General features: G+C 40.9%; 1 protein-coding gene across 6 annotated transcripts; it reads right to left on the reverse strand.

Moving 5' to 3' along the window:
• Nucleotides 1-60068: 60068 nt before the first annotated feature.
• KCNK17 (potassium two pore domain channel subfamily K member 17) lies at nucleotides 60069-108883 on the reverse strand. 6 transcript variants are annotated; one of them, XM_086869841.1, is made up of 7 exons: nucleotides 108532-108846; nucleotides 96999-97113; nucleotides 96066-96119; nucleotides 87535-87701; nucleotides 86224-86392; nucleotides 80178-80267; nucleotides 60069-60234 (listed from the first exon to the last, which is right to left on the reverse strand). In XM_086869841.1, the coding sequence occupies exons 1-6, from the start codon at nucleotides 108736-108738 to the stop codon at nucleotides 80188-80190; spliced, it is 792 nt and encodes a 263-aa protein (XP_086725967.1). In that variant the 5' UTR covers nucleotides 108739-108846; the 3' UTR covers nucleotides 60069-60234; nucleotides 80178-80187. The 6 variants fall into 6 exon arrangements, with proteins under 6 accessions (XP_086725967.1, XP_086725962.1, XP_086725973.1 ...); XM_086869836.1 differs by lacking the exon at nucleotides 60069-60234 and adding an exon at nucleotides 71721-71774 and having other exon boundaries at nucleotides 108532-108753; XM_086869847.1 differs by lacking the exon at nucleotides 60069-60234 and adding an exon at nucleotides 74585-74812 and having other exon boundaries at nucleotides 108532-108753.
• Nucleotides 108884-110588: the final 1705 nt, after the last annotated feature.

Genomic DNA, 110588 nt, shown 5'->3' on the forward strand with positions numbered 1-110588 from the left:
CACATTAAATTATAAATCTATATGTTGCGATGTATCTATATATAAAGATGCACAGAACATATCTGCCTGTGTTCACTTCTGGAGCTGCAACAGTACTTTGGCCAATTGAGAAGGTGATGGTACAGCTCCATACAAGGCCATCTTTGCTCATCACATTTTGGGAAAGTGAGCAGGAAAACAAGACTGGTAATTTTTTTCAAAATGTCGTGGCCTCTGAGAATAGCTGATTTCATGTGCTCTGGGTGTTTGGATTTCAGTTTGTAGATTAATTTCAACTCTTGCATTTTTGGAATGCAAATCTTCAGGTTATTCAATGTACTATTCACATTCTTTATTGCCAGCACTCAGAAAGGAAGTGTGTCACTGGTCCCACTGGCTACTTACTGGCACCATGTTGTTAACAAAGTGTTGTGTGAGTGTTCAGTTTCTGGCACTGATTTTATTTTAATATTTCTTTTTTTTTCTAGAGAACAGACAAACACAGTTCTCACCTACACAAATGAATGTAGAAAAATAAGCTGGCTTAAGGTTTAAGGCTGCCAGCTCTGTCAGTATTGTCAGTTTCTGCAGTATAATACAAATTTAAAGTATTTTTGTATGATCAGTCCAGGGAAGAGTTGAATGGTTAAAATGATCAATACTCCACGTAACCTTAGGGAATTCAATTTTCATCAGAAAACAGATGATGAAATGAAATCAGAAACATCTTCCAGATTTTAATATGTTAAAATTACAATATCTCTCACTCACGTGTTTACAAAACTATTTCCCAATAAAAGTTTTAGTTTTTAAATGGGTGAGAATTCCAAGAAATGTCATTTTAAGAGCTATCCTACACTTTGTGTATAGAGATCAGATAAAAGTTTGGGTAATGGTAATGGCACATTTAGACTTTTCAAACTCCTCATAGGAACCACAGAGCTACTACTAAGAGCCATGAATGTGACTTTGCCTATATGCCTGTAGGCATAGATTTATGTTGTAGTATATAGGTTTATATATTTGAATATTCCCTATCATATAAAAGAACATTAATCAGTGTAAGATGTTAGGAATTGATAAATCTCTTGACTGATCCTCTGGGGACAACTCCTCATACTAATCTGCTTTTTGATTAAATGAAATGTTTACCTTAAATTCTGTTCCATAACACCTTTAAAGTCTTAATCTCAAAGATTCCCAGGAAATTTTGGGAAACCAAGAAAAAAAAAAAAAAGCAAACAAACAAATCAAGATCTGCAATACTCTTCTTAAGTCATAACACAAAAAATATTTCAGCACTTCTTCCTTCTGGAAAAAATAGAGTAAAAGGATAACTCTGAATACCTGGTTTCTCTGCCTTGTTGGTTCCTTTTTTAGGAATAAAATACTAATAGAAATTTAAGAATGATAAAAAATTTATAAGTATCATACCAGTAAGCAGGCACTGGTGTAGGATGTTAACAAATTAGAAAAATTAAGCTGATCATCTGAAGTGATGAGGACTCTTCTTCCTACTTAAAACTCAGTTTCTACTATGCAAATTTACAATTCTAACGTCCCATAAAGACTTACTAGGTGAAAAATGTCTTTGCTAAAGACTTTGTGTTTCCTTCTTTCCTATGGTCTCATATTATTTAATCAGCCACTGATGACAGTAATTCAAATAGAAATAAAAAAATTACAATAAAACATCCAGAGAGTCCTTTAGGTAAACTGGTGTTAAAAAAATAGCACTGAGAATTCCTCTCAGTTCCAGAGCCTCATGAGAATTAGAAAAACTATTGTTTTCTCTTTGTAAATCACTTTAACATCAGGATATGCTACTTGAAAATTTCAACCCTTAAAAAGAAATTTTCAACAATAATATTAATCCTGTCCACTAATTTTTGCAGCAGTCATGCTGTTACAGTTATTCTCCGTGCTTTGCTGGTATTTAGCTGCTGCCCTTGTTTTTACCTGTTGCTGGAAGATAGCTTTATTGTATGAGGCTGCTGTGTTACAGTGCTGCTTCCAACCAGTGTATTCCTGTCTCATTTCTTTAATTACTGTCTACTATTCGTGCCATTTGCAATATGTGAATGAAAACAAAAACCAAGGCATGAAAGAAATTAACAATATAGATTAAGTCATAAATCTGTAGCTTCTTTTAGTGTCTTACTTCAGACTTTACTATCCTTATATGTATTTCGTCTTGTTACAGTTTTGTGCTGGATTTGTCTTTACCCCCTAAAAAGCCTAACCAATTGTGAACCCTTTGGTTAACTGAGTAGTAGGATCACTTTTTCAGGCACAGCAAGTATTTTTTCACCCAGCTCTATCTTCACAAACTCAAGATGTCTTTGACAAGGTTATTAATTCCTTTGTCACTTCCAGCATGGACTGTTTAGCATTTTGGTCTGAGATATGACTTTTGTCAGCATAACTATATAGCTAAAACCTGTAGGAAAAATGGAGCTGAAAAGAGCAGAGGCAGTGTTCTGCTTCTCATAAGGTAGTGAACTGCTCTCCTATAAACACTTCACTGTCAATATATCTTCATCCTCAATTTAGTACGTAGTTGGAATAGTACAATTTCTGTATGGAAACATAGCCCAAAAGACTTTTATGGTTCTTAAACCCGGTTGTCTGTCCTGATTAATATGGAGTTATAATTCAGTTTGATAATGGATACATTTAGTTTTAAGTGTTTTCTTGAAAAAAAACCCTGTATTTAAAACATGAAGTTAATCTAAGATTAAATGCTTTGCTGCACAGGAATTTAGGTAAGTGCTTAGGAGTTCTGATGAATCAGAGCCCAGTGAGTAAATGAATAGCTACATGGTTTTTAGAAGTTCTCCATTTATATTACACATTCTCAAGCTCAAGAACTCCTGATATTTCAGCACAAAGATTATTATGCTATATTTTTTTTTTACTAGAAAATAAATTAAATATTACCACACAAATATAAAATAGAAACTGTTTAAAAATGTTTATTATATTGATACTCTATTATGGTATTATTACTGTATCTCCCCCAATATGCTAGATGAATAGAATTCATAAAAAAAGAATATGCTTGTTCTGGAAAAGCAATTGTCTAAAGACAGAAAGAAAACAAGAAATACAAGGAGAGAAATTGTATATTCTAATCATAAAATCACTGTGAGGTGATGTGATGCTGTAGCAGTGTCATTAACATATGTAATTTTATCTACTGAGGCCTCTAAAGAAGAATATTTGTGAAGGTTACTTCTAATTTTTTCTTGTCATTATTCATTGCAAATGAATTTTTAGACAGTCTCCAAACACTGTCAGAATCAAATTAGTCAAATATATTGGGACAAACTGTGTAAATATGACAGAAGGTGGTTGTGAAAATTTAACAGTTGAGAGTAGTGAGAAACTTGCAATGTATAAGGGTTTTATTAAAAAATATATACTCATAAACCCCAAAATATTCCACCAGAATATTTTCAGTGCACTTCTGATAAAATGCTGGCTGGACCACTGGGGATGTGCAGCTTGTTCTGATTGTTCTGAGTTCAGCCATTAGAACATCCCCAAAAGCTTGAGCTTCCAAGTCCATAGGTCTGTGTCAGGGCCACACTGCTGACTAGTTGTCTCACATTTATCCTTGAAGGCACCCAGATCCTCTGCTATCTGCCCTGCCTTCCTTGAAGGCACCCAGATCCTCTGCTATCTGCCCTGCCTTGCCATATGGGTTGTTTCAAAATCAGTGGTCCAAATGTTTCCTTGCTTCCTGTCTCTGAGTGCCATTGCTGGGAACATGGGAGTCTGCATAAAATGAGGTCTCTCTGTGAGTAACAACTTCAGGATACCCAGAAGTGATGGGTGATTATCTTGTACCACATCAGTATTTCCACCTAAATGCATGACACCAAATCATTATTTAATTTAGGGTGCAGTATGGCATTATAGCAATGGTATTACTGAAAGACACATTCATGCTTCTCAGAGCAGTTCCTTGTGCAAAGTTGCAGTCACACAACTTCAAAGGTATTAGGTAAGTAAGTCTTATATTTGGATAGATACTGATGTTAACCTGATATAATCTGAGTGGACATAGTATTCTCTATGTTGATTTAGCTTTAGTTAATTACCTACTGACTTAAGATAAATCCTTAAATCCACTCATAACTTCCTATATATGAGGGTGTAGTCTGTCTAATCATTATAGTTTTGTTTTCTGTAAAGTGACTTTTAAGTTCAAGAGTCTTTTTAGAAATTCTTTGCATGTTCAGTTACCCCAGACTTTTGTAATACACTAAAACTTAAGCTTATCTTGAAAATTGTATCAGTGGTCTTAAAATGGCAAGAGTCTCCACCTGCATCGTACAGCATAAAGCCCTAGATTAGAAAACAAGTCCAAAGTAAATATTTAATTGGGGATAAACAATTAATGGATATTAACAATTAATAACAATTAACAGATCAAAGAGACAACTCACACTTCTGACCAGGACTGTTTAAACTTGACCAGCTGCAGGTTAGGAACAGTGATCACTTTGAGATCACCTTCACACTCAGAAATGACAGGAACTTCAACATTTAAGTCATCTCAGATCTCCAGGCATAAATTCTCTGGAAAACCCTGAACTCTAAGCTAGCTACACTTTTTCCATGCCTGAGGATTTCACACATCTCATTTAGTAATGATCTCAAATCATGAAAGCCAGTAGTGATCACAAGCTCTTAAACTGTCAATTATCTGGTAATTGTATCTCTTACTAAGGGGAAAGAAGAGGGCCTGGAAGGTAGAAAAATGACATACAAGTCAGAGAGAGAGCTGCAAACATGCAGGTTGAAAAACCTATCTCTTAACCAATCCTATAAATATCGTACTATATTTAGGTGTGAGGATGTAGCTTCTGGCAGTGTCAATACACTGAGTAAGCAAAAAGTTAGCATGGCTTAAGACAGCTTCATGATCTTAATTTTCCTTCCCTGCCTCTTTCATCAATCTGATAATTTAATATAACTGAGGTGATTGAGTACTTTAATCTTCTACCTCCATTGGACATGGTGGCATTGTTTCCAAATCTGAGACATGAAGGTGTATCATCATCATCATATATTCTTGGCTAAAGTTGAAGACCTCTCCTTGTAATGTAAGTAACAGTATTAGCATTAATCCTAGCTTTTAAGAGGCAAGTATTTTCCATGAGGAGGGAAGATGATTTGAACAGAGAAACATCTAAATATCTACATAAGAAACTCATAGAATAGCCTCTTTCTTGCTGGGGGAATGTAGCCGAATCTTTCAGGGCTTGCAGATGGACCTAGTGACCTGACCACACCAGCCCTTTATATTTGCCTGTGAAGTTTTGGGATTCTTTTCCAGGCTCTAGAACTGGCTGGTCAATGCTTCTCTAGTCTCTGCTATCCCTGCTCCAATGCTCCAGATATTTTCAATATCTTGAAAATATTAACAAGAACAATCTACTTCCCTGTCAATAAAAAAGTGCTGGCATGCAATAAAATGACCAAGATCATCAGGTAAAGAAGGACCTTAATGTAGCTGAAAACAAAGACTAACCTGTGTGTTTGTGAAACAGTGTGTAAAGTAGAGAACTGAATTTTTAATAGATCAAAATGAAAGAGTTTGGCCTCCAAACTCCTGATTTAAAACAATAAAAAATATTTGTTTTTCTTGTGCACATTGCACAGTCTTATCCTCAAAGTCACTTGCCCAGCAGGTGAGCCAGCAGGAATGAGATGATAGTGTAGACAGCTCCCAGGTGTACCTAAGATTGTGAAGTCCTACTGTACTTAGGTTCTAACCCACAGCCAGCATCTCTCTCCTGTCCCACTGCAACTGTTCTTGTGGCTGCAGATATTCTTTACCTTTCCTTTTATCTTCAGAAAATTGATGTCCATCAGCTACCCCTAGGTTAAAAAAAAATATCAAAAACAGAGTTCAGCACTGAAGACAAGCCCTAAGGAGATACTGATAAGAAGTCTGTCTTGAGGGGGTAATTTTCAGATGGATCTGGTGTAGAAAACACATTCCTGAAACTAATACATGAAAGCATGGCAGCTGATACAGCTTAAATTTGTGACTCAAGCAAATCTGTGCTTACCCAGATAGGATTAATGCTGATACCAGCCAGAACTGCAGTCCGTTAGTGCTAGCAGTAAGGGTTTGGGGATTGTCCATCTACAATAACTACTTGCTTTACTGACTGCCAGGAGTACACCATTGATTTCTTCATATATTTGAAAAATGGCAAAACAAACATTTCCAGTACAATCTGAGCTTTCATTTGCGAGATGGCTGAGCTGGTTCAGGCAGGTCATAGTAATTTGTCTGTTGACACTCTGATAGACAAAATGCCTATTATAAATAGGTTCATTGATTCTCCTGCTCTGCTGGCCTCTCACCAAAAGTATGGACAGATCCTTGCTATAAGAGTTGGCTCTGCAGATACAGTTCTCCCATATGCAGTGCAGCTCCAAAGACTAAGAAAAAAATAATTAGATATACTGCTAAGGGAATTTTAGAAGGTTACATCTTCCCACAGCTGAGTGGAAGAGATGAGAGGAACGTGTCTGTCTGCGGCTGGTGAATTCAAAGCCTATGAAGCTTTTTTACATTCCATTTGTCATGGGGAAAGGGTATAAATGCTCCACAGTCTTGCAAGTGTCCTTGGCAATTTAAAAAAAAAAAACAAACAACTTCAAAAAGTCATCCTCTGTAAACCAAATCATCTTGAAGGGAGCATATAAGACAGATGGGAACAAATGTTCTACCAGGGTTTGTCATAATAGGAAAAGGGTCCTGGTTTTAAACTGAAGGAGGGTCAGTTTAGACTAGATATGTGGAAAAAGTTACTTATAATGATGGTGGTGAAACATTGGAACAGGTTGCCTGGAAATGTGGTAGGTGCCCCATTCCTGGAAACATTCAAGATCTGGTGTTCTTAGCAATCTGAACTCACTGAAGATGTCCCTGCCCATTGCAGGGGGTGTGGACTAGATGCCCTTTAAACATCCCTGCCCACCACAAACATTCTGTGGTCTCACAGATCATACTGCAGACATATAAATATTAGGTTTAGCACAAGGAAGAAGGAAGGAATATGAGGCTGGGAAGGAGAAAAAGGAGAAGTTAAGATTAAGACTGCCCAAATTTAAATCAGCTCAAGGTGCCTGGAACCCTACCTAGAATTTCAGCATATGCTTTTCAAGACATGTATTTGCTTTGAGACCAATGCAAAATGAACTGAAATTGTACATACTTGTTGAGCTAATTTATTTGCAATTCTTGTAACTGTATCAGTCAAACCTCATTCATTTCCCTGGGTCCCAGGGAAATGCATATTTTACTGAAATTAGTGATCCATCACTAATGTGCACATTACTCAAAAACTCATTACATATTTAACTACAAATGGTTCTTGGGTTCAAAGCTTGCAGCAACAAGATGACACATGGTGACAAAAAGGGGCTGAGAAATTCCATGTCTCTTACGGACCCCTCTGCTTACCAGTGGGAATCAAAAATGGAGATTTCCATTTTTGATGGACAGATAGATTTCCATCTGTCTGGCCACGGTCTCAGGTGCTCTTGGACTAGCTGGATGTTCAGACTGATTTCTCATTGGAAATTCGTGTATTCCTCTAAATGGACAAGGTTCAAGTCTGATTGCTGTGGTGCTATTTAAACACAGGTTTAAATGCTTTGCTAAATCAGAGTTTATGTTGGTACCTTTTTTGGGAGTTGCACCAGTCAGGGAACCAACTTCTCTGATCACTTTGAATGCAGACACATGACTGTTAGCTCTGCTGGGGTGATAAGCACGTTAACCACTTGGGTGGATGTTTACTTAAAACCATCTGCTGAGCTAATCTGTGTAACTATCTGAAACTTCCTGAGGTCAGTCTTTTAAACAAGGAGATTGGACAGGTGGTCAGCTTTACAATGTGGGTGGAGCACCATAGGTTTGAGGAAGCAGATGTCATTCCAATAGAAGCTTGAATTACCCACTTTCCTTGCAGTTGTTGGATTGATAAAGCTGTTGCATCAGTTCCCAGTCAGTGCTCCTGGCGACTATATTAATTCCTGCTGCTAGTACAGTATAGAATCAGAGACTCAACATCAGGTTACATGCATTTGTACAATAGTTTCACTGCTTAGCTTCCAACTACCAGCCCACAAACAGCAGCTGCTGCCCATTCAGCTGAATAAGTACAATTATTTTAGTGTGGACAGCTTTAGATGCCTTCTAGACAACATCTAGACTTTTCTCCTTAGTTTGCAGTGCTGTGACCATGACTATGATAAGTTACTGTACCTTATCTGCTACCTCCTTTAATTCATTAAAGAGAACCTCTGACCTGAAACCCTTCTGGATGCTTTGCCTGGGTAAAGTCAAGCCAACAATCTACCTACCTGTGTCTCATTTTCTGTAATTACAACAGAAAGGGATGGCACATATCTTGCTCCTCAGTGGTGTGTGCAACACAATGAGAAAATACATACATGTTTAGAAGACATTCATAAAAACATGGATTGTTCTCCTCACAGGTCCTTGGAGGGTACCAGATATTGAGCGTGGAAATCCTCACAGAAAAGAACAGGCTGTGTTTGGATGTTTTGGTTGCCTTTGAAAACCTTACAGAAATGGGGGAGCCAAATGGAAGGTAGTTAAAATATTTGCTTAGCAATGAGGTTATCATAAACACAGAAAATTATGTTTACATAAACACAGAAAATTTCCAGTAAAATTTGTTCTGAGCAATTTCATCAGACAGATCTACCAGGTGGCTGTCAAATAATTGATTTTTTACATTGGAAGACAAATAAAATGTGGAAATTCAGTATTTGAATCTTTTTGACAAACAAATTATTAGAAATTTATTTAATTTGACATGCCATGTTCTGGCTAATACAAAATATTTAATTTCAAGAACTTTTGCAGAACGTAAATATAAACATGTAGAGCAGCAGTAGTTCTCAGGACTGCTCTGAGGGAGACAGTTGCCCCTTTATTCAGTACATCAAGAGCTTTGGTCCTTGCAAAGGACATGAACTATCCAGATGCAACTCTATTCTCTGTCTCCATTGCTCACCTTTGAGAAAATTGACATAATCAGCACATATGGTCAAAGAGCCACTCTCCAGTTATCTGCTGATGCACTTTCACTTTGGACAAACATTTGTAGCCCCAGCTTCCAAGGGAGTTTTGCACAAAACAGGTGGAAGCTCATTCTTGGACACTTTCCTGGGGTCTTTCTTTTGTTAATACTGTAATGTGTAGTTGTAGTGCTAACCCAGGTTTTCTCACAGCCCAAGAAAGCACCTGACTCCCAGCCTGTCACATAAATCCAATGTCTGTCACATCCTCCTTTGTCTTTGTGGTAAAAGAAGAGAAAGACCAGGATCTAAACAAAGGTATCTATTGAATTCAAACTGGATTTATAAATAACATTGTGACTAATAATCCAAATATACCTTGCTCAAAATTTGTCTTGCTCCAATAATTTCCTTGCAAACTCTTTAGAAAAGAGTGCCCTTTTTATATACTTTATAGGACATGGGAAAACTTAGAGGATCAAAGAAGATGGATTGTGGTCCAAAGGTTTAGTTGTACTTGCACTGACTGTGTGCAGTATGCAAGAGTCTGCATAAATATATGAGAGTTATATTAATGAGATGTAAAAGACATTCCTGGGCTAGCTGGAAAAGACAAATTGAATGTAAAATGTGTATTAAACTGACTGCCATTAAACATTTTTACACTTTAGATATACAAATTTATACCTCCTGAAAAAAAATATTCATACAAATTTATTTGAAACATAATGATCGTAGCTAGTCTCTAAAAACATGACATCTGTATTCTTTGTCAATTTTGTTGTCCGTTAGCTAGATTCAAATTCAAAAAAATGCGTAGAGAAGACAAATAAGGAAAGCTTTTAAGAGATCCCTTGAAAAAGATGTAAGAAGGCATGCTGTCGTATGTTGATGCTGATGCACATAATGACTGCCTGGAAAAAGCCAAGAGAGTGACAAGAATGTTGGCATAATTAGATGGATGACCAGTGCCTTTGGGGCACTGATGTTTCATTACATAAACAAAAATAGAGTAGACCATCACATGCACTCATATGTTGCAGGAAAGAGGAAAAAATTCTAATACTTTTTTAATGTCAAGGATCTAAGCCATGAGACCTTTTGAAATATCTTTACAGATCACAAGATAGTAGATAAAAGGAAAACAGACAGCATCTTTTATCTTCTTTTCTACTCTTGGAAAAAATGAATCAACTAATGAAAACATATTTTAGAAAGCCATATTTTAGAGCACACCAGAAATCACTGCTGCCTTCTGCCACCAATGTTAGGCAGGGGTTGAAACACAAACATGGATCAAGTGGTATCAAGACCTTTCTACTTGGATGCAATAGCTTATAAAAGAGCATCACTTCATGCTGTATATTCCCCACTGTTGACTAGTGGTGGCAGGAAGGAAAAACCCAACCACACCAGCTTCTGCTTTGTGTAGAACTCCAGGTTGCTAACATTGTGCTTCAAAATGCCAGCAGTCAAATTTCCAGTAAATGGGAACAACTCAGTCCACTGCCCAGCCTGCTCATCTATAAGTGGGGAAGCCAAGGGATTTGTGTTGCAGTTAGGGCCTGGCGCTGCGGAAGAACTCAGAATGTAACGGAAAGTTAGCAAAAACCCCTCTCTGCTAAGATAGTAAGTTCTCTTGCAATTAGCCAATAGTATCTAAGTGTGACGTATGTAGATGGGAGTAACACAGTGACCCTAGGCTATAAAATGTTAAGTTTCCCTGTAATAAATTGCCATTTCGCCATCCATCACATTGATGCAGTGGGACGTGGACCGCGCGGTTGGGATAGCCACTCGTGCTGGAGCCGATCGGGGTGCTTATCTTGCTTTAAACCCAGCAGACTTGCCTAATTCCACAAGAAGCTCAGTCAGATTCTGAGTCCATCAGGCAGTCACATTTTGCCAGGCAGCCAACTTGACTTCTGCCAACAGCTTTCGAAGTACCAGTGTGTTTCCAGAGGGGAAAGTAATAATAATTAAAAAAATAATTACAGAGTACACAGTGAAAAACTGTTATTTTCTAGAAAATGTGTTTTGGTGGAAAAAGTTGTAACCAAGTTAAGAAGCAATTCTGTTTGTGGTACTTAAATAGTCTCCATTGCCTGAGGTCTGGAATCATTCCAAATATTGCTGATGCCAAAAGGGAGGTACACACAGTGTGTGATGATGAAGGACTGAGTGGTGAGGTAGACAGCAGAGGGCCTCAAAAGGCTGGCCAATACCATGCTCAGAATCCTTACCCTGCCCCTGCTAACAGCACTCCACTGAATAAGGAAGTACTGTTCTTCATATTCTCATTACTAGTTATTTCACCCATGAGGCCAGACCATTTGAGAAAATTTGCCTCTAAATTTGCATTCTTGCAGTTAAGAACAGCACTTGCTAATATTTACAAATCCATACAGGGTATGCTTAGTAAGTTAGTTTAGTACACCAAGAATCACGTATGTATAGCTGACTCCAGCCACTGTCCAGAAGCTGGATGTTCTATTTCTGTAAAACAGTCCCTTTATTATTACTTGCATTTGGCTTGTGCACTTGTGTATCCTACATTGACCCTCATATGAGGTGAATTTTGAATAGAAATTTTCTCTTCTAGCTTCACTCAGTCTTTTCCTAAATGTCCCGTTTATATTGCTTTCATAACATGTCATAAAGACTTAATGGCTGTCACTAGAACCTTATGGAACCTGATAGTAAGAAATAAAAGTGGCCATGAACTGTGATGGACCACTTACAGGTCCTTGAGTACCTGGATGTACCCTCGGCTGACAGAAGCTAGCAGGAATACAGAGCAGATATGAAGCATATTCTTTGCAACATAAATCACACAACCATGACAAGCTGGACAGTAAAGTGCTCTGTGTTACCAAGAAATAGCAACTTTACCTTTAAAGAAAATCTTCGCCGGTGCTAAATACTATTCCTGCCCTCATCAGAATTCACATATCCTGTCACATATCCACAGACCAGATAGTTTCCTCTCAAAGGGGCTGCAGCTGGTATTGGAATCTTTGATTTAGCCAAGATAAATCTTGACAGCATCCCCATTTTAATATTTTTATTATAGACATACTTTGCATTCCTCTAGCACCTTTTATCAGAGGATTGATCTCCTTTACAGACAGCAATAAATTAATGCCTGCAATACAAGCAATGCCAGTGTAAATTGGGATTTGTTTTCCTTCTTCTGTAAATAAGAAAGAATGAAGCTCAAAAATGATGCAACTTATTTAAATAAGGCTTGGCAGAGCCAGGCACATAATCCAGATATCCTGATACCTGAGGCAGTGCCTTCACCTCACTATCACTGTCCTTTCACCTGCTCACTGTACAACAGACATTCAAACTGGACACTAATGCGAAGGAAAGCTTCAACTGCTTTTTAAAATGAATGCCTAAACTCATGGGCTCACAGCTAGACTCCAAGTGTGATAAATGTCCAGGATATCTTCAGGCATGAGATTTCACTAGTTTCAGAAATTTAGTAACTAAATAAGGATTAAGAGCCCTAGTTGTATCCATGCATAAATAAATAAATAGACAAATAGAAAATCCCTTTTCTTAATAGGCTCTTCTAAGTGGTTGAGTGTGAAAGTATCACAGAAAAGAAAAAGATATTGTGAAAAGAAACTGCTTTGGCCTCACTGGTATCAATATGTTTATTTGACGTATCACTGTAAAGAAGACTGGTTTTATTACTAAATATTTGTCAAAGTTTCCAGAAAATATATCCATGGATTAGACCTGACATTGTGTGGGTTTGAGCATAGTAGCCCAGCATCAAGAGATATCAACAGAATATCAACAGAGCATCTTGTAGCACTCACCTTTTTCACCGTGTCCAATTATACTATCTCATTTCCAATTTACACCACCAAATACTCACATATAACGTCTATGCCAGCCACAGCAATCACTTCTGTTTGAAAAGAGGTAGGAACATAACCGATCTTGTGAGACACTCAGATTCTACATGCACCAACAACTTTGCTTGTTACAGTGATCTTGATATATTCCTTCATGCAAGGTACACATGCAAACCAGTATTTCAGTGGAGATAAACAAAAGTGGGTATAACCTCAAGCATATCTCCCTACCTGCCCCTTCAGTAATTCTGTGGTTCTGAGCACTGTCTTTCAGAATACGTTTGAGAGTGTTGATGTTGGAGTCTGCCTCCTTGTCTTGCTTCTCCTTGCACACAGAGAGACATTACCTACATGAATCTACTGACTTGAATATAATTTTAGATCCAGCCCACAATGTGAAGCTCCTTTGGGCAGAACACTGCTGCTTTCCAGATTAAAATCACACTTAAAGAAGAGTTCTCGATACTCCTACTGGCTTTCTCTAGAGCCACAACTGTGTCTGGTTAAAAGCATATTGTGATAAGAACCATCTCACAACACATAGAGCATCCTTTTGCTCTTGTAGACATCAATGCAGAGCTTGTCATGGGAAAACCCATGACAATACTAGCAAAACTGTCTGATTATCATTATTTAGCTGCTTGGCTTTTTGTTTGTGTTTTTTTTAATTAACTGTTTTTATTTCCTGTTTGCCATTGCCAATGATCTGTTCTGCCATAACTTCAAATCATGTGGACACCACCTACAGAATGAATCCACCCTTGTCAGCTGTAGCTCTTTACTGAGATCTGATGGAGAGAAAAAGCTCTGCTAGTATTATAATACAGTATGAAGGCAATTCACTCATGCCTGGAGGTCTTATTCTATAGAATCTACTTTTTGATATTAACAGTTTCTTTACTTCCCTATCTGAATGGGGGGGTTGACATTAATATTACACTGCATTTCTTGTAAAAATCCGTCTATTTTTCTGATGTTTTCCCTGATGGAAAAATTGTCAATAGATACCCCAACTGATTACCATTCTTAACATAACTGTTGTGAGATTCAAGTGTTGGGGCTGGTGGGTGCACTGCTGTGTCATACATGTGTACCTACACACAAAGTCCAGCCTGAGAGCTGTTCAGGCAACCCAGCCAAATTCACTAATTCAAAGCTTCTAGGACAAAGAAAGCAAGTTGTCTGCAGTTAGGTGTTTGACTTCCATCCACAAATACTTGATCTGTATCTGTACTACTATTTATTAGTTTCATTGGATAAGAATAAAATTTTATATGGCCACTGATTCCTTGTCCTTTCGCTTTTTGGAAATCACTCATGTCGCTCTGAAAACTCAGCTTCTGAGCTTGCTAACATAGTTTTCTAAGGACTTTCCCAAGACAGTAACTGTAAACATAGATATGTGTACAGTATTTCTGTTACACGTCTTGTGATGGGCATCTCTCATGGCCAGTGCAATGAGAAAGTGTTATCCTGACCATCCAATCCTGGGCCGTGGTCAGAAGCCTATAAATCCTGAGAAGAAAAATAAACTCTCTTCTTCCTTTCACCACACCTCGACCTGTGTCCGTGTGATCTATTCATCTTCAGCAGCAACACTCTTATCCTAACATTTTCTCTGATCATGTCTCTTCCTGCCTTGTTCTTCATGTTTTCATTAATAAGAACAGCATTGCACCATATGTTTTTACAGAAAGTGACCACCACCACCACTCTGTTATTTAGTCTGTTTCCAAGTAAGATTTCTGCATTAGCCCACCCTGGACCACTCAGTTTATTCTGCAGATTTTCAAATTATAACCATTGCTCTGGCCACAGACATTCTCCATTGCTTTCAGTTTTGACCTTGGTTCTTTTCCACAGCTATTGGACACCTGTTTCCCCATTCCTCTCCTCTATAGCTCATAAAAGCTATTATTTAACCTTTGTCACAACCACCCCCAAACCACCCCCAAGGACAAGGCAGGAGGAAGGCCTCCCAGTGCAGCTCTCCCAACGAAGGCAAAAACTGGCAGTCTGATACAGTTTTTCCACGGAGCCAGACTCAGGCTGACTGCCTCATTACACTGTGTGAAGAATTTCTAACTGGGATTTAGATTATGGGCCTCAAAGCCTGTCTTTCAGTCTTTTAATTTCCTAATCTTCCACTGATCCCTGTTTTCTTCCTATTTATACTGTCACAAGCTCTCAAGCAAATCTAAAGAGAGACAAAACCTGGAGTCAAAGCAAGTCCAGTGTCTCTAGTTTACTCAAAGCCAAGGATGCTTCAATTACCCTTTGCCAGGTGGAGCTTTCTGAAAGCAAATTCCCTCAGCAATGTCTCTCAACAGACAGCACCTATGTATGTAGACCTCAGGCAGCTAAAATCTTGGAACAGTGAGGTCAGGAAGGCAGGTCAGCATCACCTTGTTTAACAGGCACAGAGCCATCTCTTTTTGCCTTGCAGAGCACCACACACACTAATGACACAGTTCTTGGACAGAGGAAAGCAACATGGAAAAATAAGAACATATTTTTCTTCTGATGCTTCACTTTATGGAGTACCTTATGATTTTACACCTTTCCTTATCTCTGTTCTTTCCTTCAGGTATCAATGTTTAAACATCTTTGACGAAAATGTTCCTTAAATAGTCACTATCTGGCTCATTCTTATGAATGAATACTATCAGGTGCTTTTAAATGGTGAAATATCTCCCCTAAAAGTATGTTTGAAGTTCATAGTTGTAACATGGAAATACTTCCAGGGACTGACAAAGACAATATATATGGCTGATTTTAACCCTGTTACAAGTGCGGCTGTAGTCCTTCTGTGCTATCACTCTGAAATGAGCTTAAAAGCCCAGAAGTGTTTTGGAAGATAAACTCCAAGATGGGATACTCAGTGCGGCTGGGCAATGATAGTATGTAATTAATAAATGCTACTGCAGCTTCACCATTCTTAATGTCTAACCAGCTAGTTAACTGTGTTAGTTAATAATGGTCCTGGCTTATGCATATGGCAAAGATATCTTGTTACATCACAGAGAGGGCTTGAGGCTTGATGTTTGAGTCCTTTTTGTGGAAGGCCATTGAAGCACTAATTTATGTGAAGCAAATGAAGTGTTGGCTGAAGGTCGCTAACTGAGCAGTGGGTGGTGGGGACAAGATAATATTGTTTCTATCTTGCCAGGCAACGTTGCAGGGCTTTTCCTGGACACAAGCAGTATAGATAGGACTGGTCAGGACCCTGCCATTTCTAACACAGAATCAGAAGCTAAAAGTGTAAACAATCTTTACACAAATCTGTAACCATGCAGAATACTTCCAGATTTTCTAGTCCCTATTTTTTTACTTCTCGATGCTTTGCACTTCATAAAGACTGGATTTCTTTTAGCTGAAGTATACAGTAAAACTGAGCAAAGACATTCTCAGATATCTATAAATGTTTGTCTCCTCAGAATGACTATGTTTGGGCTTTTAGTTTGCAACAAGTTTTAACTTCACTTATCTGTTGCAGTGATGTGTCGGAGACAGGACAGCGACAAACACACACGAAGTTCGTGCACAACAACCCGCTTTATTAAGACCTTTTTTATTAAGATCCTTACATAGATCTGAAAGCATGTGCAGTTAATCCTCATTGGTTAAGCCAGTTGCCACCTGGCCAGCAGGCCAATAGCAGCCTGAATCACCAATGGCCTGGGCCTGTTCTCCTACAGGCATCACTGGTTGAGTTACATAAGCAAGGTAATTATGTAATCAACTACATTTCAGTTATAAAGTTGGGATTATTTATAACTGTAAGGCTTCCAGGTCAGCTGTAGGCAACCACAATTCCCCCTTTTTTGTTTTTAAATACACAAGAAGTGTCTGGAATCTTCTTCAGGGCCCTTGCAGACAAGAGGACAGGCACGGCATTGTGTAAAAACTTCGATCTAGGCCTTGAAAAGCTTGAAAGGAGGCCTTCAACTCAATTTGACAGACCCAGCCCCTTTTCAGCTGGTGATGCATACCATATACTTCTGAAGCTGCAACAATCACTCTCAGGAGCTGTCAGGCAGAACTGCGAACAATAGAAGTCATCAAATTGGCATGCCACAGGCTTATAGCTTAAAGATTAAAAATTTACAACTTTAAAAAAAGAAACATTTCAACCCCCAGAAGTGTAGGAAAAACAAGGACAACAATCTGTCTCAAAATCTTCAAGTCAAGTCCTCACATTTAAATATGTATAAAACCTTCATGTCCATAAATAGATAAAATCCTTAAATAGATATGTCATTTTAAGAAATTCCAGTTCTCTGTGTGGCAGGCGTGCAAGTTATTTAAGTCACTGCTCCTCGACATCTGTTGCAGGATCAACATGAAGATATTATCTCTGGTTCTGAGCACGATGTAGGACAGGACAGACACACCTGGCAGGTATCCACTGTGATCCGGTGTCTATGAAAATGCACGTATACCCACATCCCCATGTAAGGAGGTCTCACAGACTTTCCCACTTATTAAAAATAATGTTTTTACCATTACTTTAGACCTAGGTGATTGAGCATCACCAGAAGACTGCAAGGACAGAAAATTATTCAGAATCATTGGGACTTCTCTGGGACGGTTAGGTGGTTCAAGGTGTAGACAGCTTTGGCTACTCTGGAGCCACAAACTCCAGTTTGTGGAGTCTTGCCACACATTCCTTTTTTTCTGTTTTTCTAAAATATGTTTTAGAGTGCTATGGGCAATGGCTTCAACAATGGCTTGCCCTGGTGCCAAACAGGGGATACCTGTGTGGTGTTTTATGCCTCATAGTTGAAGGAGTTTTCTACTGTTGTGTATGGTGTTAGCAGGGCCATTATCTGTTTTTATGGTGTGTGAGATACCCAAAGCAGCAAAGGCAGATTGCCAATGCACAGTGCAATGCCAACTCCTTTCTCCAGTATGTATGGTAGTCCATATAGTTGAAGAAAATGTGTCAATTGACACAAGCACATATTTTAGTTTTCCGAATTCTGGAACATGAGTCATGTCTGTTTGCCAAATCTGTACAGCTCATAGGCCATGGGGATTAACTCCCAGCTGTGGTGGTGCTGTGTGATCTTGGCAAACAGAAAAGGAGTTGACTATGTTGTAAGCCTCCAAGTTTGATAACATGAATTGTCTCTGCAGGGCTCTCACACCTTGATGGAAAAAAGCATGCAAAGCCTTTGCTTGTCCACACGTGTCCGGTTGTGGTACTGTCCAAGCATGGCTTGCTTGACAATCTGCTTGGGCATTGCAGAGGGCAATGCAGAGGGCAATATTTAGAGGAGTGTTTGGAAAATGCTGAAAAGCCATAGCTACTGCACATAGCTCATAGCACAACCTGAGGTGACTCATTTTCAAAACCTTCCAGTTTCTCCCATTCATTTTCTTCTTTCCATATCACAATGGCTTTTCTCATTTTCCAGACCCGTCAGTAAATATAGTGATCCCCTTTAGGGGTGTATGACTATTCAATGGTTTTAAGGGTATTTCAGTACCCCACCTAATAACTGAATAATTTGTGACTTGGTAGGTGGTAGCTAATCTGTCCTGAGAAATTTTGTGAAGCACTTTGTAAAGATGTGCTGTTGGTATAACACAATTCAAATTGTTCCCAAGTCACAGGTAAATAATTTTGGAAGGATCTTTTGCAGCCAATTGTAAACATCTTCAGTGGCATTTAATGATTCATTGAGCGATCAACTCAAAGATGGTAGGTGCAGTCTTTTTAGGCTGATGGGGTAGTGTCATGAGGTGACTTTACCTTTAAGGTGGTTGTGAGAGCTAAGGAAGTTGAAGTTGCTGGGAACTGAACGGAGTCCCTTCTCCTGACCAACTATTGGTCATTACTGGGAATTGACAGCAATTTTAACCATTGAAAAGGGAGATCAACTTGTGAACCCTACCTTAAGATGTAAAGTCAGGGCACTTGGGTTCTCTTTGTTTCCTGGCTGTGAAGGGTGACGGAGCTCCAGGCCTCCCGTTCCCTGCCCAGGCCATGCGGCCGGGTGGGGGCTGGGCTGGGCCCAGCGGCTCCTGGCTGGGAGATGGGGGGCCTGCGGAAGGTTTTCCCCGGGCTCTGGCCGGGCCGGGCCGAGCCGATCTCTGGCTCAGCTGCAGGTTTTGCTGTAACTAAATTCACTAGAGACTGCCGAGTGAAGAAGGAGAGAGGCTCTGGACCTTCAGCGGGCTGGGGCGGCAACTACACTTTCCAGAACAGCCATGAAGAATTTTCTATCGCAGACGGCTCCAGCTCCTGCACCGGCAGAGGTCACAGAGCCATCTACAAAGATTTTAAACTGGGCAAGATTTTAAACTTTTCATTTCCCAGATGAGACTTGCAAATTAATCTTTTTTATCCAAAAAAGGAAAAAGAGAGTGATCAACATGAAAAGAGACTTTATAAACTACCAGTGACAAGAAAGAAAAGAAGCTTCAGGAAAGGTAGAGAATTAAGAAGATGCTTTAATTAAGATGAAATATTTTTCTGTTAAAGCTATGGAGATGGACAATAAAATCCTGAAAAAACTCCTTTAATTCATGACCGTATATAGGGAAGAATAGAGTGTTCAAAGTGAAAATTTCAAGTAAAAAGTAGAGTGATTGTAATACAGTAAAGTGCTGGAAACAGTGAAGCAAAAATTTGATGCCTTGGGGGGCAATGAGAAAAACTGTTTTCTGGTGAAGCTCACAGAAACAGATGAAGAAGACTTTTGCTTTTGAATAACTCATCCTTAAAATGCCATCCCTAGACTCATGGCCCATACACACCTCAGAGTGATGTGAAATGGGAGGAGTGAGCTCTGATAACAGCAGTTCTGGGCAGCTAATATCAGGGCAATGGAAAACTATAACAAAAATAGTTTTCTTGTGAGGAACTCCATAAATTAACAGGAAGAAACTTCTGTTTCTCTACAAAGACAGGTGAAAAGACTGTAGCAGGAATTGGGACTGTTTTAACCACCAAAGTTCCAAAGTTTTTGTCTCTGTTGTCATGTGAACAAGTGGGTAGATAGGGGATGAAAAGGTTTTTCTGGAAGTTTATTCTGGTGTTCTTATTATTGTAGTTTGTCAATAAACTTTCTTTATTCCTTTTAAGTTTTATGCCTGTTTTGCTCTTATTCTAATCCATATCTCACAGCAAGAAATAAGTAATTTTTTGTTAGTTACTGGTTTAAAACCACGACAGGTAGAAATACCCACTCTAAGACATGCAAAAGGTCAGATCACTGTGTATCCCATTGACCTATGATAGCTGTAAGATGGAAATGAACAATGAAAATAAACACAGTAATACATATTTTGGGGTATATCCAGTGAACTTGTCTTTTTGGGACTGCCTACTCAACTATTTCAAGAGCATCTTTTGCTTCTGGTATTAAATTTCTGGGGGAATTCAGACCAGGATCACCTTTTAGAATGTTAAATAAGGGTGCCAATTGTGGTGTAGTCAATTCTATATATGGGCTGATCCAATTTATGGTAAAAAGTTTTTGTGCATCATTTAGAGTTTGAATTTCTGTTGAGAGTCGAATTGTTTGTGGCTGTATGGTCCAATCTATGGTTTTGAGTCCAAGACATTTCCAGGGTGGTTGTTGCATTTTTTCTGGTGCCACTTGCAGCCCATATGTTTTTAATGCTTGCATCAGGCTTGGTTGGATTAATGAAAGATCTTTTTTGATTGGGGTTGCTATTAAAATATCATCCATATGATGGTAGCTGTGCACCCCTGGAAATTGTTCTCTGATTGATGATAATGCCTGAGCCACGTACCACTGACAAATCATGGGGCTGTTTTTCATTCCTTGTGGCAGAACTTTCCATTGATAACACTCCACTGGTGCAGAGCTATTAATGGATGGCACTGTAAAAGCAAACTTTGGGGTATCAGTTGGATGGAGAAGAATAAATAACAACAAAGAAACAATCCTTTAGATCCACAGTCAGGATGTCCCAATTGATAGGAATCATTGTAGAGGATGGCATGCCTGGTTGTAGGCCTCCCATGCTTTTCCATGACCGCATTGATTTTTCTTAGGTCACTGGATTTCTTTTTGATGACAAATACTGGGGTGTTCCAAGGGCTTGTAGATGGTTTTATATGCCCTTGAACCAGTTGCTCTTGCAGTAAAGTTTTGAGGGTATGTAGTTTCTCCTTTTCTATGGATCACTGTTGTACCCACACAAGCTGAGTGGTGAGCCATTTTAGGGCTTGTGTGGGATTATTTCACGCTCTTTAAAACAGTGGCCCCTGTTAAAAATCCGTTCTTACCTGGACTCCCCGTGCAGAAAGAACATCCCTCCCTCACAGGTTGAGTGGTGCTGCAGTAATGTATGGTCGGATGGTAGCTGTTTGACCTTCGGGATTCTTGACCAACAAAGATTTGCTGCTCCAGCAGCTCTGTGTGGTCCCCCCAAGGCCAGCAACAGCATCTCCTACAGCTATGGTGGGCCATGATAATGGCCAGGTGTGGGCAGAGATGATGGTAACAACTGCCCCTGTGTCAACCATCCTGCTGACCTTTATTTGCGAGGGCCCCACCTGAGGCATCGTAACAGTGAAGACCATATTAGGGCTTTGATCATTTACAATCTGAGTCCAGCACACCTGGGGTTCTCCGGTGGATCCGAAGCCTGGGTCTTCTCACTCTATAGGTTCTGGTTTTGGGGCAAGAGATTTAAAAGGGATGAATTTTATGATTTGTGTTTTTGTGGGGATTGCCACGAGTGGAGTAGGCATTGCAACCAAAGTATGTACTGCCCCATGAAATCTGCATTAATAATGCCAGGGTGCACAAAAATACCTTGTAGAGTAGCACTGGATCTTCTGATCAACGGTGCACTTAGTCCTCTCCCTTGAGAGGGACCTTGTGTACCTTTAAAGTGCTTATGGTTGTTAAGATGGATGTGGAAACATCCATTCCAGCTCCTCCTCTGGTCCTTCCTGTGAGGTGGCTGCATAGGTTCTAACAGGAAGGTGGGAAGAATCATTGTGCATCTCCCCTTCATGCTGGGTCTTCCATTTCCCTGGTCCTTAAAGGAAGATCTATCAGAATGAATTCTGGATCTGCATTGTCTGGTCACTGGATTGTTTTTCCCACACTGGCTACAAGTTGTATTCCTTTGTCCATTAATTGTCCCTGGTAGTGTAGACTTATGAGGACAACTGACTTTTAGGTGGCCTGGTTGTCCACATCTGTAGCACAGGGGTGTCACTTCCACAGCTGCCGCTATGGAGTCCGCTAACAAGGACATGTTTTGGGCATTGGAACCAGCCTTGGTGCAAGCATTTATTATCTCATCCAAGGATGGGTTCTCATTTGGCAACAGTTCTAAGACCCTTCCACAGTCCACATTACCATTGTCCTTGGCCAATTGCAAAATAAGTTGGTCAGGGTTTCTGACCCTGATTTTTATAATTTGTTTCTCCATTGCATCTTGTACTCTTTCTATGAATTGTAGATATGGCTCATTAATTCTCTGTCTGATCTTTGAGTAGGTCTGAATTGGATTTGCCATGTTTGTTACCTTAAACAGTGCTTGTATCCCTAAATCCTTTACTTGTGACAGCACTAGAAGACCTAGCCTGGCTTGTGGCCAAGGGCAAGCTAATGGTGGTAGTCCTAAAAGCTGAGACACCCCTACTTCATAACATGGATTTTCTTGGAGGACCTTTAGCTTTCTTTGTTCCTGTTTTTCTGCACCACTTTGCCATGCTGACTCAAAGACCATACATTGGACTGTTACAAACATTATTTGGCAGGATGTTTAATATCAAAGGGAGTAACCTCCTCTGTTGTTAAAAACCACAGGATATTGGTGACAGCAGGTGAGCCTAAGCCGTACTTGGCTACAAGGTAATGCGGTTCTGAAAGAACTGGCCACTGAAAGGGTCTGTAATTATCCCATGTTTTTCCACTACCCCATATTACTGGGTATGCTTCAATTGTGCCATACTCGGGTTCCCAACTAATAATAGCACATACATTTCTTCTGCAGCTTCATAATTGCCACTTGTTATCCCTGCTAGCTTTACCTGGTACCAAACACTGACTGGATTAGGCATGGATGTCGGTATTGTACCAATGATGGCTTTGTCTCAGGGGCCTGCAGAAGACTGGTGGCTCTGGCTTTTGATGCACCTAACCAGTAGATATTCCATGGGTGACTCCAGCTCTGGTGGCGGCAACTTTCGGACCCGGCAGTCCGCCGCTGCTTCTGGATATAATGTTCACTGGGTATCCAAGTACCTGTGGTGACCTATTTCTGGGACCAGCCTACAATTGGCTCTAGCACTAGACATGGCTCTTCCACAGTCAGGTTCCACTCTGGAGCAGCTGGGCTCAGCTGGGGTGCCCCACTTGAGACATTCTGGCACAGGGTGACAAGGCAGTCTCTAATGGGTGTAGGGCACTCCCATGGGTGAGGCATCCCAGCATGATGTGTCAGCTTGGTCCTTCGCAGCTGTTTTGCTCCCCCATGTGCCTGGAGTGGTGGCCACGCCTCCTACCAGCTCTCACAATGCCCGGTTCTCCTTACCCATCTTGGAAGGTGTCCACGGTCCCCCCTCCACTGCCCTAGCGTTCTGCTCTTTCTGTACATCCTGAAGGGTAGACTCCTCTGGTGTAGAGTCCCATGCTTCCATTCCAGAGGCTTCTTCTTAAATAATCAAAGAAGGAGGGGGTCTGGACCCAGACACAGCTCTCCATGCCATCTTCTGCAGCTCTACATGCCACTGGTAGCAGCTCTGCACGCTGCAGGCAGCTGTTCCCACTCCTTCCTGCCTCCGCTTTACACATGGCAGCTTGTTGAAATCACTTCAGGGGTCACCTGAGATCACAGTGATGTGTCAGAGACAGGACAGCAAGATACACACATGAAGGTCATGCACAACAGCCCACTTTATTGAGACCTCTTCGCCTTATATAGATTGGAAGGCACGTGCAGTTAATCCTCATTGGTCGAGCCAGTTGCCACCTGGCCAACCAGCCAATAGCAGCCAACGGGCCTCATTGTTCAAGTTACATTATCAAGGTAATTATGTAATCAACCACATCTCAGCGGGTTGTTGGGATAATTTATAACTGTGAGGCCTCCAGGCCAGCTGTAGGCCACCACATTGATCCTGGGGCATGTGTACAGTAACTAATGGAGCAGTACAGAGATTCCTCATTTAGCATTTCCAGATGACTCTGTGTGAAAAATAAATGTTCAAGATGCTGACATCCACAAGCAATATAAGTGAATAACATACAGACAGGTAAGCCCTGCCACTCCACAAGTCTAATCACAACCATTTGGAATTTTGATCTCCAGGTCTAGAGTGCATCCGAGATTCCTTGTGAAAAATTACGTTTGTAAACAACACCCTGGGGTCTGGACCCTGACCTGGATGAAGCACGATGCCACAAATCAGCTAAGCATCAAAATGCTAAACACTGTGCATAGTGAGACAGCATCCCTCTACTGCACTTCCATGCTGAAGATACAGGAGCAAGGCAGGATAGAGACGGGCTGGCAGGCCCAGGGGTCTGGTTTGGGAGATGTAGGTGGGAATGTGAAGGAGATGGAGTCTGACTGTAGAAGTGGAGAAACCATGGGCATATCAGAGATGTGTGGTGACAGGGTAGAAGTGGTTGCTGGAGGCTCAGACTCAGTTCTGACGAAAACACAGTCTAAGCAAGAATAATTCTCTCTGTGTGTGTCCATATGTTCAGTAGCAGCAGGTGCACCAGCCCAGGGTAACAGCACTAAAAATAGTGGTCCTAAATGCAGACACCTGAGAAAAAGTAATCCCTTCTGTTCAATTCCCAGCACATGTTTTTAATTTGTCTGCAGCCCTTCTGCACTCAGATGGGTATGTCCTGGGTACACACTGTTGCTGTTTACCTACAAGAAATCTGAAGCATTTAGCAACATGCCAGCATTAGGGCAGTTATTGCCATGCTGGAGCTCTGATGTGATATCCTGTCTCAACACCTGCCAGTACTCTGGTCTTCCAATCTTCTTGAGCCATCTGAATTTGCAGTATTCATCTGAGGGTGAGCTGTGGCCACATCAGTTTGTGCCAGCTTGCAAAGACCTGGGTGAATCATATGCACTATGAGATTCCTAGTTTCATCCACTAAATAGTAATGGGTTTTATGTGACAGCATAATTATGGCCTGAAAAACTCATTTTAATTTAACTTGAGAAGTGAATTTATGTCAGTATGATTCAACTGATGTGGATACTGCCATTACATCTTTGATAGATGAGCACCAGCAAAAATCACTGCTGTAGTTCAAGACTACAGCTCCAATTATTCCCTTTGCTCTCGATTGACTTGTCCAATAAGAGGAAAACTGTGATGGGGTTTACTTAATGCTCCTCTTTCTCCATGTGAAGAGGAACATAATCACCATTCAGACACTTCATGTATAATTTTTTTCTCCAGTTAACTTTGTGTTTCTTGAATAATTCATCACTGCAAACTGAAGAGACACTTTTTTACTATAAAAAAAGTTGCATGGGGAGTATATATTCTAGTTTTCTAGTTTAGTGAGGGCTCTCTTTCTTCTTTGTGTAAGTTCCCTAACAGAAGTATATTTGCCATGAAGTGCAGTAACATCCAATACAGTGAGGCTCACAGGACAAATTGTACAAACTCTGTAACTTTGATCTGCACAAATCTGCTGGAAGTTTCTTTGGGCTTTCTTGTCATACAGTCCAGGCAGGGCTGTATTACTGTAGTAACTGGGCTACTGGGCACCTGGACAGGATCTCTGAGCAGAAAGAGAAGACACATCTGGAACAACATGGAAGTGCAGAGCTCCTAAAATGTGGGTATTGGAGTTAGGTGTATACACTGTGTTAGGAAGTCTCCAGAGAATAACTGAGTGTGCCAATCTCATAATTGCCAACCTCTGTATTCCCTCTGGATGCCTACATGAGGAAATGTAGCTAATTTTCATTAGCTAATTACATTATGATAATGAGAAAAATACATACCATATAGACAAACACTTAGGCAAATCTTTATCTACACTTAAATTAGCCACCAATATTCTGAAATAGGAGTATCTATGTAACTTCTTATATTGTTTAAAATCTCTTCAAGTTACATAGAGTAGCATTCTCTTGCAGAGAAACCATGAGTTCCATGTTGCAGTGTAAATGACTTGCTTTGCACAGTCTTTTATTGTCACTGGTTTGATATTTTTCCTTTTTCCAGAGCCTGAAAATGGCTCTTTCCCCCCTATTTAGATTTTAATCTCTTTGGGGCAGAAATCATGTTTGTGTGTATTTGTACCGCAGGCTTGGGTCTTGATGACTGTGATTTGTAAACATTACCACAGTATAAATAACACATTAATCATTAATTATCATTAATCATTAATTATCATTAATCATTAATTATAGTTGATACATTACTATATCTTAAGTGGTGTCACTGTCTATCACTCTGTCTCATCCCAGAGATGAGATCAAGACATTTCCATAATCAAAACATTTGTTTGAAGTAATGGTTGCCCCAGATCCTCCTGGAACAGATTCAGAAACAGAGTTTGACATAGTATTGTAAGCTTCTTGCCTAAGGTAGCATCCATACCAAAGATGGACATATTTTGTGAAACTTCAGAAGATCAAAAATTATTAACTTAGGTAAATACACCAAGTATATGCATCTATACACAGTTTGAGGCACATGAGAGTCTGTAAGAGACGGTCCGAAGATTCTCTCATCTGTCTCAAAACCATCTGAAGAACAGAGACTGAGACCCTGAATATCTCAAGGGCCTTGGTTTAAGGGTTCGGGCCTAGTTGAGGTGGATGTTTGCGAAGTGATTTTTTGCAGATGGTTGCACGGTACACTGCCCTCATTCCTGCTGGTGAGCAAAGACTTGCAAGACGTGGTTTGCTCTGTACCCTACACCTGCCCCCTGCGCAATGGAATTCATCACAATGATCATCAATCTCCTCTGGTTTTGGCCCTATGCCCCTCACTTTGTAAAAAAACTATAAAATCATACCCCAGATTTACCTTCCTTTGAGATCTCCCCAACGGACAGAAGCCTCTGGGTCGTTGGACGGCTGAGTGGACTTCAACGTTGGTAGCTATAATCCTCTTACTCTCTTTTCCTTATGCTTTGCTTTCTCCTCTTTGCTCTCTATCGCATGTTAGTGCTGATGAGCACTCAATAAAGTGTGTTTTGCTGTTTAAGTCCTTGGTTTGCTGATAATCTTTTGTACTCTAAGATTGAATTAAAGAACCACATCACAAATTCCACCTTGCGGATCGTGACAGAGTCTCAGACCACTTTGCAAACATTATTTCACTACCTGTAATGTACAAAAATATTGTCATCTCAATTTAACTCCAGGATAAACTAACCTGCTCAGTCAGCACATTCACAAAATACAAGAAAATAAGTAAACTTGTGTGAATGATATAAGAAATGAATAAAGGCTGGACTCCACCAACTAGGTGCAGATACATTCCAATTTCTTGTATTAGCCAATGCCTTGAACACTGAATTCACTGTTACTTGACCTGAATTGATTTGATTGCCAAGGTCATGCTGGAAATCTTTGACAAAACAAAAAATAGAAACCGAATCTTCTAACTCTCACTAAGATAGTTTCTTAATTACAACAACTGACAGCATGATCCAAAACAGCATTTAACCACATGAAGAGCACTTTAAGACAATTTCCCATCTACTTGACACAAATAATTCAAATCTCATCTAAACTGCCTAGGGACACATAGCTTGGACTGAGAAGCTGAGTTTCACTCTTGTATCCATAGAATAGATCAGCAACACAAAGTATCTACCCAATTGTGGCATAGAAGATGCAAGTCCTGCTGTCCTTCCTGAGTTCCAGACACTGTGGTGACATGTTGCTCTATTGGGAACGGCAAGAAGAACGACACAGACTCTTGGGAGTCGAACAGGAGAATTTCTCTCCAGTTTATTACCTCAGATCTTTTTTATAGACCTATACGTGAAAGTACAGAAAAGTAAAACTCTTATTGGTTAGTAAACTAACACATCACCATCATTGGTCAGTGGGGTACACCACCCCTCGACCTTCTCTTGCAAGAAAACAAGGAACAGACAAACAGCACCTGCAAGGCAGTTTTCTATCTCTGAGGATTGTTTTAATTCTGCCTTCTGATTTCCCAGGCCACTTTCTCAGGCAAGACTGAGAAAGTTATGCAGCCTGCTATTCCACAGGCACCGTGCTCCCTGCTTCATAGTTAGCATCCATAGTGACATTGTGTGTCTCTCTTGTCCTGTTGATCTTTGTCATGTGAGTTGTGTAGTCCTGACCCCTTATCCTTCAAAGAACAGTAGGAGGTGTTCACCAGGAATGGCCAATATCTGGCTCCTGGCTGTGCTTGCAGAGAGGGACCCCTGGATTTAATGATCCTGGGGCTGAGGATGACCACTGGAATGGGCTGTTCTTCCACCTCTTTTGCCTCTGTTCAACTGCATGACTGAGATGTCAATGCTCATGAGGTGGTTTTGGTTTCTGCCTCACCAAAGCACCTAACACTGTTTCTGAGTTAAACTACTATATGGAGGCTAGAGGGAGAACTTCAGACACAAACCTTTCTTCATGTCCTGTTGCCTGGCTCTGTGCCTTGAATATTGAGATGCCTGTTGTCAACATCAGCTTTAAATATCTGTCCCTGCTTGCTTGTTGTGTAGGGCACTCTGCTTAGCACTAGGGACCTCTCTGGAGGTGGGCACACATAATTTAGAAGCTGAATATCACAGTTCTCTGAACCTTTTTAGGGAGGGTTTTCTGAAACAGTTCAGAAACCAGATACTGTATTTCAGATGCCCCCAGTCCTGCTTTGATATATGCCATCTAGGAAGGACTTTAAAACTCAGGGAAGATACAAAACTTAACCAACAGGGGAAGAAGAAGGCACTGTGAAAGAAACAGCTGGACTAACAATCATGGATTTGGAAAACCCTAATTCATCTTATTATTATTTACACATTAGAGCTGTCTGCAGATGATGTCTCAATGCCTTATTTTCTCCTCTGCAAAAGGGAGAAGAGTGTTGCTGTCCTACAGGAGTACTGTGAGCTTGAATTGAAGTGTGGAGATAGGATAGGAACAAAGGTCTAATACAGACATGACAGTCAAGTTACAAGTTGTTAAGTCAAGTTACAAGAACTGTGAACAACCTCTACCTTGGGTGAGGCTTTTTCAGTTGTCCAGGCATTGTCATGTAGCAGCTGTTTACCTGCTTCTGGGAACACACTTAGAAAATCAGTTGTAAATTTTTAAGCTTTCCTGGAATAAGAATCCTCACTCGTGAGTTGTTCCTGCCTGTGCTTTTCCTTTCTGACCATCATCATTAAACACCAGTATTTGAGTCTCAGTCTTACATGTCTTCATATGTAAACTACAGTTCTGACCCATAACACCCTCAGGTTGCCTCCACATCTGGTGTCTGTAGAGTGGAAAGGTAGAGGCTTTGCCAGGCACAGCCGCTTCACAGGTGACTGACAAAAGTTCAGCAGAACATTAGGATCTGTATGAGAGCTTGTTTTCTTTTGCACCCTTATCAGGTGAAGTTTTCAAGTCTCTTGAAACAAGGCATAAGAGAAATGCCAATGTTTGTTCAATTTTATAAATGGCACCCATCATTCAATAGATGTGTTTATGTCCTCATGTTATAAAATTGTATTGTGATATTGGCTTTCGCAGATGAATATTATATGTTAAATACTTTTTAGCTATGTATGTACTTTTTTCTTGCTAACAAGTTTTAAGTTTAAAAGAATTTCCTAGGTACAGGGCAAGGAAACCCCAGAGGGCAAGGAGAGTGGGGCCCAAGCTGTTATCAGGAGAACAATAGAACCCAAACTGTTATCAGCGGAAGATACGAAGCCCAGCTGCCCTCAAAAGGAAGGATGAGAGGCCCAGATGGTTATCTACACTGACCATTTGCAAAAGAAAGGAAACCAAACTCCAAAATAATGCTCATCAGCAAAAATAATGATGACCAGCAAAATAGTGCTGACCAGCAGAAAATAAAAACTGTGCAAAAGCATGTTTTAAGAAGGTGGAACCATGTTGGGAAGGTAGAATTAGAAAGAAATTATAAATATGACTTTGTAGCCAGAAAGGCTAAGGAAGAAATACAAATGATAGCACGGTTTGAATAATTCAAAGAAACCAACCGGGCTGGTATGCCAGAACACATTCTTTCCTGCAATAAAACCAAGCTGAGACCCCTCATCCCAGCCTTATAAGGAAAGGTCTGAAGGACCCTGAGATAACTAAAAACATGCAAAAATAGCGATTTCTATAGGTTGTACACAAATGTTACTCTATTAGTATACTTAGAAAGATTGGTTAGTTAAGGAATAGAATATTCAAAGGTATAGGTTATATAAGTAGTGGTATAGAAGAGCTCGGTCTCTTGCTTGCTCTCTTTTTTCCGTCTCTCTTGCTTGCTCTTTTTTCCGTCTCTCTTGCCCTCTCTCTTGCCCTCTCTTGCTCTCTCTCTCTACCTCTCTACCCCACGCCCTGAAATAAACTTCTAACACTTAACTCGATTATAGAGGTCTTTGCCGTGTCTCTGACTGTCCCCAGAAAGCGTCTCCTACAGAACCAGGGAGGGGGCATGCTTTGAATATGCATTAAACTGTCACAGCAGGGGGGGATAAAAAGAGTGTTCCCAAGATACCAGGTGTGTTCCTGGCAAGGCGCCAGGGCACCTGGCCGTTTTAACCCTTTGCTTTATTTCTTTTGTCTCCTAATTGTCTTTTTGTTTATATTAAATTCTTTTTATAATTTATTAAGTGAATTTCGTTTTTAAGACTCAGAATAGATTAGGTGCAGCTATGTGTCTGCAAGGGCTATAACTAAAACCTTAGATGTCAGACAAGTGATGAAAGAGCCAAAGTAAATGCAGGGAGGGGAAGAGTAGAACAACAGTGACACTTTTCAGCTGGACAGTTAAGAGAAAGAGAATATCCAAGTACTTTTCTACCACTCTACAATCTTGTATTTGGTAGCTTATGTTATAGAAACAAGCTTCTGGGAGAAGTGTGGTAGGAGACACCATTATTATAAACAGAGAGAAGGGGAGGTGTTTCATGATGGAAAAGAAGACAGAAAGGTGAGAGAGACTTCATTCATGACAGAGAGGCCATTGGCTTGCCCTTACAGTTCATTTGGAGGAAGTCACTGAACTTTTCTTTAGTAGCAGTCATCTATTTTATAGGGTATGTTAAATTTACATGCTTATCATATTCTACAAATGTACTAGAAGATAATTAAATAATTCTAATAAATTTATGCATATGCAAATAATCTTTTTCAAAATCCACATGGGTAAAGGTCACCATTTCTGAAAAAGTAGCTGTTTGATCTAATAATGCACTGCATCACCCCTCATTCTGAAGCTGAACTTAAGTGACCCTCAGATATTATTTATCATTTATATAAAATCATTTTATCCATTGTTTCTAGTACCCTTCTTCAATTAAGCTCTTTTGTAGCATCATTTTCTAGTACTCACTTCATTCTTCTCTATAAATCTTAAAAATATTCTCTCTTTCTGTCACCATAAAATTGGAACATTTAGCATTTAAAATTCTGGAAAAATAAGGTGATCATTCTGGTTAGTATTGGAAATCACAGTGACATTACAGTAGTAATAGAGCAGCAGTAGCGTGCTGGTGCCCAAAAGCCTTCCTGCTGGGAAGGCTGGAATAAACTAAAAATCATTGTGCTATACTGTGCAATCTTATTTCACATGGTCTTATTCACCAGCCACTGCAGGAAGATTATATCAAATGGGAAAAATACATGATTTTATGGCTGTAAGGAAAGAGAGGATTTAAGCATAGCTGGAATAAAGGGAATGAAGCATATGATTAAGGACATAAATGGGAAGAAATTGGAAGACCAGGATAGCACAGGCAGAAAAGAAGTGTCTAGAGAGAGAGAGAGAAGACTAGATTTAGGTGTATAGGAATAACATTCTAAAGCTGTTCACACTTATGTTCTTCATCTGAACTACTGGTGGACAGTACAGACCTCTGATACATACCTGGATGGAAATCCTAATTAGTTCTGCCTGTCCTTGGCAGGAGCTCTGAAACATAAAGAGAAGATCTGGAGGAACCAAAATCTTGTTTGAACTAGGGATGTACTAGCACAGGCTGCAGCTCCAAGTTTTCAAGTCATACAATAGTTATCCCATCCAGTGCATGTTACTGTTTCTTTAACAGAATCCATATCAGCAACCCCAAAAATTTCAGCTCCCACTTCTATAAATAAAAGAAGAATCACTTAGAGATCATATAGCCTCCTTTATATTTAACTAGTTGCCATAGCATCTCTCCTGCAAAACTGTGATAGCTGTAGCTTCCTAAATGATTTTTAACCCTTGTCAACCATGTTTCTTCCCTTAGAGAAAAAAAGTAAGGATAGAAAATTAAGCTTCAAATAATTTCCTTGAAGCATAGCTAAGATTATCTGATAAAGTCACATCTTTTTAGAAAGAAGCAAGTCAGAAAAATACAAATTTCTGAGCACTAGAAAAGAAGACTTAAAGCACATGTTCAGGCAACCTTTACCCTGCCTGGCTTGTGCACCCTGGCTCTGGTAATAGCTCCCATACCGAAGGGTGGCTACACCTGCCCTGCAGCCAAATTCCTGACACGCCTCACCCCCAGAACACCAGATCACTCACATTTAATAAGCCCTTTGCTCCTCTTTAGTAGTTTCTCTGCCTTTATGTGTTTGTCACATCCAACCCTACACTCACCTGCCATTAAGCCAATGCACAGAGAGCTGTTGGCATCCTTGCTTATGGGACCGATTCAATGCAGTGCTTAAATGAGGTGTGTGAAGCTCTTGAAGCTACAGGAAGCCCTCCTTTGTTCAAATGAAAGACCTGGCAAGGAATTTTTTCCTCCATTCACAGGTGGGAATGGTCCACCCATATCAGCTTTTAATATGAATTACAGCTTTGCTGAACTGCTGTGACTAATCCTTCTGGTTAATCATGCTTTGCACAGGCAAGGTAGTTGGATGATCTGCATTTCATTCCAGTGCTATTGACAGGAAAGCGTGAGTGTCAAGGTTTCAGAGATATGTCCTTTAAGCCATTATTTCCCATATTTTCAGATGTAAGTCCTAGACCTTAAGCTGATGTGAAGGGCATAAAATACCAGGGACATTTTTAACTCTGCATGAATGATGCTTTTTCTCAGTGACTATAAGATCTGTCAATGAATTCAGGAACACCCCCAATGTGGGAGCCTTCTCCCACTCTAGAAATACTAAAAAGAGGCAGAAAGCTGAGATGGGACATGTTAAATTATCAAAGGTTCATCCTTGTGATTGCAAGGATTAAAAGGAGGAACTCAGAACACCCTTTGAACTAGATGTACACAGGAATTTGAATTAACAAGGTTTGAGCCAAAGGATATTATTTTTCTGCTATTATCTTTTTAATAAAAATACCCAATCCCCAATACATGGCAAACCATTTCTCAGCACTATTGCCTGGAAAAGAGTGTTCAATCATTTGTCTCATGAAAGTATGCATCAGTTTTATATAAATGTTTTTTAATGTATTTCATGATTCAAAATGTTATAAATGCAACGGCAAAATATGATTAATATAGACAGCGATTTATTATAAAACAATTTTAATCACAAACGGGAGAAAAAAAACACAATAAAATAGATCAGCGCAGCGCTGGGTGGACAGGGGTCTATACCCAGAGGTACAGATTTACCCAAATCCACACGGAGGGTAGAATGTCCAGGGTTTTTATAGGGGTTTTGTGCCCTGAGGCCAAAACAGTGACTCCGAGCAGTCACTGTTTAACAAAGCGTCTTGATAGTCAGTTGAATGGATTTCCTGGAACCGGCGAACTGAATCAATAGACAGTGGGGCAGTCTCCTCATATGTAAAAAAGTCTTGGGTATTCCTTAATTTCATCCTGGTTTGGGCCATCAGGACGGAGTGGTTGGCTCCGGTGTTGGAGCCGAAGAATATCTCGGCTGGGCTTTTCTCTTTGTCCAGCCTGATGGCCCGTGTCCTGCTTATTCTTTTAGGTTGATGGGGGCCGGCTAGGATCGTTATCCCGGTGCTAGAATTGTTATCTCTAAAATGGATGTTTGTGGCTGGACCTAGGGAGGAATCTTTGGCTACACTATATTTTATATTCTCTCATGTTATTATAACTACAAATATATTTATTTAGGTCTTTACGAATTTTTATTCATAACTGTATTTATTACAAAAAGATGATGAAAAACAAAAGAGGATTAAATGTACCTCATTTATGTCAGCCTACTATTTAAAGTTCACCCTGCTTTAGAAGAAATTGCTTTTAAGTCATGGAACAGTTGTTGCTACTGGAGATGAATAAACCACATGGACACAGCTCGAGGTGTGGCGAAAGGAAGAGCGAGTTTATTTCTTCTCCCAGGATTTATAGGTTTCTGACCATGGCCAGGGATTGGATGGTCAGGATAACACTTTCCCAACCACACTGGCCGTGAGAGATGTCCATCACAAGACGTGTAACAGAAAGAATGTACACATATCTATGTTTACAGTTACTGTCCTGGGAAAGTCTTTAGAAAACTATGTCAGCAAGCTCAGAAGCTGAGTTTTCAGGGCAACAAATGGTAGTTTTAGTTTCCTCTGTATTATGTCAGTAAGCACTTTGGAAGTTCTGAGAGCTACAGAAGTAAGTTAACTGCTCAGAAAAATAAAAATAGCCTCATGTTCTGCTGTGTATCCATCACCTGGCTGCTTGTTGTGGGACCCTTTCTTATGAGTCACTGCAAGCAGAACAGTTTGCTCAGCTGAATGATCCACCAGAGCTGAGGCTGTTGTTGAGCCTGTGTGTTATAGGCAATGTGATGCAACCAGATTTTTGCATATTACTGGGGTATAAATGTGCTCTACAAATACATAAAAGCAAACAGACATGGTGTTTTCCCTGTGGACACATTGGTTATTTACAATAGCAGATGTCAGCCTCTTGAACAACTAAGATACCAAGTAAATTTAGAAATGGCTTGTATTTATTTTTTTTTATGTCTGTCAGGGATGCAGGTAGTATTGAGAAGTGGTAGTATTGAGAAGAATGGTACCTACCATTAATGGGCACTAATCAGCATTGCCATTTCCAAGCAAAGTCTGCTATATGACAGTAATACCCCTCCTGAACTGTGCTCCTGGCATTTCAGATTTTCATTAACACTTAAGAGAACATTTGAGTCCGCATTTGTCTTCTAGCTTTTGTGGGCATCTAACAAACAGGGGAAGAAAAATCTAAGATTATCATGTGGAAATTGCTAAGGAAGTAATAGAAATATGTTCTCAGTAAATATATGTTTGACATTAGAGCAAAGGACCAGGAGCTAGGTGTCCAGGGTTTTATTCTCTGATCTGTTATTAATACCGAGCATCCTTGAATGAACCCCCTGCCAAGCTCCTTGGATGAGCCCCTGAAAACACTGCCTTACATTTACATTTTCCTCTCTTCCTCCACTGAGGGTGCATCTAAGTCTAATACATGGAATGGATTATTCCTGGTATGGTTCTATGAGATCCATTGAGGAAAAGGACTAAACCAATTATGCACATGGATAGAAAAGAAATACATGCATGTCCACACAACTTTGCTTCTTTGCCCACCCCTTGTCCAATACAATAAAGAAGCAACACTCACAACAGACTCCTACAGGGGGTTGCTTTTGAATTTTTATTCAAAAAATTGAATTTTTATTAAAAAAAAATGAGGTTTTTTTGAATAAAACCATTCAAAGCAACTCTGAACATACTACAGGGTTATCAAAACTCACAATTTCTTTCCTGTTTATTATGTTACAAAGGAAAATTACATTTTAAAGCACTGCAGAGAGTTGTTCAGCAACTGAAGTACTTCAAAAGATTAAATTCTAATATATCTTAAAATCATAAAATATATACTTCATGACTTCAGGGTCATGAAGTAAAATGAACTATGGACTTCATTTTAAGGACTCCCCTGTTAGTATCAAAACAGAAAGTACAGCTGTTTTCCCAACTTTCTCCTTGGTAAGTGGAGGACAATAAGAGCCTGCTTGACTGCTATAAACTTTCCATCTGAGATTCTGGGGTGTATCTGGATGCCAGACAATGCAAAACTTTTTTCAGAGCTGGATTGGTCCAGATTTTGTTCAGTCAAACCGGGGGGAAAAAAGAAAAAAAAGAAAAAAAAAAAGAAAAAAAAGGTGAAAAAAATTGTCTGTTTGGCTGTGTTGAATTACACTACCTGTCTACCTGTCTTCATCTTTGCTCCCCAGCTAAGGAAATATTGACCTGCAGAAATAATTCCCTACCAGATTGGATCTACACAGGGAAAAATTTAAATTTCTCTTTTCTGAATGCATTTTTATAATGTATCATTACATTATAGAAAGAGTTCCATAGGTTTAAGTAGGAGATAAATTGATTGCACTAAGATGAAATTTTTCAGCTGGATTTTATGGAAGTTGAACAAGGGAATTGTTACAATCCCTTCTGTGATAAATTCATAATCATGAATTTATCAAAACTTTTTATCTAACACTTTCCAGCACCAAACATTTAAATCCAAAGAAAGATCAAATTTTTTTTGTGGATGAAGTGGACAAAGAGAGCTTCAAGCATCAAAGGGTCCACAGTAACAACTTTCCAACCTATTAGCACAAAGTCTTTATGAAAGAGTCAAAAGGGAATAAATGTGGCTTCCTAACATTTCATGGTGACATCTCTTCACACACTGTGGCTGACATCTATCCCTCTTCCTCCAGGTTTGCTCCTGTGCTATTTTGTTAGACCATGCACTGGTTTCCAAGTTATGATCTTCCTCTCATGGCACTGTTGTATCTATTTTATGTGAGTAGGCACACCTAAACCAAGAAAGACCTTCAGTGAACTTTCTGCTAATAGTGCATTTGATCACAGATCACAAAGCCTACATGACAGCGTGAGTTTGGACTTGATTCATTCCCAGTGAGCTGAAGTTGAAAGCAGTCCACTGAAAGCAATAAAATTTGGAGGCTTGCTTTGGGTTCTGTAGTCAGTGGCTTCATCTCTGTGGTTTTATTTGCAACCAAATTTTAATTTATCTCACAAAGCACAGTGGTTTCCCAACTGTAGTGTAAATTTCATGTAGCAGTCTTAGAAAGCTTTACAGAGTAGCTTCCACTTTTATATCTCTCTCAGATCCTTCTTCACTCCCAAAACAGAGAAAAGAGGTTGTTATAAATGCAAAGGCAATTTCGGGTTATATAAAAGAGAAAATTTATTATCAAACAATAATAAATTCGAACAAAGAGAAAATACCACAATAAAATAAGCAGCGCAGCGCTGGGTGGACAGGGTCTATACGCAAGGTATAGGTGCTCCCAAATCCACGCCTGAGAGTCCTTTGGCCTGGGTTTTTATAGGAAGTTTGTGTCCCGAGGCCAAATTCCAAGCAGGCACCCTTTGCTAAGAGGTTCTTGATTGTTCGAAGAATAGATTTCCTGGCACTGGAGAATAGGGTCAATAGACGTTGGGCAGAGGCTCCTCATATGTAAAGAGGTCCAGGATGTCTTTTTGATATCATTTTGGTCCGGGCCATTAGGGTGGAGTGGTGGCACCCATCCTGGAGCCAATGGCTATCTCAGCTGTCTCCTCTTCCTTTGTCTAGTTTCTCCATTTCTCCAGCACAGGTGGTCAGGGCGGAGATGCTCCGGCTCGGCGATATCTCCTCCGGGCCCGTTCCTTTGTTTGTTCGATGGCCCGTGTCCTGCCCATTCTTTCGGGGCTGATGTGCCTGCTTGCGATTGTTATCTGGGTGCTTGGCTGCAATCTGTTGCTTTGGAAGAGAAATCCTGCCTCGACCTGGAGGAGGATTTCTCATTCCATATTTTCATCATTTACAATTACATATACTTTATTTAAACCTTTTCTTTCGAATTTTTATTCATCCAATTCTTTATTACAAGGTCAATTACCTTCTTTTACTAGAAGCAAGACAGAGTCTGTGATTATACTAGGCATGCTGTGGTAGATGGTAAGAGCTAAAGCAGGTCTTCATTTCCTACTACAGCTAACTTGATTACTGAAGTGATGGTGGTGTGTGGGGAAGGGGACTCCACAGTGCCAGTGGCAATGTTAAGAATTCAGGAATCTGGGAACACAGGAGAAACTTTGGATTTTTTATTACAAATGTGCAGTTTCCAGATGTTCCACTTATCCATATCTTAATAAGTTATATATTGCCTGCATTTCTGTTTCAAAGTATTTAAAAAGGTTTTTTTCCTTTTCTTTCAAAATGCCTACAAACCCTCCTTCTTCCCCTCTATGTCTATGCTGGGCTGGGTAAATATGCTCCTGTCCCCACAGCTCTGGGCTGTGGCAGTGACTGACATAGAGTTGGAACTGCCAGATCTTTTTCAGAGCTCCAGGACTGAGAGCCAGCAGAGAAGTGTCTGGCAGTGACAGCACAGCATTCAGCTGTGCAACACTCCTACCCTCCTAATGTATTTCACACTCAGCAGATTGAATTGCTTTGGTCTTCTCATTTCTTGTTCTTTCAGCAAAGAAAATTTCTTTCCCCCATTTCCTTGACAAAAACTCTTGCCATATGCTCCAAACTAATTGCAACCTTTATGATGCCTTGTTACTGCCCACATCTTGGGCTGCATTAAAAAAAAAAAAGGTAGCTCAAGTGTTTCTGTTTCTGTTCCAGCCAAACTAAAATTGAAACATTCTATTCATTAATTCAAGGGTTAACCTGTCTTATGTATCACTTCTTTCTTACTCTGAATTAACTAGAACTGAACCATTTCTTTGCTGTAACTGACATACCTGTCTGACACATTTTTATCTTTCTGCATGGTTAGTTGTCATGAATAGAAAAGAATTTGCTCATATTCATTCACAGATCAAATTATTTGTTGACTTAAGTTTTACTTCCCCAATTACCTTAATTTGATTTAACAATGCACTTCATGCAGTTCTGTCCCTTCCTTTCCTATGTGCTGCCACTACACACTATGTGGCTGTGCCACACAGACAGCCAGGCCAGTCAGCTGAAGAAGAAACAAAAGCTTTTTATTGATAAAATTTATTTTAAACTAATTTTTGAGCAGGAACACTTCTCATATGAGCATCCCCTCATGATCATCACTGTGGCCCATAGAACGGGCAGAGGTGGGGCTGCCCTCTGCTTTCAGCAGCAGTAGGATCTGGATCAGTTTCAGCTTCTGCCTGAATCTGGCAGACAGCTTTCAGACTACATTATTGCAGCCGTGTTACTTACGGCTTAAGGCATCCATATCCCATACTAACGCCTAGTGAAGACATATTTACAGTAGCAGAACAGTCATACATTCACGTATTATGAACCACCCATTAACTGCACTGACAAAGGCACTTTGGGAAATAATTGAGTCACCCTCCTGGATATGTGCTGGCGCAGCACATACTGGTGAGGGACCATGCTCCTTTCCTTTCCACGGATGATAAAAGTAAACCCATATACATCTGCAAGGTACTTCAGATGTGGTTTACTTAGAGAAATAGGAATAAGAAGGCAAATATTCAGAGCATGAAAATGTCATTGTTTGGGTTTGACCCAAGTTTGTTATTACCCCACTTTGTTCCCTCCTGCTCTTCCTCCAAGGAGACAGGCCACTGGGAAGGTCACTCTGTACCAGGGAGTGGGAAGAAGCAATGTCAATGCAGTCCCTCATACTCTGTCCAGCCCTGGTATACACCATGACTACTGCTTTGTATTCCCCAGCCAAAATGTGTTATACAGGTAACTGGCTGCTACTTTTGAGACAGGCTTCACTGAAACCTTCCAGTTACTTGATCTGTGTGGGTTTTTTCAGTCCCTTTGTTTCAGTGCAGTTGTTCTGGGAATGGTGAATTGAATTTTCAAGATCTATATTGATTTTTTTATCTGCTATTTGCTACAAATTTACTTTGTTTCCATTAAACTACTTGAATCTGCTAGTCAGAATTTTCATGGGAAGCAAAAGGGAAGGTATACAAGCTCAGAAGAAAGACTGAAAGATGAAATCACGCCTTTGCTCATACAGATGCCATTAAAACAGAATTAGAAAAACCAGGTGAAGAACTTTAAAAAAAAAAAAAAAAAGGCAAATTAATCCTTTGGGTCTTCGAGTTTATTAAATTCAGCTAATTAGTTTATATGCATTAGGTACAACTCCATTAGGGAGATGGTCAGTATAACTATCTGGTATAATTATACTAATGGATTAAATTAATTTAAATGTTAAAATGAAAGGCTAAAGCATATTTTTCCTCTACTACTCCAAGTATACTTTTACACTGTAAGAGCATATGCAGCCAAAATAATCTTTGTTCAATTTACATCATGTGATAGAAAACTGTCATTGTCACCTTTTAAATCATAGTAGTTTATTTAATAGCCTTAGTACTTGCCTTAGGTAAAACAGATTAAATACTTTCTTTATGTTAGTCCTTGAAGACAGCATAGGAATATTATATGATTTCAAGCAGAAGAAAACAGCTCCTCTGAGAGGAATGAAAATGTGAGCCTGGAAATTTTCACTGGAAAATTTGAGGACAAATGAGTATGGCAGACAAAATTTAGGAGGAGATGGGTATTTTCTCCTCCTCGTCTTTGACTCAACATCCATCTTAACCCTGTAGTTCCCATGGAACTAAAGCCTACAAAACAGGCTCTGATTGTCTTTCGCTATCTGGAGTGTTAGGAGTTAAGTTCTTGAAGTTGGTACAGTACCTTTGCTTCTGGAGACACAGGACCCATAGAAGTATTATCACTTCAAAGGGATCAGCAGCTCAAAAAAAGGATGAGCTGAAATGACATGAGGCTGTGAGGTGAATCTGCACTTATCTGAGTGTGCAAAGGCAGATGTTATTCAGACTCATCTCAGGTTACTACATTTATAAGGCACAAAGCCCTGAGTAGCCAGGCTCTTCATTTCAGTTCAGAGTTTGTTTCCAATGGCTGTTTCCATAAATTTGCAATTTACAGAAGGTAAAGCAAGTATTCAATGCAATTGCATGAGGTTTAACTCATTCCAACAGCTCAGTCTCCTAAGGGCTTTGTTCCACAAATGTCTTCAATTGCCTTAAGGAAATTTACACATTGTAATTACAGATGCACTGCACAAGTGTAAAGAGGGAGCTACACTAGCACTGATTCACAATTTTCCAGATTAAAATTTAGACATTTTGGTCTATCCTAGAGAGGTTATGAATACTTTAACCAAACATGCAATATATTGTTTTTTACCAGACAAATGTTTAGGCCCTAAATATAGCTGCCTGACACCAATATAAACTTTAGTGCTTCTCAAGCCAAAATCAACTGTGCAGCACTTTCATTTGATATCTTTATATTTGTGATAAGGTGTGGGGAAATGTTATTTGCCTTAACTATACAAATACAGTAAAGGCTGCAAAGCTCCCTATTACTAAAAAGCTCTTGCTCATTAAACTGCCTTTTCCTCAATGTAATGCTTATTATCCTGGTGAGATCTTTTTGCTTCAGTGTAGATAAGGTTTTATCATCCATCTTGAGTGCCAAATGTCGGGGCAGTTGCAATTAACCCTTTGCTGGCTGAAGGCAGCTGCAGGGTGTATCCCTACAATTTCCAATTTTTCAAAAGGATCAAAGCTGGAGAAGGAAATGAGTCTCTTTGCCCATAAGCGATAACAAACATGGAAGAGGAATGCTGTTCATTTGGTGCAGCTGGAAAGAATGAAGATGATCATCTTCCTTTATTCCTTTCAAGAATTCAGACTGCTGTTACGTAACAAGAAAACTATGCAATAATTTTCCACATAAGTAAGCAAGCATTTCACCACTGATGCTGTAATGGGCTTCTCTATTGCTGCCAAGTTGCACAGGTAATAAAGCTTTTACAGTGATTCCATATCTGCAGACAAACTTTTTGCTTAACTACGCTCTAGTGATTAAAACATTTGAAGATGCTTAGCAGAGGACTCTTCAATTATGGCAATATTTTTGTTTAACAGAAATAACATAATTTATATGTTTTAGGTTTAAAACAAGATCCATTCCTAGGCTATATTCTTTCTTGACAGTCCTATTTACACCACTAGATGTAAACCTTGAGTTTCTTCCCTTCAGGATGTGATTCCCAGAAGTAATGTTTTCAGGTTCTTAACTCAACTCTCTACATGCACTGGATGTAGGGACCTGGGGCTGGGAGCTGCTCCCAGTGTCAGGGCAGCTGGACATTGTTCTTTGTGGGTTCAGCACTTGCCACTCGTAGTGACACAAGGGTGTTTCTAGACAGGAAGGTGTGGGTGGTCCCAGGGCTGCTCCACCTGCTCTCTAAGCTACCAGGACACAAGCCAGTTCTGGCACAGAGGTGTCAGGAAAATTAATCCACAAACACTAGAGGTTTATGCCCAAAAAGGAGACAGAGGAGTCCTTTTACTTTATTCGAATAAAGGGAGAGGCCATGGGGCATTCCCCTGGGGTCTCTCAAATTTTTGGAGGGCGCAGCCTCCTTTTTATCCTAATTCCCGGCCGCTTGTCCCTTCTCTCTTTCCCCATAGGCTGAGGTACTTGAGAGGTACAGGCTTCCCGGAACGCCTGACACCTGGGGTACCTTCCCCCCCCACCCCCAATGCATAATCCCTTCTTAACTTTTATGGAATTCATAGTGTTCTTTCAGTGCCTCTTTGATCTTCTACTGGAATCCATCCCATTGTTTCTGTCGTCTCTCACTGATAGCTACATCTTATCAACTGACCCACAGCTTGTTTGTAAAGACAAGCTCATCATTCCTCTCAGAGGTGACAGCCTTATCGTGGTAATCACATCTGAGCTCAGATGTTCTGCTCTCAGCAAGGCTTGTGTGCTCAGGGGCAGGACTGTACTAACATGTCTGCTGGGTTTCTGATTTAGGTCTTGTCTCGGTTTTGGAACACAGGTGTCTGCTAGGGAGGGCAGGAGCCTCCTCTGGAATGAAAATGTAGACCACCTCCCTCTGAATTATTATAATTCTGAAATCAAGGGTTCTCAGGCAGAGATCTGGGGATAGGAATAACAATTCTTTACTAGTATGTATAACGAGGCAAACAACCATAATTACAGCGTTAGCAAGAAAACAGAACCAGGGACCCCGTGACAGCCTTCTCGGCCGAGACAGGAAGGGATGGAGGAGAGGCTTTACTTCACAAACCCCCTCGGGCAGTCAGTCCCTGTGCTCCTGCAGGGCTCTGAGGAACAGTCGGCTGGAACAGCAGGGATGAGCTGAGATCCTGGGCCGGTGGCTGAGGTGCATCAGCAGCTCCGTCTGGGTGGCTGGCACTATCACACATCCCGGCAGGACAGGGGGTGCGAGGCCACCAACGAAGAGGGGAGAAGGAGAAGAAACAGCAGCTTCCGTCTGGGTGATGGGGAAATTCCTTTCTCCCCACCGCAACAGCTCTGCGCGCTCAAAGTGTCCTTCTCCAAAGCTGAAGAAGCCCACCAAACTGTCCCTGCCCTCCGCCTTTTCCTGCCCCCTTCCCCCCTCTGGGCCCAGACGAACTCTTTGTGCTCTTCAAGTACCCACCAAGTACCTGCAATTATGTTTTCTCCGCAACTAATGGGTAAAAATTCCACAGGTAATTAAAAGAACTAAAAGAAGGACACCTAACCCCCAACAGGTCTGGCAGCCAGAGGAGCCTATGGGGTTAGCATATGTGTGGATGTCTGCACTGGAATGAAGCTGTGCTTCAGTTTCATGTCTAATAAAGGATTCTGTTTCAGAGGGACCTGGGAAGATTGGCAGAGTTTTTTAGGGTTGGGGCAGACAGTGATTTTACTCCTATCTACAACATGAAGACCATGAGCATGGAAAAGCAGTGGTGTGGGGCAATGCAACTTGTGAGCAAGTCATATTGGCACCACTGTCAGGAGACTGAGACATAGGAGGGAGTGTCTAACAGTGAGTTATGGGAGTGCCAGTGGAATTTCCAAAGGTATTTTAATGGAGGTTCTGAAAGAAAAGGATCATTGTAGGCAGAAAAAATTAGCAAATCATGAAACGTTTTTTGTCACTCCAGAAGATAAAGCAGCAATTAAGTTTCAGGAACCCAAGGTATCCCTTACATATTGTGAAGGGCTAAAGATGTAAAAAAAAAACCACACGGGGAAAAGTTGATGGACTCTGTTATTCTATTTAACATGCAAAAACCCCTTCATTTGTGGATAACAACCTTGGTTCAATACCTCTGTAGCTCCAGACAATCCTGATCCAAAAAACTCTACATGCCATCTGCTCCACACCCCACCATGGGCCACAGAGCTTTCTACCATATTCCACAACAAACTTCTGTAGGGAAGACTGCAACAGAAACTGTGCTTTAGGAAGACATCAGGGTATCAAAGACAGTTCTTAGTGCCCTGCATCACTGCCCTGTAAGGGATATATTAGATACAGAATATGCAGAAGATTTAGGAGTGTGGCCCTACATTACAGGGGAAGACAAAATAAATTAGTTAGTTAGTTAGTTAGTTAGTTAGTTAGTTAGTCAGACTTAAAAATGAGATTCACTTAATAAATTATAAAAAGAATTTAATATAAACAGAAAGACAATTAGGAGACAAAAGAAATCACGCAAAGGGTTAAAATGGCCGGGTGCCCTGGCGCCTTGCCAGGAACACACCTGGTATTTCGGGGAACCCTCTTTTTGTCCCCCCCTCCTGTGACAGTTTAATGCATATTCAAAGCGTCCCCTCCCAGGTTCCGCCTTCTTAAAACATGCTTTTGTACAATTTTTATTTTCTGCTGGTCAGCATTTATTTTTGCTGGTCATCATTATTCTTGCTGATGAGCATTATTTTGGAGTTTGGTTTCCTTTCTTTTGCACATGGTCACTTGTTGATAACAGTCCGGGCCCCTCATCCTTACCCTGAGGGCAGCTGGTCTTCATATCTTCCGCTGATAACAGTTTGGGTTCTATTGTTCTCCTGATAACAGCTTGGGCCCCAGTGTCCTTGCCCTCTGGGGTTTCCTTGCCTTGTACCTAGGAAATTCTTTTAAACTTAAGACTTGTTAGCAAAAAAGTACATACATAGCTAAAAAGTATTTAATATATAATATTCATCTGTGAAAGCCAATATCACAATACAAATTTATAACATTAGTTAGTTAGTTAGTTAGTTAGTTAGTTAGTTAGTTAGTTCTTGGCAGGTTGATCCAAGGGAATGTTCTTTCCCTACTCCATGTTTGGTGATGAACAGATCTTAGTCAGATGTTGGGGGAATTCAGCTTTTCCAGTGCCAGTATTACTGGGAGTAATAGGGCATGCCAGTGGCCATTTGGCCAAACTGGGGGGTGCCAGTAGAAGCAGACTTCCCACAGCCAAGTGACAGGAATGGGGAAAATTCTGAAATGGGAAAACAGAGATGTCATGCACCTCTCTGACATATGGGGAAAACTCAGGGAAAATGCAGTATTTTCCATCATCTGCAGACTTTTGAAGCATTTGAAACAGGATACACCTTTTGCTCTGCCTACAACTGTTTGGCAAAATGGGACAGTGTTGTTAGTGCTAGTGTAATGCAACTCTGTATCATGGTATAGCCCTTAAAACAAGGCATGTTTTTTCCCTCAAGACCTTTGCCTGACAGACAGTCTTATTATCACAAGAATAGCCCACATCTTTTCCTTATCTCCCCTGAGGCAGCATGGCCAGCCAGTAGTTCAGCACTGACCCCTCCTTCAGGTGGGACTGAGTGTTGTTTTAGTGGCACTATCTGCCCAGGCTGCACTGCCACACTACAGGCACTTCAGCAATGAATCCGTCTGACTGGGTTGCTCCTGCCCTGATCCCTTCCATCTCCAGATGCTCCTTCATACCAGCCCCTCCACAACCATTCATTGGTGAAGGGAGGAATGCACCCATTTGAAACTCTTATCCATTCAGTGGTCTAGCTCATGGCATGGCCCCACAAATAGTTGTGTCAGCATGAGAGAGGGGCCAGTCTGCAGAGTTGTGGGGATGGTGGTCCCTGAACTGTAACAGGGTAGGGCCATTTTTACCTGGTACAGGTGAGGATGGTTCAGCACTCTGTTACCAGAGTTCTTATCCTGATCTACAATGGTCTCTGTGTTCCTGTTTCTTCCAACTACAAGAGGAAGAGGCGGAAAGAAATTGCTAATGTTCATCTTGTCAATAGGTACAAATTTGTAAGTGTTATAAATGCAACGGCAGATTAAAGATTAACAAAGATTAATTTATTATAAATTAATAAAGCAACAAACAGCGAGGAAAAAACCACAATAAATGGACAGCGCAGCGCTGGGTGGACAGGGTCTATACGCAAGGTATAGGTGTTCCCAAATCCACGTCTGAGGGTTCTCTGGCCTGGGTTTTTATAGGGATTTTATGTCCCCAGGCTAGAATTCCAACCAGTTTCCATTCACCAAATGTCCCTGATTGTCGGGTGAATGGATTTCCTGGCCTAGAACATTGAGTCAGTAAGTATCCGGGCAGAGTCTCCTCAAATGCAAAGTGAGTCTGTATGTATTTTAACATATTTCATCACAGAAGGATCGAGAGATCCGGGCTAGCGCCGATGGATATCTCGGAGGAGTAGTCTCTTCTTTGTCTTTCTTGATTGAGTTTCTGTAGTATGGGTTTGGCAGGTGTGGTGTTCGATTCTGGCAACGACCATTTTCCTGAGGCTCGTCCCTTTTGTCTTGCTTGATGGTCTCCGGCCGAAATCGGCCGGGCGTTGCCTTTCTCTGGAGGTAGACTTTTAGGCTGGTTCTTTTGTTTCTATGATGGCCTGTGTCCTGTCCTTTCCTCCGAGTTGATGAGTCTGCTGAAACCTGTTATCTGGGGGGGTTCTTTTGCAATTCGTGATTTTTGGAAAAGGAATTCTACCTCGACCTGGAGGAGAATTCCTTATTCCATACTTTCATTTAGTTATAATTATACATGCTTTATTTAAACTTCTTATTCCGAATTTTTATTTACCCAATTCTTTATTACAGTCCCCCACCTAATAATTTGAACACATTAAAAATTCGTGTTTTCATACTTTTTCAGAGGAATATCAGGTTAAATAATGTCGTTTTCCTCTTGGTCTAACTCTTCTATATTTTCTGTGGACAACATATGTTTATTTTCAAATTCCCTCAATGCCTTAACCGCATTTCTATTCTCTTTTTCTTCCTCTAACTTCATGATTTTTGAAAGAAGGGTAGTGTTTCCTTGTGCCTTTTCTGGGTCTATTGGGAGAGAGGCAATCTGCATTCCTTGAACGACAGAATGTATCAGTCTGATCAGACAAGGAATTAGGCAGGGTAGGAAGATGACTCCGGCAATAGAACATCCTATAAAGAATACTAGCTTTTTCCACCATGCCCCTTGCCCAAAAATTTGATCCCACCAAGAGGCTTGTAAAATCGAATTCCACTTCTGGACGGGTACATGGGCTACTTTCTTTATTTCAGCAGCTAGACCCTTTATAGTTTCTCCGAAGTCATCTATCTCCATGCAACACTCTGACTCGTTATATCTGCCACACACTCCTCCCTCCTCAGCTAGCAAATAGTCGAGAGCGAGTCTGTTTTGGTAGACAAAGGCTCTCATCTGAGAATGTTGTTTTGCTAGGAGTTCCAGGGCTTCTGAAGTGTGGTTTGAAACAACTTCTACCACAGCCTGTAACCTAATGAGCCGATTGAGGAGGTAGACTGGGGTCCTGTATCCCCAACTGCCATCATTTGCCCATGTTGCCGGTCCATAATATTGTATGATTCTTTCGGCGGGCCATTCCTCCCCCTTCCACTGGTGGTTACCTCCGGCTATTGGTAGTTCCCGTTTCAATTCCCTCTTTTGTCGGGCTAGGGTTTCAAAGAGGGGAGCACCTAAAGACCTGCTTTCATCTTTAGGTAATGTAAAGAAGAAAGGCCGAATTATTCCGAGTGTGCATGACCCTTTCCAATTTCTGGGCAATTCACTGTATGCTTTCTTTCCGCATATCCAGTAAATCCCATCCGGTGCCTTCCAATCTCTGTTAAGTTTTGCCGGGTCCTCCCAATATTCCCTCAGTCCGAGAAATGCATGGAAGGGATTCGCCCCCTCCTGTTTGTTCCAACATAAACTAATTAGATCTATCCATTCGCAATTATTTTCCTGAGATTGGCTCCAATAGCCCTCGGGTGATTCCGGCTGCCAAATTTTTGTCTTTTTATCTGAATTTACCGAGAGAGTTTTTACACACGGGGTGTAACCAACTAGCTCGGTGAATTCCCTTCCTTCCCGACTGACACAAAAAGTTCCAATGATTCTTTTATCAATCACCCACCCCTCTGGTCGCCGGGTTGTTTTGGATAATTTTAATCCTGTCCACTTAAGTAATTGTTCTGGGGTTAATCCTTCTCCCTTCCATGGCCATCTTTCGGCTGATTTCAGGCCACCACATATCCGACAATTAGTCAATCCCAATTCGGTAGCTATTTCCTGCATCAGATCTATGAATAGATTCTGATTAGGGCTAGGCAGCTTCCAATTATCGTATTGTTTTTCTAATTGTTCGTATTGCTCACTGAGAGAGTTTAACCTCTCTTGTTCGAGTCTTTTTTTCTTATTTTCCATTTCCTGCCTTTTTAGTTCAAGAGTTAATTGTTTTATTTTATTTTCAGGGTCTGAACCATCCTCGTCTTTTGCGAAACAGGTCACCTGATCAAACTGCAGACACACTCTATCATCGTCATTTTTCAGTAAATCCAAAACTATCGGTTCATTACTGAATGACACTTTCGTTTCATGTTTCAGGTTCTTCCCTTCCCAGTACAATTTCCCCCCCATGGCACAATATTTTAAGTTTGCTTTATTGTAACACAAGGGGTTGACTCTGTGATACGCAATGAACGTCGACTGTTTCTTTCCTCCAATCCAGACAGTTTTATTACACTGCCCGCAGACCGAGATTGGGGAAACCCCTCCTATATCTCTCTTATTTCGTAGATGGGTCGCTTGGACCTCTTTTTCCCCTGTGTTATGGGGTTGCCTTTTTCCAGTACCTATCCCCGGGATGGAGCACCAAATTTTTCCTTCCAGCTTACACAGGTCCATTTGGGTACCGTTTGCCCAACATTCTCCTGCGTGCAATTCCGGAGGGCAGGCGATCCATGGCTCGGTTCGCGTGGTAGCTTGGCACTGCTCACACTTCCCCAGGGAGGTCGTCCCTGGAGGCGCCTCGGGGTCCATTCTCTCGGTCCAGCACATGGCTAGGTTCAGGATCGTCAGGATTCCCCACAATCGCATCCCTCTGCCATTCCCTCCGCCCGTACAAGAACATACGGCGGGGATAACCATCTTCTCGGCAGCAAGGACTGTCTTCAGGGGCCCTTGACGTTCTGATGGCAAACCTCCTTTTAAAGGTTGCCCACCGAGATGCCTTGATCGTGCCGCTCCTGCACGGTACTTTTACGTTTCGGCGGCACTCTATTATTAGAGGTTCCGCTTTACAGTCCAAATGGCCTCGTAATCCTTTTTGAAAAAATCGGAACCACTCAGGAGAGTCGAGTTCCAAGATACCCACCCGGGTAGCAAGTGCTAGAAAAAAGTTGGTCTGTTTTAATTCCTCTTTGTAACACGCGGCACACAACCCTCTCGGTTTTTGCCCTCCCAAACAATGAGTCACCCACGTTTGTTTACAATATGCACACTTAAAATGTACAAAAGGAAAACAATAACATTCAAAATTGGTGCAACTTATCCTGTCTTCGTTGCTCATTTGTTGTTCCGCTGAAGCCTGATTTTCAATTCTCCCGGAAGGGTTACAATTTTCCACTCGGGGAGTCGCGAACCGAAACTTTCTTCACTCGGGAAGAGTGTGTCCAGCCCTTTTCAGCCGTACGAACCGCGGTGTCTGTAGTCAGGAGGACGAGGAATGGTCCTTCCCAGTGAGGACTGAGGGGTTGCTCTTTCCACACTTTGATCAGTACCTTGTCCCCTGGTTGAATTTGGTGGATCGGAAATTCCAATGTGCTGCTTTGAGGAATCAATCCTCTTCTCCTTAACTCCTGTAAGTTTTTATTTATAGAAATGAGATAAGGTTGGAGTTGAACATCCTCTGTTTGAGGATGTTCAACCGGCATACCATGCTTGTACGGCATTCCATACAACATTTCAAAGGGGGACAGCCCAGTTTCTGAGTTCGGCATGGTTCTTATATTCAATAATGCCAAGGGGAGACATTTGACCCAGGACATTTTTGTTCCAATTGTCAATTTGGATATTTGTGACTTCAATGTCTGATTCATCCTTTCCACTTGCCCCGAGCTCTGAGGGTGCCAAGGAGTATGATATTGCCATCTGATCCCTAACGCATCGGACAACTGTTTGATAATTTTTGAGGTGAAATGTGTACCCTGGTCCGAATCAATATGGTCTACAATACCATATCTAGGAATTATTTCCTCCAGTAGAATTTTAGACACTGTTTGAGCCGTGGCCTTAGCTCTGGGAAAAGCCTCTACCCAATGTGTCAATTTATCTACTATGACTAACAAATATTTATTTCTGCCAATTTTCGGTAATTCTGTGAAATCCACTTGGATTCTTTCAAATGGTCGGTATGAGATTGGCCGACCTCCCCAATTGGTTTGCCGAAAATTCGCTCTGTTTACCTTTTGGCATATCACACATCCCTGTACCTCTTGTTTTGCAAGCTCGAAGATTCCCTTACACCCGAAGAATTTTAAAAATTGTTCAGCTAATGCCCTGGTTCCCCAATGGGTTTGTGCATGTAGTCTTTTGAGTATTCCTTTTGCTATCCCCTTCGGGACCAACTCCCTCCCGTCGGGTAACCACCATTTACCCTCTTTGAAATGTCCCCCTACCTTTTTGAAGTCTTCCTGCTCCTTTTCTGAAGGAAGCACTGAAACCTCTGGGGGTTCCCTTGGGACTAGCTCAGAAATACTTACGGTCAACAATGCCGCTCTTTTCGCCTCTTTATCCGCTAAATTGTTTCCCCTTGTATGGAATTGTCGTCCGGTCTGGTGTCCTCTTACATGAACCACAGATATCTCCAGTGGCTCCCTGACCGCTTCTAAAATTTGTCTAATTATTTCCTCATGTACCAATCCTTTTCCTTTAGTGCTGATCAGACCCCTTTCTTCCCAAATTTTCCCGAAGGTATGCACTATCCCAAATGCATATCTTGAATCGGTATAGATGGTTCCCCTTTTTCCCTTCAAGCCTTTTAGGGCTTTTAGGAGAGCAAAGAGTTCACAAGCCTGTGCTGACCAATTTGCTTTTAGGGGACCCGATTCTACAGTCTGTCCTGTTATACCATTTATGATGGCATAACCCGATTTACGTTTTCCCTCCATCATTCTCGAGGAACCATCGATAAACCATTTTTCTCCTCCTTCCAATTCCTGATCCTCCAGATCGGGTCTTACTTTAGTCTGTAATTCCACTGCTTCAATACAATTATGTAGTAGCTTTCCCGTTGGTTCCCCGTACAAAAATTGCGCAGGGTTTTGTGCAGAGGTTGTCCTTAATTCCAATCCTGGCGAACTGATTAACATGGCTTCATATTTCAGAAGCCTTGAATCGGTCAACCATTTCTCTGCTTTTTGTTGTAAGATATTTCTTACATCATGTGGAGTATAAACTATCAGGGGAGCTCCAAACGTTACCTTTTTGGCTTCCCCAACCAACAGTGCTACTGCCACAATTGCTTGCAGACACGTAGGCCAGCCCCGACTGACTGGATCTAGGATTTTGGACAAAAACCTTATGGGTTTCTTCTTTTCTGCCCATTCCTGGGTTAAAACTCCCTGTGCTGTTTGTCCACTTATGTCGACAAACAGTTGAAACTCTTTTCTGATGTCTGGTAATGTTAGAACTGGAGCAGTGACAAGGGCATTCTTTAGTTCTTGAAATTTAATTTCGTCTTGCCCTGTCCATTTTAATCGATCTGTATTTAGCCTTTCATACAGAAATTTCACCTTTTCACTGTATCCTTCAATCCACTGTCTGCAATATCCCATGAGCCCTAAAAATTGCCTAATTTGTCTCTTGGTTTGTGGGGCAGGAAGTTCAAGAATTCCCACCACCCTCTCGGGATCTAATTTCTTTTTCCCTTGTGATATCCAATGTCCAAGATATTTTACTTCGGGTTCGGTGAATTGCAACTTGGATTTAGATACTTTCAACCCCTTTTGTCCCAGAAAATTCAGCAGGGAAATGGTACATTTCTTCACCTGCTCTTCCGTGATTCCGGCGATTAGCAAATCGTCTACATATTGTAATAGTTTTGTCCCCTCCTCTGGAGTGAATTGAGTGAGTAGCTGCTCTAAGGCTTGTCCGAACAAGTTCGGAGATTCAACGAATCCTTGTGGAAGGACCGTCCACCGCAATTGCTGATTTCGATTGGTATCTGGGTCCTCCCACTGGAAAGCGAAAAAATTCCTACTCCCTTCATCCAGAGGACATGTCCAGAAAGCATCTTTTAAATCAATTACACTATACCATACATCCTCTGGTGAGAGTCTGTTTAGTAAAGTGTAAGGATTTGCTACCACCGAAAACCTGGTTCGGGTTCTAGCATTTACAGCTCTCAAGTCCTGAACCTATCGGAAGTTCCCATCGGCTTTCTTTACTGCCAGGATGGGGGTGTTATGTGGGGACATGCAGGGCTCGAGCGTGCCTCCTTTAAGCAGCTCGTCAATTATTAATTTCAAACCCTTCCTCCCTTCGGCTGGGATGGGGTATTGTCGGATCCTTATCGGATTCTCTGGATTTTCAATTTCAATTTTGATGGGAGCAATATCTAATTTTCCCACTTCCCCCTTTGAGTGCCATACTCGGGGGTCAATTTCCTTTTCATCTTTTGAAGTTAAATGCAACACCTTCACTACTAAGTCTGAATTTTTCACAATGATATTTATTCCTAAAGCTATGATCATATCTCTTCCCAATAGATTGTAGTCTGCTTCTTCTACAAGCAACAAATTTCCTAAACATATCTTATTTTCTGACTCGATTTCCACCTCCTTGATTACCGAGACTTTAAATGGATCTCCTTTTGCGCCAATTACAATTACTTTTTCTTTACTCGTTTCACACCCTATAGGCAACTTCTGCAGGGTGCTTCTCTCAGCCCCGGTATCAACCAGGAAACTCATTTCCTGGCGGTGGGGACCTACCTTCAATTTTATCAAGGGCTCTTTTGCTGTTACTGTCCCCATTTGAAAGAGCCCAAGACTTCCCTAATCTTCTTTAAATATTTGTTCATCTTTTATTCGTTTCCTGCAATCCTTTTTCATGTGTCCTACTTTCTTACAGTAGAAACACTCAGGAAGATCCTTTCGAGGAGGAGTTTCCTCCTTTTGAGATCCTTTTTGTTTTTTAGGTATCGGTTTACCCTGTTTCTGTTCGTGTTTTTGAACTTCTTTTACTGCAGCCACTAATATTTTGGCTTGAAGTTTCTGTTTTTCGTCTTCTCTCCTCATATAAACCTTCTGAGCTTCCCTTAGAAGCTCTTGGAGACTCTTCTCCTGCCATCCATCAATTTTCTCAAGTTTCTTCCTAATGTCCTCCCATGATTTAGCCACAAACTGCGTTTTAAGCAGGACCTCCCCCACCGGAGAACTGGGATCAGTCCCGGAGTAAATCTGCAGACTTCTCCGCAACCTTTCTAACCATTCGGTAGGGGATTCCTCTTTTCCCTGACATTCCCCAAATACTTTGCTAATGTTCTGTCCTCTGGGGACCGCCTCTCTTATTCCTTGCACGATGATATTCCTCAAATCCATCATGCTTCTTCTCCCTTCTTCGGTCTGGGCGCTCCAACTCAGGCTCACGCTCGGCCACTTTTGGTCACCAGGTGTTCCCTGCGGGTGCCGCCTTTCCCAATCCCTGATGCCCGCCTGTTTAATCATCTCTCTCTCCTCCTGGCTAAACAGGGATCTCAGGATGGCCATGAGATCTTCGTAGGTGTAAATACTACTTCCTAGAAAATCGTCTAATCTTTCGGCCACTCCAAATGGGTCATCTAGCAGTCGCCCCATTTCTTTTTTGAATGCTCGTACATCCCCTGAGTTAAGGGGCACGTTTACAAATCCAATTACTCCGGGGGGCGGTTGGCACTTCCCTGAGAGGGAACATTCGATGCCCATTTTCTGTCTCTCCCCATTCTCCATTCCCTATTTTTGATTTCCACCGAGTCCTGCTTGCAGGAGGGGAACTGGAGTTTGCGGGAGGGTTTCCCCTCATTGCTGGCGGGATGTCTGCCGCAGCTACGTGACTCAGAGGGTTCCCTTCTGATACTTTCGGTGGTCCCAGCTGTGGTGGCCGGACCGGGATTTGTGGAGGGGGTAAGCCCCATCCTTGCGCCAACACCGACTCCAAAGAGGGTGCGGTGACTGGGTTTTCTGCAGGTGGGGGGGTAGTGAGGGTTTCTGGCACTACTCCCGGTGGTTGAGGGGAGCGTGCTTCTGCTAGTTGCCCCATGGAACCCTCGGGTGCTGATGGTACTACTTGGTCCATCACCGGAGGCTCTACTGGCCCGCGGTATGGAGGGGGTAAGTGATCCAGGGGTTCCCAGGTCTCTGTCTTATGTTCGTTTTTCTGTTTCACTGGAAACAGCCGCACTCTGGTATTTAACCAGAGTTTGGCATATTCTTTCTCCTCGGCGTCTGACGAGACCTTTTTCTCTACGTGTGCGAGTAATTCTCTGCACGTCCATTTATCAAATGTCCCCAATACTGGCCAAGTGAGACAGTTTCTCAATTCCTGTCCTCCCCAGATCTCGGCACAGTAATAAATCATTTTTGCCTTAGATTTTCCTCGTTTCTCGGGACAAATTTCCCAATTTCTCAACATCCATCCTAAAGGACTCTCTGGTGGGATGTCTAGCATTTGTTTTGATTCCTCTGATGGGCTTTTCTCGTTATCTAGTTTCTGCGTTCTACTTTTTCTTCGTCTGAAAGTCCTAGATCGCACCAATACTTACCTCTCGGTTAGCTGTACCGGGGTTTTCTCGATGTTCCGGCTTTCTAAATCTTTTGGCTGAGAGAGTTTACCAGTTCCAGAGCTCGACTGGACGTCCCTTCCTCTCTCAGCCCCCTTTGATCGGTCCCCTGAGACTCCCTTTAGCCTCAGGCTTTATGAGTAAGGAAAGAGAGACCCTTTCACACAGAATCGCTTCCTTCGCGGCCGGCCAATTCCCTCGCGGGAGGATGGAAACGCGGCCTTGAAGTCCACACTCGCTTCGTGACCAGGTCACGTCTCTCACAAACTCGCCCGATCACCCGCTCAACCTCACAGTACTTACAGCAATTTTCCTGCGAGGGCGTCTTCGTGCACGTATGACTTTTTATGAGCTACCAAGCCGCGGCTTTCCCGAAGGCTCCCGCCTTCCCGAGCTCTCTGGATCCGTTTCCCTTTTTATTATGGTTTTTCCTCAGCCTAAATTTGGTTCGGCAATCGGAGCGAACTGCGGAGGGTCTCTGCTCCCCAGGCCGCTGAAATCAGCGGGGGTACCCCCCTGGACAGCGAGATTCTCCCACAGTTTCTTCCGATCCGAGTCACGGCACCAATCTGTTATAAATGCAACGGCAGATTAAAGATTAACAAAGATTAATTTATTATAAATTAATAAAGCAACAAACAGCGAGGAAAAAACCACAATAAATGGACAGCGCAGCGCTGGGTGGACAGGGTCTATACGCAAGGTATAGGTGTTCACAAATCCACGTCTGAGGGTTCTCTGGCCTGGGTTTTTATAGGGATTTTATGTCCCCAGGCTAGAATTCCAACCAGTTTCCATTCACCAAATGTCCCTGATTGTCGGGTGAATGGATTTCCCGGCCTAGAACATTGAATCAGTAAGTGTCCGGGCAGAGTCTCCTCAAATGCAAAGTGAGTCTGTATGTATTTTAACATATTTCATCACAGCAGGATCGAGAGATCCGGGCTAGCGCCGATGGATATCTCGGAGGAGTAGTCTCTTCTTTGTCTTTCTTGATTGAGTTTCTGTAGTATGGGTTTGGTGGGTGTGGTGTTCGATTCTGGCAACGACCATTTTCCTGAGGCTCGTCCCTTTTGTCTTGCTTGATGGTCTCTGGCCGAAATCGGCCGGGCGTTGCCTTTCTCTGGAGGTAGACTTTTAGGCTGGTTCTTTTGTTTCTATGATGGCCTGTGTCCTGTCCTTTCCTCCGAGTTGATGAGTCTGCTGAAACCTGTTATCTGGGGGGGTTCTTTTGCAATTCGTGATTTTTGGAAAAGGAATTCTACCTCGACCTGGAGGAGAATTCCTTATTCCATACTTTCATTTAGTTATACATGCTTTATTTAAACTTCTTATTCCGAATTTTTATTTACCCAATTCTTTATTACATAAGAAAGAGGCAAAGACTTATCAAGGATCTCTTACATATTATTGATTACTAAATTTTTAATGACTATAAATAAATAGCCTAAACTGCCACTACCAGGTTGAGAATAATCTTGCATTTTCTTATAGGAGGCATGAGTTTGCTGACAGTTTTATGTGGAGGGTTTGGAGGGTTTCATTACATATGGGCTGAAGTAGAATGCAAGAAAAATTAAATAATCTTATGTGGATGTGAGACTGGGAAGGGAATAGCAAGCTCTAAACAAAAAGGTGTATCATTTTGACAAATACTGCGATGCTGCGGAGATTTAGTTAAACACTGAAAATCTGCATAAAGACATTCAGACACTGCCTTATGTCTTGTTTTCTCTGGATGTATGCCACAGAAGACAGATATAAACTAAAACTACATTTGCCAGTACTGGAAGTTGGAATGATATAAGACACTAGATCATCACAACTTCAGTTTAAAATAGCAAATCTTTGAAAGATACATGCTTTAATTCTCATGTGTATCAGGAAACTGTATCTTCATGTGGGATCTGATTAATTCTTGGTACAGTTAAGACACAGCTTGATCTTGCATGAAATACTTTTATGTAGTACATTTTAACAAGGTATCTTGGTACAGCTATTGCATGACCTACATCTATAGAATAACTTAACTAAAATAAATCTGCGATCTTATTTGTGATGTAAACATGTTTGGTGCGGTATGTGTGAAGTGACTTGCGGGTCAGTCCCTGAAAAGTGAAGAAACAGACCTATAGTGTGGTAGATTTATTGGTCTAGTTCGCAGGGAGAATGAGTAAAACAAGGAAAGACAAAATCTCAGCATGCTATTCCATACTCAGGAACATAGTTCTGCTATTTTTGCAGACTCTTGGCACAAAAATGAAAGTTATTTCCTTAATATGAAGACAGCAAAAGGGAAATTGCTTGAGATGCTGGAAGTTTGGCTTCACTGCTTGTTTTGGGGGTATTTGTAACAGTAAGCACTTCACTGTCTGTGTCTCTCTATGATCAATGGAGATAAGGACTTCTGCTATCCATTGCTCTGAAAGAGCTTATCTTTCCCTAGTGACCACAAAGAAAGCCCAAGAAGATGAATCAACTTCAGCTGTAATTTACATTACAAAGAGTTCCACAGCTATTCTGGTTTAAAGTATCATCTCCTTCCTCTCCTTACAGACTCCTCCCCAGAGATGGCTCCTCTTATTTACACCCTGTCCAGTGGCACACTGTCCCTCAGTAGTGCAGCTGTGCTGTAAACAGCTTTGCACAACAACTTCAGTCAGAAAATAGCAAAAAGGAAATTATTTTTCAGCTGGAGTCTCCCAATCTGGTTCACACAGTGACCACACAAGCAGCTCTATCAGCACAGCTGGTGCACCCTTTTCAGGGGCAGGAGAGGGCAGCAGAGGGAAGAAGGACTAGCACTGGCTTAGCATAGTTATAATGCCACCCCGCACCTAAACCTGCCTCCGTGCTTCTGGAAAACACATTCGTATTCCTAGAGCTGGGATAGGTCCTAGTTAGGTCCAAGGCCTAACTCTTTTAACAGAGTAAAGCTTGAGCATACACCAGGCTTGCTCCTCTGTCTTTCTCTTCCTGTTGTCCCTGTGTTCATGAGAAGGAAACCCAGAAGTGTGGGTGAGAGCACAGCTGGGATGTGCTCCTGTGCAATGGTGCTGGAGCAAGATCCTTTGGCATCTTTTATTGAATCTACAGTGTCTACTGTGAGCCAAGCCAAGTGCCTACAAACATAGTTCAGCAATTCCAGTCATTATATTGATGTGACACCTTGGGTAGGCAATTGCTTGAGAAACTCCTTTTCCCGTATCAAACTGGAACAGTAACCCTATTCCAATTTCCCACATAGTAAGGCTGCTATGAGGGCAGAGGTCACCAGATCACTGAGGTTCAGGCAAACTCAGAAAATTTAGAAGAAGACTGTAATTCCTTAGGTGGCAAATTTGTTGATAAGTGAATCCAGTGTAGTGTTAGACAAATTCTTTTGGCTGCCTATTAAAGGCAGCCTCATGACAGATCCTCCTTGTGATGTGGCTCTACTCTGTAACTACTGAGTGTCAGCTTCTGTTGTAGCATCTTCTGCAATAAGCCATCTGTTCCTTGGGGGCAAAACAAAATGGATGCTCCATACCACTAATGAAAGTGCCATTGATTTTGTTAAGTATTGTCATTGCAATTATAAAAAGGTTCCTTCAGGCTTGCAACTGACACACATGAGGCAGTGAAAATCAAAATCACACTCTCAGTTGCAAACAGGCAGTGCACTGGAAAGGGATGAAAGACTAATGGGAATCAACTAAAACAACTATGTAGTCATATTCTGAGACACTGCCAGAAGCAAAGCTTGCAGAGACTTTCAGAAAAAGAAGGGGAGTGACAACTAGTGTTTGATGGTGGGTCCAAAATGCATTGGAACAAGAGCATCAGATTTTTAAACTCCTTCAATGGAAAGAAGTACAAGAAGTGTTCAGAGACAAAGTTTTAAACAAGAACAAAGCCCCTTGCCTTCAAATGCTTCTGCAATTCAACAGCCAGCAAATACGAGTCCTGTGACTGGAGGAAAACTGGTAAGAGGTCTTCAGAAAGGATGTGATAACATGTACTTACTCTGCTGCTTAAATCAGACACAAGATATACAGGTATGCAGCAGGTACCAGTTCTCATCTCATGGCAGGTTACGAAAATGTTGGTAAAATGCAAGGGGACAGCAGGGGGAAAGGGTGAGTGGTCTGATGTTACATTTGGGGATCTGTGCCACTTAACCAGGAGCTTGCCTATCACACTGAACTGAATTAATGAGGAGAGCACACATCTGCACCATGCTACAGTTGAATAACAGCTCTCCATCAGTGAACATAAAAGAATGCAAACTTAAGTGGCAGATATTCAATATCTGTATTTCTATTTTCTCAGGATGAATGGTGAACTATCATAAATGCACCAGGCACAACTGGCACTGCAAACAAATTGACAGTCATTGGTTTAGACTCGGAAGACATTCCCAGTTTTTAGGAATCCTTGACATAGTAACACCAATTGTCCCACAGCATTGGTTGGTGTTTTTCTACTTTTGTTTTGTTTATGAATGAGTGGGAAGCAAAAGGCCACTCTAATCACAGAAGCAACAACATTTAAAAAATCATCTTCGATAGCCTCTTTGTATTTAGTTGTAAAACTCACTCAGTGAGACAAGTCACTGCCACAATGCTCTGCAGTTTCTACAGACATGTGTCACCCCCTTGGAAGTGACCACTTGAGTGTAGAGGACTGACAAAGTCTCCTTTGCATCCCTGCTGATTTTTCTTGGGGTGTTTTTTTTTTTTTTCCAACAGAACTTCTACTTGTGATGCCTAGATGTCATTTTAACCTTATTTAATCTTAACTAAAATATTGGATCTTTTGTCTAAATTTCTTATACCATTATACCTGCAATCTGGATGTGAAAAAGGAGGTTCACTTGCCTAATAAATTTTAAAAGGTTTAATATAAACAAAAAGACAATTAGGAGACACAGATAATAAAGCAAAGGGTTAAAATGGACAGGTGTTTGGCTCTCTGCCAAGGGCACACCTGGTGTCTTTGGAACACTCCTTTTATCCCATTCTGCTGTAGGGGTTTAATGCATATTCAAACTTTTCCAAGAACTAGTTTGTGTAGCCACTCCCAGGGTCCATCTTTTTAGAGCATGCACATTTGGTTTTAATTTCTCTTGTATCATCTTTTTATTTGGGCTGGGGTTCTTTCTTCTACAGGCAGTCAGCTTTGATAGCAGCCTGGGCTCTATCATCTGTTCCCTGGAGGTTATCTTGCTTTGTACAGACAGGACATAGCCCTAATGTCCAAAATTCTTCTTGCCTAAAAACCTTTTAGCAGGAGAAAAAAGAAAAAGACATAGCAAAAGCATATAACATATAACATTCATCTTAATACTTGTAAAAAGCCTATATCGCAATATGGATTTATAACACTGGACATGATATTTAATGTGATTGTTAATCTCCTTAGGATGGTTGAATCTATCTCTTGCAGCCTCTCACAAATATTTTTACTTATACAGCTGAAGTTCTTTACTAGTCTATTGTCACCTCACACCTTGATGACTAGCATTTCCTCTTTTCTTTCCTTCCTTCTTCACTCTAAAAGCAAATTTTAGATTGAATCCTGCTTAATTCTACACATGGCTTCACCCTTATTTAATGCTATAAGGGTTTCCTACCTTCCAACTCTTAGAGTTTGAGGCACAGAGTGTGCCCTTATCTCTGATACCAGGCTCTGACATCCAGGAAAACACTGAATTTTATATACGATGAAAACAACTGTTAAATAGAAAAGCTAAAAGTGTACGTGTTTAGATTAGAGAGTTTTCTTAAGTCACTGGGCAAAAAAGTTAGTTTAGAGTTTAAACTAGTTTAGAGAGCAGAAGACAAGATGGAGGATTTAGGGATTGTCTCCTTTCCTTCTTCTTTCTTCTTCTTCTTCTAGAAGCTTTTGGGTAGTAGTAGGTGATTGGATAGAGAATGCTGCAGTGCAGCATACAGGTGTTGGGTCATTGGGTCACTAAAAAAAATAATTTACGTGTCTATTGTTAATTGGGTGAGAATAAGTATAAAGATAAAAAAGCTGTGTAGTTCCAGACTGTTTTGTGGTATTCAAGCCAGCTTGACCCAAGAGATGGTGAGTTGAACTTGAGCAGAAAGTCTGGGGAAGGCCTGCCAAGTCTTTTGATAATATATTAATAAACACAAGAAACAAGAAGTTAACAACCCTTTTAGAGTATCCTTCCTGAAACAGAACTGAGATAAAAGAAACCCCCCTTGAGGGAGTATCCCAGAAGGGCTCAGCCCTAAAGAGACTGAAACCCACAGCAACATAAACAGCACTATGCCTCATAAGGAATATATCTTAGGGTGAAAGTACTACCACTGCAATCCTGAGTTTTGCATAGTATATTTGCACTCATCCATTGTATTATATTGGTTGAGGGTGGGGAGACGAAAATCCACGACTTGTGCTCCAGGTGCTTGTTTATTATTCAGAACTCACTTAAATACCCAATTCAAATCTCCTGCGCTATATAGCCATTGGCTGCTATTTCTCTCCCTGCCCAGCTTCCTGGCCAGTGGTGTGCTTGCTTCTCAGCTTGGATGGGGTCCTCTGTAATTTATCCAGGGACATGTTCAGGCATGAACTAGGTTAGGTGAATTGGATTTGTGTTATAGTCAGATTCACTTTGTCCAGTCCAGGCCAGTTGTACTGTGACAATACCATGACAATCCATCTGGACTCTGCCTGATTAGGGGGCTTGCTGTCAGTGGTAGAGTGCAGATTCAGTGCTTGAGAAGAGACTGTTGTGATGATGTATCAGACAAAGTAATATAAGAAACCAGGGGAGAATTTAGAAGGATGAGGCATAAGATCTGATGCTTTTGTTTGTTTCAAGATACAAAAGCTCACTGTGAGCTCAAGTTCTCACAGGCTTATGCAAGGAGTACTGGGTATATTGTCCTGTACAGCTCCCTGTGCCCTGTTAAAGCAGAAGAAGGTCCATGCAGAACACTAGCAGAGCTCCTGCAGTTGTGTAAGTATGTTGATAAGCAAATTGCATAGACAACTCATACAATATTCAAATAACAAATGTTCAATCTGGAAAGAACCTCAGAGTATGAATGCCACTGAAAACAAGAAATTATTTCTGTTTCTTGAAACACAGAAGGTTTTGCTTTAATACTGTTTTCTACATCTATATGCTCAATTTTGTAAGCTTGTGTCTTACCTTTTTTCATTAAACTGTGTCCAGTAGTGTAGAAGAGAGAATCAGTTGTTCCTTTGATAAAGAAAAAGTACAAGGCTGAAGAGACTGTCCATGTGCAATGCAGAGGGGACTCTCAGCTGAAACACCATGGCACAAGTACAGAGTGGGACTTGGGCTTGCACTCATGAGTAATGGTGCGGTTACCTAGTAATGCACAAGTTCATCAAGGCTTGATATTGATAAATGCTAAGAAATAATGTGAAGGTATGTGGGGGAGAACGAAGAAGAAGGAAGACATGATATTTTCTATAAATCAGGGGTCAGGGAAAAAAAAGTTATTGCAAAGAATGGGAATTTTAAAGCAACAGAACATTTGATATCAAGGCAATCAGAGATAGCGAGGACCTTGCAAGTAAACTAATAGCTCTTGTTTGTAGCATAAAGTTAATTACAGAAGGGAGCATCTTCCCTAAAACTCATGAAACTGTCCTGTTGGCAGATGTACCCATATGCAACCACCTACCCTTGAACAGCTTTCTTTTAGGGTCTGCAGAGCATCCCCAGATTAGATGCTTGACAGTGGTGTTACTAAAACTTTGATGACCCAGTTGAAACCAAAGCAGATTTCTCACTGCCATATTGGAACTTGCAGGTTCCAGGGTCTGTGTAATCTAAACTGAGCTGCAGACAGGATGGGAGGAAACTGGGCTCTGATCTAGCATTGCACTGCCAGCCAGCTAGGGACAAAGTTCTAAGCATCTGCTCTTGTGTAAGATGTCTGGATTTTAGCAGCTTTAGATGCAAAAATTGATTGTAGCTTGTTTCTGGGCCAAGAGATAAGATGAACAAGAAAAAATGGAATTAACCTTTTGTTAGAGAGCTGGATCATTGTTAGTCCATGAGGCTGCTAAAAAGGCTTTTCTGGACTCAGAGTTTGAGTATTAATAAGGTGAAGCACACAGCATCATAACATCAGGCACATCATCTAAGCAGGATGAATCACAGCATGACTTAGTGTGTATGTAAGGTTCTCAAGGGAGGTACATGGGAGCAGCTCTTTCCATGACAGAGATGAATGACATTTTGAGAGCACATTTTATCATGGGAAGACATGGGAGCTGGCGCTACTCAGTGAGGACTGAATTTGGATCTGGCCAAGGAGGAAGTGTGGGGTTGGGAAGCATCAGCCTTGCAAGCAGGGTGGTGTTCAGAAACCACTGAGGCACTGAGGTGAGCTAGCTGCTGCAAGGATTCTGTCTGTGGCACTGCTCCACAGATGTGCAGAAAATAAACCTGGTCTGGGATGTCATACAGATCTACCACGTCATAAGAGATTGTCTTAATCCATTACTGTACTTTGCCAAGTGCTAGCTGAGAGTGATACTGGACATTTAAAATACTTGGGAATATGCCTATTGCAGGTGTGGTTCAGCATTTACTAGAAGACGAGCCCAAAAACAGGGAAAACTCACCCAGACACAGGCAGGAGTTTGGTCTCATTTCACACTCGGAAGAGAACAATAACTTTACTTTCAGGTGCTTAGGCTGTTTCTAGAGAGATCACTCCTCACTTTTGCGCTAGCACTGTCAGCTGAAGGAATACCTGTGTACTGCCACTGCATTAACTAGGCTGGTAACCTCAGCTGAAAAACCCGTGTCTATGAATATATAATGAACAGCATATGAATAACAACAATTAATTGACTATTTTACACTGTGCCTGTGTATGCATGTGTTTGTGTGGGTGGAGAATGCAGACAAGATGTTCCTATAGATTCTTGTAGAACGGAAATTTGACAGTAGAGTTGAAGGTGGTGAAATTTACTGTGTGCTGTATAACAGTAACAGAAATACTGTGCAGCCAGATGTTTTTTCCATAAATCTTTGCTACAGACTGGTATTGGCCCCACTATATTAATAAAATTATGCTTGCTGGTAAATGTCCATACCAAACTGATGATGCATTAAGGAACAGTGTTTTTAATCAATAAGTATTTGTCTGTCCATCATATTGGTTTTATTCTCCTCAGCATATTTATTTTTATTCTGGAAAGATCTTAAGATAAATGAGCTTTAGTATCAAAAAAAGATGTCAGAAGAATCTTTAGAGGTTAGCATCTTTTATGATTTGGAGATTTTAGACACTTGTTAAATTTAGGAAATAAATGAGAACAGCTTTGTTGAGTGATGATGCAACACAATGTTGGGATTGCAAGAAAAGATCCTAGCAGAAGGCCAGCACACATGTGTCAGATGAGACAGCATTCCACATACCAGCATTCCAGGCACCATCTCCTGACCCAGCCATCAGCAACAATGATTTAGACTTCCTTATATTTGAAAGCATTCAAACACACTGGAAGAAATTCCAGTCATTGCAAGTAAATTTAGGCTACCATTAAAAAGCCAGAAGGTATCTTGCAAAACATCCTTACTTTTCTAGAAAACAATTGTTCTTCACCTGGAATCATTACCCTCCAGACAACAGCAAGCTAAGAACAAAATACATAATTTGGTCCATTTCAGTATGTATAAATTTTCCTTATTAGTTCTAATGGGGAAAGGGAATTATTTTTGGTTTTTATGTATATTTTCCTGTTTTCTTCTCTTTTTGGGAATACACATAGGAAAGAAAATCCATGAAAGACTCTCAAGACCCAATACAAGAGTCACAGAACCACAGACTAATTCAGGCTGGAAGGAAACCCTGAGGCCACCTGACAGGCTACCTGCTTACGGTAGGGCTAACTTCAGAGCTAAATGGGCTTGGTAAAAACCTTGACCAGCTGAATTTTGAAAATGTCCAGGACTGGAGCTCCACAGCCTCTCTGCCCTGTTCCAGTGCAGTGTCACTTCCAGGACATTTTCTTTTCTTATATTCAATTAGAGTTTGCTGTACTGCAAACTGCTAACCCTGTCTTTTGTACTTTCCTGGTAAATGTCTGAGAAGAATCTGGCTCTGTTCCCTTTGTAGCCTCCCCATCAGTGGAAGATGGCAATGGGCTTTTCTATTCTCTTTCTCCTTCTTAGGCTTAATAAACCTTGTTGTCTCAGTGTCTTCTCCCATGCCCTGTGACTTGTGGTCCTCTGTCAGATGCCCTCCTGTAAGCTGGACACAGTTCTTCAAATGCATCCTCATTAGTACCAAATTGTGCTCCTAGCGAAGTTTCTGCTAAGAAGTATACTCCTTCTTGCCTTTCTTGGAGGTGAGTGTGACATTTGCCTTTGTTGACCTTGGGCACCTCATCAAATTACCATAATTTTTCAAATATGATAGAGTATGGCATTGCCATACTCAATGACACCAACCTGCTCCTTCCTAACTCTTGGATCCATGCCATCACATCTCAAGGACACACCCACTTCCCCATGCTTATGCTGAAGCATTTGTTTACACAGTCTCTGACTTAATCTTCCCATTAGCAATATTTGTCTCCTTCAAACTCTGCCACAAGGCATGCAACTCTGTGAGGCTGAAGGCAGACTTTGACAGCAAAGACTGAGGAAAAGAAAAAAAAGAATCTTCAGCCTTTACCCCCCATTACCAGGTCCCCTGCCCTATCAAGGATTGTTCTGAGCTGGTAATACTTTCTCCAGGGGCAGTTTGGGTGTCCAAGTTCTGCAGATTTTTACTTTTGAAAATCTGGCCTCTTTCTGTCATAATTTTCATTAAAAAGTTTTGTGAGAGAATAGAAAACAGGAGGCTGGATGTGAATGTTTGCAATGCACTAGGCTTTCTCCCTTTGGGACCACAGAAACGGATCAGTCTTATCTTTTTGATGTGCTTTATCCAGATTTGTTTGGCACACCAGCAAGTGGACACTTAAATGATTTCTTCTGAATTTAGAGTTCTACCCTAATAGGGTCAGATTTTTCACAAGAGATTACTTAGCCTCAATGGCACAGAAGCACACAGGAAACCAACAATTTTAAGAATTAGACATTACTTTTCTGTTAATGGAGTGCACAATCAAAACATGCTTGACCTGCTTCAAGAGAACAGATGAAGAAAAAAAAAATTTGATCAAGCAGAGAAGAATGGGATTTGCTGGTAGCAAATAGACAACATTTTTCATCTTCTGAAATACCTAGCATGCTATTTGATGTAGTTGTAATTATGAGCACTATGTCAGTGCTCAGAGAGATAGAAGAGTCACACTGTCTCTCACTGGATAATTAAGCTACCATTACTATTCAAGATAGTACAATGAAATAAACTGTGTATGTTGCAGGTGTGAGGAACAGGGCAGAGTGAAGAGGATCAGAGATGTGTGAAGGCAAGAAGCTAACTACTATGAAAAAATGAGAAATAAGAATACAGCAAAAAGAAGCGCTTCAGGTCACTGCCTCCTCTTTTCCCTATGGCAAGAGACACAACATCAGAAACAAGAATGTTCTCACCACCTGCAGATCTACTTAACATTCTCTAGCAGCATGGTGCTGCAGGAGCTCTTTATATCCTAGCAAGATCTCATCATTGCTCCCACGAAAATGGGCAATTATGATAGCTTTCATTTCACTGATGGGGTAACAGTGGCCAGAGATGTAAATATATTCAGAAATCTTTCTAGGATTTTTCAAAGCATTAAGTTATTTGACATTTGCTTGATAGAACTTAGATACAAAATTACTCTGAAATATTCACTAACTACTTACTTGCCTTTTTAGACACATATAAATCCTTAAAAATGAGATGCAAGTGGCTCATTTCTTTAAAGAAGCTTAAAGCTATGCCTTATGGTAGGTCTCCAAGGAAAAGAGTCATAGGAGTTAGGCTTAAGCATCATCAGGCATCAGGTCTTTGCAAGCCCTCTGGTGCGTCCCAGCTCTCTGCTTGCCTCTTATGTCAAAATCGTTGCTCAGCAAGAAACCTGAACTTTACTGTCCATACATGAAAACAAACAAACAAAAAAAATCTGCCTGGTAAAACATGTACATAATATCCTCAACTCAGAGCCCTGGTTTTCTCTAGAGAATGGCTATGCCACCTCTGACATGGAGTGTACTTTCTTCTCAAAACACTTTAAGCTTTCTAAAGTTCAGGAGCAAATATTACAAGGCCCAGCTTATAATTAGGAAATGCTACACATGGAAGTGCTGAATAATTTTGTTTGGCTAATTCTGTGAACCAAGGGGGGAGGCTTTTCACAAGGTCTTACTTGGCTTGGCCTTGTGTCTTCAGTTTCCTGGGTCTGCTTCATAACAACAAATTCAGGGTCTATAAAATAATTCTGGTGCATTCAATATATTAATCTTGTTGAAAGTACAGATGTCCACTTCTTCAGTGGAACAATAATAATAATAATAATAGCTTGTCTCCCTTAGAGACTGGAGTGGTATGAATAAAAGAGCTCTGCTAGACAGAAAGTATGCCAAATGGACATATTTTACTAGATGAGAAAAACAGCTTGTCACTTCCAATTGTTCAAATTATTTGTGATTCAGTTCTTCCTGCAGTCATTTTTAAATTCTTGTTAAGAGGATATTATGTGCAGCTAAGAAGAAAAAGGGTGTGAAACTGTTAGCTCCCCTGGCAGGTAGGTGGTGATAATGAAGATTTTAAAAAGCTCTTGTTAACAGACAAATCTCTGTAGTGCTCAGGAAGACTCTTACAGCATTACCAGTCTCTCACTAAAGTAATGGTCCTTAAAGAACACACATGGGTTTTGATCTGTTGTTTTCCTTTTTTTCTTAATTATAGAAATGAGCTGAAATCAGACTGATGGGTCAGAACTCCAGGATACCAAGTGTTATGCTGGCATTCCAAAATGTCACCTAAAACTGCTGATTGGGACCTCAGGGCATGGTCTGCAGCTGGCTCACCAGTCATGTCCTGTGCTTGGCACCATTCTCTCCATTAGGAGAGCTGCAGCAGTCACTCCTCAGCATGGTAAACCTCCTAACAGAGATTGTTTTCACAGTATGGGTCACAAGTCTGGCATATGGGAACCACTGTCTTAGACCCTTTCCAGCCTGTTGAATACTCTTGCTGTAATGTATATGAAAGGCTTGCTGTGGTAGCTAGATTTGTCTAGAATACCAGAGGAACTCAGCTCATGCTGATAATGAAGATATTTGTCAAGAATATTTAGGTTACTGAACAATTACAGCTAACAGCCAGATCTCACACCTACTCCTTTGCCTACTGTGGCAGGGCTGGGGCAGAAGTGTAGGACGGAGTAAGCTTGAAGAGGCACTTAAAAGGGCATATAGGAAGAAAAAGAATAAACATCTAACAGTCATAGGTTAATTTCATGGGGTGTCTTTACCTTTAAGGTGGTTTTGGGAGCTAAGGAAGTTGAAGCTGCTGGTGGGAGTCTTTCCTCCTGACCAATTATCAGTCATTTCTAAGAACTGACAGCACTTTTGACCATTAAAAAGTGAAGTCAACTTGTGAACACCCCCTTAAGATGTACAGTAAAAGCTCTCTTGTCCTCTTTGTGTTTCCGGCTTCTGGAAAGGTAACAAGGCTCTGTCTTGGCCTCCTCCCCCCTCACCTCCAGGCCGGACAAGGCTGCAGAAGGTGGGGGGGTGGGTGTGGTGGAAAGCAGAGCCAGCCGGCTGGGCTTAGTTTTCAGTTTCTGCTGCTGGGCTGAAACCTAACACCATGAACTCTTGCAGCTTTTCTAAGGCTTTAATTCTTTTACTACCTGGATAAAACGTACAGATTACTCCTTTTTCCCAGAGAGACAGAGACAATCAACATGAAGAAGACATCATAAAACCACCAACAACAGTGAGAAAAAGAGTTAAGTTTTAGATGGGGAGAGAATAAGGAGATGCTTTATAAGCAGAAATATCTTTCTGCTAAAGCTATGGAGATGGACAATAGTAGTTTGAAAAATCTCCTTTAATTCATGACAGAGTATATTGGGAGGAATAGAGTGTTCAAAGTGTGGATTTTGAGCAAAAGGTAGAGTAATTGTGATACAGTGAGGTGCTGGAACAGAGTGAAGTGAAGATTTGAGGCCTTAAGGGCAATGAGAAAATTGTTTCCAGAGAAGCTCACAGAGACAGATAAAGAGGACTTTTGCCTTTGAATAACTCATCCTTAAAATGACATCCCTAGACTCATGGCCCATACACACCTCAGAGTGATGTGAAATGGGAGGAGTGAACTCTGATGACAGGATTTCCGGGCAGCTGGCATCAGAAAAATAGAAAACTGTAACAGAAATAGTTTTCTTGTGACAAACTCCATAAATTAGCAGAAGAAGACTTCTGTTTCTCTACAAAGGCTGTTGAAAAAACTCTAGCAGGAATTGGGACTGTTTTAACCACCGAAGTTCTAAAGTTTTTCTGTCTCTATGTTGTCACGTGTACAAAAGAATAGTCAGGTAGTGGGGGATAAAAGAGTATTCTGGAAGCTTATTCTGGTGTTTTTATTCTTGTAGTTTTGTTAATAAACTTTCTTTATTCCTTTTAAGTTTTAAGCCTGTTTTGCTCTCGTTCTAATCCATATCTCACAGCAAGAAATAAGTAATTTTTTAGTTACTACTTTAAAACCACGACAGTAAACATCCCAGTCCTCATGTCAAGGCATTAAACCACTCAGCAGGACACCAGAAACAGGTTGCCTTAGCTGGCTTACAAAGTCCTGTTGGTGTCAAATGTTCCCGTCAACGCAGCTGATTCAGCAGTCAGGTTCTTGTCAAAATCAGAACAGTGTTCATGAAGTGGGGACAGGAGACAACTCATCAGCAATTGGACTGGTAAAGTTTCCAGGTGGACTGTACACCTGAACTGTCACCACTGAAACTCATGCAGCAATGCTTGAATTAACTTCAGTCATGTTAATGTGGGTGCAGGTACATATTGACTCAGATGCAGGTGATGGAGTTGTGGCATGAAAGAGCTCATCAGGAGCCAGCTGCTGGCACCTGTCCAGATTCACAAAGGCTACAGACATTGCTGCTTGCAGGGCTATGGTGAGTACAATGGGGACCTTTTGGTCTCTGTGGAGAAAGTCCAGGAGCTTACTTTTAGTCTTTCTGGAGCACATAAATCACTGTATGGAACAGAGACTGAAACCTCGGATATGGAGGGGATATGCTAATACCCTATTTCTCTCACCCCCGGGAAGTCACCCAAGCAGCTGCAGTCCACCGGGGGGAGAGCGGATTTAGCAAGAACGAAAGATAAAAGACAATGGAGGCTCTCTTCTTCCGGGATGCTGTCCCTCAGTTTATTCCAAATGTGTCCAGGGCAGAAAAGAGAGTGAGAATTGCTCGTACCAGTCTTTTGAACGGAGGGAAAGGGAGTGGGGAAAGGCAGGCTAAAACCAGTGGGGAGAAACTGGAGGGGAGGAGTGAGGGGGTAGAGACCAACACACCACAGACTCAGAGGGGAAGCAAGAGGAATAAACCACGTAACATAATGCAATACAACATGGATGGAGAGAGGGAAATGGCAGTCTGGAGTGCAACAACCGATGGGAATCTGAAATCCCATTCAGGCAACACCAGTGTCCTTGGAATATGACTAATTAATAGTGTGGGCAGGGAGGAAAAGCTGTTACTGCTTTGGGGAACACCACACCCTCACACATGCATGTGTTCACATGGCTTTCCCACGTCCATCTCTGGCTTGGAGACATTTACAGGCTGGGTGTATCAGTCTCATAAACATGCCCTAGTCTGACTAAAGGGCTTTTTTTCTTGCAAGGTTCTTGCTTGGCCTTACCCTTTGTTCTTGTTCAATTAACCAACTTGGTAGACAACCAAAGACACTTCAGCCTGCACAATAGATGACTTTTCTAGCAAGTATCTTGCAAATCTTGTTGGCAGTTTAATACAGCTTCCTCTACACACTGGAGCTTTTGACTGTGGGCCTTGCAGGTGGTGATTTCTCCAGCATAATTATTTATTTTCTGACTGTGTGCTCTGGCACTACAGAGTTCACTTTGCAAAGGTTAACCTCCATATTTGTATTCGAATTTGTATTTGTGGGATCTCATTCTCTGAGGGATCTCATCACCTTTAGACATTTGTGATGTGACTATCTAATGTAGTCATACTAAGTTAACTTTATAGTTAATAGAAATAGATACTTTTATAGTCAGATTTATCTGCTTGTCCTTTCATCGACTACTTGGAAAATAGTCGTGCCCTAGCCATGTATTTTTTTCTCTCCATTAACTATCACAGGCACTTAGAATCTTGTTCAGATGTGTCTGCACTGGGTAAATCTTACCTCCCTCTGCCAGGGGTTGTAACATCACATGATTGTAATTTAGCTTTCACTGATAACTAAAAATCTAATCAGTTGGGTCTTATTTGAGGTTAATGAGGATTTTTTCTTTCAGAGGCTTTTCACAGCCATGAAAGTCTTCGTGACCTAGAAAAATACAAGAAATAGGAACCCCAGGTCTAACCTTACTGAAGTCAAGTTGCAACTAATATGATCTGATTTTCTGAACCTTGTTTTGAACCATTTGTTCTTTCAAGCACCCACAAAATAAAGGGCACCTGATGGACAGTTTGATAGGTATTTTTAGGTAGGTTTCTTTCTTGCAGCTTGCCATCTTCGAGGAAAGCACCATTCATGAACTGGTTAACTCTGAGGTAAAGGATTTTGGCTGTCTATCCCCTCCTGGAGAAGCAGTCCCTTTGGATGATCTGATTTTTAATGGTGTTGATAGTATCACATGAACTGTGGTGTGGAGCAAGAAAGGGAGAAGGGCTTATAAGTACACAAACTAAACAAAATCTACAATACCAATTTAATGCACAACCACTTGAAAGGAATGAGGAAACACCAGTTATTTTCCTTAACCACCAGGTCATTGTTCAGGTTCCTGGTTCACACTCCCAGATGAAGGTTAATTTATAATCCAGTGGGCAAATGGCTTTAAAAAGAGTGATTTATTTACTCTGGTGAATAACAGATGTTTGTCTCATGGCTAGAACACATCACTGATCAGATCTGTATCTTGAATTCCTGGAGCCCTTATGTAGCAGTATAAAGAAACAGCAACGTGGACAAATAAGGGTGTTCAGGTGGATCCTCCTACATTTTAACTCATCAGCAAAATTGTCATTAACAATCACAGTTTTGGTGCAGGAAAACTGTGTATTCTTCATACACTAGCTGAGAAACTGGGGGCAGCAAAAATGTTAGTTTTCAGACATGAAACACTTGATGTTTGCCAGCAATAATTATTGACTATTGACAAAAACTGCCTAGTTATGACAGTGGTGAATCATATACTTCTAAAATATTGTTAAACTGTTGAGAAATTTATGGAAGAACAGCTCCTGTACTACCCTGCCAAGAAAAGAGACCCAAACCAATACCAGTCATGGATGTCAAAGACTTAACTTTTGCAACACTCAGCTATCCCAAAGTCTTGGAGAGAAATGGCCTTTATACCAAACCAGTACACCTATTTGCTCAAGTAATTCAAAGCTGAAGTAATTCGTATTAGTTAGCAGACATAGGCTAAAAATGAGGAAAAGGCTCACTGTGGGATGGGTCCCAGTCTGATGGGAGCATTTTTGAAGGACTCTGTGGGACTCCTGACCTGGTGCAGCACCTCCACCACTTCTGTGAGTGAGAGGGCAGGAGAAAGCAGGGACAGCTTGGGAATTCCTGCAGTCACTCACACCAGGATGCTTTACTTTGCTACATGAATGAGGTACATTGGCCCATAACTGCATGACAAAGATTGTACTGCTTGTAGAGAAATGTATGCATATATCTCACAAGTCATGTTGGTGCCTGCTGCGCTTACTTGGCTCGTGCTTGGAGGAACCAGCAGCTCCAGTGACCCCAGGCACAGGATGGTGCATTTGGAGACAAGTAATTTTAGCCAACAGTTCTTGTCAAACCAAGAATACATAATAAAAGGCACTCTCAAGAATTCACTGATTAGCAGCTGGGAATAGTTTGAGCTTTATCTCTTCATCCAAGCAGTAAGCAAGATTTTTATGCAGTAGTGGGTTTAGGCAAATGTACAGGCAGACATACAGCTTAAAACTGCAATGCAGATTTACCCTGAAACCCTGATTCCCTCAACTTGAGTACCTCTATCCAGTACAGACTTGAGCAAAACCCATCAATCCAAATAGACAAGATGAGCAAAAAGAGGTCCCAGGGTCAAGCACCAGGTCTAAATGAAAATAGAGAACAGAATCCAGACTTCTACCAGCCAACCACACAGTTCACTGGTTTGCACTCATCTACAACACATTGCTGAGATTAACAAAAGAAATGTTCTGCTTCAAGTAAAGCAGGCAAAGAGAAAACTGAGATTCAGTGTATGAATGCAGCCTTTTTTAGTGTAGATTTACATGTAGGCATGCTTTTATAACAGAAAATAGGATCCAAACTGATATCTGGCTTGCCTACATGAGATAACCCAGCATTCACAAATAACAGTACAATACAAAATACCAAATGTGTCAGATCTTGCAGGCAGCACTGTGATAATGCAAGAGGAAGCACAGCTAACTTTCACAAATACTAGTACATATGACTTCCCCAACAGGAAGACAGCTTGTGCATCTCTTGACTCTTACAAGCACCCCCTCTTCTCAGAGTATCACAAAATTTCCACCAGAGGCAGGGAAAAGCCTGGATCAGGTAACCTTTATACTGCATGGCTATAAAAGATGTATAAAGAGAGGGAAAAAAACAGTGAAACTGAAAGTAATGGAAAATATCTTCTAATATGCCTGCCCCAATAAACAGGTTGTTTTGTTTTTTGTTTCAGAGCCATTGAGACGTGTAACAAGAAGCAGTAGGATTAACAGCAGGCCAGAGTGTGGCATCAGTAAATTGAGCAGTGGGGAGAGACATGTTTGTAGCTGTTTATAGAAACCATTCAAAGGAAATCAAAGCATTTTACATCCTGGAAAACCTACATCATTTAAAGCTGGGAAATACTGCCAGACATCTTCACTTCATAGCACTTGTAAACTCTGCAAGAAGACAGGGTGAGTACGATTTTATCACTGCCTCACCAACCTCAGTGCACTGTGCCACTGGCATTAGTGCACCTCACCTCTGAGTAACTGCTCTGTGATCTCATTACCAGGTTCTCATTACACAAAACATCCTTGAAGAGCCTTCAGGACCCAGTGACTCTGTAATGCCTGGGCAGGTCTGAATGAAAGGCCTCCCCCTCAAGGCAGCACTATGTCAAGTGAGGGAACTCACAGCAATTCCAATTTTTAGCTGAAATCTTAGTAGAGGGATAGGGACCTATCTCAGGTCCCAGGGACAGATCTATCTTTTGGTGGGCTGATCAAAAGAAGGGGGATGGATCTAAAGCCACCACTGCCCATAGCGGCTTAATTGGCATCTCTGCATCCAGCAGCTCCCTCCATTTGTGCACTCCCATTTAAGCAACTGTGACTCCTGAGCTATGCTCATGTTTCACCCACTAACCTGCTCATACATCTCTCTACTTCCCAATCTATCTACCTTAAAAATCACTTAGAAACTGACATAAGAACATCTACTCAGACATTGATGACAATTTTATTAATAAATCTGGATCATCCCCTTGGGTCTGACTCTCATTTATATTTAAAATCACATTTCACAGATCCAGAAAATGGAAAATTAGATCTTTCCTATTAAATTGGCACTTTCCATAATACCAGGGGTCTGTTCAGTGTGGCATCAGCATCAAACAAGCCCAAAATGTTGATTTCTGCATTCTCCAACACTGTGAAGAAAATTATCTTTAAAGAAAAAGATTGAAAACATTTTAGCTGAAAAAAAAATAGAAGAGATTAAACTATCTAATGTGTCTATTAGAAAAAAAAAACCCAAACCACATAACCAAACAAAAACAGAAAACAACTTAGTCTATGCAGATGACATTATTTGCTTTTGGTGTCTATTGGTGTTATTTTAGAGCTGATTCCTTCTCAGCTGCTTTCTTCATCTTTGGTAGTGCTAGAATTCGTCTTTCTTATCTATTTGGAGTCATCCAGCAGGCCTTATTCCACTCATTCTTTATTATGCTATGCAGGAGAAGTCTATGCTCAAAAGATACAGAGTAGTAAAGCCTTTCAACAGTCTCTATATGGAACACAGAAAACTAAGAAAGAATCAGAACAAATATACTCTATCTTGTATCTCTGCTTTCAGAGAGGCTGGAGAAACCAAATAAAAGACAGGTTTGTCCAGCTTCTGAATAGCAAAGTATTCAACTATATTATCAGTTAAATACTTAATTTAAAACCATTTTATTAAAAAAGAGAAACAGCTCAGGATACAGATGGCCTCATCAATGAGCTGAAAGCTACTCTTCGGCTGCCTTACAAGCACCCCTATATTTGGGTTAACTGTGCAAATGAGAATGTGAACATCCCAGATGAAACATTTCTTGAGCAACAGCATAGACTGATAAAACTATTTCAAACAGGTAAGTGGTCTTGTCCAGATTCAGTTCCTGTTTTGCATCACAGGGAGTCTCTCTTCCTTCAGTGGATGTAGCAGCTGCTGTGTGTGCAGAAAAGGAGAAGTGGAAGTGGAAGGGGTCCCCCTTGCACCAGGAATGTGAAAGACACCACTATGAGACTTGGGGCTTAAGTGGAAAAAGCCCAGAGCTCCTACCTGGGAGGAGCTAAGGCCTCCAGCATGATATAGACTGGACAAGCCTGACTGACCTGCTACCTAAATAACTCACATTTATTAGTAAGCTTTCAATTCCAATTGAAAATATGACTGTAGGCATATATTTTTGGCTGAGGTAAGTTTCTACAAATTTACATTGTAGATGTGTAGATATGTATGTAGATATGATTCACTTCCTTTAATCACAATGTGCTCATTTATCCCATCAAGTATTTGGCATATATTTAGGATTCTTCCATTATCTTGGAAGTAGATAATCTTGATCTCTAGACTTTCATGAGTGGGAGGAAGCATAAAGACTGGATTGACAGTTTAATGGACAATTTTTCAGTGGGAAAACAGCTGAAGTGAGACCTGGCTTTTATAAACAGAGACAGTGCTGGCTTTAAACACTCCCTGTGATTCCTCTTTGGAGGCTCCTCAAAACAGCACTCTCCACTGCATGGCAACAAAGCAGGGGAGACAGCAATGCTACGTACAGGGTGGCTGCTGGCACATCTACATCACCCAGCAAAGCATAGGCATAGAGGTACCTAATCCAGCAGCAGAGGAGCACAAAGTGTGGGAGTCCCAGTGCAGCACAGCACCTGGAAGGGAGCACCTTTCCTAGGAAATCTTCTGGGTTTATACCAAAGCCAGCTTCTCCAAAGAGCTGCTGTGCATCATTCAGACACATCAGCTTAGGTAGCAATAGGTCAGCCTTAGTCCATGTGCCTGTGATGCACAGGGTGGCTGTGTCTATGCCTTTCCCAGCTTCTAAAATGTCTGGGCTGCTAAAGAGTTAAATATACTTCTACCTCCATAAGAATCGAGCACAGGGCCACACAATAATCCTGAGTGAAGTGTGGAAAGAGGAGATCTTTAAACATATGAAGGGTACAGGAACTGAGCCTGAGTGTTTTTTGTTTTTTTTTCTTTTTAGAAAAACAAAAAATATGTTTTACAAAATGTGAGAGTAAAGAAAAATGTTTGAGTTTTTATCTCTTTGTAGAGAAAATAATTGGCTTGGATTGAGCCCTTCCCTGGGAGTGTTTGCAAACCAAACATTACATAGCTGCCAAGTGCCTGAATACCAAAATGTGAAACTGACCTAAAATAAAAGCAAAAGTGATTGCTTTATTAGCATCCACACAGAAGACTGCTAAGAGGCCTAGTTGCAGGGTGGGTAAAGACCTCTAGGATGTGATTCATCTGTCATCCGAATGCATACAGTGCTGGAGGCTCCTGTAAAACCAACTGAAGGACATACACACTATTAGGGGAAATCCATCTTATTCTAAAAGTGAATCAGACAAATCCTTTAATAAGTAACCCTCTCATGCCCATCTGAGTGAGGGTACTGAGGGCTGCAAACTTGAAAGTTACTGCCTGTGTCTGTTAGACAGGTTGCTCTGCAGGTCTCTGACTGAGTCACAGCAGATGCTGCTTCATCAGCTGGCTTTGCTCAGAAATATAAGGGAGGGCAAGTCTGGGAGCCATATCTCCTATTGGCAGTCTCTGACAGCTCCCTTTTACCGCAAAGCAAACGATGAGGAAGATTATAGGTGAGAAACTTGCTCACCCACTCACAGGCTGACTTTATTTCTGCATGTCATTTATCTGTGTAATGGCACTGCACAGTTGTTCTAGCTGTATATGCAGCTATATCCTTTAAAATCATTTAAGATCATTCAGGTCTGATGTAACCTAACTGATCTTAGCAGAGCTTAACTATGCTCTGCAGTTATGCATTGTAGCTGGCATCCTAAGGGCTCTTCAGTGGCTATGGTGAAATCAGAAAGTATCTTGGAGTTGACTAGCATAAGAGATTTGATAGCCAGGATGCCTTGGCAGGAACAAACAGAGCTTTTAAGATTGTAAGAAGATTGAATCAAGCCTGGTGATAGGAAAGAAGATTGAGTCAAGTAGAAGAGATGCTGCAAAAAATGTGTTTGTATGATGTTTAAGCCAATCATTGTAGTAAAAAATTACCAGCTTTCTTAGAATGGTATATAAGCTTATATAGCCCACAGTAAAATTGGATTCTGATCACCATTCAGTTGTCCCCATCTCTTTCCATCACCAATAAGTGGCAACTGCTTTGTAGGTGCCTCCATGCTCTAGTTAGGAGCTAGTGACCTTCCCAAAATTACTCTAGCTAGTCAGCAGGTGATCACTTGGGATTTGGGGACAGGATTTGAAGGCTCTGCCTCACCTGGAGTTTGCTTATGTACCTTGAGTTAAATCTTTTTCAGTCTCTACCAGTACACTTGTCCCACTTGGTGCAACTATTTAACATTCACAGAACGGATCCTAAATGTCACCTTTTAACAACTCCCATACCTTCACAAGTGAGCAACAGATTGAACCACTGGCTCTCTATCCTCACAAGTATTTAGCAAAGAAGACTGAGAAAGACCAGCTTCCATTTAGCCTGGGGCCTTTACTATCATGCAGATTTAAATCCTTCTATTTTAATCACACAGAAATTTGAACATGCATTGCTTAACCTAAATGACTTCCCTAACCATTTAGCTGCCGACCGTTTTGAGGTGTCTCTGTTGGGTTTCTACAAACAGAAAAGTTGAATGTAGGTGCTTGCCAAAGAAATTGTGGTTAAATTCAGTGTGGAAATGCCAGTCAGCTACTTCTGTATCTATTCTTTGATGTTTTCCCATCTGCTTGTTTTGCAAGCTCACATGGACAACTCCTTGATAAAAAATGTCTCTAACCATTGTCATACATTATATGGGGAACATGTTTACCATTTTTAGGGCTAAGGGCTCCACTATGGGACAAGTCCATCTAACACCAAGATGTTCTTACACTGCCTGAGAACTAAGCATCTAAACTCAGGAAAGCTAACTCAGTGACACCTCTGACGGCAATTCTTCACACCACTGGCTACTGCTATCCAAACTGGATATTCTTTTGCTTCCTATTGCAGCAATTCCCTAAGGACTAAATCCACATAAAAATTTACACATGTAGTGATTCATGAAGCAAGAGAGAGGATAGTTAATAGTTCTCACAGCCAAGTTAGTAATTTATGAGCAGTGAAACAGCTTAAAGAATGATGGCCTGCCCATGAACCTTAAGCAGGTGGCAATCATGTCATACTGCTGGCCTGCCCTACCTGTGTCAGACTGAAGACTTGAAAACAGATCCCTCCTTCCCAGATACCAGTCCCAAGCACTTAATTCCATCTTTTTTTTTCCAAGACAAAGCACTGGCTTTACACTTAACATCTGGACCTAGTCCAGACAAAGGTACTTCACTATGATTAAAAGTGGGGTTCACCTGTTTGTATTGTTTTGGCTTTTTTTTACTGGCTTGGTTAGCTCTTTTATTTTCTGTATTCAGTGAATTCCTCTGTTAGCTACTCTATGCATAGCAGGGAATATTGTACCATTTTCCTGAGAATTAGAGATTATAGAGGTGGGATGCTGATAGAGTGGTAAATGTCCTTATTTGTGAAATCATAAAGAAATTCTGGGACAGGTTCTAAACTTCAGAAGTTTAAGTCCAGAGTCATAACAAGAACATTATGTGGTACACTCTCTCGTGGCTACTAACTGTCATCATTAATTTTATGTCACATCAAAATGTATCCTCAGATTCAATCCTTGTGCTTTCAACACATTGCTCAGTTGAAACATTTTGTTCTGAATTCCAAAGGCAATATCATGGAACAAATAGCAATAACATCCAGAGATGCTGGATCTCAAGAGAATCCATGGGGAGACCCAACAGTGACAGCTCTTCAGTGGCTCTTACTGCAACACACATTAATTTAAGAGGTACCAGAGATCCTCTCTACCTATTTAGTACTAGCTTAAACGTTTATCAGTTTCTCTCTGAAAAAAATCCTGCCCTAAACACCTGGTTAAATCTCAGTCCTGAGAAACGAAGATTTTTCAGGGCAAAGATATTGTATCTTTGTAGTCACACATCTTTCTGAGAAACCTCTGAATCTCTGCCCAGGACCATCTAGTGTGACAGCTGCCCAGATTTCAGACCCAACTTCATTTCAACTCTAAGTTTTGATATACTTATTTGAGATATTCAAAAAACATGAGCAAAAAAAACCCCAAAAAACCCAACCAAACAGAACCCACAAACAAACAAACAAAAAAACCCTCAAAAAACCCCCAAAAAGTCCTAAAAAACTTTCTAAGACCAAAACGATGATCAGAGGCAAACACAAAAGTTATCCGCCCTGATACTACCATAGCCAGGACTACTGGGAGACACTATCAGTGCACACAGTTCCCTAGGTCATGGCATAACAGTACTGAAAAAGACCAATTGTTTATTGTATCCATCTTTTTCATCAGACAGAATATTTATTTACATGAGTGACAAACTTGTATTTTTAAGACCTCAATACATGAAAATTTTGCCTAATTCAATTGGTAAGTAGCCACCCATACCAATGTATGCCTCTACTTTAGAAAAGATAAACCAAAATGAGGTTTACCTTACCTGAAGCATGTCAGAGATGAAGCACCAAATCCTTCTGGAACTTGCAGGCAGATACATAACACTGACAGGAGGCTATACTGACCTGAAAAGCTGAACATCATTGAACGCTTTTGTAATGGTACAATGGTATCTAACATATGGATGAGACACCCCCCCTCCCCCAAATAATTGTATTTGCTCCGTACCACCCTTCTTATAAAGCACATTTCTGACTGTGAGATCAAAAATAATTAGCATCTACATAATTACAGGAAGGTCTACCGTCAATGCAACCTAGATGTTACTGGAGACAGTCTGAAGAGAGGGGACGGCTGTGTACAGTGGACTACTAGGAGGAGGATAGTGAAAAAGTGTTTCTTGGTGTTTCAGTTTGTGGCCATTACCTCTTTCCCTATCACAGAGCACCACTGAAAAAGAGCCTGACTCCATCCTCTCCACACCTTCCCTGCAGATATTTAGCTACACTGATGACATCCCCCTGAAACTCTTCTAGGCTAACAGATTTCAGCTCTAAACTGACTTGGGATATCAGTTGTAAGACAATATATCATCAGTCATACACTGAAAGAAAAATAACATCCTGGAATTTTTCTGAAGCCATAGACCATAATGGGAAAGGATCCTTATTGTTCTAGTCTAGGGAACCTCAAAATATTGTAGTCAGCTAGACAAAAACTGTGTAGTTCTGAGCAGTCTACATTGCTGTGACATCCTGTTATGGACTTCTAGACACATCTCTCCCCAAGGAGTAAACATCTCTTTTGGCCTAGCAGAAACAGCCTGCGTAAGAAACACTGAGGCTGAAACAAGAACTTGTCCTTGAAGCTGGGGAGAAAGCTCCCTCTCTATTTTCTTGCTTCAAGGGATTGATTTCCTGGGAAACTGTATAAAGGTCAGAAGCACATTATGCTCTATGTGATTGTGAAAAACCCTCTAGAGATTGATGTTACATAAATATTTACAACTACCACTACTAACCAAACCTTTTTCTAACCTCTGCTCTTCCCAAGGAAGAAAACAAGATAATAAGGAAAAATTGACTTGAGAATGATAGCAGTGAAAGTTTAATTTGAAATTACTAATCAAAACTGCACATTTATCTTATAAACAGAAAGAGACAAAAAAAATTAATCAAGGAGCATCTGTAATTTCCCAACACAGACTACAGAAGACTGCAAGTCAGCTGTGACAAGAATGATAACAGGACCATGCTTTTATTTTCTTTATTTTATCCTTGTAAAGATATCCTTTCATATTTTGGTATACTAGACATATTGATGATGGTGTTTCTGTGATGTTACAAAACTCCACTTTCTTCTCATCCCTCTGGGAACAAATTCATTCATATCATTTCACCACAATGCAGCTTTATAAAGAGCAGAAAGACCAGAAGCACAGCACTTTGTTGGGACTCATATATACTCAGATATACAAATGTTGTCCACATCCAAAGCTAGCTGGGAGGAAGTGTGACAAAGAGGATATTCATAAGAGACAACATAATAATTCAGTGTCAGAGAATCCAGTCAGAGATGGTATTTGATTCATTTATTCTTAAAATTTTTGGTGATCCAAGATCCAAGCAAGCACTTGTATCTCTGGAAGTATATGTGGCTTTCCAGCAGTTCTGATGTGTCTCCCATAAATATGGGATACTGTATTTGTGGTAAGCAGCTGGGCAGCAGGGCTGTGGAAAGAAGTGACTCAGAAAGGACAGCTGGGGCAGAAAATGAGGCATCTTGAGATCCAGCCACATGCCTAAGTCTGTGGCTGAACCCTGACATATAGTGGGAAAGACTGAGATCTGCAAAAGGTTTTTATCCTTTTTTCCCAAGACTACTCCTTGAGTTCCTCTCACCTTTGCCTCTCAGAAATGTATATTAGCTGCCTAAAGACATGTAACTCTGCTTTTTGGTGGGACTAGGGTGCCTAAGCTTCTAAGGCACTTTTGAAAACCCCATCTACAGCCTAAAAATACATAGGAGCATTAATTGTGATTAATGTAATAGACATGCAAATTTAAAAGAAGAAACTCTTCTCAAGTCTTCTATAAGCCTTTTCATCAAAGAGCAGAGTTGGCAGAAAATCCCAGAGTCTGTGACATTTTAACTAAAAGTCGAAACAGATTAACATAGTCAGTCATTCCTGTGCTTTGACAGCAGAAACTCCTACCACCTCCTCCTGGACATCCAAATTTTACAGTACACCTATACTTACTAAGTTTTGCATGTGAAAAAAAGGTGCAAAGGAAATTCATTAAAGGGTATCACATTTTGTGAAGCAGAATTGTAATTTACTCATTATTTTAAGAAATATATTTTCTTCTTCATGTAGGCCAGTAAAACCTACATTGTATATCCATCAGTGAAAATAAGCAAGATGAAACATGGAACAGAAAAGTTTATTCTAAAGGCTGTTAAAGAAATTACCCAATGTTCAAAAATGTGAAATGTACTTATTTTGCCTTAGTATGATCCAAGACATCTACTGCCTCCCTTCCTGATCTCTGCTGCCCCTTCAAACCATATTTGAGAGAACTACTGTGCAATCATAAAAAGGTCAACAGACTAAGTTTAATTCAGCTGATCCCTTTGTTGCATTTTTTTCCTGTAATCCTACCAGATACCAACACTCAGACTGGCCTCTTCTGGAAACACATTTTTCACAATATATATTTCAGAACTTTTACTCCTGAAAACTGTACGCTTTTCACTCACTCGATTTCTGTGGATATAGCTATGGATATTTCTAATTATTCAGTCCCACATTCTGGCAAACTCTGTTTCCAGTCTTTTCTCTGACTACCCCGTGGAATCTTGGTTCGCTGCAAAAGCTGAAGGCTCAACCACATGCTTCATTCAGGTTTGCTGTCATGGTGAAGTTTCCAAAGTTAATGCACAGGATACAAATAGCACAACAGGAATAACAAAATGAGAAGAACAGGTAATAGAATACAAACAGCACCAGGAGTTAGACTCTGTTGCACCTTTATAAATAGCATAATGTATCAAAAGATTTTTGAGAATTTAATGGAACTATAAACACCCAACCAAGTTCCTTTGTGTCAGTTTCATGACAGACACAAAGGTCAAATAACTATGTCTGGCATTCTGCAGATGAAAACCAATTGTGATGATATGTAACATGTTAGAACAGGTACACTAATCATTCATGACATGAGAAGTTCATCACAACAACATCAATTGATCATAGTTGAAGAAAAATCAGTCTGTTTCTAGATTGAAGTAGCCTTTGTTAATATTGGCAAAAGGAAAAGGTTGGAGCCACTGACTCTTAAAATTGCCTCTAGTCCTTCTTTTCTGACTTCCAAGATGTGGCAAAATACAGATCTATCTAAATGAACTGTCATGTTTAGCTGATGACATTTGGTCTGCAAAATATTTCAAAGGATGAACCCACAAGTTCTGAAGTAAGGAATAGCCTACCCAATCTCTGTTAGCAGACCTCTGATACAGAAATTTTAAAAAATGGAATGATCTGTTTCTATCAGGCACCTCGTTACCACCTTTCACAAGTACGACTATATAGGTGATGGTGCACATTTGCCATAACTGCCAGATAGCTTTAAACAGTGCTTTTAATTTCTTTTAGCAATATGCTATTTGTTCCCTGCATTAAATGGCACTTGCTCTCATGGCTGTGGCATTTGCAAAATGCCATACATATAACTAGAGGCTGCAGGAATCATGCTTAGAAATGGACAGCAGCTCATGTTGTTCAGTGATGTCAAAGATTACTTCATAGACTGAGGTGGGAGAGCAGGTAATATTTCCATAAATCTACTTTTGGATAAAAATCCTATTGGTAATACTTGGTGCTGCTGCAAATGAAACATTCTGTCATTGCTCAATTCAGAATGAAAGCATTTCAAGCTCAATAAGCAAACATTCACTCCATTCACAGGTCAGGGCAGCTCCACTTACACATTTCTAAATGGTTCATCTTTGGTGCACTAAAACCTACAGAACACCAAGGGTATTTTTCTTCCCTAGAGGGCTTCTGTAGGAGCTGTGTAAGAGTGGGATTCAACTGGTTCCTTCATTTTTGTGTCTTTGTTACTGCTGATCTCTGCATTTTGAAGTCCAGTCATACTATTTTTGTTACCATCCATGAAATCTTCTGCCATCTCTGTGTTCTGCTTGTGGCATTGACAGAAGTCACTGGAGCTCTCTAGAATGTTGATGCAAAATTTGATAATCAATGCTAGCCAGGCCATCCCAAAGAGGATCCACAGAGAGATTACATTCTTGTACCAGCTTGGATAGGTGCGATCTGGGTTCATCCCTACAACAGAATCACCCAAAACATTTCTACATTGGATCGAGAGTGCCTCAAATGAGACATTACATGCAAAGCAAAGATAGTTGAAATATCATTGAATATTAGTGGTTTCTACACAAAACACAAGTATGCCATCTACTTAGCATGTAGTAAGAGATGTTGTAAGTATGTTTCATGATGTGTCAGTAACAGCCTAGTAGTCCTTAGGAACTGCAAATACCACTCATAAGAAAGAAAAAAATTCCCAAATTACATCTATGTCAGAGTAAAATTACTCACTTTCAAGCACACAGTTTAGTTTCTCTACTTACCACTCAGCACCACAATATTCTATTAGCATGTAACAGGGGTTCCTGCAGGCAGAGGGGTAAGCAGGTTTTATGTACCACTGTACGTATCTTGTTAAACCTGATATAAGCAAGAGAGTCTCAGAGTGGGAGAAAAGAGGCCTAAGTAGTCCTAAAACCTCCAAGAACAACCAAACCTTGGAAGACAGTTTGAAATTATCACCAGCCTTCACAGCCACAGAGGCACACTCTGCAGGATCATGGACACCTTGGTGCCCATTAGGACTGCCAGGTCCTTTTCTGCATAGATACTTCATAGTAGGTCAGGGATTCCTCCCAGCTCTGTAGCACACTAGTGGTTCTCCAGCATGATTATCACTTGAATCTTATTTTTGAGGCATAAACCACACATACAGGATTGTAAGGCAAAATTGTTTAGCCTCTACATACCACAACTGACATATTCAATTATTCCCATACCAAACCTAGTGTATCTGTGGCAGTATTCCAGTTACAAATGTATTACACAGGTAAAAGCACACATAGAAGAGGAAGGAATACCAAATGCATTACCAGAAACTGAGAGAAGTAAAGCTGCTGTAGCACAGAGTTCAGCATAATCTGTAAAATCAGTATAGAAAAATGCAGAGCTGACCCAGCTTTTGTCAAACTCCATCTGCCTACCCTTCCCCAAGCTAACTTTATTTCTAACTTATTTACGTGTGCCTACACAAGCTCTTATCATAACTTTGATGCATTACAGACAAGTCCTAAAATTACTACCACTAAGTTGTCTAAGCATCCAAAAAGTAGTATGAAGAAAATAGCAAATCCATAACAAGATGTTTTACTCTTTCAGTCTCCCAGGAATTCAAGGGTGCATGTGTTTCTATAATCAGTTTGTTTTTAATGAGAAAGTCTTTATCAGAAAGGTGTGTCCTGCATATCAGCAAATGCAGTGGGTATGAATCCAATCCCATTTCCTCCAGCAAAGGGTTTTGGCATCTAAAACTAGGTAGCGCCTGACTGTACCTAAGTGACTTAAGCTGCCTTTTAGAATGCAGTTATGTAGAGTTTTGACAGAAGAAACAGTCCCTGTCTGTTAATGATGATGCAGAGGGGCTTAAAACTAATGGCTGTTGATGCACTGGAGTGTAATAAGTGTGCCTCAGCAACTACTGTGATTAAACCATAGCACTCCTGCCTAGTGGTGCAGTCATTCAAGGCACAGGCCATTTCAATCCCACAGAATGATTGGGAAACAATGTCTTTGTTCTTCCACAGGTGGTGTTGCTATGGCAGAAATCTCATCTTTTCCAACCTGTTAAATGCTCACAACAGCATACGGATCATCAGTTCTGGGGATTACTACTGGTGCCAAACTGACAAGAGGGGAGTTTTGTATGTCATGGATTTGCTGTTCAGTAGGTGAAAGCAATGAAATGTGAGCTACTCACCAATCACATAGTCTCCAAACCCTATAGTGCTGAGGGTAATGAAGGAATAGTAGAAGCCTTCTTCATAAGACCAGCCTTCTTTGTCAGAGAATAACAAGGGAGGTAGCAGGAGGAACAATAACAAGCCAGTTACCAGTGCACAGGTCTTCATCAGGAAGGAAGCCTTATTCTAGTAAAACAGGAAGGGAAACCAAAAACCCCCAAAGATTGTCACAAGCAGTGCAACAAGGAAAGTCCAGCTTGGTTTCCAGTTGGAAATGATGATGATATGATCATGGACTCCACAAATGCATACAAATATTCACTGAACTCCACTACAATGGTGTGTCTGTCCCACATGTGTGCTGGTTTTAGCTGGGATGGTTATTTTCTTCCCCTTAGTAGGGGGCTGTGCTTTAAATTTGTGTTGAAAACTGTTGGTAATACAGAGGTGTTTCTATTGATGCTGACTAGTGCCTGCACAGTGGGAAGGCCTTTTCAGCTTCTCATCCCACCCTACCAGTGGCTAGGCCAGGGGTACACAAGAATTTGGGAGGGGACACAGCCAGGACTGCTGAGCCCAAATGACCAAAGGGATATTCCATACCATATGGCATCATTCTCAGCATATAGAGCTGGGGGAAGAAGGAAGCAGGGAATGTTCAGAAGGATGGAGTTTGTCTTCCCAAGTAAGTGTTATGCATGATGGAGTCTTGCTTTCCTGGGAATGGCTGAACACCTGCCTGCTAATGGAAAGTGGTGAACAAATTCCCTTTTTTGTTTTGCTTGTGTGCACAGCTTTTGCTTTACTTATTAAACTCTTTACCTCAACACATGAATTCTTAACTCTTCTGATTCTCTTCCCCATCCCTCTGGGAAGGGATGAGTAGTTGCATAGTGCTTAGCTAAGGTTAAACATCAACACCCAGCCAACACAAATCTGGCATCACCTTCACAAGTCCTAAATTCATGCCAGTATAAAGCCTGTTCCACAAATGTTCCCATGTAACTTTCACATACAATTCTATCTAAAAGTGATGATAAACTGACCAGATAGTCTAGGACTGTGCATTGCTCACATGTTTTATCACTACTGCTACTGTAGGGGAAGTCATTCATCACAGAATTTCCTTCAATTAATGAACAACCTTATCTGACATCTCATAGGGCTATCATAAACTAAATTTATTTGCTTCCAGTTATTCCTGAGTATTATTGCCTTTTTGGTCAAATAGTCAGCCAGGCTGTTCTTGTTAGTCACAGGATCTCAAATACCATACAATGTCCTCTGTCTTTTTTTTTCTTTAAGATATGCCTGTCCATAGTGCTTACCTGCCAGTGAAATACCTCCTCTAGGCGATGAGCACAATGCTGAACCCCAAGCAGCATGAGCTGCCCAATTTCATTCAGGAGTACAAGGTTCAAGGGGATCCCAAAAAGTGCAAAAACGATGCAGAAGATTCGCCCAACTGCAGTGCTGGGGCTCAGGTTTCCATAGCCTGGACAGGAAGGAACAAAGCATTAAATCCAAAATATTTACTGCTTACCCCTTCCCTCTGGAGGAGTGTCACTGTTGGACATTAAACAAAGAGCGTGGATTCAATGCAACAGGCAGAGAGTAGATCATCAGAAGGGTATATTTCTGAACTTTTCATCTTCTTTATAGAGTGTTACAATACAGGTTTAACACGATTGGTAAAGGGAACACCACCTCTCTTGTCCCATTGGTGGAACAAAAGAAAACACACTCAGCACAGCTGTACAGAATTGTTTTGAGAAAATGAAGTTATTTACAAAACTGGTCCTCGAGAGAGAAATGTTCTCAAGATACTTTCCCTTGGGGACAGATCAGCCACTGACAGGCTGGAAGCTCTCTCAGACTCAGAAAATTAGGTCCACAGAGGGGTGAACCTCCCTACAGACGCTAGGTGAGAGGGTCACTGCTCTGAAAGGACCTTTTTTATAAATAACTGTAAGTTACATCCATTGTTTATTACATCCTATTGCAGGCTGGAAAATAGCATTACTTTCCCTGCCAATTTTTCTTAGTTCCTTTTCCATTTATCAGTGAATTTCCTCTCCCCTACCTACTGCCCTGGCTGGGATCTGACGTAAATGCAAACCTTCTGTTTAGTTCAATTTCTGTAAGCATTGTTGGCATGGGCTTTGCTGGTAAATAATGCTGCATGGCTGTCAGATGGTCTCTGAATCACAACAATAGTGTTTTAATTATAACAACCACCCTTTTCTACCTTTGTCCCACAGGACTAGTGAACTTAACACTGCTTCCTTGCTTATAGTCTTTTGCACCACAAGTTCCAAATACACCTTAAATTGTCAAAATTATTGTCTAGAAACAATATACCCAGAGGAATTATATTCAACCTATGTAAAATACTTCAATTTCAGACCTAAAGAAAAAAAAAAAAGTGGTTTAAATTTTGCCTCTTTCTTCTAGTCATAGGAAGTGATCTAATAAAAAGTCCTGCCTTGCAATCACTGCTTTGCTGGTATCCTCAGATCATTCTGGCTTCAAAATCACTCATCTTCATTCCCCACACATTCTTTATAAAACATCCCATAAATTTTCAGACTTGCACTTGTAATTTCCAGTTCTTTCTGCCATAAGAAAGTCAGATTTAACTAGGGTATATTTCACAGGATGCTTAAAATGACAGAATAACTAACACACACCATAAGCATTTCACCAGTGTCTTAGCCAGTCAGAGACCTATGGCCTTGACTACATTCCAAAAATCACCTCTGCTCATTAGAGGTTGGTGTACAGCCACATCTTTTACCACAGAGATTATCTTTTTGCTACAAATAATGCTATCTCCTCCCAGCATTGCCCAACCATCTGCACAGCAAGCACGGAGGCACTCCCTCCACTGCTGCCTTGCTACCCTGCTTTTGGGTGCTGTAGCCTCAGGGCAAGTGAGCAGTGCCCAGTAGGGAGAGGCCCCAGGGTTGGGCTCTGTATCCCAGATAAGTGAGAGTACAAACATCTGTGGTTAACTTGAGACTCCCATTTCTTCACTAACTTCTGTCACATGCCAGCTGCAATAAACCACTGACTGATGACACAGAAATGTGTGCAGCTATGAGCTGGTGATATCTACACACTCTGTGCCAAGCTTTTGCAAACAAAAATCTCTCCCCATGGACAACTCCACAGTTAGTTGTGCATATGTGCCAGCAAACAACACCCAGAGAAAGATTTTGGGGCAATCTATTCCTAAGTATGTACCCCCACATATCCCAAATTTTATTATATGGAGGACATCCCCTACAATAATTTTAGGCACACAGTATGCCCCCAATGGAACCCCAGAAGCCTGTCCCTGGGAAGGGGGAGAGTATCTCACAGAAAGAATGGGATGCTGTTATGTAACTACCTGTTTTGAAATACAGTCAAACAGAAGGGGCTGAAGTAAGACCACACCATTGCTACTTCTGCTTTGCTTGTGAGCAGCTTTGCAATGTTAATGCACAATGATTGCTAATTTCTGCCATCTTTCACCATTTCTAAACTAACAGGTATGCTAAATGAGACATGTAGGCAAGTACATCTGGTAGATGACCCCTTCTAAGCAAATTATAGAAAGATGTGTCTGGTGTGATGCATTTCAAGCTGGCTGTGACATTTCAGTGGATTAGTTCCACTTTTCTATTCTGACTTGGCCCAGGAGAAAGTGCTGGGGGGCATTTACTGTAGAGCTGGAGGCTGATGATGAATCATATACATTTATGGCCAGTTATTCCCAAGGTCGTTTCCCCCCAACCCTTTCCCTTTCTTTTCCTTCTATATCAAGTTTTAAAATTGTGTACTGTCTTGAGCAGTCCTTTTAACCACAGATTTCTAAGTTTCTCTGCAGAAAAACATAAGAGAAGAAAGGCCGATGCTCTCTGGTCTCTGTGAAGCACAGCAGCCTTCAGAATTGTGGGGATGTCACATAGTGTTGGATGGCAGAGCACCTAAACTTAACTTTTATGTTACAGTTAATTTAGAATAGCAAGTTGATTGATATAGGAAGGTCTAATGTGCACTGTAAACCCAGCCCTCCAAACACCAGATCTACTTTGCATTTGATTTCTCTGGCTCCTTTTTCCCTTGGACTCAGCAGCTTGATAAAATTTTCTGAAGACTTGGTACACAGTTGCTGTACATATGCCAAAAAAAGCCATGTCCCACCAGCTTTTTGTACAGGATACAAAGTATAATCAAATAGAACAGGAGACCTTATATTATGCAAAATGGCCAGAAATTGATTCCTGTCTGGTTACATCCACTTTGCACTAGACAAGGAGATACAAAACTAATTGTATAAGCCTCAACTGTTATAAAACTCAAGCAGGAATGGGAAAATAGGATTTACCCTCTTCAGTATTAACAGGTGTCTTAAACCATCATTAGCTACGTATTAGAAAATCTGAACCAGATTCAGAAACTAAAACTACACTGCCAGTTGTGTCACATCCCTCATGAGCCTGCTGCTTGGATGTCACCTAGTACATGTCTGAGCAAAGAGACACTGAGAAATGATCACTAAAAACTGCAGAGACATCAAAGTGTGTTTCCACTGAAGCAGCTGGATTAAGTGCATGTATAGCTCCTCTTATTTAGAAATAAGGTGTAACGTAAGTTAAGCTTCTTTGGAAGAAACAAAACAAATAGTTTTATTTCTAAATGCTCATAACCATGTGCTTTAACTCATGTGCTGCGGTTGCACATATTAAGGAATTCAGGATATTTTCCTGCTTTCCCATTACATTCCTGTCCATAGGGGATTCAGAAACTCTGTAGACTTGTTAAGATGAGACTTATTAGTAAACGATCATTTAATTCATAAGACAACATTTTCAGTGTCCTCAGTTAACTTGAGGCAGCTGCAACTTCCTGCTTATCACAATGAGAGATTTGTTCTCACTGTCCAGACATAAAAGAGTATTTTCATCAAAAAGTGCTTAGAATAAAAAGTATATATCATAGGCTAAAAAAAATCTGAAAATTTACCAAAAAATTTCATCTGCAGAGAAAACACAGTTAGCATAAAACCAAATCTCCCCAAAAAATGTGTTTGAGTGCTAAAACCACCGATAAACCTACTGGTTAGAGAAGCAACTCTTGTTCTATTAGATCTTTTCTCCTACCTGATAGTACACAAGCCATCACTTCCTACAGACATGGTCTAATCCCAAATGTACAGACTGCTCTTGTTGACAGTATTTAGCTTTGAATAACCAGAAATTCATCTAAGCCTGGGGGCCAGGTATCCACCATGCAGTTCACTGAGGGATGTCAATGCCAGAATTACTTTAGTTTGCATTACACATTTAAATATTTATAAAAACTCTGCTCAGCAGTTGGGGTGATGTCCAGTGAGCCACATTTCTGTTTTCCCAGGCACTGGAGGAAATTAAATCCTTAAGCCATCCAGCTCCTCCCACAGCTAGCTTGTCCTCTAACACTTTTCAGGAAATCTAAACTTTTCTTTCCCTTGTGTTCTTTACAAGTAATCTGGATGTTTTAATACAGTGGAAATGAAAGGTTTTTCTCATGAAAAATTTAAATGTTTCATTGCGGGAAAAAAAAATAAAATATGAAAATTCACTTTAGATAGAAAAGACATCTTTGTATAATTCAAAGTGGAAAAACCATAAAAATACCTCCTGATCCCTCACACACAGGCTTATGGTAATAATGTTTGTCTGTTTCCTGAAAATAAGAGCATGGCCCAAGCTTAACGGGCAGGTGACCCTGACAAAGTGCTCAGTAGCCCGTTCTGATCTCATAGCTGACTTCTTTAAGCAGACAGTTGCACTGGAGACCTCCTGAGGTACCAGGAAGCCTGAATTACCCTATAATCTTACAAGCATTAGGATTTTCAGAGGTCATTTGGCACCATCTACATTCACCTGAAGATCAGCAAGTCAGTGGTTCCTATCCTCCCTCATACTTCAAATGTCTCCATAACTAAATAAAACATGTTAACATGCTAACGGCTTCTCAACCTTCTTGTGAGATTTCACATTATGCCCACCAAGTCTGCACTAAGTTCAAGAACACTTAACAGCTGGACACAGCTAAGGACACCTGGCATAGTGACCTGGAAGTCATAGTTATTCCAAATTCATCCATAGAGGGAAGATGCTACAGGCATGGAGCTTCTACATAAGGGACACAAGCCCCAAGCAGCCACACTGCTTACACTGGCATTTCAGCTTTATGATTAGAACAAACCAAACATTTGAAGAATTTGATTTTAAACCTACTGGTGGTAGAATCTCAGGAACTGCGTCTTATATAGGGAAGCTCACTGGGACCCTGGCAGGCTGAACCAGGGAAGTTATTAACAGTTTTAGCTCTATGAAGTTCCAGATGAGAGTAAAATTTGGTTACACATTCCTTCAGTGAGTGAAAAAAAATGTTCCAGATGAGTACTGCAGTCTTGGATTAGTGCTGTGCATACACTGAAAGCTGTATAGTGGGCTTAGTCTCAGCTGGGTGAGATGGCATGCGGTTGGGAAAGCAGACCACATTTCCAGTGCTCAGGAGATAGCTCAAAGGAAGCTGCTAGCTCAGATAGCTGGATACCTGATATCCTGCTCCTAGGATGCTGGATAGCTCAAAGAGTGGCTGTCCCCAAACATACCAGCGACCTCCCATAGATCACTATGCCACATCCTATTTGGCCAACCCTGTAAAAAAGCTCTGCCAGCTGTCACAGGGCAGGGAAAAAAAATGAACACATCAACACTGGCAGTTTTGCAACAGAGAACTCCCCTACACAGGAGGTTCCTGAGGTTTACAGAGGATTCAAATATGAAAGAATAAGCTGTTATTTTGTATTTTAACCACTTTGACACATCAAGTTAGTTTAACTGAATTCCCCAATATATTGTCAGGAAGCAATGGGACGAAACCTGACCATTTTTCAGCTCCACCAGACCCTGGGCAGTACTGCAGAGGGTCAGAGTCTTCACAAAACTCTTGCTGACACAAAGCTTTACCAGGATTTCATAGCCCTGAACTTGTTACTGTTTAATTCTCTGCACTGGAATCCTCCGTGGCAACTACTAAATATCTCTAACAATGTGGTTAATACCATTACTCATACTGAGTAATGAATAGTCTGATCCATGCCTCTGTTGTTACCTCCCAGTCTTTGTGGTATTGCTTTTAGGAGCTATGTACTGTGCTAACCAGAGAACAAGAAGAAGGCACCTCCCTTCTTTTCTTCATGGTGAGATAGTTTACTTGTCCCATTTTATATTTAAAGAAGGGCCCTGGAAATTCACACATCTGCATTCTGGTGGCTGTGCCACCTGAAAATGGTAATACAGCACTAGACAATGGCATCCATCCACCCAATATTAGGTGGGACATTCAGGCTAGAGAGGACAATACTTCTTTCTCTCTTAGGCTTGCACAGACGAGTCAGCCTCATCACTGACTACAGAAAGAGCATTTCCCTAGCACTTTCTCTGAAATTACACCACCCTGTGGTTGTTTGACTTCAGGAACTTTGATCTTGTGCCCCACTCTGAACTTGCTTTGACCTCTGCCCTGTTAGTCCAAACTAAGTAGGAGAAGAGTAAACACAGAAAGGAGAGACTTGGTGTCGGCAAGGGATAAAGAAGTCTGACAGATAAAACCAGCAGCAAGTTAGCTTCTCTTTCTTTAATCATGTTTAGTACTACAGCTCTACGGAAACTCTGAAGATGACCCTTCAAGCCATTGGAGAAAGGGCTCTCATGGAAAAACCTGCAGAAAATGAGGTAACATAAAATCTAGCATAATATATGTCAAAGATAGCAATGAGGAAAGCACAGAAGTGTAACAGTGGGGAGAAGGAATCAGCAGGTGGCCAGGGTTGCCCATCCCAAAAGTTATAAATGTAGTTCCATTCAAAATACGAGATTAGCCATAAACTACATAGGCTTTGGGCCACTTCTTTAAACAAGATATTTTAGTTCATACATATCTGTTCTTTAAACATTTGTGATTGAGGCAGCAACTATGTCCAGCCTGCAGGTTAGAACTCACTTTGTTTTTAAGCAAAGTTCACATGCTGCTTTTAATCACTAGTAGTGAAAATAGATGAGGCTTCTTCAATGGAAGAAGGATACAGTGCAGAAGATGCTGCAACAGGAGACATGGGGATTTAAACCTTGTCAGTGGGGAAACAAACTAATGCCCCTCAGTTGGTATTAATGGGGAAAGAAGTTAACTTCCCTTCCTGTATCCCAGTGAGAAAGGGTTCTGGTAAGAACTTGAGAAATATACCTAGCCTTCTTAGGAGGGCTAAAGCACCTAAAGTAAAATACAGAAGCTGGCAGAACAGAAAGAGCATCTCAAAGGAAAGGAAGTGATGAAGGTAAAAGTGATAGTGGTTTTGGCAGTGCTGGCAGACTAAGGACAAGAGTCATAAAGATGTTACTTCGCGTAAGAGGCCATCAAGGCATGGCTAGTATTAATTGTAAAGAAAAAATGTGGAAGAGACAAACAGGCCAAAGGACTTGCAGCAGCTGGAACACATGGAATAGAGGCCATCTATAGTCTTCAAAATCTTTATGTATCTCTAAATTCCTGAGAATCTTTCTTCTGCATTATCATCTTAACTCTACCCTTCCTGAACTCATTTGCCAGAATGCCTTGGGTTTTAACTCCTATCGGCTAATTCTGTGCAGCTGGACATATTTTCATTAGTTCCATAATCAGCCTGAGATGAACCCTTTCTTGCCAGGTAAGAACACTAAAACCTCTTCAAATCCTCAAGAACCCTTCTCAATTGTCATTTATCTCATTGCCATACCTTATACATGAAGTTTCCCATTGTGAATCATCCCTTTGAACTTCATTGAGTTCTTTGGAAAGGAGCTTGTCTCTTTACTTGACATCATCAATTATCCTTCCCAGTTACACTGTGGTGATGCTTGCCACATCCTCAGTGATGCTGAACCCCTCATTATCTCAAGAACTTGCACAATAAAGAGAGATTATGATAACAGACTCAGGGTAAGGATCTGTGAAACCATTTGTAGTTTTCTCTTCTACAATATATTGCTATCAACAGAATGTTATGACAGTAATCTGTATGCAACTAACAATTTAACTTGAAAAAGCAGAATAAAGGGTCCAGTCATCTGAAGTTTTCTCCACAGAAGTGGCTTGTACGGCATCCTCAAATCCACAATTGAAAAATTATTAACAAGTCTCTAGAGTCATAGCAGCAGCTTTAAAATTATGAGATAAAGCGCTGTAAGATTTGGTTGCTTTCAGTTGCCTCTGCTGTCAACTCAGTTGTGTCATGCCCTGTCCTGTCTTCCTCCTCTATAGCCATCAGGGCAAGGAGTTTACTTAAAAAAAAGAGGGGAGAAGGGCAGGGCTGGGAAGAGTAGCTTAGCCTCTACTCTTAGTAGAAGAGCAGAAATGCTTAGTCTAGACGTCCACCTACATCACAACATCCCCTTATATTTTAACATGATAAACTTGATTCTTCCTGAATATCATTAAGTTAAATTGGCCGTGGTGAAACAGTCACTGTGATGGCTTAGAAACTCATCAGGATTCACTAGTGAGGCAAGCAAAGCAGCTCTGAGCAGATGCTGCCTTGTACCAAAGGCTGGAAGGAACTGACCAGGCTCTGCTGGAAACCCACAGCCTGTGTAATCCTGTCTAATGAGCCTCTACTGCCATCATCAGGTGCAACCCTTGCCTGGTAGTGCAACATACTGAAAGATCGCTCCCAACCTGAACAATGCATGTGCAAAAGAGCAGGGCAGAAAGATATACTGAGTCACAGGAAGATGACACACCACCACCTACTCAGCTCCACCCCCACAGAAAACCTACAAACCTTCTCTTTCTTTGAGCTCATTCTTGGGGGTGTAGTGTTCTGGAGCCAATGTATCTTCAAAACCAACCAGAAATCAAAAGAAGGTTCCATTCGGGTACAAAAAGAAAATACTTGAATTAAAAATATACTTAAAATTGAAGAGAGCTAACAAATCAAGAAACCCATGAGGGATTTTTGATACTCAACAACCATTTCTCCACATACTTTCCCCTCCATGTTTTTTGGTTTTTTTTAATACTGGGTCACACCATAAGAAAAGAGACATCTGGGCAAATGGTTCTGGGGACAGGGGACACAAACTGACAATAATTAACAGCATCTGCCTTAACTAGCTCTCTACCTAGTACATTTTATTTTTTCCATTTTCTCTCCCCAACTTATTTTCATAATTTCTTCATGGCTTTGCATTATCCATTTGCTGAAACTTAAGTCAACCGAATTGTAATGTTTATCCAGCTATTTAACTTTCACTTGAACAACCAGGTTCTTATCAAATACGGGTAGTAATAAGGAGGAATAATTCATAAATATAGTCTCTGAAGATGCAATAGTCAGTATTAAGAATTTTCCAAAATCATTCCTGTTCTTGTGATAGGAAAAGCCCATTTCAATGCACAATTCACCTCAGACCTCTCAGAGTGCACAGGATTTGGGAAAGTCCAGGCAGTGCAGCACCACGAAGTTCAGGCCCCAGAAGCCGTGTAACTTAGTTGGAATATGTCCTGAACTAATTATCCCTGTGTCTGATCAGTTAGACATCTTTACTGCACAGGCACTGAAAAAGCACTCCTAGGCTGGGTTCATGGGCGCTTCCCTACCTGTCTACTGCAAGCTCCAGGGAACCAAATGGGGCTGAAGGAGCATCTGAGTACAAATCCTCATTCCCACTCTTTTCCCACCTCTGAGGTGGCCCTGTAAGCAGGGAACTCTTACCAATGGTTGTTATTGCAGAGATGGAGAAGAAGAAAGACCCACTGTAGTCCCACCTGCCCAGGCTAGTGGTGTTTCCCTGGAGGGTTATGCCACTCTTGTACGCTTGGATGATACCCTGCAAAGAGACAATAACATGAGATCCCACAGATCCTTTTAAGGCAAGTTCATGTGACTGGCATTTCCACCTCTGGCTGGTAAAACCCCAAACTACAACCACTTCTGATTCTGCTGTTTCCTTTTTAGTAGAGGATATCTTGTACCTTAGAGACCAAAGGGCTGCAAGGTCAGAAAAGCCAAAAGCCAACATATTGCTTCTAAGAAAAGGGCATCTACAGCAATAAAAGAAAGTTGCACATGCACATGGTAGATTATATAGATAAATGTGGAAGAGATTGGAGGGTAAGATCTAACTAGAGAAGGCCTAGACAGACAGTAATTAAGACTGCCTTATGACATATTCATTAGGAAAATGAAATGTTTCCAGATGGGATGTTCCAATGGCCAAAGTCCCAGAGCAGCAAGTATACATACACATATAAATGATAGAGATCCCTTGCAGGGGACCCCCCTGGTTTGGGGAGGAATGTATCTGGTGTGTTATAGGAGACCGAGACTACTCAGGTTGGCCAATATATCCCCACACTTGGGACTACAAATGTGAATTAACACATCAGATTAACATGATGCCCAATGCTGTTCAATTGTCCTTGGAAAGACTTAGAAGTCACTAGCCAAAGTGTGTAACAGTACCCACATCTAACTATACCTTCCCATGCCAACAAAATTAATTACCAAACACTATTCACAGCATGGACACTAAACATTTCACACTTCACTTGACAGATGATTATCTTTGAATGCAAAGTGTAACCAAGAATACATAAAATTCATCATCTCTGAAAAGATACATCTCATCAGATTAGTATCTGATGCAGATACTAAATAATATTGTCCCTATCCTAATATTAAAGACTACTGATAAACCTTTCACTGCAGATAATAAAAGAAATAACACTCAGATTTTATCAGTTTTTTGTTTTGTCAAAAAAGTTGTAGTTTATACATCCACCAAACAAACTGGCACGTGGAGCCTGCAAAGCAAAGAAGCTTTGTCCCATTTTACTGATGTAATGTGCTCTACATAATTTATATATTATAGAAGGCTGTGAATTATAAAACTGTTTCCAGGGTCCCAAGCAGCAGCTTAACTACAAGGATCATTATTCTTTTCTCTAGAGCCACTAATTCTCACACTAAGACCAAGGAACAGCTCAACAATCAACACATTTTCCTAAGCAATAAACACTGCTTGATAGTGCATTCTCAGAAATAGCTTGATTTACTCATAACTGAAACACCTTAAAACCTCAGAGTCACATCATAATCTATTAATTCTAAATTATGAGACAGAGCAGAAAGCCTGTGCTCTGAGAAGGGCCAAGGACTATACATGTTGTATTGCATTTTCCTTCCTTCTGTGAATTGTTGCTGTAATGTGAGGCAACTCCAAAAAAAAAAATTTGTATATAGTCTTAGTGACATAAAAGAACCAAGCCCTTCTTCCCTTCTTCATCATGCAACTACCACTAGAGGAAAAAAAAAAAAAAAAAAAAAAGAGAGAGAGAAAAGGTTGCCTCAAGAAGCCACCAGAAGGATTTGTTTTGAACAGTTGTGTGTAATTCCCCCACTCACAGTTTTTCTTCTAGGTCTGGTGTCTGCATAGAGGTTTGTCAGGTTGCATGGGGTACAGGCTGACAACACTTGACCTTTAGTTTAAGAGGTATAAGAAAGTGTAAGAAACTCTACAGACAGTGGCCTAGACAGGAATGACATGTGTACATGAACATAAAATAACTTCCCAAAGTAAGTCAAATGGCAAGAGAGACACTGGAAAATTACACAGATGACCTATTTTTTCCCCCTCCAGAAACAAATAGTTACATTTGAAAAAAAAGCTTGATGCTTTCCTCAAAATTTCCTTCTGTAAATTGTGATCTCTGCAGTCTTACTAGCTTCTTAGTTAGTCTTGAACACATATATACCTGCTGGAACAGCAACAGTCCAGTTCTTAGATAAATGTATTATCAATGGGATGAGAGACACCTGAAAAACTCAAACATGCAGCATGTTGTCCATTCTCCTGCCTGGTGTCCTGCTGATACAAGCTCAGCAGTTGGCAATATCACCATCAAGTTTTTAAAACCAGAAACACTTAAAAACCAGAGAGGATTGCAAGAACCTGCAGCACAATTGGCCCAAATAAATGGAAAAACCTTCATCCAGAAAAGGGAAACAAAGAGCCTGCAAAAGACATCACGTGAGAAGTAAGCAGCAGTAACCAAGACATTAAATGTTTAATTTCACATCTTTGCACCACTTCTGTTCTGCCTGGTTTAGAAACAAGAGGCTGAGTAGTTGTGAGCACTCATGCCAGCTTTGCAGCGACAACAACTCAGCATCTCAGGGTCACTGTTATCTTTCCCCTAGTAGTGATGCTACTGTCAGGAAGCACAGATGTGTCTTGAGGCTCTGCCGACAGGCCATAGTACTTGTCCTCAATGGCACAGTGACCTGCACTGCTGTCAGAAGTACCACACAACCATTATCCTATAGCAAAGAGCAAGCCCTAAGCTTGCAGCATGCTAGCTGTTTTCTGTTTCTGGTACTGAGGCACTTGGTATGTTTGCTGAGGTCTCCAAGCCCCTTCATCAATAAGTCTCTAAGCATTTCTTTGTTAAATCTTTTTATCAAACACCCCGATAACATTAACCATTAGGCCCACGCACATGTTGAAGCCAGCCCAATGGGGACCACTGAATATTCATGCAAATCAAAGCCACTTGAATAAAGGAACACTCCCAGAAAAAATGTCAAGTTCATTATTGTTAGGAAGAAAGGGCTACTGATGTCACCCTTAAAAGGGAAGATGCACAGTGGTTGGCTTTTGCTTTTGTTTTCTTAAAGTAAAAAATGTTTTATTATACTATCTAGAATCAACCTTTGACATAGCAACAATGATGACAGAAAACTAAAGATTGACTCTCCTGAGAATGGTAGAACTAATGGAGCTTGCCTTCCTGCAGATGTGCCCATGGGGGCGGATTCATGACAGAGAAATCCATAGAGGGCTATTAATGCACAGAAATTACTTCTGGCACAGGAAGTCATTGGATTGCAAACTCCTGAAGGCTGACTGAGCATTCAGAGAGATATGAGTGAATACTCTCCTAAATTTACTATATTCCTTTAGTCTTTTGCTTTTGGCTATTGTTCTTTTTCATAGAAAAATTAAAATAATAATTTTAGAGAGAACACAGGAAAAAACCCAGCTGATGAACACTAGCAGACCAGCTGAATTGTCCCTGCTTTTTCCATTGAAGAGATGTTGATGTCTCTGCTACTGATTTTCAAATAAATTCAAAGTATATTTTAGCCTGTAGGTTTAAGAGTTACTAAAAAGAGAGTCACATGTTGCATCCTAAGTGCTTCATTTCCCTAGCAAGCCTTTTTGAGAACCAGAAACTTTTATTTATCATTACTTTGAGATGAAATCCTAGGGGTTTTCCTTTTTCTCTTAATTAGTCTGGTGATTTGTACAGTGTCAGCCTCAAAACCTAATGCATTAAAAAGCACTAGTAGAAGCAGCAACTTAAAACCAGTATTCAAAAGCAGTCATCTGCCTGATCTAAGACCCCAGTCAATACCATCAACTGCTCAAACCCAAAAAATATTAAACTTGCAGGGCTTGGGCTTGATATTTTGGGAACTTTAAAGGTCATGAGCAATTCAAAAAGCAGAAAGGAAACAGGTGGTTAAAATAATTGTAAAAAAATAGAACGCAATGGTTCTTTGGTTTCTACTGACAGACAAGCTGTAGGACATAAAAACATTGTTTCACTTCTCTGCACTTCATTCCCCTTCTCTGAAGTGATAATAATTTACAGTTCACAGTGACTACTACATCTTTAGCTGACAATACTTACATAATTTTAAACTACAGATAAAATTTTGTGGGAATTACTGTAGCTCCTATACGATTTAAAAATTGAGATTTTAATTTCTTAAACCTTCACGGGTCAATGAAACTTCATTTGCAGGTTGCCACATTTTCTCAAAGTATGCTGTTCTGGCTTTTGACCATACAAGTAGGCTTTACATAGTGCTACTTAATATTGCCATGGCTGGTAATTAGAACACCAGCATGATGTCCACTCCAATATGTCTATTTGAAATGTAGATGCCTGTCCTGTTACCTTTGTGATAAAAACATGCCTCAGAATAGTCAAATTGGGCTTCCAGCTCCACCTTTCTTAAGTATAAGCTCTGAAGTTTCAGTTGGGAAAGTCATAAGCTAATGCTTGCAAATGCAAACTCTATGTTAGATTATATCCCAGTACAAAAGCCTGCCTTGTGCATATTTCTGCAAGGAATTTCCTCCTTGAATTCAAGCTAAGTGGTAACCCTGTGAGGAAACTGTGAATTTCTGTTGACTCCCTCATCACACTATTTTTGATGGCAACACTCCTTTCTTTCCTTGTCATTTACCATCAGTTGCTGGTCCTTTAGGTAGCAACATCCAAACACAATGGCACCACAGTTTCCTTTTTGAGTCAAAAAAAAAGACTAAAAAAATTAAATCACTCCTACAGTTTGAATTTTAACCCTTCACAGCTTTGGGGCTGCAGTTCCACAGATGACTGATAATAAGTGAATCACCTATACTGGAGTTCTACACAGCTTTGCAGCAATAAACCCAAAGTAGTTATTACAGTCATACCAGAAAAATTAAATCATACACTTTTAATTACACTCAAAAGTTCTGTTCATATTGTCTAGCTAAAAAAACAACTCCAAAACAAATACCAAACCATCAAAACCCACCCCAACAATTACAGTTTTGTTCCGAATTAACATTTGAGTACTGCATCTTTCTCCCCACAAAACATAGGTTTATTCTTTTGTATTTGCTACCGAGCCACTCTATCCGTCAGCTATACCCATAAGTCTCATTTACCATGTTTGCTGTGTTATCAGCTCTGCGCAACTCCCAGCTTTCTCAGCTTACACACTTCCTCCCTACCATGATTGTCATCACATGAGGGCCCCTCCTCCACCAGTCTGTGGCTGCAGCATGGCTTCTGATCACCAAGTACTGCTAAAGGAAGGACCATTATTATTTAATCTGAACTCCTTGACACCAACTAAAAATTCCATCTCTCACCTCTGCACTGAGTCACAACAGCATGTGACTAGGATACAGCTTTCAAAAGAAGCATTTAAAATCAACAGCAAAGAAAGAATGAATGCGTATATGTAAACTGATGCACTATGTTCTTTGCAACCTCTTTCTTCAGAACACTATGCTTCTCTTTCCTCCCATAATCTTTACAGCAAAAAATAAGCTTTATATAAATTAGACTGATTCTAATCTGCCTGCCCTCCCCAAAATGAGCAAGTTAAGCAAAAATGACAAAAGCAAAGCCCCAAAAGATTATGACCCTACCAAATACATCCATAAGCATTCATGGTTTTTGGTTTTTTTTCTGGAGAAAACCATCAAAGAAAGAGTCATAAAAATGACTTTTTTATAAGCTGCAGTTCTTGTCACTGCTGTTGTCCCCTGTTTCTGAACTCTGGCATTCTGGCAAGAGGTCATAGTAATCTTGATCTTTAAAGGTAATCACCTTACCTTTAAAGGCAAAAGCAGTATTTACTATGTGTACTTGAAAGCAGTTCTCCAGGAAAGCAAAAATGGACTGGTGCAAGAATCTTTATTCCAAAATTTAGTTGAATTTTACATATTCATATACAAAAATCAACTTTTCCAGGGCAAACATGTTCTCCTGAAAATGGCTTGCCTCATTTCAGACACTTTTCCACACCTCTGCAACATATAAAAGAGGAAAAAAGGGTGTTTAAAAATGCACCAAGCTACCATTTAGATTAATGGGAAACAACTCACAAACTTTATGCACTGGAAATTCTGTGCAATGTTTGCATATAAACATTCATTTATGCCTCACAGAATAACAGCTGTAAATCAGAAGAAAATTATTAACATTAACCTTGGTCTTAGATTGCAAGGACAAAGGTCAATTAATTTCCCAATAATTGACAAATAGATTATTAATCACACCTTTCTCAGCCATGAGCTCTGATCTTGTCTTTGTCTGGAGAGAAAACACACATGAATTCTGCCTGAAAGAAATGGAATACAAAAAAATTAAAAATCCAGCTGGATTCTTTTGAATTCATAGTGTTGGGGTTTTTTTAAGTTTATGCCACTTGAATAACCTGAGAGTTAATCAAGTAACTGCTCCCTCATCTCTCCAGCAATGTTTGCTAGTGTAATTGGCACTAGTTCCTCAAAAACCAAAGGAACCCTGAGAGCAAAAGCACTTTTACTTTGCAGCTGAGTCTGCAGTACAGTTTCAAGAATTCATCTAGACTTACCAATAGGAAAGGAGCATGTAGTCTGGCACAGTAATGCTGCAACCAATGCTACCATAAGTCACTAGTACTTTTTCTGAAAATTAAGCTTTTATATCAAAGAAGAATCTGTGGCGTGATTCATGAGACAAAGGGTTGCTGAATGCCAGCATTCCCAAACCCCAATAAGAACAGTTACTCAACAGCTGGGCTGCCACAGAAATAGGCAGAGCCTGTTGAAAAAAGTTCAAAGAAGCTGCCTGTATAATTTAGAGAACACAGAAAGGTTGCATTGTATTATCCTTGTAAAACCGAGATTTCTTTCCCTAGTTGTTTTCCTTTAAATAGCATTAAAAAAGATAAAGTATGAAGAACAAGTACATATAAGAATAACTCACATCTTCAAACAACTGATAAGAATTAGCATTTCTCTTTTTAGAAGGCATCCCCAGTCTTTAGCTATTCACAACTGCTAGTTGTGAGTCTCAAACCTTCTGGTAGGAAAGGTTATTGAGACACTCACCACTCAGTGCCAGCTGGCTACACTCCTTTGTTACTTCCCACCAAGCCTGACTAGCTGTAACTGGAAATTTGGTAATATCAAAAGAATGTATCTCTTTAGGCACAGGTATGATATAACAGGCCGCTATGTTTTTTCCCTTGCCTTTCTCTTCTTGAACACAGGTACTAGACACTAGTACCAGAAGACCTAGGGCTGAGTCAACTAACCAGAAAGAGGTCATCAGTATGTCTTCTTGTCACCTTCCAAGAAGTCTAATATAGTGCCAACCTACTGCCTTCTAGAATAATGATTTTACCTTCAACAACTTCTGTCAAATGTAAGGTAGAAGATGGTATTATTAGCACAGAATGCACATACTTGGTAAGGCCCCCACAGCTCTTTTAATACACAGGTCTGGAAAATGATGAACTGGCTGCAACTTAAGCAAAGTAGTAGTACATTTTGATAAGCATGAAGCTGAAAGGAACAATTACAGGGGACCAACCCATTACATCTGAGACAAGTTAATTTGACCAAATTGGGCTCTATATAGATATTACAGCTCCACAATACCAGGAGCCATTGCTGTTCCTTAAAAACCCTCACCACTGGCAGGTGATCTCTGATGCTCACCTCTTCCTGTTGCATCATCTGAGTGCAAGATTATTTTAGTAAACTGTGTTTGCAGGGTTTTATTTCCTGACAGCTGCCACAATTCTCTGCTGGTTCAATGTCAGTAGAAGCCAAGATATTGATGAGGATCTTCCAGTCACGTGGGATCTCACTGCTCTTGTAAACATCTCCTCAAACTCTATGTACATCTAGCTGTTGACTCTGGAGATAACAGTATCTAGATCCACCTGCAGCCATTTAGTTTATAACCTGCCCTTTAGCATTAGTTCTTTCTTACTATACCTTGAATTTTTTTAGGCAAAAAAAAAAAAAAATTAGCTCAGCTTTCATTTTCTCATTTATGAAAGCAACTGCATTTAAACAGCATTATATAGCTACAATAGAAAACCAATAAACAACATAGTAAATACAGGAAACATCTGAACTATGTATATAACACAAAATGTTTCTATGAAAAAAAGGAAAGATAGCATGAAACAGATGTCACTGTAATACGGTAACACACAAAAAGTGCTGTTCCAAGCTTTGGCCCTACAGCAAATCATCTGATTAAAGAGACACTGACAAGAGACACAACAGCTGAGTGCCTGTAACCACTGAAAATTATTCAGGAAAAAAAATGAGTTTGGAGCTCAGCTGGACCAGAGCTACATACACATTCACACTAGGCAGTAAAACTGAGGCACTTTTGCACTAGAAATTATTCACAACCAAAGGTGCTCCAAACTCCAAAAGGTCAGAAAGGGCTTCAGCCCCAAGAAATATGCCAATACAGAAAGTGTCCTTTTTGTGTGCAGCCTCACTTTCTGGACACCTCAGAATCTAGAACCAACATAATTTTTGCCTTGACATAGATTTTTCTCCCCAGTTGAGTCCAGCTGCTTTTCTTCATTGTATTGAAAGTACATCACCTGCAATCTGTCTTATCATTGCATCTGCTGCAATGTTCTGCAAGTCTTGTCATTGGGAACTTCCTTTGATGTGACCTCAACACCCTACATTCTAGCATGTAAAGACCACCACATAATGATAATAAAAGGCCAGATATTTCCCTCTTTGCATGTTCCCTAGTGGCCCAGTGGCCTGCTCTCAGTCTTGTTCCTGACCAGCATGTTTCATTCAGACTGTGTACAATGGCAGAACAATATCCTGGGGTTAGATGGGTCAACAAAGTCAAGCTTGTGTTCCTTAAGTAAACACCACTGGGTGCACTGTAGAGAGACTTGTGGCCACAGTGCCTCCATTCTGCCCTATGTGAGTGTATAGACACATGACCACGCATTGTTTATTTGCTTACATGTAAAGCATTTGCACGTGCTACTTTCAACTACTCAGGAAATGTGGAACTGCTCCTGCAGGCGAAGAGCTGGCCAATCCCTCTAGGCAGTAGAGCCACAACAAAATCCAGCTACAGGAAGCAGGGGCCCACCACCACCGATGTGACATGCTTTCTAACATGCTCTTCTCCACTCCTGTTTTTGTTGCTGGTCTGCTATTTTCACCTTCTTTTGTTCTTTCCTCTGTTAACTAGAAGACTGCTTCTTCCTTGGAAAGGACCTGAGTCACAAAAAGTACTGAATGGTAATTCACTGGTCTAGCTACTCCAGCATGGTTTGTTTGCTTTGCTTCCTTCCTGCCCATCCTCACTCCATGCTCTCCTGCTAGCTCCTCAAAGCTGGAGCTCTGTTGCTCTTCCATCTGCACAATGGTTGGAACGGTGGATTTCCACTCTCCATTGGTAACTATGAACTAAGAGATAAACAGGTTGTAAAATTACATTTGTACATTGCTCAGCAAACTAGGATTTTTTCATAGTGGCCCCTATACACTTAAAATAAACACAGTTTAGGATTATCTGGAATTAAAGAGCTATAAGAAAACAATGAGGAATTGCCAGTAATGTCAAGGCAATTAAAATTCACATGCTGCTTTACATTTTCACAAACACTCTTTGTATGTCATAATAAGCAAATAATCAGTTGTGTATCTAGAATACATGTTTCTTATCTGAAGACAGCCAGTGATGACACTGCCTGATTAACTATGTGCAATGTACTGCATTAACAATTTACTGCACAGAAAAACTTCTCTTTTTGAGCACACCTAGAGAATGCCAGTGATTGTTGCATAGGGAATTAGAAAAGAGTATAGGAAAGCATCAGTTCTGTGGATTTTTAAGGATTAATTTCTCAAAGTTATTTTGAATAGCACACAAAGCCATTCAAACTCAGAGTATGGTTTCTCAGAGCATGAAGGCACAAACAGACATTGCATAAAATGAAACAAAGCTTATTTGTAACTTCCCATCAAGGGCTTGCTCAGTCACAATTAAGTACTCACACTGCATATTCTAACAGCCTCTGGTCTAAAGGGATTTGAGTAGATGTTCTCTTCCCCTATTCCAGGGGTATCAAGAATGAGTGGAGGTCATGCTGCAGTAAAATAAATTGACAGAATGAAATTTCTACCTATTTAGTTGTAATTCTCTTGTCTCCACTACTAGTACCTCATTACCATAATTCACCAAGCCCTTGCAACCCTTGGGCAAATGTCATACAGCTCACTTACATAATGCTCACTACACAATGGGCCAGTGGTGAATGAAGCTTAGCTAAGATCCAGCTTTATCAAATGCCAGACTGGTCTTCTCTGATATATTTCTCACTTCTATTTAAATTCCACCACCACTAGCACAACACACACCATAAATAATAAAAGTGGGTACTATAGTAGCTTACAAAGGTCCAAATTTATAGCATATGATCACTGTACTACTGACTGCCAACAGAGAATAAACCATCCAGAAAGCCAAGGAATGAGAGCAAGACATAGGGCATCAGCGTAATTTTGTCTGCCAGAGCCTTGCTGAAATACACGACATGATTACCCTATTTGATGGCTTCTGTATTTTCATCTCTGCTGGAGAGGGGAAGAAAAACAACAACAACAACAAAGTATATATCCAAGCTTCTTTTAGATTCCTTGAACAGTGGTGACCAGCTGCTATGGTTTCAGTCACCATCATACACTGCTTTTACAAACATCCACCAGAACAAACCAACCCCAAGTTCTCTTTGTGTTTAGCAACATCTACTTGAAGCAGACACACAAAAGCAAGGAGTACATACTCCAGCACCTACTGAAATCAAAGGGTTTGGGTAAATTCTCAAGACATTTTAATATTATAGGTTTTTCTTTTTCAGGCAAAAGCTGGGCAAAGAGACAAGCCATTTATATCACTTTGCTCGTATCTGTATCATAAAAATGCAACCATCTGTACCTTAGTAAGACTGCATTTGTTGTTGCTTTACATTTTGCAACCATCCTGCAAATATCTTCAGAAGCATTTTCAAGGATAACTTAAGAGACCTAAGGACTTCCTATTTCCCTTTAAATAACAAGTAGAAGATGGAAGTTTGACACTAGTATAAACATAATTAAATTTACCACAACAAGGCCTTCCCATTAGAATTTACCACGTGCAAGACGTCACAGACTATAACTCGTGCTTCGTAAATGCAAGACCAAACCTAAACCATCTATAATTAACCGTAGGTAATTGTCACGTAAGGGGACGCTCCGTCACCGCCTGCCTTCGGTCAGGACCGCGGCTCTTCCAAATCCGCGAACGCCGCAGCTCGTGGGACGGCAGCGGAGAACGATAGCATGTCTTTGTCAGCAGAGAGCAGAGGCGGCCGCAGCCCGGAGTGCGGCGCTGAGGGCCCGCACTCCCGGAAAGCTCCCACGCCGTGGGCGGCTTCTTAGAAACAGATGATGCGTACGCATACACATACACAGGGAAAAAGTTTGGGGATTTTTTTTTTTTTTTTTTAAGTTACCCTTGGACTGGAGGCGCGGTTGGTGCCGGTGCCACTGCCGCCCCGCTCTCCTCCCCCGGGCCGGAGGCAGCACCTGCCCCGCAGAACCAGCAGGTGCTCATCTCCGCTCGGTCGCCGCGCCCGGGCTCACCTCGATGAGCCGCTGCAGGGCGGGCCCCTGCAGACAGGTGTGGTTGGTCAGCAGCTCCCAGTGCTCCCGGAGGAGGTGCTGGGCCGCCTGCACCTCGGCCGGCCGCTCCAGCGCCTGCAGCACGGCGGCGCCCAGCCCCAGGTAGCCCACGTATGCCGCCAGCAGCACCGGCACACCCCAGCGCCGCCGCTGCCGCGCCGCCACCATCGGTCCCGCTACCACCGCGGCCGCCCGCGGCGCTGACGAAACGGCTCGGCCTAGAGCGGGAGCGCGATCCCCCGCGGGAGGAGAGCGGCGCCGGCCCGGCAAGGCGCCCAGCCCTTAGCACCTCCCCCTGCCTGTCCCTTCCCACCCTCCACGGCGAGGAGGGGAGCCTAGAACCCAGCTGTGCCGGGGAATGAAGGTGATCGTGCCGCTCGTCCTACGACAGCCCGCCCCGCCACCCACCATCCTTCTCTTGCGCCGCTCCGCTTCTCACCTGTCTATCCCAAAACTCGAGGCTTCCCAGGATTCCCTGCTCCGCGCCGCTTGTTCTTGAGCCGGAGCCAGCTCCCAGTCACGTTTGCTCACCCGAGGGATGAAACCTAGTCTCTCTCCAGATGGCAAAGATTGATTACTTCGAGAGCAGTATGCTAGCATCCTGCATAAATCTGCATTCCTCTTTCACTCAGCTGCTATGCTAATTTAAAAGGCAGCAATCAGGTGTTTGTGATAACAATTCTTTGATAGAAAGAAGTGAAAAGGTAGCAGGTTTTTCAGTCCTTTTCTAATTTGTGGTTTTCCTGTGAAAGATAGGACGACTTTCTTCATGTACATAGATTCTGAGACCTATTTGATTAATTACTCTCTTGTATAAGACTGCATCCAATGTTCCTTTCTGTTCTATCACTGGTAGATAAAGCAATCAAATCATTTTGGGCATATACGAACTTTGTAATTTGCCAATTTTGTTACATAATATGAGAAGAAGGGGAATAAACCCAGTAAGTTTCTGCACAGGATAACTTTATACACTGTTAGAGGGTAATGTCTTCTCACGCTGCCCTGTGATTATTTTTGCCAGGAAAGTGTATGTACTGTTACAAGCAAGGCAGCCTCCAAACATACATTGCTCCCCTGAAAATGTTCTGGTATCATGCTAATTCATGGTTATCTGAGATGTGCTTTAAACTGAATAGCATAAACACATGATTCCACTGGCAAGATGCAATAATTAACATGCAAAAGCTAGACCAATTCCAGTGTAACAAAATCAGCCAAAGCAGTCTTAGAAAAAAAAGAAATAAATGCTGCTTATTGCTCAGTCTTAATTCTGCCTTTTCAAGGTATTCATTACTCAGTGATATTTAAAGATAAAAATGGAATTGTATATACATATAAAAGAAAACCTTCTATAAATATATATGAGATATATAGAGAAAAATTGCAAGGGTACTAAAAGGTATATATTTACTCATCACATTTAATATCAGGAAATAGACACATCTGAGCTGCATTTTGACATTTTAGCTGCATTTAAACCCAGAGAGTTAATACAACGCACACTGAGCATAACTATGTTGAAACATTATTGACTAACCATATAGAATTTAATGTTTATACTAAAAATATATAAAAATAATTACAGGTGAGACTCAGGGTTTTTAACTACAACACATGCTGTGGAAACACAAGATCAGTCGTGCTTACTAGAAGGAATTTGGGAAGAAAGAGATCAAGATTCACAACAAATCTTCGCACAGTCATATAATATTTAAATGGGTGTTTTCTTGAGTATTATCAGAAAAGTCACTTGTCTGTCAGTCTTTTATTTACATCTCCACAGAGAAAGGCTCAAATCTTTGCCAATGATACTTTGATGTTGTCTGGAAGGACAGCATGTGTATCTGAGGATGAAGAAGGGCTTATTGAGTAGGCTAAAAGTGTAAGCCTGGAAGGACATTTGCTTCTTGTTCTGCCCTGAACTTCAGGTGGTAGCTGCTCAGGACAAAGTACTACATTTCAACATCACAGATGAACACTGCCTGGGCCGCTGCTTATGCAATAGCCTGCAGAGC

Source organism: Cyanistes caeruleus, chromosome 2, assembly GCF_971803275.1.
Source record: "Cyanistes caeruleus chromosome 2, bCyaCae1.hap1.1, whole genome shotgun sequence".
In the NCBI taxonomy this organism is placed as follows: Eukaryota; Metazoa; Chordata; class Aves; order Passeriformes; family Paridae; genus Cyanistes; species Cyanistes caeruleus.

What these genes read in the sequence shown, in the direction of transcription:
- KCNK17 (XM_086869817.1), bottom strand. Translation starts at nt 108,738, where the DNA reads ATGGTGGCGGCGCGGCAGCGGCGGCGCTGGGGTGTGCCGGTGCTGCTG. An exon ending in TGAGCTCAAAGAAAGAGAAG is followed by an intron (nt 87,702 to 96,065) that starts GTTTGTAGGTTT and finishes CTTCCTGTCCAG; the next exon opens with GCTATGGAAACCTGAGCCCC. An exon ending in GTTTGGAGACTATGTGATTG is followed by an intron (nt 84,483 to 86,223) that starts GTGAGTAGCTCA and finishes ATTCTGTTGTAG; the next exon opens with GGATGAACCCAGATCGCACC.